The 135,504-nt window shown below is 35.8% G+C and overlaps 13 protein-coding genes across 40 annotated transcripts; 6 read left to right on the top strand and 7 right to left on the bottom strand.

Moving 5' to 3' along the window:
• Positions 1–2,217: 2,217 nt before the first annotated feature.
• On the bottom strand, positions 2,218–10,683 carry LOC113708029 (U1 snRNP-associated protein usp106-like). 4 transcript variants are annotated; one of them, XM_072066265.1, is made up of 13 exons: positions 10,376–10,683; positions 9,815–9,867; positions 9,394–9,562; positions 9,247–9,310; positions 8,151–8,230; positions 7,891–8,044; positions 7,016–7,077; positions 6,858–6,920; positions 6,037–6,095; positions 5,641–5,722; positions 3,746–3,789; positions 3,420–3,668; positions 2,218–2,490 (listed from the first exon to the last, which is right to left on the bottom strand). In XM_072066265.1, exons 1-13 carry the CDS (start codon positions 10,520–10,522, stop codon positions 2,472–2,474), a joined length of 1,245 nt encoding a protein of 414 aa, XP_071922366.1. In that variant the 5' UTR covers positions 10,523–10,683; the 3' UTR covers positions 2,218–2,471. The 4 variants fall into 4 exon arrangements, 1 of the variants encoding a protein (XP_071922366.1); XR_011821495.1 differs by lacking the exon at positions 2,218–2,490 and adding an exon at positions 5,861–5,908 and having other exon boundaries at positions 3,508–3,668; positions 10,376–10,667; XR_011821493.1 differs by lacking the exon at positions 2,218–2,490 and adding an exon at positions 5,307–5,362 and having other exon boundaries at positions 3,508–3,668; positions 10,376–10,667.
• A 1,032-nt stretch (positions 10,684–11,715) lies between these two features.
• LOC113708028 (uncharacterized) lies at positions 11,716–17,136 on the top strand. Of its 3 annotated transcripts, XM_072066266.1 has the most exons (9): positions 11,716–12,284; positions 12,671–12,733; positions 12,825–12,920; positions 13,454–13,501; positions 14,378–14,449; positions 14,759–14,817; positions 15,256–15,346; positions 15,449–15,596; positions 16,764–17,136. In XM_072066266.1, the coding sequence occupies exons 1-8, from the start codon at positions 11,940–11,942 to the stop codon at positions 15,590–15,592; spliced, it is 918 nt and encodes a 305-aa protein (XP_071922367.1). In that variant the 5' UTR covers positions 11,716–11,939; the 3' UTR covers positions 15,593–15,596; positions 16,764–17,136. The 3 variants fall into 3 exon arrangements, with proteins under 3 accessions (XP_071922367.1, XP_071922368.1, XP_071922369.1); XM_072066267.1 differs by lacking the exon at positions 16,764–17,136 and having other exon boundaries at positions 11,784–12,284; positions 15,449–15,597; XM_072066268.1 differs by lacking the exon at positions 13,454–13,501 and having other exon boundaries at positions 11,797–12,284.
• An 18,273-nt stretch (positions 17,137–35,409) lies between these two features.
• LOC113707857 (pentatricopeptide repeat-containing protein At5g40400) lies at positions 35,410–40,525 on the top strand. 6 transcript variants are annotated; one of them, XM_027230215.2, is made up of 5 exons: positions 35,412–35,587; positions 36,147–38,273; positions 38,975–39,094; positions 39,335–39,841; positions 40,045–40,525. In XM_027230215.2, the coding sequence occupies exons 2-3, from the start codon at positions 36,370–36,372 to the stop codon at positions 38,979–38,981; spliced, it is 1,911 nt and encodes a 636-aa protein (XP_027086016.1). In that variant the 5' UTR covers positions 35,412–35,587; positions 36,147–36,369; the 3' UTR covers positions 38,982–39,094; positions 39,335–39,841; positions 40,045–40,525. The 6 variants fall into 6 exon arrangements, with proteins under 6 accessions (XP_071921486.1, XP_027086016.1, XP_027086017.1 ...); XM_027230216.2 differs by lacking the exon at positions 40,045–40,525 and having other exon boundaries at positions 39,335–39,419; positions 39,512–39,988; XM_072065385.1 differs by lacking the exon at positions 40,045–40,525 and having other exon boundaries at positions 35,410–35,587; positions 36,147–38,877; positions 39,335–39,988.
• Positions 40,526–40,547: 22 nt separating this feature from the next.
• Positions 40,548–46,873, bottom strand: LOC113707858 (calreticulin-3). Its single transcript, XM_027230219.2, has 14 exons — positions 46,721–46,873; positions 46,169–46,276; positions 44,650–44,842; positions 43,726–43,984; positions 43,297–43,353; positions 43,152–43,199; positions 42,571–42,657; positions 42,429–42,486; positions 42,239–42,306; positions 41,985–42,077; positions 41,835–41,891; positions 41,655–41,747; positions 41,101–41,130; positions 40,548–40,843 (listed from the first exon to the last, which is right to left on the bottom strand). The coding sequence occupies exons 1-14, from the start codon at positions 46,842–46,844 to the stop codon at positions 40,832–40,834; spliced, it is 1,287 nt and encodes a 428-aa protein (XP_027086020.2). The 5' UTR covers positions 46,845–46,873; the 3' UTR covers positions 40,548–40,831.
• Positions 46,874–48,778: 1,905 nt separating this feature from the next.
• LOC140014811 (acyl carrier protein 2, mitochondrial-like) lies at positions 48,779–51,414 on the bottom strand. The gene is made up of 2 exons (XM_072066303.1): positions 51,054–51,414; positions 48,779–49,221 (listed from the first exon to the last, which is right to left on the bottom strand). The coding sequence occupies exons 1-2, from the start codon at positions 51,273–51,275 to the stop codon at positions 49,045–49,047; spliced, it is 399 nt and encodes a 132-aa protein (XP_071922404.1). The 5' UTR covers positions 51,276–51,414; the 3' UTR covers positions 48,779–49,044.
• A 759-nt stretch (positions 51,415–52,173) lies between these two features.
• Positions 52,174–58,976, top strand: LOC140014739 (uncharacterized). 3 transcript variants are annotated; one of them, XM_072065906.1, is made up of 12 exons: positions 52,174–52,445; positions 52,557–52,612; positions 52,755–52,788; positions 53,525–53,623; positions 53,763–53,911; positions 54,393–54,431; positions 54,567–54,659; positions 55,113–55,211; positions 57,047–57,148; positions 57,757–57,840; positions 58,022–58,087; positions 58,646–58,976. In XM_072065906.1, the coding sequence occupies exons 1-12, from the start codon at positions 52,205–52,207 to the stop codon at positions 58,727–58,729; spliced, it is 1,146 nt and encodes a 381-aa protein (XP_071922007.1). In that variant the 5' UTR covers positions 52,174–52,204; the 3' UTR covers positions 58,730–58,976. The 3 variants fall into 3 exon arrangements, with proteins under 3 accessions (XP_071922007.1, XP_071922008.1, XP_071922009.1); XM_072065907.1 differs by lacking the exon at positions 54,567–54,659; XM_072065908.1 differs by lacking the exons at positions 58,022–58,087; positions 58,646–58,976 and having other exon boundaries at positions 57,730–57,840.
• Positions 58,977–59,127: 151 nt separating this feature from the next.
• LOC140014737 (peptide chain release factor PrfB1, chloroplastic-like) lies at positions 59,128–64,441 on the bottom strand. Of its 2 annotated transcripts, XM_072065904.1 has the most exons (7): positions 64,038–64,440; positions 63,691–63,759; positions 62,549–62,769; positions 61,670–61,873; positions 60,635–60,850; positions 60,309–60,492; positions 59,128–59,813 (listed from the first exon to the last, which is right to left on the bottom strand). In XM_072065904.1, exons 1-7 carry the CDS (start codon positions 64,291–64,293, stop codon positions 59,512–59,514), a joined length of 1,452 nt encoding a protein of 483 aa, XP_071922005.1. In that variant the 5' UTR covers positions 64,294–64,440; the 3' UTR covers positions 59,128–59,511. The 2 variants fall into 2 exon arrangements, with proteins under 2 accessions (XP_071922005.1, XP_071922006.1); XM_072065905.1 differs by lacking the exon at positions 63,691–63,759 and having other exon boundaries at positions 64,038–64,441.
• Positions 64,442–65,335: 894 nt separating this feature from the next.
• LOC113708919 (TATA box-binding protein-associated factor RNA polymerase I subunit B) lies at positions 65,336–71,581 on the top strand. Of its 3 annotated transcripts, none has more exons than XR_003452532.2 (6): positions 65,336–65,651; positions 66,359–66,954; positions 67,839–68,654; positions 68,756–68,886; positions 69,576–70,885; positions 71,258–71,581. XR_003452532.2 is itself a non-coding variant. In XM_027231642.2 (5 exons), the coding sequence occupies exons 2-5, from the start codon at positions 66,399–66,401 to the stop codon at positions 70,128–70,130; spliced, it is 2,058 nt and encodes a 685-aa protein (XP_027087443.2). In that variant the 5' UTR covers positions 65,336–65,651; positions 66,359–66,398; the 3' UTR covers positions 70,131–71,036. The 3 variants fall into 3 exon arrangements, 1 of the variants encoding a protein (XP_027087443.2); XR_003452531.2 differs by having other exon boundaries at positions 71,159–71,581; XM_027231642.2 differs by lacking the exon at positions 71,258–71,581 and having other exon boundaries at positions 69,576–71,036.
• Positions 71,582–72,080: 499 nt separating this feature from the next.
• LOC140004275 (endoribonuclease Dicer homolog 2-like) lies at positions 72,081–89,363 on the bottom strand. 3 transcript variants are annotated; one of them, XM_072066258.1, is made up of 23 exons: positions 88,968–89,363; positions 88,447–88,537; positions 88,150–88,327; positions 87,840–87,953; positions 87,295–87,429; positions 86,068–86,152; positions 85,903–85,967; positions 85,580–85,720; positions 80,976–81,104; positions 80,759–80,888; positions 80,529–80,622; positions 79,558–79,753; positions 79,264–79,424; positions 78,700–78,918; positions 78,342–78,568; positions 77,918–78,189; positions 77,388–77,821; positions 77,185–77,288; positions 76,411–76,607; positions 75,190–75,399; positions 74,572–74,982; positions 73,596–73,874; positions 72,081–73,218 (listed from the first exon to the last, which is right to left on the bottom strand). In XM_072066258.1, exons 2-23 carry the CDS (start codon positions 88,518–88,520, stop codon positions 72,844–72,846), a joined length of 4,230 nt encoding a protein of 1,409 aa, XP_071922359.1. In that variant the 5' UTR covers positions 88,521–88,537; positions 88,968–89,363; the 3' UTR covers positions 72,081–72,843. The 3 variants fall into 3 exon arrangements, with proteins under 3 accessions (XP_071922359.1, XP_071922358.1, XP_071922360.1); XM_072066257.1 differs by having other exon boundaries at positions 80,529–80,628; positions 88,968–89,362; XM_072066259.1 differs by lacking the exon at positions 77,918–78,189 and having other exon boundaries at positions 77,388–77,679; positions 80,529–80,628; positions 88,968–89,361.
• Positions 89,364–91,513: 2,150 nt separating this feature from the next.
• LOC113707878 (uncharacterized) lies at positions 91,514–96,209 on the bottom strand. 4 transcript variants are annotated; one of them, XR_003452361.2, is made up of 9 exons: positions 95,853–96,206; positions 95,669–95,744; positions 94,939–94,978; positions 93,970–94,028; positions 93,861–93,898; positions 93,550–93,653; positions 93,332–93,385; positions 91,991–92,092; positions 91,514–91,887 (listed from the first exon to the last, which is right to left on the bottom strand). XR_003452361.2 is itself a non-coding variant. In XM_027230260.2 (9 exons), the coding sequence occupies exons 1-8, from the start codon at positions 96,104–96,106 to the stop codon at positions 92,046–92,048; spliced, it is 672 nt and encodes a 223-aa protein (XP_027086061.2). In that variant the 5' UTR covers positions 96,107–96,209; the 3' UTR covers positions 91,514–91,887; positions 91,999–92,045. The 4 variants fall into 4 exon arrangements, 3 of the variants coding, with proteins under 3 accessions (XP_027086061.2, XP_027086060.2, XP_027086058.2); XM_027230260.2 differs by having other exon boundaries at positions 91,999–92,092; positions 95,853–96,209; XM_027230259.2 differs by having other exon boundaries at positions 91,999–92,092; positions 93,590–93,653; positions 95,853–96,205.
• A 10,811-nt stretch (positions 96,210–107,020) lies between these two features.
• Positions 107,021–117,779, top strand: LOC140003737 (phospholipase A(1) LCAT3-like). 2 transcript variants are annotated; one of them, XM_072066058.1, is made up of 11 exons: positions 107,021–107,460; positions 107,590–107,681; positions 108,491–108,618; positions 108,799–108,934; positions 110,129–110,180; positions 110,721–110,821; positions 111,064–111,246; positions 112,687–112,844; positions 115,148–115,202; positions 115,646–115,699; positions 117,387–117,779. In XM_072066058.1, the coding sequence occupies exons 1-11, from the start codon at positions 107,241–107,243 to the stop codon at positions 117,558–117,560; spliced, it is 1,353 nt and encodes a 450-aa protein (XP_071922159.1). In that variant the 5' UTR covers positions 107,021–107,240; the 3' UTR covers positions 117,561–117,779. The 2 variants fall into 2 exon arrangements, with proteins under 2 accessions (XP_071922159.1, XP_071922160.1); XM_072066059.1 differs by lacking the exons at positions 110,129–110,180; positions 110,721–110,821 and having other exon boundaries at positions 107,065–107,460.
• Positions 117,780–127,196: 9,417 nt separating this feature from the next.
• LOC140014850 (AP2-like ethylene-responsive transcription factor BBM2) lies at positions 127,197–131,658 on the top strand. The gene is made up of 9 exons (XM_072066460.1): positions 127,197–127,650; positions 127,819–128,404; positions 128,658–128,740; positions 128,891–128,899; positions 129,070–129,158; positions 129,364–129,437; positions 129,540–129,590; positions 130,092–130,168; positions 130,403–131,658. Exons 1-9 carry the CDS (start codon positions 127,404–127,406, stop codon positions 131,272–131,274), a joined length of 2,088 nt encoding a protein of 695 aa, XP_071922561.1. The 5' UTR covers positions 127,197–127,403; the 3' UTR covers positions 131,275–131,658.
• Positions 131,659–132,681: 1,023 nt separating this feature from the next.
• On the bottom strand, positions 132,682–135,284 carry LOC140014809 (ycf20-like protein). 7 transcript variants are annotated; one of them, XM_072066302.1, is made up of 4 exons: positions 135,043–135,284; positions 134,696–134,844; positions 134,420–134,604; positions 132,682–133,301 (listed from the first exon to the last, which is right to left on the bottom strand). In XM_072066302.1, the coding sequence occupies exons 2-4, from the start codon at positions 134,699–134,701 to the stop codon at positions 132,872–132,874; spliced, it is 621 nt and encodes a 206-aa protein (XP_071922403.1). In that variant the 5' UTR covers positions 134,702–134,844; positions 135,043–135,284; the 3' UTR covers positions 132,682–132,871. The 7 variants fall into 7 exon arrangements, with proteins under 7 accessions (XP_071922403.1, XP_071922397.1, XP_071922400.1 ...); XM_072066296.1 differs by having other exon boundaries at positions 132,682–133,316; positions 134,696–134,875; positions 135,043–135,282; XM_072066299.1 differs by having other exon boundaries at positions 132,682–133,316; positions 134,420–134,617; positions 135,043–135,282.
• Positions 135,285–135,504: the final 220 nt, after the last annotated feature.

Genomic DNA, 135,504 nt, shown 5'->3' with positions numbered 1-135,504 from the left:
TCCATCCAAAGAAAAACCAAACCGGTGCAGCCGCATTTGTCTTTCGCAAAATAATGCGCGGAGGTGGACTGTTACCCAGTGACCTCAATGGTTAAACAACTTGCTTGGATTGCTATTTTTCATAGAAAAATTTCGTCATTTTCCGTGAACACATTTCCTTATTACCTTTTTTCCTCACATACATCAAATCGCTACAGTAATTTTTCCATGAAAAATGATGGAAAATGCAATCCAAACGGGACCCAAGTTTTCCGACGTCAATTGCAAAAGCTGCTAATCATATTAATGAATTTCTAGAGTCGATTTCCACCTAATTATAGGCACTTTATTATAAGCAGAATCTCTTGCAAAAACCCACATATTATTATCAGCAAAAAAAAACTTCGGACGACGGCATATGAAATCTATGAGTTCATTTCCTCGAAACGTTCTTGAGTGCCAGTCTTGCAGAGTACCTTGGTCGCTAGAGAGAGAGTTCGAGATTTTCCCTCTTGTAGTAAGCTTTGATACCAAATTGGAACAAACACCTCGCTGCTTTGATAAGGTCGGGCACAGTACAAGATATTCTTGCGTTCACATCACTGGTGGAGGACATCATTGCACTAGCCAGCTTGTTTGAATTGTGCTCCTTCTGTGTGAGAAATTCTGATAGTAAAGATTAATGTCTCAACCTATATGCAATAGGCATGTTTAGAGACGAAGAGAGAACTTTTATTAATCCTTAATAACTAGCTAATTTGGAAGGAAGGAAATGAAAAGAAAAGAAAGATTTTGGAAGGATAATAAAGTTTTTTCATTGTTTAGGAGCTAAAATATGAAAGAAAGGAAAGATTTGAAAAGATTTCATCACCCTCTACGTAAAAGAAAACTTTCCGCCCAAAATTGATCAAAAAGCGAAGGAAAATGCAAAAGTCTTATTAGCTAGTTTGGGAGATGAGATTTGAACAGAAAAGAAAGGAATAGAAGAGAAAGACTGCATCTCCCACGTTTGAGAGCTTTAAGTGGAAGGAAAGGAAAAGAAACCGACGGAATTGGAAGGAGGAAAAAGTAGCTACAGTTTAAAAAAAATTTCCGGCCCAAATCGGGCAGAAAGCAAAGGAAAGCACGGAAAGGCAGCAAAAAGTTTTTTAAATTGCCCATTCTACCCCCAAAAAGCTATTGAATGAAATATTTATTTACTTATGTATCCAAAATCACTTCTTTTCTTTCATAAACTCCCAAACAACATTAAAACCCTTTCCCTTCTTTTCTTTTCTCTCATAACTTAACATTTCTCTTCCTTTCTTTTCTATCCTCAACTCACAAACTAGCTATTAAGTAAGTTTTCAAATATAACAAAACTACTCTTAAAATCCTGGTATAAAAAATTTTAATCCCCCATGAGTTCTCCCACTAGAAAACCCTCAAAACACCTCCTTTCACTTTATAAAAAGGACACATTTGTAAAATGACTTGTTTGAATATCTTTTCTTTTTATTTGTATTCAACTTCCAAACAAAAGAAAACTAATACCTTCTTTGATTTCTTAAAACTCCCAAACAACTTAGATAAAAACTTGGGTTAAAAACAAAAAAACCTCCCGTGAAATACCTAATACACAGAAAACCCCGTAATTTCAAAACATACAAAACAACACCTTATGTTTTGAACTAAATTATAAACTAACAGAATTCGTTAAACTTAACGAAAATAACAATTTCAACTATTAAACTTACCAGATTCCACTAAGTTTACTGTTAAATTTACCAAATTCTGTTAATTTTTTTATTAAATTTACCGAATTTCGTTAAATTTAACAAATTTTGTTTAATTTACAATTTAGTTCATAACATAAATTATCATTTTGTATATTTTTAAATCATAGGAACTTTTCTGTATATTAAATATATCACAGAGAATTTTTTTATTTTTAACCCTAAAAACTTCGATCCTTTCTCATCCTTTCTCTTCTAACTTATCCTCTCTCTTCTTTTCTATTCTAAACTCCCAAACTAGCTACTGTATCGTGGTACACTTTGTATGGCTGATTGCGCAGTTGCTCAAATACTGTAAAGTCTATTTTATCTATAAAATCATCTATCATTTTCAGGAAAAAAAAAAAAGAAAAAGAATCCCCACTTCACAGAAGGGAGTTGAAAAATCAAAATCAAATCAGCATCAGTCCCACCCGATGTTTTGCCAGAGCTCGTTTCACTAACCAAAATTAACAAGTTCCCAGCAACCGAAGCACAAAACTTTTTTTACTTGCGAGGATCATGCTAGTTTAACAAATAAAATAAAACTAGTAGTATAAAGCTGACATACACAAGCGGTTGTAAACAACAGCAGGCGGGTTCCACTAGCAAATACAAAAGACCAATCTTCGACGTCCACAACTTAAAATAAACAGTAACATCTTGCGAATCCTACATCAGGTCAGCACCGACCAGACCAACAAAAAATCCAATCTATCTTTCCAAAACCATTTTCAGCTAGTAACGGTCAGAGCGCCTGACAAGAAAAAGGAAAAGATTAGCAGCATATACTTCTACCACAAGAAGTAAAAATTGAGAAAATCAACAGAAGTTCTACTAAATTCAGAACAAAATTGGAATAGACAAGCACACATATTGCTCGAGTGCACATAAGAGGCATGAGTAGATTACTGAAGCTCTTCCAACCAGACTATCCAAAACCGCGATTCAGAAATGCATCAGTAAACAAGGTACCAAGTAAATGAATTACATCTGTAGGAACATGACCACATAGCAAGAAGATGTAAATTGTGATTCTTTTGAGGCAGCAATGACAGTAATCACCCCCTTCCAATGAAAGGGAGGAGTCACAGCTGAGCAAGAATAATCAAGGTAAAAAAAAAAAAAAAAGAGGAAAATCCAATGTCTCAACAGAGAGAGAGAGAGAGAGGAGGAACATCCAATGTATTTTAATCGACATTTGTATCTGATCTAAAAGATCAAATGACATATGAATATCCCCATTTCACTTACAATAAAAAAACATAAATTTTGAGGTAACCAGTACATGGTATTAGAGCATGCAAAGACTCACATGAGAGTAGGTCGGGTTTCAGGCAGTCATTGCAACAAAATAACAATGACTTGCTACACTTTAAAATAACAATTACCAACTACATGTGGTTTCCCCATAAAGAAGATTAGTTTGATATTTCAAGAACAAGAATAAGAATATTCACGATCCATTATCCATGTTTGCTTGTACAGGTCAATCTATTAAAGCACAAAAATGTACAAATTTTTAGGAATAAAGCATATTTGAAATATAAATGACCATGGTGATACAAATCAGTTACTATGCCTCCGAAGGGAGTCCAAAAGCAATTTGATATTCAGCATGTAAATCAGATTTTTCAACTTAATATAACAGAACAACTATAAACAGAAGGTTATTAGTTAATATACCTGTGGCGATCATAGTCTCTAGAACGTTCCCTTGATCGGGATCGTGATCTGCGGCGACTCCTTGAATCATAGCTGCGAGAATGATCTCTTTCTCTATCACGCTCGCGATCATAACCACGATTACGATCATAATCTCGATCTCGGTCTCTGCTCTGTCGATCATGATCCCTCCCTCGGTCACGGCTGTCACCTTGTTCCACATCCTTACTAGGTTCCCTGTCACGATCCCGACTTCTGCGCTCTCTTGATCTGCACAAAAAACATTAAACTTCCCTCCCCAACAAAGTGGAAAGAACAAATGAGAGGAAAGAAAGTGCAAGATATACCTCCTCTCTTCTTCATGGGCTTTTCGCTTCTTGTTTCTCTCTTCCTGAGAATTCATCACCAAGTACAATTGAAACAAGTTCCAAAATTCAACTTCTCAACCAGTTCTAATATGAAGAGACATGCTTGAGACAAGAAATGAAGTATCTTAAAAAATCCCAAAACCACCACTTCCTCCCCCCCCCCCCCCCCGGGTGCCAAAAAAAAAAGGAAAAAGGTGAGGATCATCGTATGATATGGAACTGCCTCCCAATGGTACATCACCACTGATAAAATAATTTAGGTCTCAGAAGGGAACATCCTCCCCATAAACATGCCTAATGAAGAACAAATCATGTGCCCCACATAAAGCTGTGCTTGGAAGCTCTTGTTCCCCAAGAAGTGGTCCATATAATCAGGAAACTAGCTCGTGTCTTTAAATAATGGCAAAAAATGAGAAAAACAACAGTAGCAAATGAAGCTAAGACATTCCAAAAAGCATTTATGAAAGCAGGTGCACAAACCTTTATAGCTTGCTTAAAGGATCAAAGCAAAAAAAATTTCAAAATGTGTTCAGGAAGAAACTTTCACCTTTTTTTTTTTTGGGGGGGGGGGGGGAGGGGGAATTTTGCCAAATCTTTTCCTAGTATGGCCAAATTAAATCAACCAAAAGAAAATTAAATGCCAGTATCTGTGGAAGTGTCAGACCAAAGGTTAGCTATATCTCAAGTTGGTATGTATGGGAATTAAAAGAGCCGAATAACCTCCACACCATATTATTATTGTAATTTTCAGCCTATTCTCTAATGCACCTCCCATAGAGATACTAGTAAATCACATGTATCATCCAAAAGTTCATTTCAGAGCAATGTCATAAATGAGTCCAGTTTTGGACCGGAAGGATAAGACATTTCACTAATAGTAAGCATATGTCCTCAACTTCTTAATTTTTAAACAAAACAAACAAGAAAGAACAAAGATGGAGAGAATTTTTGTACTAATAATGTAGGACTAAGTGAGATTATTAACAAAGCACACTTCATTTTCATTCTTTCCTTTTCCCCTTCCTTTCAGGTAATCTCATGGGAAGTGCGAGTGCCAAACATCACAGACCATGCCTATAAAACAACTGACTGGAGAAATTTAATCGTGGAGAAAAATGCAGAACTTAACTGAAACAAGAAAACTCGTACATGGAATGCGTAAAAGATACTGCTAGTATGAATCTTTATTCATACAGAACAAATCACCATGCAAAACCTCCAATGACATGCACATGAACATTCTCTGACTTAAAAAAATTTACTTCTCAATATAACATGTACCAGAACTTTCTCCAGGTTTGGCCAAAAGTCCATCTAGGCGACGTGATACTTGGGAGATTGACAAGCGCCAATTTCAAATTGGCAATTTTTCTCTATCCATAGCAAATTAGAATAACTTATATTCAACAGACAAAACCTGTATACTTTTTTACAGGAACCCCAATCCGAAGTCACAGAGAAATAAAACTGAAGTTTTCTGAGAACAAATTGAATTGTAATATTCATTATACACTCTTTTTTCCAAGGATAGAAAACTCACAGAGGGCATATAAACTGAGAATCTCTATAGAAGTAAGTGAAACATTATAGCAGCACCTGAATCAAATATTATAATGACCAACTTAGGTATACACCAAATACAAATAATCCATAAACTGTCATCTAAAATTAAAAAATATATATATGAAATCTGTATGATTCCAATCATTCACAGCTTTAGTCAAAAAACTAAGGCCTTATAGATGCAGCGAACAAATAAACTACCGAGCTAAAATAGGCTCCAAAGACCTCCACAATAATTTTAAAGATATCCATCCATGAGACAAAAGTCAAAATTATTCAAGAAGAATTGGTTGGCCCTTTCAAAATCTCACCTGAAGCTCGGCCAACTTTTCGCGGATTTGCATATAGCCTAAGTGAAGCTTTCCTCCAAAATGATCAGCTAAACGGCGATCACTGAAAATAATCAAAAAGGAAAAGCATAACTTGGTAATTAACTCTCCATATGAGACAAACAGAACATATAGAGCTGGCCCACAATCTTCTACCTAATGATAGCATGATCAACAACCATAAAACAGAAAAATAACGCACATTCTTTAGCTGCAAAAGTATATCCTCGTAAAACTGGGCCACAAAAGCCTGCTGGTGACAAGGAGGTATAATTTCCAGGTCAAGCACTGAAGCACTACAAACTCTAAAAACTAATTTTTTCCATCCATGAAAAAGCCACGAGTTAAAAGTTTCGAAGAATTCAAGAGAAAATTCACCTGTCATAAACACTCAAAAATGCTCCACATATGTCGCAGACACGTAGCTTTTGATCAGTCTGAGGAAGAAATGAACAATTACATTAGAATAGCCAAAGATTAGCATCTAGTTTTACATTGGAGATTACCGCTAATTTATCAACCATGTCTAAAGTAGCCATTTAAAGGTCTTGAACAAAACATTGCCGGACCACAAACTAAATGTACATATCTTTCAACCAAAACATAGATTCCACAGAAAATGGGTATCAATACTTTCCAGCTTCTACCCATAAAAATATAAAAAATTCAAAAATAAAAAAAATTTACCCATACAGTAACACTCCTCTTCACCACAATGGACGACCCAATTTTTAACACTAGTTTTAGAAGTTGAGCCATTCTGTTTTAAGCTCTATTCTATTTCTCGGTACTTCAAATGTTTGACTTGTAAATGATAGGAAGATACATGATGATAGGATAGCTCCACTGCCCCATTCACCCATATCTTGTGGAAAATTGAAGGTTTTGAAATTTTTTTAATGGAAGAATAGCCAAGCGCCGGACTACCACTTTTGTATGAAGGTTGGACCTTGTCTGCAGGCATCACTATAACTCATCTGCTTCACTTCAAACCATGGACAACCTTCATATCTAAGTTCAACTTTGTTTATTTCACCAATGTGGTGGAACACTACATTTTGATCACAAATAGCTGACATTTCAATAATCCTATATAGCTTTTAATATCCCCCCCGCCCTATATACATGTAAATGGAAAAATTTTAAAAGCCAGGAAGTAAAGAAGTAAAATTTAGAAGACCATAAGAAAAGGAACTTACAATTCGCACATCAGCAGCAGTATATTTAGCAGAATCCGCAACATTTTCCTGCCGTGCTGGAAGCTGATAACAAAACACTAGTTAATCTTAATCCCATCAAAAATCTGTTTTGGCACCAAGTACAAAGAACAGAATGGATATTAATTATAAAAAAATACCTTTTTAAGTGCCTCGGCCTCTTCCAATGCTTTCTGTGCTTCATCAACCATTCCTTGTTCACCTGAAGAATGAACCAAAAATAAATGAATGTCACGAGAATCTAGTAAACTTCATGGCTAATGATCTAATGAAACTCTCACTCCCAATGTCATAAGATACTAAGAAGACTGTCATCTAAAAGTAGTTTATTGAGATTCATCATTCCAAGAGGCCGCCAATTCATCAGAAAGACAGGTATCACCATATAGCCGCCAATTCTTAGGCACTTGGATGGCTTCCTTGCTCTGTCCATTTTCCCCTCTTTTTCCCCTTGTTTTTCTTTTGCTGGATGTAATTAAGAAAGCTAACATTAACAACCTAATTCCATAAGATTACTGGTTTTCTCTTTCCTGTCCTTCAGTGCTTTAATTTTTCCTGCCTTGGAAACAAACCTTATCATAGATCCCTAAAGATTTATACTTTAAATTTAGAAAAAGAATCCTACATATTGTGTTCCCTTGAATATTAGTCTTTCCCTGTGAAGGAACCCCAAGCCATTTGTACCCACCCGACTTCAGTTGGCTTAGCAATAAAACCTTGTATTACTATCAACATAGCTTTACACCATTATTTCCTTTAAACTCATGTTTAAAACTGAATAAGCATGAACAAAGCAACAACTCATGTTAGCTCTTGAAGACTGCACAAGATTCTCAATAAGTAGACACATTAACAGAGGAAATAGAAAAGCTATAAACCCTGTCCCTTCCAGCTAGAACAATATGTCACTTAAAGTTTCAAAACTAAAAGCAGCAGAAACAGTATAGTGAACAAACAAACAATGTCCTGTGTTTATATGGGCCAAGAAATCAAAATTGTCCAGGGCAAGCTTTACCAAGATCCTCAGCTTTCTTTAGCTTCTCATTTATCATTTCCTGTATACGAGGATCAGGAGTAGCAGCAGGCAAAGGTGCCAATTGGGGAGGGTTCGTAAGAGGCTGAGGTAGCGAAGCTCGATCCTTGTTGAAAGCATCCAAAAGTAGCATCGACTGCCATTAAGAAAAGATACATATGCATGAATCTGGAAGTCAATTTAGCCCAGTGCAATAATTCCATAGTAATCAGCAACCATGGGTGCTGAAAAGCAGGCATTACCTGTTTGTCTGCTCTTTTAGTCCTGAGCTCTTCCACCACTTCAAGAGCTCTAATCTTCATATCCGTCTTGCCTTCAAGATCTATATGATTATTCAATCACAGGCAGCATTACAAATACTAACGACCTTATAAAATCATTCTCATCCTAGAAAGTCAGAGTTACTACTAAAACGGAGTCATACATTCATCTATGACTAGTGTGTGACTAGTGTTGACACACTGTACAAGAAATACATGGTGAATCCAAAGAAACCATATACACTATCAGGAATGACTTCCAACAGGCTATTAAAAAGTAGATACCTCCCACTTCTTAAGTATACTTCATCTGTAGTAGAACATATCTAAGAGATCTATGCCATGCCAGGGCATCATTATAAATGCAAAAGGAATTGTATGACACAAAGCAATTCAAGCTAAATGATACAATCTATGCACACCATGTAAATGCTTTATATTCAAGAAGTATAACCAGAAAAGAGGATTTAACCAGACACTTCCTTCAACAAGGTCTGACACAAGTCACAACAGGACTTTTTTTATATTATTGATGCAGGAATGACCATGTTAGGACCAAAAAAAAGGACTGACAAGCCTGGGATTAAATTTTGGATCAGTTTGATAACCATAACACATCATTTTAAATGTCAGAGACTGAAAATGGATAACACAAAAATGTGAAGGTCCATAAATTTCTGACTATTCATGATATATTCATCAGCTATCTTGGGCATTCCTACACCATAGGAGGTATTTTCCTACAAGAATACTCGTGATTCTAATTTCTCTTCAGGAGCTTATTTCATGCTATCTGCCAGATTTTCCTACACAAAAAGGCAAAATAGAACCAGGAAAAGAAATCCAACATTCTAACTTTTTCTGCATTAATTTAGATAAGACCTACCAACATTACTTTCAACTTACATTTAATGCATACACAAAGTCAAGATCAAATATGCTTTAGAACATTTTTGTTCAAAGAACAATGATCTTTCACTTGTTAACCATATTAAAGATGATACTGCAGAAATAGATGACATAGGTCGTAGAAGAAAGTTCAGTTCAATAGAAAAATATGAATGTGTTAGGACTTTACCATATTGATCAGCTTCTTTCAGCTTCTCCTTGATTTGTTTTGATAATTCTAGAATCTCTGGTGTCTGCCAGTCAGATTATTAGTTCAGTCACTACAAAAGACAAAAGAGAAAAACTAAAGGAGAAGAGGCAATTATATTCTGATTACCTGCGTAACTTCGGATACTGAGATGGCAATAGCAGCCTTAGCATCTTCATCATCAAGTCTTTTAAGAGCTCTAGCAATTTTCCGGTCACACTCAACAATAAGTCTATCAATGACATCCTCCAAGTCCCTATCATAGTTGTCAGTACCTTTTGCCTTCGATTCCTCATACCTAGATAGAGTTAAAGTAACACGAAGACAAATTGAAACTTTATAGTTCAATTTCAACCACATAATGTGCCAGTCATTGATGAGATGTTGTGGACAGAAGCATGCGTCGTTCCTAAGCAATAGCATTGATAATAGTTGCCCAAAATGGATTTCTTTAAGTCATAAAACCTACAAATATCTAAAACACTGAACATATCTTGGGGTCGATCAAAAACTGGACCATAACCGCATAAAGAGTAGGTAAAAAGGATACTCTTTCCTCAGCTGCAACGAATGCACCTTTGGGCATGGTCCCATATCCATTTTCTGCAACATGTGAAGTTGAGAAAATTTATTAAACCAAAAAGTACAATTAAGAACCAAAGAAAATAATTACTTCTACTACTACTACTACTACAGATACAAGCCAACTGAGTATCAAAACTAGCCAACTGAGTATGCCCCAGATCAAAACTTCTTATTTAATTCTTTAATCTGCAAACTCAACAGCTATATCAAAGAAAGGAGCTTTTTCTCCGTTTTATAACGTTTTACAGGAATCTCAGTCACATTTATACGTCTCCATTCTACCAAAAGTACCAGCAGTTGAAATAGAAATGGAAATCCCCAACTAAAACAGCCGCTAAACTTAAATTTTGCAACTCCAATTACATCTAGCCTCTCCATTCAACCAAAAGTACCAGCAGTAAAGAAAAAATGGAAATCTGCTATACTTTTCAATCTAGGGATTAATCAAAGCATACACAGACTAAATGGAGGTAGAAAGAGGGAAAAGATGAGATTTAAGAGGAAAGCAGAAGTAAAAGGTACGCACAGTGAGTTGAAAGAGCTCATGAGGGCACAGGCCAGAGAGGAAAAGACGGCAGACGTCACGGTCGTAGTACTTGCGATCCACCTCCCTGACGTCGCCGTTTCGGTTCGCTCCCATTAAGACATCGAGTTGCTTCCTTATCGCGTCCATGGCTGAACCAGAGTTGCAGAACCCTTCTCTCTCTTTATCCGAGAGGTAGGGCTTTTTTATTTCTCGTAAACGAGAGTTAGGGTTTTCGCTCGATTGGAATCGGAGCCTATAAGGATATCAAGTCCATAAACGATTAGACTGTGTAAATTGGTTTTAAATTTAGGCCTAATTGCTAATATTAGACTGTTAGCTACTGCTTAGGCACTTGTGTGAAATACATACATATATATATATATACTTTCTATTTTTTGTGAGGTAAAATCATGGTAAAACATGTGCTTGGATAAGATACTTATTATAACACTTTTTATAATAATGAATTTTATGTGAAATAAAAAAAGTATTAGATGAGAAAATAAAAACGTAATTGAAAAATATGTTTATATTAAATAATATCTGAAAAAGATTTGGTATCCAGATCTATTTTAACAAACACATGCTTAATTGGATAGGTTAGCCAAAAATTTGCTCTATTTTAAAAAATTAAAGCCATCCCCCAATGGAGACTAAAATACAAATATACATATAGAGTATTTCCTTTTCAAAAATTTTGTTTAAAAACATAGAGTAAAGATAACACAAAAAAAAAACACGCCTAAAAAAATTTTAAAATACCCAAAAACACTCATACATCAATAGTCTTTTCCCTAACAACCTCCAACCCCGTTTAGGGTATAATCGAATCGAGTCGAACTCGAGTAGTGTAATTAAAAAAACTTGGATTCGAACTTAAGTTCGAACTCTTTGAATTCTTGAAAGTCAAGTTCAAACTCGAATTCGATTTTATTTTACATTACTCGAACTTATGTTCATTAAGCCCAATCGAGCTTAATTAAGCTTAATTGAGTTTGAAAAAAATATAAATTCATATAATTTTAAACAAGAAACAAAATAGATTTTTTATCCTAAAAATATATGTGTGTGTATGTGAAGTTTGATTGAACTCGATTAAGCTCAAGAAACTTTCAACTTTCATGTATTAAGTTCGAACTCCACTTATTAAATAGTTCAAGTAGATCAAACTCGAGTTTAAACTCGATCAATACAAGTTCGAATTCAAACTTTGATTGAGCAAGCTCGCGTGTTATTAGATTAGGTTGGACTCATTTGCACTTCTAACCGTACCTTCCCCACTACCCAGCATAGTAAGAGAAAAATACTCTAACTAGGCGACCGAGAAGGAAAGTAAAAAGAAGTGGACAAAAACATCAATGAACTTTAAGCAAAGGATTCAATAGCAATTTGCCTTTACTGTTTAAAAGAAATTTTCATGTTCCGTGACTTCATTAGTTCTGGTGTTCTGATCATTAGTCTTCTGGGGTTCTAATCGTTAGTTTTTACTCCAACAGACAAATTCCGCTGCCCGACTTCTCAACTCGTAGATTCTTTCTTTCCCCATAATTTTGGGGGGGAAAAAATGAAGATCACCGCATATTCTCCTAAATCCTCCAGCTGGATTCTTCTTCTGCTGACTCTTTCTTTTCTTCTTACGTCGTCGTTTGCTTTCCAATCGGACGAGCTCCTCGTGGACGACGAAGAATTCGGTCTTGAAGGGGGCTCGGGATCCACCCCTGATGTGGGCTCCACTATTCCAGCCCGACCATCTCAGCCGGCCCGGAAAAGGTCTCCTCCGGATTTTAGTTCCGGATCCGACCTAGACTCCAAGGTCCAGTTCACTCTGGAGCACGCCTTCGGTGACTCCGATTTCTCTCCTGCCGGTACCTTCGCTGCCCGGGTAAAGAATTCGCCGCATAGCGGTCAGGTTCGTGCCCGACCCCTTAAAATTTTACTTTTTTCAGTACATACACGTGATTGTGGGCTTAGCAGCAGTACTCAATGCTTTTTCAGTCTTTGATTGCGCAGGTAGTTTACTTGTATTATTTACACGTCTAGAGTTGCTGGGGTTAAATGTTTTAAGCTTTAATGCTGACTGATTAGTGGAGTGAATTGTTGTACGTGATCAATTGGAGCTGTACCTCACTCGAACTCCTACTTAGTTGAATCAATTTTTTTGCAATTGATTAGTTACATGCTATTGCTATGCTAGGATTTTAGTATAAATGCTGACATATTTATGTATAGAACATGGATTTTGTTTAAATTATTGTAGATGGCTATGTTGAGCGTTTCTTGATATGTATGGAACAGACTCTGACAAAGCTTCGATTCTCGAGGACTGATTTTACTGCTGCAGATAAGGATAATTTCAAAGTAATTGTTTATTTTGCGTGCTTTTTTTTTGGCTCAATATCCAATTTTGAAGGATTGAATGTTATGAACTATTGATGAATATTTTTTGCAGAAACTTCTGGAAGCTGATGACTTTTATAGGATCAGAATACCATCAAATCTATTAACTCCTCCTGGCATAGATTATGTTATTTCATCTGTGAAAGCGGTAAGTTTGAATCTGCAATGTTATTGACATGCACTATACTTTGTTTGACTTGAGGACAAGTATGTCATTGAGCGTGCATGCCATGTTATGTACCATAAAGCATGAATCTTGTTTATAATTTAATGCTTGCGTGTCATGGTGTGTGCCATAAAGCATTAATCTTCTTTTCCCCAGAACTGAGAAAAGCTTTTTTTTTGCTTTAGTTTTAAAATTTAGTACCCTATACATCAGAAATTAACTTTATTTAAAGTTTGACAACGTTTTAAGTGCATATTGCATTATTTGAACTAAAACTTTTTGACTTATAGTTACTCAATGCACTTGTCACTTTGAATAGTTCCTGGTCTTGCCATTTGACTGTTTTCTTTCATCTGATATTGAAATGGTATAGGAGTTTTTTGCACTTATCATTGGTATGGTGATGCATTGGCATGATTAAAGGGGTTCTGTTTTTATTTTTCTCCCCATTCTTCTCCTTTGAGCTATGCACTGCAAAACTTTGACATGGTGCTGATGCTTTTTATGACTTCCAGAGATGTCTTCCACGTCATGGCTTGGATGAGCACATTGTCATTCACATGGTATTATTCAGTGCCAGATGTTCTATATTGCATGAACTAAATCCTTGAATATGATTTTTCTTAATCTTTTTCAGGACTTCTGCCTTTTGTGTTAAATTATTCTAAAGCATATCCTGTATAACTTTGGCTGTCTGCATGTAGCACAGCGTCATACTTTCATATCCACGTGTTCTTTGAAAGCATATCATGAGACTTCTATGAATTGGTGAATGTGTCAAATAACCACATTCCTTTATGAATTCTAGGATTGAGAAATTCTATTGGAGGATTTTGTGTTCTGTGTAGTCAATATACTTGGATGGATTCTTGTGCTTCATGAAGGTTTTGCCAGTATATTTTGAAGTTTAAAAAAAGGTGAAATAATGAATAAAATAATATTCTTCTTCTTAAAACTATTCTGTCAGTCTAATGCTGTACTTCCAGCTTTTGACTTTTTCATTGTACCTACGAATGCTGGTGCAGCTGACTGAACTTCATGCCAGTTGACATAAAACCCATGTTTGTTGTTTTATGTATCTGCTTCTACCTCAATTATAACGACTTATATGTCATGAACATAAGATCAATTTTGGTGGATTTGTATATTCTTCTAGTCGTTGTTATTTGACCTAACCATGTAATAGCCTCTACCTTGCATGTTGAGGAAGATGAAATGAGCTGAGAAAGTTCCAATGCTTTGTTGAAGTATGCTACTGGAATAAACAAAGTCTATTCCTGGACATTTGCTAATGTTTACCATGCAAGTTCTCATATATGCCTTTTCTTGTTTTATATTCAGGGTTTTAATTTTTTGCTTCTAATTTTGGACATTTTCAAATTTGACTTTCTTTTGTTGTGGCAATACATGCTTCATTATTTGCTTATATACAATTCCAGGATGGTGTCAATGTCTTGGCTGTTAACTATGGTTCTCAAGGAGCATGTCAATATCCTCGGCACTTGAAATTTGTAAGTGCATACTTAGCAATTCGTTTTTTCCTTTCTTCCCTGACCTTGTTTTAATACTTGTAGTAGCCAGAATAATCATTTAAAGTTTCCTGTATTTGATCGAAATACATCAGTCGATCTTGCTGGACACTTAATTTGGAATATTGACTGACTCGGATAATTTGAAGATTTGTAAGGGTTGCTACCTTTTCCTGTAGAAGTACTATGATTATACCATGCCTTTTAAGTTGTAGGGAACTGTTGACTGAAAAACTGCTATGGGTAGATATCATTTTATGTCTTAATATGATTTTATTGTCTCTTTTGCAGCCAAAAAGGTGGTTGTTTAACTCGCACACTGTCTTAAAGAGTGGTGAGCAGGCGCCAAGGTGATCTTCTAGTTTGTATGATTTTTGCTTTAGTTTTTCCCGTTGTTTATTAGGGTGTCTTTTGTAACCATATAGTGATTGTCATCCTTCTTGTGTTTTGCTGTGGTGCAAATAATGTAATTCATCGTTGCTAAACCAAACTTTGTTTAAGTCGAAGCACTTTCAATTTCACAAATTTACTGGACCATTTGGGGAATTCACTTGATTTAATATTGTTTATTTGTTTTATACTCATTAGGAGGAACGAATATGCTACATTTCCTTTTGATACCCTTTATTTTCCCTTGTTTACATATTCAAGTTTGTTTTTATGATTGGGATTGGTATGTAATTGACCAAATATTTGAAACAGAACTCCAGTACTTTCCCTTGTCTACATCTTCAAGTTTGTTTTTATAATTGGGATGAGTATGTAATTGACCAAAATATTTGTAACAGAACTCCAGTATTTTCTGAAGAAACTGCTGTTGGTGAGAATGGAGAAGGTGAAGGAGTAGCACCTCCAGAGAGATCATTTTGGGCTAAATATGTGAGAATCACTATAGCCATATACTTGTGGTTGTTCCTGATCTGATAATGAGATTTACTGGTGCTTCTTTTGGTGTTCATTGTTCTTCCATCTCTCTTTCAGTGGATGTACTTGCTTCCTCTGGGACTTATTGTGATGAATGCTATGACCCAAGCAATGAACATGCCTGAGGAACAACAGGGTGGTGGACAAGCTGGCTCTCAGGTGCAGCAACGTGGACAAAGTGCTGCAGTGCGAAGAAGATGAGTGGGTTAGTTCGTACGTTGTAGATCATGTTTCAACAACTATTTTTGTTCAGCCCTGATAGTTATTCCTGATCTTAGTTTTATTCGCATTTTGTAAGGTTGTCTAGAAATCTAGGTTCTCTCTCATTTTAAATGTGATTTCCATGAGGTTTTAAAATCTCATTACACTTGTAAGGTGGTTTTGACTTTTGGAATTCAATATTCGGTACTGGTGATGTTTCTCTCTTTTTTTACTTTTGCAAATAAGGCATGCATGCTTTGATGTTGGCAAGATGATGTATGAGAAGGTAGAGAATATATACAGATTTTTGGCTAATGCAATAAAAAGTTAAGACAGTGTGGTTTAGGATCGATTTTCTGAAGTTTAGCAGACCCTTTCTGCTTTTTCTTTAGAAATTAGGATTTTAGTCACAAGATTCACACAGAATGAGTAGGGCCTGAAGTTGGTTATTATTTGTCTTCTGCTTATGAATGATTTCATATATTAATGTCTGTAATGAATTTAGATGCCATCAATTCTATGTGCCATCATTTCTGTGATGTTAATTTGTTATAGTGCTAGCTTAATGTATCTGACAAGATTCTCAAATTTTGTGTTTGAAAAACTTATTCTTCTTTGGCCCTTTCATTGTTGGCTCTGTAGTTCCTAAGTTGTTGGGATTAGCCTGTCCTTGCCGCCAAAGCAACTCGCCTTGGTTCACCTGAGAAGATATTTTCATCCAATGGAAAACCTAGTGCTGTTGTTGCTCTAGTTACAGAACATCGTATGGAGGGGGTGATATGAGTTGTACCATACAGCGCTTTTATATACCGTAGGTTTTGAAGCATGGACTACAAGTAATTTGGTATAGGAGCACCTGTATTTTTGCTCTTTTGTGTTACTTGTGGTAGAATATTTCTTGTTACCTGACCCTGCTGGCACTAGATGGTCCAGTATTTGTCAAGTCGTAGTAGATCTATTCATGTGTTGTACTTTCTCTTGGAGGTGAGGTGAATGTGAACTTTTGTCGAATGTATGCAATTGATTTTACTGTTAACTGCACTATTTGTAGTTTAAAAAAATTTGTGTTAATAGAACAACAATGCATTTAGAACTAGATAATGCATCACCACAGTGTTTCTTAAGCTTGGGAAATGCATATATGTAGTTGACTGTAATTCTTGTGGTACAGGATGAAGGAAATAGGTCTGAACAGGAGTTTGCGTTGGCCAGTCATCAATATGAAAGCATTACATGCAAGGTTATTTTTGCCTGGCTGGAAATCCAGTTTGGATCTCGTCCGTCTTGTTGGAATTTTGGAAGCAAGTTCTTTTCCAGCACACTGGTTTGGACTGATGTTTTAGCTTGTGCCCGTCCCATAGTCTTTTTTGCTTTGAGGTGGCCAATACTTGATGCATCCACAATTTTTTCAAAGAAAATTTCCTGGATAGTCCCATGCTGAACATTCTTGTATGATTACTATTATTTTGGTTGTGGCCCATGTTTTGTAACTTACAAATGTGAACTTTAGTTATTTAGTTAGTATTTAAAAGTGACTTGTCAAACTCAAGTGAATTAGATGAATCATTAGAAAAGATAACCATGTCAATGATTATTTGAATGAGACAGTTGCTAGATTTTATACCACAAAAATGAGAAAATAAAATTGAGAAAGAAGGATGCTAGGGCTGGTGCCTAACAGGTTTATTTGAAACTTATTATGGCATCTCCATACTTGGAAGTCGTAAACACGGGGATTAATTGGAAAAGACAATTAAAGGGGAAGCTTCCTCAACATCATAATCATAAACATGGTTTTACTTAAATAACTACATATTTTATTCAATAATTATTTTTTTTAATTCTGTAAAAGTTGTGTTTATCGAATGGTACAAATGATTATATTATGTGGATCTGGTAAGAAACCGAGTGATTTTTCTCGAGTTTGTGCTCTAAGGGCGCTCTTGAATCAAGCTCGAGTAGTACCAAACCTTTATTGGTTATTTCATAATCATAATTAATGTATTATATAAATAATAATAAATACTCGAGTTACTCAATGAGCACTCAAGTAGCACAAAACAATGCGCGAAATTAACTTGTTTTCTTTGTTGAGTAACTTGAACTCGAGTTCAAACTTGATCAACTCGAGTTCGAGTTCCAGCCGAGTGTTTGACCGAATTACTCTTGAGCGGCTTGACTCGCCATCAAGCCTATTGTGCTCTTTTACTCTATATTTTGTTCACCATTTTTAGTACCCCTTCATAGTTGTTCACTAGTTTAAAGTCTAGTATCATTTCCGTGGTTGAGAGTATTTGTACAACTTTATTATGAAGATAAGCTCCCTATCTACTTCATCACATCCCTGCCACCAGATTGAAAAAGATTAAAGTTTGTTTGAGATTTGAGACATTTTACGAGTTTCTTGTCTTAGGTGATGCATAGGCTTGGTGCTTAATGTTTCAAATTTGGCTTGTCCTTTTCTTTGATTCGTTTTCCTGCCTTATATCAGGCGGAATTCCTTTGCCAAAAGCTGTAAAAGTTGCCATTTACAATTGCAACTGTAGCAGCAACCAAAAAAAAACTAAAGTTAAAGAAGAAGTTCATATAAATGCATTTATACACTTGATATTGACAAAAAAAAATGTTTGCTTATTAATAGCTTTGACTTAAAATTTGTATATCTCCACATAATGGGCAATATATCACCAGCACATTCAATTAGTAGAGTGATTGAATCACTTTTAAAAGTTATTTACATTTGTAGTACCATACGTTCTTCATGAATACAAGAAAAGGGTTGGAATCAATATTTGAAACTTTTACAAAGATAATCTCACATGTAAATGTGTTACAAATTTAATCCCTCCTCCCTCCCAAAAACCACCTCATTTTTAGAAGAAAATATCGAAAGAAGAAAATATAGAAATCTTATGGTAGAGTTTCACACTAAGGAATTGGGGACAACTCCTCAACTTCGTCACAAAAAGGAAATTTAAACGAAAAAAAAATCTCAATTGAATGTTTGATTGTTAATGAATTAACTTTTTATACACTGACTGACTGATATTCTTACACTCGCATATGATTTGATTTGCTTATTTTACTTACCAAAACGTTAACAAGATCATATGCATGTTGACTACGTCCATCGTTAATTTGCTAGCTTCACTTACTAAACACTAAATGGTCCTATACCATTAACAAAAATCCGTCATAAAAGGAAAACTAGTTAAATTCCTATAAATAGTTACCAATTCTGCCACACTGTCTTTATAAGATTCCCACACATGTACATCATGCCACATGCATATCAGCATATGTATTAGCTTCTTGTTAGATTCAGAAGCTGTGCAATGGCATCATCATCTTCATCGCAGAGAATAATGGAGAAGGCAGTGGAGAAGCCAGGAGCAGGTCAGAAGAACGAGCCCAAGAATTTGCATGTTGCCCAGCCGCATGAGATAATTGAGAAGCTCAAGAACACAAAGGATTCAGGTCAAAGATCTTTCCAGTGGGCCTATGATGAGAAGCAGCTGCAGCAGGTTTGGGAGTGGCAAAGCAAGATGAGTTTTCAAGAACTCTTGAGCCATGTAATTTATGGAGAAGGAGAAGAAGTTGTGTGGGATGATGATGTCTTTGGTGTGCGGCAAAACAAAGAAATTTCCCAGCCCCAGCCACAGGTCTCTGTAGAGAAATTCAAGGATAATTAGGTTAGAACTTTTGCATGGGGTTGTAAAAATTTCTGGCACGTAAATTGGGCACTTTTTTTTTTTTTTTTTTACTAATTTTCCTTTTAGCTGAATTGGGGAATGAAGTAGATGATTCCTGTATCTTTAAAAAAACAAACAAATAATTTGGCAATTTTCAATTTAGAGCATTTCGAAAGGTTTTGCTCATTAAAGAAGGGAGAAAATGGAGTTGAAAAAATGTAGGAAAGACTGTTGATAGGGGAGATTTCCATAATGGTGAAAATTTCATATAGGAGTTCTTCTATAAGCTACTATGGTAAAACTCCGCAATGACAAAATTTACCTTCTAGTTAAAGTATCTCATTGGAGAAAATTTTACCCTCTTTTTGTTCTCTTTTTTTTTTTTTAATTTTCCTTTTGAAATAGTAATCTGAACACCTTTCATTTGGCTAAATTGGGATTCAATTACGTTTGTATTTTTTATTTAGTTTGAAATGATCAGGCCTTTCATGATTTAAACCATTTTACATTGTACACTAGTCTTTGAATTTAGTGCCCTATAAGTTTTTATTAGAGAAGGGAAAAAATGTAATTGAGAAAATATGGGAAAGGTTGTTGATAGGGGAGATTACGTGAATCGTGAAGATATAGTAAAGCTTTGCTATGAACATCTGTGCATACTTCCAATTGTCACATTTGCTGATTAATTATTTCAAGTCCAAATATTATTATGAGACTTTCAATTACCACATATGCTAATTAACTCTTTAAGTCTAGATTTATTGCGAGATTTAGTCAGAATTTTAAAGGGCTACTTTCTCATGCGAGAATAACGCAGGGTTGACAAGACTGTCACCTGGCAAAATAATTTGGTTGATTAGCATTAAACGTAAACAATGCTTTGAGCATTGGTTTGTCGTCTCACTTTTAGTCTTTTAAAGCAAACAAATGCTTAATTTCTTCATGTCAAATCCCAACTCAATTAATTATTATTCACCAAATATTAATGGGAAAATCCTCATTATTCAAGAACCAAATGGCGTACAGTCTTCTTTTTTTTTTTTCCTCCCCTTGTCTAATTATGCACCAGATATTAAAGGTTCTCATGTCGGGTTTTATTTAACTGTTATCCTATTTAAAAATTAAAAGGTACTATGCCTGGAGGTACCATATTGTGAGGTAAAAATTAAGAGCACAAAAGTTTAGGCGAATAAAAGATAATAGGGATAATTTCAGAAACCTCCCCTGAGATTTTTGACAATTTTACTAAGCTCCCTTGAGTAGGGGTGTGCATCGAATTCGAAATCAGTAATTCGGAAATTTGAATTCGGAATTTTTCGAAATTTTGGTATCTGATAATTCGACCAAATTCGATTTCGAATTCGAATTCGTACCGAATTCAATTCGGAATTCGGTAAATTCCGATTTCACCGAATTCGGAAAAATTTATATATTATTATATAATATAAAATTTATAATATTATATAATATTATATTATATTATATTATATAAATTTTATATAGTATAAATTTTATATTACATGTATAAAAAATATATTTATATATTAAAAACGAATTTGAAATCGAAATCAGAATTCGAATTCCGATTTGAAAAACTCCATTACCGAATTCGAACCAAATTCTAAATATATGAATTCGGAAAACCCGAATTCGATTCCGATTTCCGATTTACCAATTTCAAAAATTCCGAATTCAATTCGAATTCGGCCGGTAAATCGGAATTTTTCGATTTTGCACACCCCTACCCTTGAGGATTGGAAAATTACACATATCTCTCTTATCATTTAAAATGACAATACTACCCTTAAATATTTTAATGAAATTCCCTTGTTTGGTATTCTTACACTTAGAATGATTTTAAAATTATATTTCATTCTTTTTCCTTCTTATTTTAATTTTTTGCCAATAAAATTATAAAATTACTACTATTATCTCTAGTTTCTATTGTAACCAAATGTCGAACTAATTTTTTTTTTATGAGTTAACTTTATACGTAATCTGATGTTTTTTGCTAATCTTTGTTTTCTAATTTTTAGTATTAAAATTAACAATAAATCAAAAAGAAATTGCCCAAAATCACTACTAAATTATGATAATCCCACTACTCAAAAAATTCATAAACTCTGAATCAATTATTTCAACATTTTATTTTCTATCTTATGAATCTAAATCCATAACAAAATACTATCAAAAGTATCCTATCATAGTGATAAAATTATTATTATAATTGTTTATCAAATAGTAGGTATGGACATGAAAAATTCGGCACTTTTTTCCTTATAATTACATTAGATAATCTTATAATTCTATAGGAAAATAAATTAAATCTCATTACACAAGGGCATTTTTGGATATTCATTTCAAAATTTGACCAAGTAAATATTATTTTAAGGTTTTGTTACTAAAACTATCAAATCAAGGGAGGTATGTGTAATTTTTCAAATTTCAGGGGAGCTTATTGGAATTGTCGGAAACCTCAGGGGAGGTTTCTGAAATTATCCCAAGATAATATATAACCAAACAAAATGGCATCAAAAGGCCAATGTAATATTAAATACCAAGATTATATACAATATTTGCAATTGTCATATGGTTAAATCTTTCGATTGAAACAGGATTAAGAGTAAAGAGGAAAAGTAATCACAATTATCAACTGTGCCAATTTTGTGTTTTTTATTTCTTTGAGGAAGTGTTTTAGTGCCTATAGTTCGTTTAATTTGTTCGCGTCAAAAACAACACCTTTTGTCTCTTCCAACAAAACCGAGCATAACAAATCTTGGTTCAATAATAGATAAAACAGCACATAATTTCAAGACTCAGAGTAGCATTTTAAGCATATAAACTCAAAACGTTTACTTTGCTATGTTTCCTTCAAAGTTTTTATAAGCTGCTTTTCTTTGCTTGTAAATGAGACATGGATGTAAATATACTTCGCTATTAGGAATCATACAAAATAAACATGAAACAAGAAAGTAGATGAAGGAAATATAGGTCATCTATGCCCACCTTTCTAATCAAATCAAAGGCTGGAAATATGTATAATTCTATACTCATTTTTTTTACATTTTATCTTCAGTTATTTTACCAAAATAGAAATACAGCTAGAGCCTGTATGATGTCTTGTTCAATATATTATTCTCACAAGATTAATTCATAATATGCATTGAGTTTTTCAATAGAACTAATTAACTTGTGATCAATTATATATGTTGTTGGAACCTTTCACTTTATCTGTCGTACCCATGTTGAATTCTTGACTTTCCACTAGAGCACCCCTAAGTCCAAGTAAAATGGATAACCAGAATTGTGCTATTTTTGAAGGATCATTTTTTGACTCTTGCATCATTTTGCTTACATTACTTGCATGATTTTAGAAGTGCAGCTTGATCTTCACACCTGACGACCTATGTGATTTCTTCAAGTGATGCTTCCTGGTTAAGAGTTGAGACCTTAGCAAGGCCTTTTCGAAGCCAATTGTTGCTGCAAATGTTTACAATCAAGATGAGTATTCAACGATTGGAACTCTTGTTGATGATAGGGAAGTTTCCTGGATTTCTAGAGGCTAGAATATTGTTGTTCAGGTACTGGATTAATATGCCAAAACAATTTCTGATTCCATCCATCGGAATTATCCCCGTTACAATATATTGCACTGCCCCCATTACAATACTCATCAATGGATTTCATTTCAATTTTCATGCTTGTTATCCAAAAACAAAAAAATTATGTTCTTAATAATTTGGATACTCGTCAACACACTTAATTTAAATTTTTTTTCCCTTTAACTTATCGCGTTAATACACACAATCATAATTAGTGTGCTTCTATATTTAAGCACTTTCCAAATTAACCACACCTTTTTTTAAAGAAAACTAACACCTAAGATCTCTCTAATAAGAGTTGCGTTGTTTGATTTGCTTCACTTAAGTCAGCAAACATTAATAATATCTGATAACATATATTAGCCAACGGAAAACTGATTAAATTCCAATATTTAGTTACCAAGTTTGCTACACAATATTTATTAGCAACCGTTACATGCATTTCCTGCATTAGCCATAAAAACACTGTCATTAGCTTTTTGATGGACTGTAATTCAGGATATGCAATGGCAACATCATCGGAAAGAACAAAGGAGAAAGCAACTGAGAAGGCAGTGGAGAAGCCAGAAGCAGCCCAGAAAAAGGAGCCCAAGAATTGGCACGTCGCCCTGCCTTATGAACTGATCGAGAAGCTGAAGGATTCCACGGATTGGGGTCAAAGGTCTTTCCAGTGGACCTTTGATGAGGAGCAGGTGCGACAGGTATGGGAGTGGCAGAGCAAGATGACCTTCGAAGAACTCTTCGGCCATGTATTTTTTGGAGATGGAGAAGAAGCTTTGCGGGATGATGATGTCTTTAGGGTGCAGCAAATCAGAGAAACCTCCCAGCCACAGCCCCAGCAGTTCCAGTCTCAGGACTCTGTAGAAAAATCAAAGGATAATTAGATTTGCAGTTAATTTTGCATGGGGTGATAAACATTTCTGGCATGTAATTGGGCAACTTTTTTTTTTTTTTTAAATTGTAATATTGTATTAGTAAATTGGGCTCCTTTTATTTAGCTGAATTGGGATTGGATTAAATATCTGTTTTTCTATTTAGTATGTAAATCACTTGCTATTTTATGATTTAAAGCATATCAACCAAGTCTTTGAATCTAGTGCCCTATGAAGGGTTTCACTAAAGAATGAAATAGAGGTGATTGGGCAAATATAGGAAAGATTTTTTAATAGGGTGGATTTCCTGAATCGTGAAGATGGACATATCCAAAAAAAGCATTGTATATGGTTTCTATGGTAAAAATTAGCAATTATAAAATCTACCTTCTAGTTAATTAATGTAAAACTAAAAAATCCGTCTATATGTTGGAATTGTAAATATTTGTCAAAACGAACTATTCCACTGTCGTTACTAACAAGTACACCTTATTATTTAGCTTTATTTAAAATTAAGTTTAGAATAAATCAACTTAGGAGAATGAACCTTAAAAAGAAAAAGAAAAGGAAAAAACTCAAGAGAATGAAAAATTAGATTGCAGATGTACTATAAACATTGACTTCTCCCATCTTTGATCTAAATTATGTAGTATCTCGTTAAAAACAAAACAAAAAAAAAATTTAACAAACTGAATTTCTTAGGTCGTTCTAATTTTGTTACGAGTAATTAAACAAACTGAATTTCTATAGCTTCTTTAATTTGCTCAAATGTCAATTTTCTTTCCAACAACACCTTGTATCTCTTTTATTCTCTCCTCCTCGTGTAAGAATAGCCGAAACAAATTTAAGGGCAAATCATATCGTCTTTGCACAAATTCATAGTTCCATAGATATGAAACAACGACTGTATAACACCTTTCACTATCCAAAGGTTGTCTACTGCCCTGCCTAACCAGCATCTTTTACATGGCAGCTGAAATGCATCGCACCAGCAATGTAGTTACAGGGTTTCTCCATTTTCCCCCCATTAACCATGAAAGAGCGTAACCTATTTCTAATGGGTTTAACAAGAAGCTGAGAGATTTCAGAGGTTCGATCGGTTCTGAAATCTTGAACTGCTAGCTAGATGATTTTTTTACTCTATCTATGTCCTAGGAAACGAGTCGAAGGTTCTGTATCTAGTGTAGCTTTTTGTACTGTAGAGCTAAGTAGCCTGCAATTTTATTCGTCTGTTCCAAAGTTTTATGAGGGCATGCATTTCAGTTTCTCAGTAAATAGCATCTGTTTTTCCTGTGATATTGATTAAAAGGAAGTGTCCATGTTGGAAATCAAAGGCGAGCAAAATCGAAAATCGGGTTACCTTACACCGAAGCTTTGGTCGCCCCAGATTTTTCGGATTCAATATTCCAGCTGAATCACATGTTTTTGGTTGGGTGTGAATCATAATGGAAATCACACTTTCCACAACCCAAATCCTAGGCTATATCTTTTAGTTCTTCTATTTTTCTAGAGGAGGAGAAAACTGGAAGAAGGACTTGAAAGCTCTCTGTTTTTCTTGCTTTTTCTTTCGATTCTTATATAGACATTTTTTTTGTCGGTCTCTGTTCCCTTTCTTTCCTTATAGAGACATTTGTCGGTCCCTATTTCTTGGTGGGGCGGTGGAAAAATCTACATTTTTACTCATTTTCCTTTCTTTTTGTTTTGTTTCTACTTTCAGGTAGAAACCGGGTTGGACAACCCATCATGGGCGTCCACCTATTTTTCCCACATTCTCTCACTCGCACATGATGGGATAGATCCACCTAAAATCTCCTCAAACTCTACTTTCAAGAACACTACAACCTTCATACAGGAAAGTGGATCGTGCGACCTATGAGCATACCTGCATTTTGGGAGCAAAAAAAAAACTATGCACCTGTTAGGGAGGACATAGCGGCTTCAACCCGAAAGAAAGTACAAGAATACATTATCTTGTTGTGCCCCAAACTCATTTCATCACACCATCATAGTATGCCCAATCTCTCAAAGCTCATACTTGATATCCATGGGCCTGTTTGGAACCTGAGTTTTTTGGGAGTTTATCTAAAACTTTACTATAGTGCACTGTAGAACTTTTTGAAAAATTTTTGTAGAAGTTTTTGTAAGGTGAAAATTTTTTTTCCTTTTCTTTTTTTTCTTTCTTTTTTTCTTTCTCTTTCTTTTTCTTTTTCTTTCTTTCCTTTTTCTTTTCTTTCCTCTCTTCTTCTTCTTCCTTCCCCCTCCCCCTTCCCCGTTACCTCTGCCTCCCACCTCCAGCACCTCCGCCAGCACCACCTCTCTTCTTTTTTTTTTTCTTTTCTCCTCTCCCCCCTCCGTCTCCCTCCCCCGCCCCGCCTCCGTCTCCCACTCCTTTCCTCGTTCCTCCCCTCTCTGCCCGCCACCCCTCTATGCCCACCATCCATTTCCTCTCTTTTTCCCCGCCACCCCCTCTGCCCCTTCCCTCTCTCCCCTGCCACCCTCTCTGCCCCTTACCCCTCCCCTGTTCCCCTTCCAGCTTCTCACCTTCTCTCTGCCCCTTTCTTTTTTTCACATTTTCTCTCTCCCTTTCCTCCCGTCTCCTTTCCTTACTCTTGTCGGCAGATGAAGCAGAGAAATGAAATTTTTTTTTTTGGCAATTTTCCTTCTCCCCCCTCCTCCCGTTTCCCCGCCACCCTCACCCTCCCCTGTACGATCTGGTCTAGCGACCAAATGGGCCAAAAGGGAAGGGGAAGGGTGATGGGGGGAGACGCAGAGAGAACAAAAAAAAGACAGAGGGGAGGATGGCAGGGAAGGAAGAGGGTGAGAGGGAAAAAGAGCAAAAAAAAAAGAAGACCGGCACCAGAAGAGGTGATCGGCGCCGAAACCGGCGGCGGAAGTGGTGGTGGGTTGGGGTGGGGGAGGAAGAAGAAGAAGAGAAGGGGAAGGGAATTTTTTTTTTGTTTTGGATATTTTAAGTGTGTAGGTAAAAAACTTTGAAAAGTTTTTTGAAATTTCTATAGCAAAAGTTGTTAAAAAACTAGTAGATAAAAAATTTGTCCAAAAACCTGGCTTCCAAATAGGCCCTATATTTCACAATGCATTCACAATTGTATTACATCTCAAATAGTAAATACAATTGGTCGACCAGTGAATACATGTGAAATGTGTGACCAAACCAGTCTTCCTATTACACATGTATTACTTGGTAAAACACAAATGGTTTTCCCAGTCATGCCCGGAAGGTTGAATCAATCATAACCATAAGAAACATGCTAGAGTAGCAAACATTTATTTATCACCTTGTAACATTGTCAAAAGTCACATAGGGCACAATTGAAGGAACTCATACAAGTGAGGAGGCAGTGATTTTCCAAATGAAAACTCACTCACTTTCCTTCTATGGTCGTCATAGCACATGTGGTATGAATCACATGTTATGGTGGATAACTCTTTATAAACAGAGCATATGTCTTTATTTTTCAAATAGACCACCATACAAATCTTGACTCAAGTGCTTTCACATAAGCGCCTAGTCCAAAATCTTTAATAGCTCATTGTTCTAAGCATTTCATTTAGATTTCGCATTCGGCTATAATCCAAGCTTACATGATCGTGGGATATCATGTCTGGTCTGCTTTATTTAGACCTCATCTTGACCTTGGTCAATGCGACATTTCTATTGTACAGTCATAAGTGACACGAAGTTGTCAACTAATCAAAAACTGTAATTTAGTCTCATCTCAGCTCGCTCTCGTAGCGTTTGAGATGGTCACTTATATGAGAAAGTCGACCAATGCTTGGAGACATATTTATTGAACTATATATCAGTGCTAACAAATGTAAATAACAAACAACATATCTATTTCATTATAGATATGAAATATTTACATTACTAATTCAAAATCATATATCTTATCATAATCTACGCAAGCCAAGAGTCTTAACATGATACAAGAAGACATCTCTAGTAATCGGTTTGGTAAGAGGATCTGCAACCATCTTATGCGTAGATATATGTTGTAAGATTATTTTCTTTTGCGCGATAATATCTCTAACAAAATGATATTTAGTGTCTATATGTTTCGTTTTACCATGATATTTGGGATCTCTAGTATAGTCAATAGTTGCTTGACTATCACAATTGATCACAACAGGCACAGAGGAATTGACGCCAATCCACAAATTTTGTAAAAACCTCTTTAGCCAAATAGCTTCTTGTACAGCTACAGCACATGCAACGAACTCAGGTTCCATGGTAGATAAGGCTATGCATGTTTATTTCTTGCTACTCCAAGATATGGTGCCATTATTTAGCAAGATTACATATCCTGACGTAGATTTTCGTTCATCTAGATCCCCACTCCAATCCGCATCAGTGTAACCTACCAAATGTAGAATACTACTTTGATAGCATAAAACATAATTGGAGGTACCTTTAAAATATCTCAATATCCTTTTTTACTGCTCGTCAATGAGCTGGTCTAGAATTTGACTAATATCGACTTGCTATTCCAACCGCATAGCAGATGTCAGGACGAGTACACATCATGGCATACATTAAACTTCCTACAGCACTCGCATATGGAACTCTTTCCATATTTTTAATTTCTTCTGGAGTTTTAGGACACATTTCTTTACTAAGGGAATTGCCTTTCATTATAGGTGTGTCGATAGGTTTGCAATTTTGCATATGAAATCGTTCGAGAATTTTCAACACATAACTCTCCTGTGAGAGAGCAAGAAATTTCTTCGAACGATCCCTAAATATTTTCACACCAAGAATATATGCTGCCTCACCCATATCTTTCATTTCAAACTGGGAAGATAACCATTCTTTAATGGCAACTACAACATTTATGTTGTTTGCAGCCAATAAAATATCATCTACATAAAGTGACAATATTGCAAAGTTATCTTCGAATTGTTTTATATAGACACAATGATCCTCTTTAATCATTGTAAATTCATAAGAAATTATGGCTCGATGAAATTTCATGTACCATTGTCTGGATGACTGTTTAAGACCATATATTGATTTAAGGAGTTTACAAACTTTGCGCTCCTGATCTTTAGTAATGAAACCTATAGGCTGTTGCATATAGATTTCTTCATCCAATTCTCCATTAAGAAAAGCAGTTTTAACATCCATTTGGTGCAACTCAAGGTTCAAATGGGCAATAATAGCTAAGATAAGACAAATTGAGGCAAACCTTACAACAGGCGAAAAAGTTTCTTCATAATCAATACCTTCTTGTTGGGTATATCCCTTAACTATCAAACGTGCCTTGAATTTATCAATGGATCCATCTGCCTTGCGTTTTATTTTGAGAACCCATTTGTTCCCAATAAACTTACACTCTAGAGGCAGATTAACTAGATCCCAAACATGATTTAATTTCATAGATTCCATTTCTTCTTCCATAACTTTCTTCCATTCTGCATTATCAATTGATGAAAGAGTTTCTTCAATAGTTCTAGATTCACTTTTATCATGTGGTGCAATCATAAAAGCTTCTCCTTCAATCTCAAAACGACGACGAGGAGTGCTCTTACGATTGCTTCTACGTAGTTGAATTTCCTGTGGAATTGATTCATTTGATGAAATGTTACTCCTACTCGGTTCAAGAGAATAAGGAATCTCCTTATGTCCCATATTAGAACTACTTGTGGTACTTTCATTATCAGGATCTTCCATTTCATATAAATCAAGATCCTTGTCAATTTCACCTCTAGTTGAAAATTCATTTTCCGAGAACTGGGCATCTCTTGATTATATTTCAGTTACACTTCCATCCACGTGTTCACCAATGAACACATATCCTTTTGAATGTTCAGAGTATCTTATAAAGATACATTTCTTGCCACTAGGACCCAATTTTCCATACATATGACTTGGATCATGAACATATGCTGCTGACCCCCAGGGTTGCAAATTGCTTAGATCAGACTTTCACTTTGTCCAAAACTCATATGAAGTAGAAGTAACTGATTTAGTTGGCACACGATTAAGTATATATGCGGCAGTCAACAAAGCATCTCCCCAATAGCAGTTTGACAAATTTGCTTGTGCCATCATCGACCTAACCATATCCAACAAAGTCCTATTCCTTCTTTCAGCAACACCATTTTGTTGCGGAGTACCAGGAATAGTTAATTGCCTATTTATTCTTTTTTCATCACATAGATCTTTAAATTGATCTGACAGATATTCACGTCCACGATCTGTTCTCAATGTTTTAATCGTTTGGTATAATTGATTCTCAACCAAATTCAAATACCGTCTGAAGCAATCTAATGCTTCTAACTTGTGGAAAATCAAATAAATATGATCAAAACGAGTAAAATCATCGATAAAAGTGATAAAATAATAGGTTCCATGCCTTACCCTCACGTTCATTGGACCATATATATCAGAATGGATCAGTTGCAGTGGAAGTTCTGCTCTAGTTTCTTTACCAAATGATTTTCTTGTTGCTTTTCCTGCTAAACAATGCACACATATTGACAAGTTTACTTTTGAGTTATCACCCAAAAGTCCGTCTTTTACTAGCCTATTCATTCTTTCTTGCCCAATATGGCCAAGTCTAGCATGCCATGTATTTGCATCAATATTATGACTACCAGAAGATGCAATCAAAGAAAAGTAATAGTCATAATTTACATTTTCTTGTACCACATCTAGCACAAGAAAGTTATCCAAAAGGTGTGGGAACCAAAATATTGAGTACCAAGACATATATTTACATCATGACCATGAAGACTCATGCAAAAACTCAAACACATAAGGACAGTAACTGAAACCAAGTTTCGCCAAATGTCTGGTACGTACAAACATAGTTTACAAGTGCCAATACCCTTAACTGCAACTCTGGCATTGTTTCCTACATATACCCATTTTGTGTTTGTTGGAATTCGGCGATACTCGACAAAAGCTCCTCTTTCTCTAGCTACATGGTCTGTGACTCCTAAATCTAGAGTCCAAAGAGGATTCGTTTCAGCAAGCATTACAGTGCTAGAAACAAAATTATAATTAAGAGGAGAATTGAGCAATACCTTTTTAGGCTCAGTGCATTCACGAGCATAGTGACCTAATTTGCCACAATTATAACAAGATTGATTGCTCTTGTCCTTTTTCTTACCACTGCGCTTACTTCTCTTGCGATTGCCAGTCTGAGTTTTCTTAAATTCTGGAACAGTCTTTTTGAACACCTTTCTTTTCTTGTTACGTTTGAAGTCACGTTTGAAGTCAGAGGGCTTACTTGTGTTTGACTCAGCAACATAAGCCTGTCCGAAAGATCTAGCTGCCTCTAGGCGCTCATCCTCTAATTCAACATGATGTCTTGTATCTTGAAATGTTTTGATGCTAATGTTGTGAGTAATGTTGACTTTCATATGCTCCCAACTCTGGGGAAGTGATCTAATGATAGCTTGCACTTGTTGCTCATTAGTCAATATATGTCCAGCAGACTTCAACTCAGTAATCATGTTTGACATTTCTCTCAGATGCTGCTTCATTGAGTGATGTTGTTTTTTCACATAAGTGTCAAACTTGATTGTCAGCTGTCTGACTTTAGTAGATGAAGTCACTCCAAACTTTGCCTTCAAAGTGGTCCACAGTTCATGAGCTGTTGGATAATTCTCATACTCAACCATCAGATCATCTTGCATACTACTCAGTAGCGTGATGCGAGCATTACTATTTTTCTTTTTCCAAGCTTGATAAGCCTCTAGATTCTTCTGATGGTGAGGAGTATCCCTATACTCTGGTTCACTCATGGTATGATGGAGAGCCTCCAAATATTCTTGCTCTTCAAGAATATACTGAACTTTTCGATGCCAAACATCGAAATTATCTCCGTTCAGTTTCTCTCTTTTGTTTAATTCAGCCACAATATTTTTTGTCGCAATAGCCATGTTCTCAATCAAGCTACACATAGACAAAAAATGCAAAAAAAAAAAAAAAAATAGCACTAAAAATATATTATTCATTTGCAGCCAATATTACTGAAATAATATTTACTAGAAGTAATTAGTACAAGATCGAAAGTCCGCATAGCGTCCAATCATCTCTTGTAAACTAAAACTTCTTTAAGTAGTATTATTCCAATATATTCATGCTAATTTTTTGGGTGAAAATTTTAACTCAACTAACCCATGCCTCACACTTGAATAAAACATAGATAGCAATAACATAAAATGCATACATCAACATACATTTAGTATGTATTAATATTCATGAAAAAAATGCTTTTTCTCAAATGATAGCATAATTCAATAATTATTCATAGACAAATTGAACTAGGTATCCCTAATTAAAACATTCCAAATAGAACGCACGCATGATTTAAATATATAAATCATACCCAAAAAAAATTAAGGACTTAAATACAAGCCTTTATTCCAATTTTTTTAATTTTATGAATCTAAAAAAATTTTTGAACTATTTTCTAATGGTAACTTATAGTTCAAATTATCATATATTCCAAGAGAGCAAAAATCAAGAAAAATTTGGCGCAAGAATCATATTTTTCTGATTCATAGATGATTTTCTGCAAATTTTCAAAGAAAATCTTTTTTTTTTAGCTAGAACAGCCCCAGCCACACAATATGGCAAGTGTTTTTACGTGCCTGTCATCTTCTTCAATAGTTCACATAAGTCAATGAAGATAGCTATAGGTTATGCGACTAGGGACTCTAGAACTCAGATTTCTCATTGTCTGAGCATCCGTTTTGCGCACATGATATAGCATTGGAAAACTCTTTCAGAGTACTACATAAATATGTAATAAAACATATTCAATTCTGCACACACAATTCACAGAAATTCTCCGAAAACAGCTCGACAACACATATGTAAACTTTAAAAAACTCAACAACAAGAGAGAATTAAACCATGAAATTTTGCAGGTATATTCTAACCCACATGAGGAACATATTCCATGAATTTCATGGCTTGAAATTATGTGTGCCAAAATCGGCCATTAAAGCTCATGCTTTAAGCTTTAACCAAAAAACCAGCGTAAAGCACTTCTCAGAGCATGGCTTAGCAAGAATTCAGCCTTAGAAGCTCTGATACCATTGTTGGAAATCAAAGACGAGCAAAATCGAAAATCGGGTTACCTTACACCAAAGCTTTGGTCGCAGCGGATTTTTCGGATTCAATATTCCAGCTGAATCACATGCTTTTGGTCGGGTGTGAATCACAACCCAAATCCTAGGCTATATCTTTTAGTTCTTCTATTTTTCTAGAGGAAGATAAAACTGAAAGAAGGACTCGAAAGCTCTCTGTTTTTCTTGCTTCTTCTTTCGATTCTTATATAGACATTTTTTTTGTCGGTCTCTGTTCCCTTTCTTTCCCATTTTTTTTGTTCCTATTTTTTTTGTCGGTCTCTATTTCTCGGTGGGGCGGTGGAAAAGGCTACCTTTTTACTCCTTTTCATTTCTTTTTGTTTTGTTTCTACTTTCAGGTAGAAACCGGGTTGGACAACCCAAAATGGGCGTCCACCTATTTTTCCCACAGTCCATGAAGGCATTTGCAGTATTCAATCGTTCAAACAAATTCACTTGACAAAGGAATGGCTACTCAAGCAACTAGTAGGAGGGCTTTAACATCTCTATATGGAAACATTCTTAACACAATTTCTTCTTCTTTTTTGTGCAGGCTTATCTTAGGGTTCTTTCAGACGCTAACTTCCTAAACCCATTTCTTGAAAATATCCACAAGGGATAATCTTCCAAGTTGGGATGTTCAAAACATATTGGTAAATGGATTCGCACATAGATAGTTATCAGATTTTGAATAGCATATAGGTCGTATAGATTTTTCAAAGTAGACCCTTTGTTAGCTTTCTGGGGATGAGCAAAGATCGTAATTAACTAAAAGTTTATCCCAATTCTTTTCATATTCAGCGTAATCTTGCACTCGTGGCTTCAATATTTAAATCTATCTCCGTTAATTTCCTCCCCCCTCTCTATCCTCTCTCTCTCTTATTGCATCTGCCGGTGGTTGGCTTAAATTAGTCTTTCCAGTTTATCTATACACATCTACTATATGAGGAAGATATACCAAGCATAATGAATGCTGGTGCAATAAAAGATAAAATAACAAGTTGTGCGAACAATTAGTGGCATTTTAAGTATGGAAGATGCTACTCTACACGACATACAACTCTAAACTATAAAAAGAAAGTGCAAGATGATTCACTTCTTTGATTGTTGGCATTTTCGCATTGTATTTATCGTTTTATGCATGTCAGCAATTTTAGTCGCTTTTTATGCATCATTTTGGATAAAAGGAAAGGGAAGAAAAGGAAAGGAGATAACTCTAGTCGAAAGGAAAAAGAATGAGATTAGAGAAAAGCAGATTTCATCAACATTGTTTCGATTAAATATGAAAGAAAAAGAAAAAATATTAAAAATATTACTTGCACCAAGAAAGGAAAGGAAAGGAAACTGGTACGTTTTAGTTATTTTTTTATCTGTTTAAAAATCTAATTTATAAATCGATAGGTTCGTTAAGACATTTTTAAATTTTCAGTTATTTTGGTTCCTTTCTGTTTTAGACCACATCTGGACGAAAGCAATATGATAAAAAATAACTAGATCTTACCCTTCATTTTCCTCCTAAAATATTGGTATAAACATAATAATACCTTGTCCCTCCATTTTCTTTCCCTCCTATTCTCTCAAAACAAACAAACAGAGCCTTAAGTATGTAGTTGTAAAGGCTTGGTTATATATATATATATATATATATATATATATATATATATATATATATATATATATATATATTAGTTACGTATTGAGGAATTATAAAAAATAAACATGAAACCAATAAGTAGATAAAGAAAATTTAGGTCATGTATGTCTACCTCTCTACTCAAATTGGAGGCTTGAGAATATACATAAATCTGCCCTCATTTTTTCAATTTTATCTTTAATTGTTTTATCAAAATAGATAGCTGCACCGCGTTGTGTTCAACAGACTAACATCTCATACGATTACTTAATGATATGCAATGAGCTTCACAATAGATGCTAATTTTCTTGATACTAACAACATTTTCATTGGTAAAGCACAAAATAAAACACAATAATAATCCAACAATAATGTACATTATCTCAATCAATTAGGTTAAAGTTTGCAAATTACGACCCAATTTTGTATTTTTTTTTTGTTGATTAAAAGATGACTCAACTATTCCGACAATTTAAGAAGAGTAAAAGCACAAGAGGATTAACTATGCTATACTTTTTTTTTTTTAATTTCAATAACTTTTTTTTGGCAAGCGTTTGCACTTATGATATCTTATTTATAATTTCTCACACCTTACCACATAATCTAGAATCTCAATACCTATTGAACTTTGACATTCCATTTCAGTCTTTTTTATTTTAATTAGATAGCCCGTTACAAAATATTTTATACTCTATTAAACACCTCGGTAACTTATGTGAAGTTATCATCATTAAATTTTCTTAGAAGAAGATATGAAAATAATGTTCAAAACTTCGGTAGATTCGGTTTATAAAGATTCAATGATCCAAATTATACCATATCACTTGGGTGAGATAGTGTGATATAATTTGAACCATTGAATTTTTGAAAATCAAGTCTACTCAAGTGTTTGAATAATACCCAGTTAACAGCAGACCGAAACGAGCAGAAAAAACGAACATCGGGTTAATACACTGATTTTCCAACTTACTGACCCGGTTCAGGACTCAGCCCACCATTTTCCCCTAAGCCTACCCGCAGCTAAACATGAGTTCCTTATAGTGCCTGGAATCATCAACTACTACACTAGTAAAGCTGCTGCTCCTAGTCGGGTAATTTTTCTATCTTTGAACATTTTAATTTTCATGGTGAAATGGGTTTTTTCTACTCTGTTTGATGTAGGAAGTCAATAATCCTGTAAGGTGTTGATTAATTCTCTGTCTATGCTGCTATAATTGAATTGCATGAGCAAAATCAGAACCTTCCTGTATTTATTCTAATGCTGATTTCATAGCTCAAAATTTCAGTTTTCCTGCAGTTTTGCAAACTGTGGGTGTCTTTCTTTTTGACGAGTGCATTTTCTGGATGTAAATCCAGGAAACTTGCTATTACTGACTTTGGACTTAAATTCTGGAACTGGGATTATTTTGGGTTGAAACTTCTCAATTGCAGACTTTATGAACTTTCATTTCTCGATTTGGCAAAATTTCTCCATTACCTGTATTTCCTTTCTCTTGGATTACTGTTTAAATAGCTTATGTTTTAATATTTACACCTCTGTTTTTCATTCATCTGTTGATTACTCGTTGCCTTCCATTTTTTTTTTTGTTGTGATTGCATTGGTCCAACATTTGTCCCCATCTGATTCATAATTTTGGGCATGATATTCAGGGTATCAAGAAGCATATAAGCGTATTTTCAGCTGAGCCATCTGTCTCAGTATTTGGCTTCACTCAGTTCTTGGACTACTAACTTAATCTTAATAGGCGCCCAAACTTCTGACCTCACTGCGATTGTCAGCTCTGACAAGTTGGAGACCTTTGAAAAATGAGCAGCTTCTATTAATGGACTTCTTCGTCTCAAGCTTGGGAAACTTGGATTCCAGTGGTCACAAATGAACCAAATTTCTAAACCGGGAAAGTCTAGATTACCCTATCCTCAAGCAATTTTTAGATTCAAACATTTTGAACCAAAATCACAAAATTATTCATCATCTCTGCAAAGGGTACCAGACATTAATAAGAACAAACCCATCTCGAACCCATTTTACAATCTTCTCCCTGAAACTCAAAATCCTAACAACATAGTCAGTCTTGTGTGCTCTACTCTGAAGCTAAAAGATGATGCTCATTTGTCCTTGTCCCTTCTCCATAAGACCATGCAAGAGCAAGGGCATTTAAGTCATCTGGGGACACAAGAAATTTCGAGGATTCTATTAAGATGTCAATCCGATTCATCAACTGCTCTGACTTTCTTCCGCTGGGTAAAATTTGATTTGGGTCTCAAGTTAAACTCTGAAAATTGTTGCATTGTAGTTCATATATTGGTATGGTCTAGAAAGTTTTCACAAGCTATGAAAATTTTATGTGAACTTGTGAAATTAGACAAGAATGTTTCAGAAAGATTGGATGTATTTAAGACTTTACTCTTGTGCACAGATGATTGTAACTGGGACCCTGTTGTGTTTGATATGCTAATTAAGGCTTATCTCAGAATGGGTATGGTCAAAGAAAGTTTTAGAGTTTTTAGGAAGATGGTTAAGCTTAATTTTGTTCTGAGTATTGTGACAATCAATTGTCTTTTGAATGGGCTTTCAAAGATGAATTATGGTGATAAATGCTGGGAAATATATGGCATGCTGGGAAGAATTGGGCTACATCCAAATACTTGTACCTTTAATATACTCATTCATGTTGTGTGTAAGGAAGGGGATGTGAATAAGGTGAATAAATTCTTGGAGAAGATGGAAGAGGAAGGATTTGATCCTGATATAGTGACTTACAATATGCTGATGGATAGCTACTCTAAGAAAGAGAGGTTGAAAGATGCGATTTACTTGTATCATATTATGTTTAGGAGAGGAGTTGTGCCTGATCTACTTACTTACACTGCACTGATAAATGGCTTCTGTAAAGGAGGTAACGTCAGTGTTGCTCATCAGCTCTTCTCAACAATGATACATAGGGGTTTAAAACCAGATCTTAGGGCCTTTAATACTCTTCTCGTTGGTTACTGCAAAGAGGGGATGATGCAAGAGGCGAGGTCCTTGTTGCATGACATGATTGGAGATGGGATTCACCCTGATGAGTTCAGTAGCAGGATGCTTGTGGAAGGTTACCACAAACAGGGTTCCTTGATTTCAGCTTTAAATTTGGTTGTGGAGCTTCAGAGATTTGGAATCTTAGTATCTCAAGATGTATATGATTACTTAGGAATTGCTTTGTGTAGGGAAAATCGACCTTTTGCTGCAAAGAGTCTTCTGGAACGAATAGCTTGTCCCAGCTATGAGCCTAATCCAGAGATCTTATGTAACTTGGTTAGTTCTTTTTGCCGATGCAACTCTTTGGAGGAGGCATTAGATTTAAAAGCTCAGATGGTATCCAAGAATATGAGGCTGGACTTAGTATCCTATAAAGCTATTATATGTTGTTTGTGTAAATTAAGTAGATGCAAGGAGGCTGAAAACTTGATTAAGGAAATGGCTGAATCTGGTGTATGGCCGGATATTGAAATTTGCAGAGCTTTGATAAAGAGATTGTGCCAAAAAAGCAATTTTAGTGAGGCAGAATATCTCCTGAGATTCTTCGCTGAGGAATTCCAGGTTTTTGACACAGGGTGTTACAATGAACTTATAAGAATTCTCTGTGAGAAAGGCGATATGGTTAAATTGATGGAGTTTCAAGATAGCATGATAAAAATGGGGTTTGTGCCAAATGGCCAAACATGCAAGTACATGATTGATGGATTGCAGAGAGTCATGGGGATGCAGAAAGGCAGTGTATCAAATGGGACTAGTTGGTGAGTTATTTAAGTTATTCTTATTTTGGTGCTTCCCTGTGTTTTCCAGAACAAATATCAGTCTTACCAAAATACTTTTCTGGATAAAATAAGTATATTTGGATTGCCTTATCCTTAGTCTTTCCCGGGTACTCTTTTTTTTTTTTCTTTTTTTAAGATTCTCTCTCTCTTCCTCTATTTATTTGAATGCCTTTTGAGTTTAAAGATGTAAAACATACATCATTCATCATTGAGAAAAATCTTTCAGTAATACACAAAGATTTCTTCTTTGCCTTATTACAGGCATTGCATGTTGATGCTTCAAAATCCAGTAGAATTTTCATGGTCCACTAATGTAAATTAACAACATTCACTTGTTTCATCCTAATTAAGGGGAGGGTATGAGTAGTATTTAAATTGGATACCCTTTTCTCTTGTTTTCTGAGACCTTATATCTCTACTGTATTTACATCTTCAACCTGGGCTTTAATAATTGAGATGAGTTTACAACTTAATCAAATCAGTTAAAGCATAATTTTAGTAATTTCTGAGAATTGCTAAAGGAATAGAGTGGATGAAGGAGTAAAGCCACCATACAGGTCCTCTCTGCACTAAACGCTTGAATGTCAGTATTACTATACATTTCATGTTGCTTGTTAATTTCTCTTGTATTTATGTTGGGACATAATTTATCTCTCTTGGGTTTTTATCATTGATGCCAGTACTTAAGCAGCAAACATGGCTGAGTAACAACAGGCCAGCTGTCAATCGGGTTCAGAGTACAGCCAACAGTGGCGTGGTTTCCATCTGTGGAAGATGCTTCAGTGGGAAGAAGATTGCTGGTCAGTATTTTGAAATCTTTGTCAGCTTTCTAATTATCGTTCCCAATCTTCTGTCCTCTTCTTGTTATTACATCTTAAAATATATAACTTGTTATTCTTTTGTATATAGTTCTAGTGTTTTTGACAATAAAATTGATTATCTACCACATTAACTTAAGGCATTTGAAATTCAATTGCTAATGTGACTAAATTAGATAAATCTTTCTAATAGTATGTTTATGCCTGATACTGGGAGTCCAGGACAGCTGATGTATCAGACCCCAGATCCCCTTCTGAATTCTTCAAGCAAGCAGTTTATGACCACGTGCAGCTTGTGCACTCCGATGTAATCATGAGGATGTTGTCTAAATTTCAGTATGACTACCTTATGTTCTGATGGATTTCCATGAAGCTAATCTTAGTACTCCTCAATTGAAGGCTTAGTTGGGAGTATCACGCTGGCACCATCCTCCAGCTGGGAGTGTGAAAAATCTTTAAATGGAGCTATTAGGACAGACGCTGTTTTGGTGGTTGGATGGTAGTCAGAGATGGTGAAGGTTGTTTTATAGCTGGTTTTGCTGAGAGGTTTGAAGGGGCACGACCAATATGCTGAAACAGTAGCTGCTAGAATGGTTATTGAGCTGGCAGCATAGCTGCAGACTCTGTGGCTTTGGTGTGGAAGGTGATGCAGTGAATACAGTTGAAGCACTCAAAAGAACTGAGGATCATTTTTCTGTTCTAGGTTCTATGGTGGCTGTATCAAGAGAGGTTGAGCTTAAAGTAGATTGCTTCAAGTCTTGTATACTATTTGGCCAGTATTAGGCATTTTTATGGTTTTCCGTCACTGACTGCTTATTGAAATGTTAACAAAATTCTTGTCATAAATAATGTAACATTCACAAAAGTTTGTTGTTCTTCTTCTGGGTTGCTATCATCAGTACTATCTCTTAACTTTGCTGATGGGTATGCAGATAAAACAACCTTAAATGGATAGGAACCTCGAGACCAGTCAGGAAGTGACTCCAGAGCAGGTATAAGAATGTAGTGACTGTTAGGAAGTAGAGGAGCAGTCTTGTCGTTGAGAAATGGATCGAAAAGGCAAAAGAGATCACCGGAAGGTTTAACATGGACAAGCCAGCCATGGGAGGAGCCAACACATTCATTCCCATGAGGAGTTGCTTTTGGGGGCTGCGCAGATGTAGTAGTATTTTCCTTGACAGCATTCTGAAAATGGGCAGACTACTTTGTGGGGAAGACAACGACTGGTTCATCGGACCGTGTTCTGGGTAGGCAAGGAAACTTTCTGGAGTTCAACATAGCCTAGCTTATGTCCAGCTTAGTATAGAAATGCAGTTTAGGTTTTCTGTTTTACGTTCTTATTTTTTATCTTTTAATGTTTTCTCCTTCAACCTTGGGGGAAAAAAATGCATTGAACCAAGATCATTTCCTCTCTCTCTGTTTGGTAGAAACGAAGTTTTCATCCGAACAAAAAGCAAATGATTCCATTCAATAAGAGCACAGAGGATAGCTAGTACTCCAGTTCTACTGCTGGAGTTTCTTTAGAAGTAAACATAAAATTGCTCAAGCTTGCCAGTTACCCTCAACTAACTTGAGCTTCATAATCTGCACATGAATAATGCCTATTGCTTGTCCAAAATCCACCTACACTAGCTGTTACAACAGGAAATCAAAATACAAGGCCAAAGTAGACGAGACAATTTGTAGTCCGCGAGAGAAGAAAAGCAAAATGTCACTTTCTCACAGTTCGTCCTGCATAGCAACATGGAGATTTGCAGTGTTAATTGTACAATCCAGAACTTGCAAACAAAACAAAAAAAATGAAAATGAAGCTGATTATGATTCAAATGTGAAGGACATAATATTTGCAAAATTTATCTTAACAAAAAGTGAAGAATAATCAGAAACAACAGTCAGACAAAAACACTCTAGTTCTGTTATTTGTCAGCAAGTTTTATCGAAATATTTACATATTTCAGCCTTAGAAAAGATGAGATATGCAAACTTACATGATAATCACCGTAGTCATGGCGATCATGCTGCAAAACAGATATACAGGAGTTATACAGATCAGATTTGACAAACAAACACAAAGAATGAACTTTTGGAAGGAACCTAATTTCCAACATGCAATAACTGGCCGATTAAACACTTTGCCAGGACTAAGCAATGTAATACACATTCTTATGTGTGTGCGTGTGTGTGTGCGCCTGCGTGCATATTTATGTTAGTTTATCTCAAGCACGTATCTTATTAGGAATCCATGTATATCATGAAGCAGTCATAGATTTCAGCTGCTGAAACTAAAGTATCAATGTGTGATTCGACTAACTAAAACAAGTTAATTAACAATGGAGTCCATAAAGAAGAAAGGTACGTAGTAACTTGAAGAAGATAAAGCAAAATCATATTTTAGTCCACCAGATGTCTGGTAGCATTATTGATAGAAAGAGTCTACCACAGATACATTCATAGAATAAATCTAAATTATAGTATTAACCAAAAAAGGTATGTCAGACATTGGTAAGTAGTTCTGAGAATATAAAAAAAAATGTTTACTAACCCTTCTATATCTGTCTCTGTATCGATCTTTCCGTCGATCGTGACCCCTTTCTTGTCTCCTCCTTTCACCTTCCTCTCTTGCTCTTTGAGCTTCCTGCATAAACAAGGTCGCAAACAATTTAGACATTGTTTTTCTTTTTTTAACTAATGAAGGAAGACCTATCAGGAGTCAGGCCTCAACCTCTTCTTCCTTCGCTTTCCTAATTTTTTCTGCTTCCTCAAAAGCCTCCTTCTCAACCTGAAATTTTAAGAAAACAAGACAGTAAAATACTAATACCTAGACACGAATGCAGCCACTGATTGGCCAATAAGTGGAGGAACAGAGTCTCACCTCCCTATTGGACAAAACTTCCTGCACAACTTCTTTGGCATATTCTGGATCATCACATATCAAAATATTGTCATAAACAGATCCAGCTTTAACCTGCAATTGATCACAAATCATAGTAAGCTTCTAAGATATCACTATCCTATATTTGTTAAAAAAATGATTGCAGTGTCCAATGTTGATGTTAAAAACCAAACATCGAATGAGAAGGAAAATGCTTGAAATATGATGCTAGAGGAACTGAACTACCATTTTACCTGCCAGACTTCAATGCCCACATATTTGATGGGCTTCAACACGTACAGGTCAGGATCATCTTCAAATTCTGTTCATAAGATGTATGTAATCAGAAGCTACAAGATACTAAAAGATTGAAGTCATATAATGCTTTTTTGTGAATCATCACAAGTGCACCCGAGAATTAGAGCAAGTCTACTCATACAGTACCTGGATTATCGATCCAAGGAATCTTCCACTTCCCTTTGTAGTTAGGATTCTTTATCTTCTGCAACATGAAAAGGCAGTCTTGCTGAGAAAATACATTGATTAATAAACTCAAACCATCTGAATGAGGTAGCTCCTGACATACCTTACGCTTCCATGGTCCCTTATATGCTGGATTAGGTATCTTCGGCGGTTTCCATATGCCATCTTCCTCTTCATCCCAATGATCAGGCTGATGAAGAGAATATTAGTTTAGAACCCGAAAATCATAATCTCTATCTCTCTCTCTCTCTCAGTCTCTGAGAAAGTATAATCTTGCCCTTATGTTGTGGTCTTTGGAAAACAGTCTCTAGTACGATTCTGTTCTTCTCTTCACACTAATCCCTCAGTATGGTCCAACATATTTCTACTCAAATTACTACTTTAATACTTAATAAATTGTTAGTACCATAACTTAGCATTTTAGCATGTGTAAAAAGGGGGCGCGGAGGTAAGGGAGGGGGGAGAGAGAGAAGGAGAGTTTAATATCTGGATATTGAGATGAAGACAATTTAATCTGCCTATTTATTTCATGAACAATTATTTTTAAGAGCCCATAACACACTTAGAGTACAAAAATCAAGAAAAATGCACGAAGCCAACTAGAACACTAAAACAACCTGGGCGACACTTCTAATGGAACACAGCATGGTTAGTTGACAAAGCAAGATAAAAAGCATAACTTACCTTTACAGCATTAGGATCAGGAATTTCTCGGGGAATTGAGTCATATCCCTGCATTGCCAAGAAAATTCAGAAGTGCTTAGCTTACACACTATATGTGCAGTACGATACATAGATAAATAAATGAATTTGTGTGGCAACATAATACCTTCGGTTTCACATCATTCGGATCTTCAATATATTCTCTATCATCCCAGTCTGCAGGCTGCAAATATAAAATTAAGTTTCCACATAAGAAAGATTACCATTTACCAGAACCTATATTCTATTTGTCACTTGCATAAGAGAGAGTACTAACAACCAGAACCCATACTGCATCTGTAACTCATATGAAAAGAGGTACCAGATACGAGAACCTCTATTTCATCTGTCCTGTGGCAGGAATGCAACCAAAAATTTTCAATTTTACTAAAAATAATAGCCAACAGAAAGTTAATAGTTCTGATGTGCATGCTTAAAAAGTGGACCCTTTTCACTTTGAAGCAATGGCATAAAGACAAAGTACAAATCTTTAAACCAAAAAGACATTGAAGTTTTGATTAATTTCAGAAGTTTTTTTTTTGGCACTGAAACGAACCTTTTTTGCGTTCACAGCCTTGATTTTCCGAGGAGGAAGGATATCCCAGTCAGTATACAAGCTCCCTGAATCTCTTTCTCTACCATCAATCAGAACGCTATATGTTGCATCAGGCCTAAGAATGAATGTATAGAAGTGGGTAAACTTGTCTGTTTCACATTGCAAGTCCTTCTTGATGGGGTAATTCTGCCCTTGATAGGAGTATATAACATGAAGTTTCTTAGTCTGTGTGCCACATAAATCTGGTCCAAACATTACACTGCAAGACAAACATTGAATTGATTTTAAAAAGCATATATGAGCATTGTCCAGACAAAAGATTAAACGAAGGACACCGAGAATAGCAGTACATGCCTTATGAGAGCAAAAGGTTCAAAAAACATCCAAAGTACATAATTGGTGATTAAGAGTATAACCAGTTAAGAAGTCTAGCAGCATACAAAAGGTAGGTAAGAAAGAAAAAAAGACCACCCTTAAACCCAATGCACAGATGAAGTAATTGTTGGACAATACATCATTCAAGCTTTCCTCACAACAAGTTAGATATGACAGATCAATCACTATAGTTAATTAGTTTACATAACATACAGAGCATCACTAAGGTATTGCTAACAGACATTTATTTCATTTTCATCCATTACAAAACCAGCATTACTTACATGTTCAAATTAAGATGCAATTGAATAATAAAGGACCACAACATACCCCTAGAATGAGCCACAATGCAAGAGTGCACAAACACATGAATAATTAAAAACTGAAGCTCGAATATGACACTTCAAGGATATGCATGTACTTTTCCTATGGGGAAAAATAAAGGATGCAACTAAAACAGGATGCCATCTAAGTGAAGATCATACTAAAGATAAAAATACAAGGAAGGCAAACTACATGTAAAAAAAAAAAGGAAAAAAAACACTCGACCTGTAAGGAGTGTCACCACCAAATTTCTTCTGATTGACAAATCCAGAAAGAAGCTTTATGTAACCTCCTCCACATTCAATATCCTGCTCAAGCCTTATAGAATATTGTAAAACCAGTGTCCTGTTTTTGTTGCTAAATTCCGGTATTTTTGCAGATATTGCAAAATGTCTAGCATCAGTAGATGTCTGGATACCTGAAAAAATTCAGAATTCTTACTATCTGAGATCAAATAACTTAGTAACACATCACTCTTAAACACATGTCAAGTACCAAACTACATTCAGATGAGAAACAAGAGAGGGAAATTCAATCTTAATAGTAAATCCATGAGAGGGTTGACTTTCATCCCAAATTTTAAAAGACTTCTTTCTTCATCCATGCATTCACTTTGGAGGAACAAGAATGAGAAAACACGGTTCACTTAACATGTCATCTAGGCAAAAGAAAACAATCCAAACCCCACTAAGTAATTTAATAACTATGACTATGAAGTAAACACACAATATAGGATGATGACACGAAGAACTTTTCCACCATAAAACAGAAGATATGATGTCAACAAAAGTATAGGCTACTTCTATTTCACCTACAAGTTTTCTATGAAGATTTGAGCCCTTTTCTATCGAACCTTTCTGTATAGTTATGTAGAAAATCTTAAAAAAGGCACTTAAACAGATAGGCATTCTTCTTCACCTAATTAAGAAAAAGATTTTAGAGAGGAAAAAAAATTGAAGGAGGTTTATGAATAAACTACAACAAGGATCTTAAGAAAGTCCAAGCCCCAAATGTTGTAAAATCTCTTTTTAAGACAAGAGTAATTTAGAACTATATTCTCTTTTGAGTTAGTTTTTCACATTTTTCTGATTGTTTCTTGCTAAAGAAGGAACTTAGCCACAACCTCCTGGTAAGACCATTTGACAGAAACAGCAAGGCCAGCTCTACAATTGAACCAAGTATTCTCCTATCTCTGACGGATTGGAAGAATATCTGAGAGCAATGCTTGAGCAAAATGACAACCCACATTCACAAGGGAGGACTAAAAACAAAAACATGAAGCCCTCTTGTTTAACATAAATGGATCTTTCTATGGAACGAGATGAGATAAAAAAGATATGCAGCAAATGTACATTGTATGAATTGAACTTTTGCAAGCTGTGCTGTGAATATAAGCTGCATTTGCCACATATATGACACAATTATACGGAAATATATCTAACAAGATAAGCACTACCGTACAACTTCAGCTGTGCTTAGTTAAAAATATATGCCATTTTTGCAGATTAGACCTTCAGCTTAATGATCTATTTGAAGGAAGACGAGACAACTTTCCAGCAGTGCGCTATTACTTCCCGAGGAGACAACAATCAGAGTAAGAGTACGGAAGAAACAGGCAAAATATTTCAGCTCTACAAGTTGAAAACTCTCTACTAAGGTAAAGAAGAAGAATGTCCAAGCGCAGATATATTTCTGAAGAAGAATCTAACTAAGGTAAAGAATACAAATAGTGACAGATATAAACCTTTATCATCAGGATCACCAGGCCACTTTCCAGCAGTGTGCTTAAAAGAACCTGCTTTCCCTTCACTCTTTTTCCAATCCGACTTGACCCACCTGCTCTGCCACCCATCTTTCACAGACCAAAAGAAGCACATGAATCAACCAGTCCAAGCACATAAAAGATGCAACTTTATGAACAAAACCATAATCTCAAATTCAGCAAACAAAATCCACTTCAAAAACTTCAAAACACAAAATTTCAAGAAGTACAGTAAAAAAGAAAATGAAAAACTTTGTCCTATAACGACAACGACAGCAACAACCAAACAAAGGGTTTGCTTGGTATTCCCTACTAGCATTAAAGAGCATATCGCCACCCCATCAGGCCATTTTGCTGGATTCAAAACAGTTCAGCCCTTTTTCTAGTTTTGAGTTCAAGAAACTGAGCTGCCAGCAGACACAGCTCCAGGGAAAATCAACCCTTCTTTCCATACTTTCCTGCCACTTGGTACTTGTACACATGAAAACTAGAGAAGGGTACAAGAAAATGGAAGTAGAAATTAAAAAATCATACCCTCAAATCTCTCCTCGAAAATGATTTCAGCAAGTGAAGAGCTGAAAAATGAGCTACATAGGAGCAGCAGAAACGTTAACAGCAGTAGTAGTAGACGGCTGTTGCCGTGACTTGATCCAGCCATGTTTCTCGGATCGTTGGAATGTAGAATTGGAGCGTTGGGTCTAATTATAGAAAAATGGGTGGAAACTTTGCCTGAGATTTTGGAGTTAATTGCAACATTAGCCTCGTGGAATCGGACTTTTTGAATGAATTGACCCGTCCTCCAATGAGAATTCACTTGCACGTTGCTGCATCCAATTGCAGCTCTTCTAGTACATTCTCATTAGGCCTTTTATTTTTCCACCTTAGGCTTAGGCTTGTGGTTTTGTGCCTTGGTGCTTAAATTGCACTAAAATTGTTGCTAATTGGATGATTTGGTTTGTTTGGATAGTGTTTATTTGCATGATTTTTATTTATTTGTATCATCGACACATTTTTTAAATTATTTTTTTTTATTTTATATACACAACATCAAAAAAATTGTTACAGTATACAAATATATAGATTAGCAGAGAAATTTGAATATACTTTATTTATATGAAATTATAATTGTATAGCTTAAAAACTACACACAATTCACTCTCTAGATCCATTTTACCTCACACTCGTGCTTATGGAAGCTTAATATGTTTTGTATTGTACAATGATGCAATTCTTCGTTTTATTTTGTATCCACTTACATTCACTAGTTCTTATATCATACCATATAATTGCAATAGTGATACCTTGTTAAAGAAAGTAGTGCTTTTTTCTTTTCCCACGTTTGAGCACAAACTTAGCAGTGTCCCTAAGTAAAATTTTTTAAAAATTATATAACTTTTAGAAATAATACTTAATATTTAGGTAAATGTAAAAATGACTCCTCTTTTTTTTTTTCTTCAAAATGAAAATGAAAATGACTTGACTAGTTTAAAGGACAGTGCAAAAGTAAAATTTTAGAGTTGAGTAGACCCGGCCATTTGCCTACAAGCCTGCGCTAGAAAGTATTCTTGTAATACTGACCAATATTGGGGGTTTATTCTAAGCAGGACGGTCTTTGTAGAAATATAGCAGTCAGCAACGGGGTCGTTTTCAGATTTCTCAGTCAAAGTCTTCGCCCCTGAACACACGAAAAACTCTTTGGAAGACCGGTTGACTTCATTTGTTTCTACACTTTTTTTTTTTTTTTTTTACAGTTTTACGTTAAAAGTAATTTTGTGGGGTAATAAATTTGTAATTAATTAATACAAGTCTTACCATATAAAGCATACCGTTTAACTAGAATAATTTCCAATTTTTATCCAAATTAGAATTGGTGTTTTCTTAAATTTGTTGATCCGCATTACTGTTTTATTTTCCTTTCTGCCCAATAGATGCGTTTTCAACCTATATTGTCCTATGCGACCGTATGAAAAATCTAAAATTCATTTTTTTTGGATAATTTTTTTTATGTATATATTAACAGATTTAGATGCATATCACAAATATAAAATTTAATATTTAAATTTAAATTGAAATAATATAACGTATATCTAGACTTGTGAATGTATACACTGACACGAAGAGAGATTAATTTATTTTCTTAACACAAATCCTTTTGAAAAAAAAAAAAAAGAGGTTTCTTATCACAAATCCTTTTTTAAAAAAAAAAAAAAAGAGAGAAAGAGGAGAACAATCCAAGTCAAGACGCAAACGGGCCAATCCAAATCATACCACGTAGGGGCTTTTTGTTTTACATTTAGATTTTTGTCCAAAATGGAAGTGGGCCAATTTCCCCAATGTTCAACAAAACCTGATTAGCCCAAGGTCCTTGCTTTTTAATGCAGTTGAAGCTCTAAACAGTTAACATTTATCTACCCTGCTAAATGTTCTGCTATTTCAACCGACCTTAAAAGAGCTAAAGACTCGAGTACTTCAGGGTTGTCAAGGAAATGATAGCAAGATACTGGCCATAAATGCAACGCATTCAGCAAAATATTAATTGAACAGAAAACAATTAGGCGGTAGCATGGGTAAGAAAACAATTAGTCGGTAGCATGGGTGGAACATGAACAATTGAATTACAAAGATCACAAGTTTTAGTAGGAATGCAAATTATTAACTGTATTTGCAGCTTTGATAACCTAGCTTGAAGCCAAAAAAACTGAAGTATCTCAGCAGAGAACAATTCCCAACCAGAATGCAGATTATGGAATAGAAATCTAGCAAAATGGATGGTACAAAAAGTTGTAGGCGTTGGAACACTATCCCCTCATGGTGCAAGTTCTCAAGGCAAAATCATAATTGAAGTGATTGATGTTCCCCTATTTTGCTTGAGGATGAGATGCAATGAAGTCCACAGCGAGATTTATGGAGCTTATCTTGTCAGCTTCATTGTCTGGAATCTCAAATCCAAACTCTTCTTCAAGAGCCATAACAATCTCCACAGTATCAAGACTATCTAAACCAAGATCATTATGAAAATGAGCACTTGGGGTAACCTGAAACAGATCCAAAAATGAGGAAAAAATTGGAAGAATCAGCGTAGCGAGGGACAAACTATTTCATGATTTTACTAGCATACCTTCGAGCATAAATGCTAAGACATATAAATGGAAAAGGCCAGAAAATGCATGACTTTCGTACCCCTCTCTCTCTCTCTCTCTCACACACACACACACACACCCCAAAAAAAAAGGGGAGAAGAAAAAACTTTAGCACGCACAGTAACGCATGCTTATTCAAGTCAGTGTGTAACAGGCTGGTGACATGCACCTGCAAAGAGGCAGGGAGAGGGAACCTGTGACAGTGAGGTTAAAACAGTCGTCAACCAAGCCATTGCATGTACCAAATCATCTTCTTTTTGATTAAAAAACAAGCTTTGTGAGAGAAACAACTCCATATGTAGCTAAAAATCACCCAAAAACTAAATCCAAATGGATGGAACTCAATAACAGCCAAGTCATTTATGCCTTGTGTATGATTTTCTCAAACATTAAGGTAAGCAATGATTACAAACATATATTCATTCCTTAAGTTATATGTATGCTTTGCCAGGAACAAATATTAGCGACATCTGCAAGCAAAGTAGTTAAAGAAATCGCCAACAAGGTGGCCTAGCAGACAAAAGGCAGATGCAGACTCAAAGAATAGTATAGATGGCCTTGCATACAAAAAGCAGAAGCCAATGTTATTGTTACTCCTGACATCACTTGCACAGACTCTACACTATCAAAGGCCAAAAGGATTACACAGAACTCTGAGACACTGTTCAATAACCTGCAGTAAAAGATGCCCTTCATTTTATAAATAACCTGCAATGGTATTAACAGGCCCAAGTCCATTTGAATATGAAACTAGAATATACCCCTTCCAAGCCCATCCCTCAGATTTATAAGCACATTGATATGAAAAAATAGCCACATAAAAAATTGATATGAAAAACATTGATATGAAAAAATAGCCACAAAGTTTGTAATTTGTTCTTATTTCTGGGGGAAAAGAAAGGGAACTCAAAAAGCAAAAGGATAGAATAACCATATCTGTAACTAAAAAGGATCTATTCACATACTAGTTTGATGTGTTCTCTTGTTTTATTAAAACCTCTATCGGATAGTATCTAGTAACCCTTACTTAAATGGGCTGGAATTGTCAATGGTTAGAATCTCGGCTACATTGTCTAATGCTCAATGGCTACTGACACGTTTTAAACATCGAATAATATACAAAAATGGCTCCTTAACCAAGATCGCCAAGAAAGTCCAATTGCTTTCGCCTTTCTTAAGCCCCATGTAATTGCTTAATACCACAGACACCACCAAAGAAACAGTTAAGTATCAATAAGCTGACTCCAACTGACTGCCAATCAACACGGCTATTATTACCAAAAAAAAAATATTTGACTACTAATCATACAAGGCTATTGCAAATCGACGAGCATGAATGGTAAATTATTTTCCGCGTCAACAAAAAATTAACACTGAAGCGCCTAAAAATCTAAACTGAAACAGCCGAAATCTTTTACAACTGGTACCCGATAATCATTTACTAAATATGTTCACCCCTCTCCACGAATGAACAATTATTATCAAAAATCAGATTTTCCCTGATGAAATGCAAGTCCTGTAATCATGATTAAGCACCAGAAAAAGTAGTGCCTCAACAATGAAATTACCACACTAATCCCCTTCCGTCTACAGCATTTACATATCAAGACAGCAATTTCATACCAAACCAAACATTTTTCAGCATATTCAAACACCATATTACCAAAAACCCCAATAAAATCCTAATTTCCATACCGACTAATATTCCAAAAAAAAAAGGGAAATACCTTGGAAGGATCAACTTTCTGGAAGTTCTTGACGACGGTGACGACGCGATCGGTGACCTCGGACTTGTCAAGGAAGGAGCCCCTAACTTCCTCCGAGAAGCAACGGTGCCTTAGGAAATTAGAAATTGAGCCACCAATGACCGTTCTAGGGTTTTGGAGAAATGGTTGTACTGGATGAACATTCACCCTCAGGTACTTTAGCAGTGCGTTCCTCGCCGCCATTGATCGAAGTCGAAGAAGAAGAAGAGGAAGACGGCTTGGGGTTTCCGGAAGCCTGTATTGTAGTCTGGCTTCTTCTCTTGTGCTGAAATGTGGGAGAGAGCTGCTTCACGGCCAAGTATGCGCCCGGGGGTTTTGGTTGGGTTTGTTGGGATTGATGTACAACTTCAACAGCATGAAGTACTAGTCCCTTGCGTCAGTGTATGAAAAGCAAAATTACAGATTTGGTTCCTAAAGTTTTACTAATGTGGCATTTCAGGTCCCAATGTTTCAAAATTAATTCAATAAAACCCTCAATTTGTTACCATCTCAATGATATTCTGGAAGTTCAAAAAACATATCTAATTCTTCAAAATGAATTTAATTATATCATACGATAGCAATTCTACTCCATATTTATCTATTTTTTTCCTCTACTCACACTATTTACAAATCCCATACCAATTGGTATAAAACGAAAAATTGTTATAATTTTTATTGATATTATTGTTTAGCAAAATGATAATTCTTTAATTCAAAAGAAATGTGCACGAAAGGAGAATGATCCGAACAAAGATTGAGTAAGTCAATTATGAAAATTACTGATATAAAAACTATCAAGAAATCATCAGGATTTCTCGTATCAAATTAATTATAACCCATTTTATATGTGTGTTATTTATAGAAAAAATTCATGAATAACTATCATTACAGTTTTCAAACACTCTTATTTTTTTTATTGGTTAGAAGTGAATTGGCTTTATCTATATCTATAATTACATTACATTTACATGTCATTGTCGATGAAAAAAATTATTATTTTTCTACCACATTTCATAACCGAATTATACAATTCATGTATTATAATTGTTTTACTTCCTTTTAGTGGCACCACTATAGTATTTTATTTAAAAGAGGTAAGTTTAATAAATAGAATAAATTTGAGGATTGGAATGGTAAAAGTAGTGCAACTGTCAAGAACTGACGGAAGTCTCGAAGAACACAAAATAATCCAGCTCCAAAATCCTGTCTTCAGCTTCTCAACTCTCCAAATATCTCACCATTACAAAAGGCAGTCGGAATTCGAGTGTGAGTTGATAAAGAATACTAGGAATAATATGCTGATTCTTAGCATAGCCTTGCTGCTAATTGCTGCATTCATCGGAGTGTTCTACAAATTCTTGACAGCTGATGGTACTAGTCTCACAAATACCCGCTAATTCATTCTGGAATTTGTAATATTGCGGTGCATTTATTTGCGATTGACCTTTTGGTTGATGGGTTCTTGTTTTATTCTTTAATCAGGGGATTTCACGTTATTGTCTAAAGGGCACGTAAAGCGTGAAGAAATCGAAGACAAGGTATGTTGAAATTTTCCTTTACTTTATCTCAATATATATTAGATTTGTTGATTATGCTTGTAGAAACTGATTTTTATAATAACAAAAAGTACTCTTTTTTTGGTTGTTTTCTCGTGTCAATTTACTTTCTTGGCATAAATAGGTCATTTGGATTACTGGAGCCAGCCGTGGAATTGGTATGTTCTGTTAGTTTAGTTGCATTTACTTTTCCTAGATAACTTATTTTCGTTTTATGTCGTGAAGATTAATATTTGATTAGAATCATGCATCCCACTTCGTTGAAAATGGTATTTTGCTGAAAAACATGTTTTATATTTGTTGCTAAATGCAATGTTTTTAATGGCATTGAGATCTCGACTGTAGATAAATTATTATAGCCTCTGATATAGCTTTATTTGATGAAAGCAAGTATACTTTCGTAAGGACGAATCCTACGTATTTTTTGTTAGGAATAATGCTTTTTACATATGATTTGGCAATTGCATGGACATATCCTAGTTTGGAGTACTCAAACTTTGGCCATTCCCACTATAACGGTTGCACAATATGCTTGCAGGCACTATAGTCTTCCAACCACCAAATAAACTATTGGTTTTTTGAATATTTCTGGCTAAATAATGGTGTCATTGAAATTAAGTGTTTCAATTGTAACCAACGCATTACTCTAGGAAAGGACTTGTCTCTTTAAACTTGATTATGGTAAGCATGTATTCAGATGTCCAAAATTAAACCTGTTCATTGTGGGCTTTTTGTGCTGTTTGAAATTTTGGAATTCAGGAATATTTTATTACTGTCATACAAGAAATGAACTACAGATTTCACATGATTCATGGTTTACTTTTTATTCCTACACCCAGCTTATGTATCTATTTGTCTGGTATATGTCATTCCTTGGTTCTTTTGAAACTGTAGGAGAAATCCTTGCTAAACAACTTGCAAGTTTGGGGGCAAAACTTATTATTTCAGCCCGGAATGAGGCTGAATTGGAGTGTGTCAAGAAACAATTGGCTGGTATGTGGTTATATTGCGAGTTGTGTTAAACCTGCTTCATGCTTACTTGTCAATTTGTTGCTTCATTTACATCTTTTAATTTCTTTTTTTTTTTTTGTCAAACATACATCTTTTAATTTCTTGGTGGCTGTAAAACCAGGAAAACATGCACCAGATGAAGTGATGATATTACCTTTGGATTTGACTTCTGGGGAAGACAAGCTTAGAGAGGCTGTACAGCAAGCTGAGTCTCTTTTCAGTGGTGCCGGTGTGGACTATTTGATCCACAATGCAGCATTTGAACGCCCAGTGAGTCCCTTTGTTTTTGAATTTATCTTTTTATGGTGTCATTTTCACAATGAGAAATATATTTAGTGTTGGTTTTGTTCTATTTACAGATTTTACATGCATAAGCAGGTTGCTCATGTTGAGATTAGTTCAAGATTTTATAGCAGAGTGGTGTAGTGCTAGGCTGCAACTTGGAAGAATACTAAGCAAGAGTTTCACTTAAGCAAAATAGGATCATATTCAATTCGTACCTGATATTCTTTGCCTGTAGTGTCTGACAACAAGCAGAAAGTAATAACCATCGACATTTCATAATTTGCTGATATATAATATTTATGCATCTCTCAATCGATTTTTGTTTAATGTGGATCTCCTACTTCTGGAAAGGGTTATCTCTTTGAAGCTTTTATTTGCAAATAGATAAGAACTTGCATCCGGTTTGAGGTTTCCATTGGTGTTGCTGGGCTGTTCCTTAACCCCTGTAATATTCTTCTTTGTGCAGAAAACAACAGCATTAGATGTAACGGAGCAAAGTCTCAAGGTATCATATTTACCTACAAGTGCAGCAACGAACCTTTAATAACTAAAATCTTCACTCATACTTCTTCTGAAGTACTGGTGTTGGTTTTTTGACTTTGGAAGAAAGCATTCATTTAACAATGTTCTTCCTTAGTAGGCTACATTTGATGTAAATGTCTTGGGACCAATATCTCTTACTCGGTTGCTGGCACCTTACATGCTGAAGCGTGGGAGGGGACACTTTGTTGTGGTATGAATTATTGAATGTTATGTATGTATTCATGTGGATAAGAAATTAAATTCCTTTTACACATTGCAGAGTACAAGAGATAATTAAGTATATTGAGAGGTGTATACACAGATACAAAACAGATATGTAGACACACAAAATGTAGCACATATTTGTGTATAAATAATTGTATATATGAATGTATTGCTGTATGTATATATGCATGTATATGTACATAAATACACATATATATGGCCATATATACATAAGCATATATGATAATCTGTGAACAGACATAACTTGATCATATACATACATGTTACTACACCTATAGAGATAAGACTTATCTATGCAAAATACTGCCGTACATGTTCCTATGCTGTATATAAAGGCAGGCAAGATTATCAAAAGTTCTGGATTACCTGTATCTTTTGATTATTTTTGATGTATATTTCAACTTCTTCTTGTATGCAGATGAGCAGTGCTGCAGGAAAGACTCCTGCACCCGGACAGGCTGTATATTCTGCTTCCAAATTTGCTGTAAATGGGTATTTTCACTCCTTGAGATCTGAGGTATGCCTACCAGTTATCCACATAAAAAAGCATTAACAGCTTTGTATACTCCTCATGTAGCCTTGCAGTATGTTTTTGCTAGTTTCAGCTGTTTCCGTCTGCATGTGTAGTTATAGGGAATGTAAGAAAAACAGGGCGTACCTCTTTGCAGTTGCTGTCTGTTAGTTTGCTGCACTGTAGGAGCATATAAATGTTCTTTAGCAGAACTAAATGTGTATACAGATTTCACTGCCTGTTTTGCATTATTAAGGTAACTGAAAAATCCGAATCAATGCACTGTTTAGAAGTCAAACCAAATCTTACATCTTGGAACACACTTCTTCAATTATGTTGTGATTATCTCCAGTCTTTCTAGAGATGTGCAGTTTTGATTACATTATTATCTTGTCGGATCATTGGTTTTGTGTATTTTATGGTTGGATTACCATACTTTTTCTTATGTACTGCATTTGTGGGGGCTAATAACATGCACAATGAAATCTTTACTTCCTCTTTGTTTGAAGGGTGATTTTTTCTTATTTTTCTTCTCCAGCTTGTTCTGCAAATCTTTTCATTCACATTGAAATTGATGGAGTAGGTTAATAGCTGCATCATGTTTTATTTTCATTTCAAGAAGCAGAATCATATGAGCAACTTAATGTTTTCCTGAAAAATTTGCAATCTACATATCTCTTAAAATCAAACATTTGAATGGTTGAGATTTTGAAAGTTTATTAATGATACAATCTGTTTAATCTGATTATAAATGGTATAGCATCTGAAAGTAACAGAACCAACAACAGCTTACTATTAAATTTTCTGTATGTTATCTCAAAAGAGTTAGTGAAGGTCAATGGACACAAGTCTATATCACGTATTAATCCACATACAGATGAGTCTATTCTCAAGCAATATTGACTTGTAATTATGTCTTTGTAGTATAATTGGTATTCTTGTGATTTTAGTTTCTTCCATTGATTACACACAAATAATGTTTCAGTTTTTTTGGATTTTTTTAATCATTTATTTCAACTAGAAATTTGAGTGAGGAGCTCACATTTAAAAGATATTCCATATGACAAATTCGTTTGGTAGGACTTGAAAGTTGATATTCTATATTTTTTTAAAGATTAAGACATGCTTCACTTGAAATTAGATTCTTTCTATGCCACTGCACTGACTAAAAAATGTTGATTAGTAGAAATGGTCATATTTCTTCCAAAACAGAGAATCCATGTTGAGTTCTATTATTTCAAATACCCAGTGCTCTTTGCAATTGAGGTTAAGTCTGACTTTCTGCTTCTGAGATACTGGGTTTTGTCGTATATTGCTTGGTCATTGTTGAGGGATTCTATAAGGTTTAACTTGTGATTGTTTTTCAGACTGATTACAATCACCAGAGAAACTTCATCCTTAGATTCTTACTAATACAATGGAAGGCTAAAATGACTAAGGACATCCAAAGGAATTTTGGGAAGAAGTAAATGACTAAACTACAGAGAAAATTTAGTATCTCAAGTTTATAAATGTCATTAGACAGTATTTATGTGTTGATTTACTTGGACAGCTTGCTATTTAAGATGTCTGTGGGAATGCATCTTTAGCATATTTCATAGCATTTCCAATTTATAAATGAGTTGTATCAATAGTGTGAGAAGTCTATTGGGAATCTATGGTAATTACCATTTCCATCTTATCTTACTGGAATCATCAGCACCATCTTCTCCATCATCTGCATCTTCATGGTCTTTCTCGTGTTTTATTCTTTTTCTTCTTGTACTTTGTGTTGCTCTTCAGTTTTTATGTTGTCATTCAGCATCTTTGTTTGTATTCATATTATTCTTCTCTTTTTTCAGCTTTATCGAAAAGGAATCAAGGTCACTGTTGTTTGTCCAGGGCCCATAAAAACATCAAGTACTCCAGAGGCAAGCACCTCATCAACAAAGTTGCCTGCTGAGGTGAGTATCTCCGTTCCAGGACAGACAGATATTTATCCGGCACTCTTTATTTGTTGTTGTTGTTGCTGCTGTTATATAACTGAAATGTCTCTTATTTCAAGCCCAATGCACCTGCCTTCTATCTCTAGAATCACTGTGATGCCTTTTTTGGTTAAAAACCAGAGGAGCTATTGATCATTCTATGATTTTATTGGTAGAGTTGAATACAAGTGTTCAGGCGCATGCAAATTTCTTTCCTTTTTGACCTGTAACCTTGATAGAGCAATGTCTAAACTATCTGTCATACTTCTCATGCCTCAGTTACAGACCATCCAACAGACTCTAGTTGCCAGTCACATTGAAAGTTTGTGTGGAGTTGAAGCATTGCAATGTTGGATGTACTTATAGTTTCATCATGAGCTGCATGAATCTGTGTGCATTTATTTCCAAGTTTTCCAATAACTGATAAAATATTTTTTCATTTTACCTTTAGTAAGTTATTGGTTGCTGTGCACTGTGAATGTGTTTGTAGCCAATTGGTTTGGTGGTCTATAGATATTTAGAAGTAAGAGATTACCATTTTATCCTTTTATGCTGTTCAGTTTTAATGTTCACTTCATCTCCATCAGCGACGTGTGTCATCAGAGAGGTGTGCTGAGCTGACTACTATTGCTGCAAGCCATGGTTTAAAGGAAGCTTGGATATCATATCAGGTAATCCTGTAAATCAATTTGCATTGCTTATGCAGTAATACTATTAGTTTGGTTCTGTGGTGAAACATTGTTAAGCCGGAGTTTTCTTCATTTTGTTTAGGTTTGTTGTCATTTACCATCTCTAGCAATCTTGTTATACAAAAAGTAGGAATTGCATTCTAATTCTAAGTTGCTTTTGCAGCCTGTGCTTGCTGTTATGTATTTGGTGCAGTATGTGCCCACTATTGGATTTTGGCTTATGGATAAGGTATCTTCTACTCTTGATTGCAGAATATTTGCATATTTGAGGTCCGAATTGCAGTAGACTGGTTTTTCAGTTTAAAAATTGCCAAAGCACAAAGTGTTGATGATGAATTTCACAAGTAATACAGACATCTGATCCTTCGTTAAACACACAATTATGTACTGATCTTAGGGTAGTAAGAGTGACTAATCTTTTGAGGTTTCAAGATATGATGTTGCCACATAGTTGCCCAGAAAATCTTTTAGAGTTACGTTGTTGTCCATGGAAAGCATTATGAAAAGCTTTGTGGTCTAATTTATCTTGACTGACCATTGCCAGAACATTGGTTTTTCATGCTATCTTGCATTGTGTACAATTAAACATTCTAGGATCATATATTGCATTAAATTTTTCTCTAGAATAAGGTGATGAAAGTTCCAACATTAATTGTTATTGGATTTTAGACTTGTAGCATGGTATATGGTTGTCCTTTTAATTTGAGGTTTTAGACTTGCATATCGATTTTTCACTGGCACTTTTGTCCTATCTCAAATTTGCTTTTTATGGTGTGAATGGCACTAGGTTGGTGCAAGACGGGTAGAAGCTGCAGCAAAGCAGGGTGATACATACTCTTTGGCTTTGCTTTTTGGTAAAAAGAAGGAATAATCAAATGAAGGCTTAGACTGACGAATCAAAGAAACAAGTCTTCCCCACCATGGATCGCCTGGTTGCATCTGCAGCACCAGAAGCCATGCGCTCTGTTTTTTGAAACTTCCATATTGTCCACATGATGAACCCACATTGTTCTCTCTCTCTCTCTCTCTCTCTCTCAAAGTTAAAGCCTTATTGTACAATGGTTTAGAATCATTAATATACTTTGTAGTGGAGAAATGTAACAGGAAATTTTGCCAAATTCCATCTTTCAGTCTCTGAGCTTGTTTATCTTCTTTTATCACCTATAAAGTAAGCTCTTTCAAGTGTTGAAAATGGTATTGAAGTAAGCTGATTGAAGGGAATAACAATAGAAGTACTCAAATCTGGATGTAATGCCGTCTCTGCCGAAATGAAAAGTGTAACTGCAACTCTACACTTATTCTATTGATGAAAGGATGAAGTACAGGACTCAGTGATGACAAAGGAGATTCATGCTTTGTTGCATGATGCCTCGTTGTTTTGCACATTAACCACCTAGGAGTTCCTGGCCAGCTAAATTAATCCTGTAGATTTCCCTTTTTGGATCCAAAAATATAAGCAAGAAGTTGTTTAATGGAACTAGTCAGGCAGCTGATCTAAGGATAGGCTAGGGAGCATAACGCTGTACCACAATAATATTTTCACTAGCTACAAAATAGTAATTGCAAGTTTTTCTAGCCAACTAAGTACCCTTAAGTTTCCTTTACCTTAAAAGACAACATATACAACTATCGAATTGATCATGCATTCAAGAATTACTCTTGATTATTCGAGACCGATGTGCTGTACTTGTACTTGAGGTAAGATTTGATGAAGAGATCCAATTCCCCATCCATAACAGAAGTAATGTCAGAGGTTTCATATCCTGTACGCACATCTTTTACCAATTTGTATGGATGGAATACGTAGTTCCGTATTTGTTGACCCCATTCAGCCTTCACTGCATCCCCCCTAATTTGCTTGATCTCAGATGCCCTTTGTTCCTCAGCTATCACCAACAGTTTAGCTTTCAGCCGGCCTAGAGCCTTGATCTTGTTTGCAAGCTGGGTTCTCTCTTCTGTAATGTGAGAACATGTACAGTCCGTGAGAAAAATTGCAATGCAACTAGTCAAAAAGGGATAAATAACAAAAAGATGCAAATAATCAAGAAATAAACTACATCAAGCTTCGAGAATCTTGTAAAGCTTAGCAATATAGCTCAAGAACAAGTTTAGGTGGGTTGTCCGGCCAACTTAATTTGGAACATGAAATACTAATAGCAGTTACAATCTAGTAATTACTAGCACTGGCATATTCTACGAACTCAAAAACGGTCTGCACTCATCTAGGAGACCTATTCTGCGACTCTGCCTTAGCTGATGCTTGAGCTAAGACCTATGTTGGAGCTGAGATCATGTGACTAATTATAATGTCAACACAAGAGTCCCTACTTGATATAAACAGAAAGATCGAAGTCAATGAAACAAAAAGGGGAGTTCAAATCAACCTCTGTGCTCAGGCATGTTTAAGATACACTTCAAAACTTGAAGGGAAAACAGCTGGTGAGACAAACCTGTGCAACGAACAGTTACACCAGTGGGGATATGAGTAATGCGAACTGCAGTTTCGACCTTGTTAACATTCTGGCCTCCTTTCCCACCAGCCCTGGAGAAAGTGATTTCCAAGTCTTCTTCTGGTATTTCAACATCCATTGACTCAGGTATAAGAGGCATGACTTCAATACCTGAGAAGCTTGTCTACAAGAAATTTAGAGTTTAATGTATCTATTCATCTTTGTTTTTGTATTTAAAATACTGGAAACCGTGTGCGAGTCTGTGGGGTGTATGTGTGTGTGAGACAGATTAAGGAGATAAAACAGGGAAAAAATTATAAGGTTACCTGCCGAAGGCCTTTGGCATTAAAAGGTGACTGTCTCACAATGCGATGGGTGCCTTTTTCCCCAGACAAGTACCCGTAGGCATATCGGCCTTCAACTTCAATTGTAGCCGATTTAATTCCAGCTTCATCTCCAAGTGATTTCTCAACCACTTTTGTTTTGTACTTTTGCTTCTCAGCCCATCTTACATACATCCTAAGAAGCATGTCAGCCCAATCCTGCACTGGAGTTTATCAAAAGAATTTTACATGAAACAGGAAAATCAGACAGAGATTATACCAACTCTACAATAGTACATAGTTGACCATCAAAAATATACCCATATTAGCCTATATTGTGCATGAGGGTGTCTTGGAAAGGTGATGGTCAATATCATATGCATGGAAAGTATCGTGTACAGAAAATGCAACCAGTAGGAAGATAACAGAAAAGAAGAGTTCTTGCAATGTGGTTGTTGGTGCTAGATATCTTCATCTCTCCAACATTTGCAGTTTAAGCGTGAAGAAAAAGATGGATAATCTTAACGTTAGTGCTTGTGGGAAACTATCAACATTTTGTAGTTAATTCGAATCCTTTGAATCAGGATGTGGCCAAAGATACTGATTCCCGATGCATGATTTGAAATTTGAGAATATGTGAATTACACACCAATAGTGCATATTGCTGGAAAATCACTAGCAGGGAAATTTAAATAGATTTTGTGTCAAGCCACTCAATTTGCTGTATATGTATTTCTAACTTCTGATCAAATATACTTGCCTCAAATTTATAAGCTAATTAATCATAAATAAGTTTCAGGGACAAAGATATACAAACATGCTTTGAATTTTGATTAACTTTAGCAATGGCTTCAAATAAGTTAAGTCAACAGTCCACTTGACCAGATGCATATCCTATTGTCTTTATTCGGTATAACTGCTTGCAGAAAACAATTTTTGAAAACTGTTTTCCCAAATAGAAGCAAATGAGCCTTGGCAGAAGATAAAAGGAAACTATGCTGAAAATCAGCTCCGGAAAGTATTTAGAACTAAAATTACCTGTGCATCAGTACCCCCTGCACCGGCTGTAATATTAATAACAGCACCTTCTTTGTCGTATGGGCCAGATAGAAGTTGTGTAAACTCAAAATGGTCCAATGCCTTGTTCAAGTCCTTAATAATACTAACAGCCTCCTCCAGAAGGCCTGTATCAATGGAGTCCATCTCCTCAGTAAGCTTTACTATTGTTTCTGCATCTTCAATCTGCATTCAGCCTATAACACATGAGTACTTTGTAATTTCTGAAACTAGCCCACATTCATTCACCCAAATTCAGAGTAACAGATGTTTAGAGCAAACCAATTAAATATTCAGCAACAAAACAATATCATGGAAAATGTAGACATGAAGCACATCTAAAGGAACAATCAATGAACTCATGGTTTATGAACAATGAAATTACAATGTCCTGAATTCTCCTAAGCTTTCCAGAGTTGTTATTTCTCAATGATCAACACGCATCAATTAGAGTCACCAAGTAATTTTGAAAGAATAAAGTCAGAAATACTAATGAAACTTGTAAAGAAACTAGATTTAGGGCATTCAACCTTCTCTCCTAAAATTTACCACTTTTGCTAGAAAGAAAAAGAAAGATGTTATACTGCCTCAAAGTGTACATTCTGCAAAAATTGATCTTCTATCATCATTCTTTTCTTTTCTTTTGTGTCTTTAATCCCAGAGAACCTCTCTTTGTCAGATCTCTTTGAACTTACTGCCTGAAAAAATATTATCTAGTATATCTTTAGGAAATTCTGCAAGCAGCTGATCAGTATATGGGCTGTTATTCGTTGATCTTGTGTCCGATTAGAAAAAAAGGGCATAATTGAAGCAAATTATGGAACAAAATAGTTCCACAGTTATAATAGACACAAGCCTCACCCGTGCTTTAAAGTCATTGAGAAGCTTCATTCTGTCTCTGACATCTGTCAGATCCTGAAGTATTTCCTGAGCTTTAGCACGATCATCCCAAAGAGAGCTATCTACGGCAGCATCCTCCAATTTTGCAAGATCTTCCTCTAGTTGCTTAAGACCAGCAGCAGCCCTAATTTCTTCTACACGCTCTGATGTAACCTCTACATTCCTCCTCAGAGTATAGAAATCTGTTTTAAGAGTACCAGAGCTATTAAAACAGAGTAAGCACTAGACATGTACACTATGTATTCTCTTCATTATATACTTCAATATGAGATCATGAGCACACGATGAGGAGAAAGTGGTAGAACACCCCATAACATCTTGTTGGCATGAAAAATACCATTCTTATGGTTAGGGTCCTGGGAATGCAAAGCATTCTTATAGCATCCATAAGTTGGTTAAAGTCCGATATACTCTCACAGAAACTAGCTACAGGATTATCGCAGGTCTTAGCAATTTCTTCTCCTTATTATGTTCAAATAAGCTCCAAGAGATTCATCAGCTGTTCCGTCTGAGAATCAAGCTCTCAGTTATAACTCATGAATTCACTTCCACTGAGCATTAACTCAATGGCACAAATATGCCCTATATAATACCTATCCTCTGATATAACCAAGTATGTCAATTCACAGTTTTTTAAGTGCTACAGTTACCTTAGCATTAGTAACTGCTCAATCACAGTAACATGGTTAGCTTGAATTATTTTTCTTGAATCTAATGAAAATTTAGAATTCTTTCATGCCAAATGTTGACATACAAGATAACTATTCTCATAACCTTCACACGCATTGCCAAATTAGGCCATTGCACAATGACTGCAAACTTCATAGAAGACCAGGAAAAAAGATTTTTAAAAGACATTACATGATTGCAACCTCAATTCGATTGTTACTAAGAGACACTAACCAGACAACCTATAGAAATGTTCAGAATTCAGTTAGATGCCAACCACCGAAATCTTAAAAACATGAAAGAATGATTTTTGTATTCATCAAATGTTCACAAAATAATTATTATCTAAATTGCTATCAATAGTTCTGAGAAAAAAATTGTTATCAATAGGCATTATCAGGGAAATATATGGTGCCAAGTTGAAAAAAGCCTACCTGGCATTGCCCATTCACTTGTTTCAGTACTAACTCCCACCTCAGGTGCGGCAAGCAAGACTTTACTGCCTTCATTTGAACACACAAACCACCACCAAAAAGCAAGCAAAATATTATTCAAAAATCACAGCAATCAAATTAGCAAGGAAGCAAAATTTGAACATCAATGAACAAAACAGAGCTACCATCAAATTAAATACCAAAACAGAAGAAACCCAACAAACAAGAAAACATGAGTTAATCGCAGGAACAGAAAAAACCCGACAATAAATACGCAAAAAGCTACAAAAAAGTTTGCAACTTTATACTCTAACAACAAGAAAAAAAGTTACTACTTCACTACTTACCAGAAAGAAAAGCAGGAGAGTGAGTGGCAGAGGAACCAATGGATAATAGACAATAAGTAGAAGTAGTATAAGAAGGAGGGGATAGAAAAGGGGTATAACGATGGTGATGCAAGGAGAAAATGGGGCTTTCTTGGTTAAAAGTGAGAGATATTGATGGTAATCTTCTTGGTGATAGAAGTAGCTTAGTGGGCTTGAATGACGTAACTGACAGTGTTGTTGGATGAATTATGAAGCTCTGCAGCATTACTCCCTCCATTTACGCTCACAAGGAGGAGTGGGAGAAGTGACAGCAAATTCCCAAAAGCAACAGCCCCAGCAAATTGCTTTCCAAGCTACAGGGGAAGCGTTTATCCTTCTTGATGAACAGGAGCAAACGTTATCTAAGAAAATAATAAGAAAAAAATATGAAGAAAAGAAAATAGAAATAAGATTAAGAATGAGGCAAGAAAATGAATATCGTAATGCTAAAAGGAAGGGGAAAATATAATTTACCCCAAATTGAAAAATTCCCATGTTGCCTCTCCATCATTTGGAATATGAGATTATTTGATAAATTACAATAGTATTTTTTGAACAGAAGAATTATAATATTTTTTGTGATGTAATGTATACGAAGTAAAAAAGTTGTTGGAAAGATAAAAGTTAATTAAAAATTATAATTATGATATAAGCAAAATAGTATTGAAAAAAATTGCTCTTCAAACACACTAATTTTGTGCATTATTCGTCAATTATTAAAAAAATTTAATTACATCTGCCTCGTTTACGGTTATAAGACAATGGATAATCAAAGTTAAATCAATTGTATACAAATATTTTCGAGAATGTGCTCATATTAAGCCGCAATCAACACTTGTTCATGAAAAATATGGAGATCTATTCATTTTGAGTCTCTCCCTCTCTCTCTCTCTCACACACACACATATGTTGAACTTATTTTTACTTCATCACAATTTTCATAAAAAGTATTATAAATTAAAATAATTGTGGCTAATGTATAAGGATGGTATCTATGCTTCATTTCTTTATAATACAATAAACATGATAGCCTTCTATAAACATTAAACAAACTCTTTAAATTGATGAATGCCTCTTGCAAGAATAAATAAGAATATTGAAAGAACTTCACATAGATATAAAGAATGAAATAACCACCTAGCCAAAGAAAAACACAAAAAGATAGGGGGAGCTAATCAAGGCAACTGATAGTTGAAGTCCTGAAGATAGCAATCTGAGAGAAGATTAGATTGGGGGGGCAATATGTAATTTTGTTAGAATAAGAGAGAAAAATGAAAATGGAGGGTAAAGGGCAAAGGGGGCAACAACAAAACAGGAAACCGGCAGTTGACTAAAACCCAGAAAGCTGTAAAACCTCTAAGAATTCGAAAACCAGCCTTCCACCTTGAATCGCCATTACTGCTGCTTTTTTTTTTTTGCCCAAATTATTTTCAACGCCCCTCGCCTCCGAAAACCCAGGAAAGAAATCCCACCAAAACATAAGTTCTTAAGTTTATGGTCGCCTAAAAGATAAGAATGTTGGGGAGCTGTTGGCGTTTAGGGGATTGCAGTGGACGTTCTTGTTGCTACAAAATTACAACTTGACTAATTTTCAAGGTAAGAAGATGCTAAAAAAAGGAGAAATGGGAAGAGAATAAATAGGCAATCTTGAAACATTCAGGCTGTTTACTGTTGCTTATGCCTTAGATGCCTAAATCTGCTGTAATGCCGGGATAATTGCTTTTCTTCAAGTTCTGTGATTTTTTTCTTCCCGCTTTTTTTATTTCTTTCTTTTTTTTGGGTTAGTGAGAGGCTGCTTTTCTTGCAGTTATTCGTGTATAATCGATGTCTTGTTAATACTGCCTTTGTGTATATATTGAAGTTATATAGTCTTTGATTTGTACTTTTTTTGGTTTTTGGTTGATTCCGTAGGTGAGATAAGTAGTAGCTAAATCATTTACACAATTAACTGAATGAATTTGAGTGTTCCTCTTTGATAACGTGTTTACTAACTTATTAGACTTATCCATGTTCTATTTTACGGATATGTACTTTCAATATTTTCTTTTTGTTTAGGGAAGAAGATAACTCAGAAGACAATAACAGAAATCCTAAAGCTCAAAAAAAATAAAAGTACAAGCTTTTTGAAAAGAAAAAGAAAATAGGAGAGAATTAAAAGAGAAAATGAGAGAAAACTGTACTTGTAATAGCATTGTAGTGGTCTAGACGGAAACCTAGCAGTATCATTAAGTTGCCATAATTTTTCGTCTTCCCCTTGCATTCATTTCTTTCAACATGGGTTCTAACGTCTTGCTGTTTCACAGAGGTTAAGTTATCTTACCATTGGCTGCATGCATCTGTAAAATGACAACGAGAATGGAGTGCCACGTATGTGGTAATTTTAGCTTCAAGGATGGTGGCGATGGCTTCTATTATTGCAGCGTCTGCAGCTCACAAGCTGATGATATTGTTGACACTGGTGTTGATGACGAGGACCTCTTTGGCAACAAAATCTACAGTCAGACTGCCCATCGTTCCCAGCCCACAACTGCTGCTGCAGCCGAGGACATTTCTCAATTTAAACAAACACAATCCCAGCAAAATTTGCTTCAAGACTTGGTGGTGGATGCCGATACTGATGCAGGAGATGGAGTTGGGCCTACTGGGCCTAGTGATTTTGGGTCATATCCCGAGAATTTAAGCTATGATGACTATTATTCAGAGATAAGGTCAAGGTATTTGATGGGGTATCAGATATTGATCCAGTTGCAGTGTAAGGCTTTGGTTGAGAAGTTCAAAGTCAGCCCATTGATCATTGGTCTGGTGGGACCAATATGGTTAAGATATTTAGCTTTCACAAGGATAATGGCTGATGACTGGGCAGATCAGGTTATTCATGAATCAGAGTCTCAAAAACAAGGTATCCTTCACTTTTAGTTCTTTAGCAATGGAAAACTCAATTATAATGTAACTTCTTGGTTTTATTGTTGTTACTGTTATAGTTTCTATGGTTTCATGAAAGTAATGGCTCCGTTTATTTCATTTGGCTAGTTTAATATATTCATGCTTAGGACACACACTATGAGTTTTGGGAGTGTAGTTGTTGATTTTGGAGTGAGAGAATACTTAGTTTAGTAAGGGCTTTTTTCTTGTGGGCAAATAAGAAAATGACATTACATCAAATCCACCTTTATGCTTAAATATATAGTCAAAATTAGTAGCTTGTATTGCTATAATTATGTGTGTGTTTAGTGAAGTATAATTATTGTAAATTGCAATGTAGTGCAGACAACTGAGTTGCCTAAGGTGGCAAAACTCATGATCCATCCTTCCATTTTTTTTCTAATACCCCTTCACTTTTCATGGATTTGCACTAGTAACAACTTTTTGAAGATAGTTGTCTAATAGCAGTTCTAATGATTGTAAGTAGCATATTCAGCAGGTTGTAGGTATAAAGTGAGTACAGATCCAAAAACTTGTAACCAGTTTTGCTATTCATTGTCTTTATTGCTCTGGAAACATTCCTACTCTCCTATTTCACATAAATTACCGTAATCATTTTGACACATTGCTTGTAGAAGACTCTTTTGCATATGGTTTTTGTCATTTTTTGTCTGTTCGAACTTCTTCCATGAATGGGTGGGCATTTTTATGACATTTATTAGTCACTGTCCCAGTAGCATTAAATATAGTGGAGAATCACTGATGAAGAAGATGATAAGGGGGAGAGTTTGGGTGTTGGGGGAGTTTCACGAGAGTAAATTTCTGATATCTGTTTTTTGGGTCGAATGAATTTGAGTGCAGGGGATGCTGCTGATTTTCATCCTCCCGCTAAACAAAGTAAAGAGCCACACAATATATTTGGACAGAGGGCTGTTACATTATGGCATATATCCCTCCGCAGAACAATCCCATTATCTCATTCTTTGGCTATAAATTTTCTTGTTTGTCTTCTGGCAAGAGAGGCAATCTTGCCAACAGATATACTAAAATGGATTCTTGAAGGAAAACTTCCATATTTTGCCGCTTTTGTTGAAATTGAGAAACAACTTGGACCTCCTCCTAGTGCCTGTCCTATCAGTTCTAGTCATATGTTTAGACCTAAAACAACTATGTCAGCTCAGAAGTTGGAGGCACTGGCAGGGTCTATTGCTCAAAAAATAAATCTAGAATTGCCTCCAGTGAATTTCTATGGTATAGCTTCCCGCTTTGTTGGGCAGTTATCTATTCCTGTCAAAAGCATTCTCCAACAGGCATTTCGAATATATGAGTGGTCTATGCCTCCTGAGTTGTATATATCAGCAAACATTTTAAGGCTACCTACACGCATATGGGTGATGTCTATACTGATAGTGGCAATAAGAATTCTCTATAATTTAAATGGTTCTGGAAAGTGGGAAAAGAGTTTGTCTAGTTCCAGGAGCTCATCATCATTGGCTGGTAAGGATGGAAAACAACCTACACATGCCACTAATATGACTGATGATGCTGAGAAGGACTTGTCATCACATGATTTGTGCCTTCGTGACAATGCATCAGATGATGAGGAATTTGAATTGGATGCTGTAGACCTTCTAAAGATTCTTGAAACTAAGTATGACAATCTCAGAGATACATATGGTAAAAATTTTGAGTGTCCTATTCTAAAGGCAATTGTTTTCGTGCTGCTACTGATTAGTTGATTTTTAGCTTAAAGAATTCTCACTTTCTTGGTTTGACAGATTATTCAAAAGGTTTGACATCATATCTGCAACACTGTAAGGATGTGGTGTTTGCTGGTTCAGGACAATCCTTTGAGGATTATGAAGAAGAAAAGATAATAGAGGATTTATGGGAGTTTTATCAGAATAAGGTATTTTTCACCAGATATCTATCCACTCCAGAATAGCAAATGTAACCTAAAACATAGTGGTCAGTGAAAAAAAAAAAATGCACAGTGTTTATGCATTTGATTGATGCTGTGGGGTGATATTTTATATGTGAATTGTGCCTGGTGTGAATTAAAAATGTGGACTTGTTTAAACTTGCATGTAAATATTGTTCCTGAAGTATCTAAAAATGTCCTCTTCTTCCTTCAATTCACATTTTCAACATTAACTTCCGGCTAATCTTCTGTCCATGCCCACATGATACTCAGTCCTTTAGCTTTGCTTGACATTTCCCTAGCATCCTTTGTCTTCCAAAAGACAATGTTGTCCTTTTGCTTTTGTACTTGCTTCAAGCTTCATCCTCTTTTTCGGTAATATTGGATAGCTTTGAGTTTAAAATAACCTAGTGAACTTTAAAAATTTTTGTTTCATCAGCCATTTTAGCACATGTTAACACCTTAAAGACATTTGCTTTTTTAATCTTTGGCACCATTTCATGTCAAGATGATCATGGAAAATTATTCAATATAAAATTGCCTTATTTGGTGGAAGGGGGTAAAAAAGAACAGGAGCTAAAAGCTAATATTAAAACTGAGTCACTAACAAGTTTCCTCCAGTTAAGTGAAAATTAATGCTCATATGGAGCTAATTATTTCTTTCTTGTTGATTTCAGGGTGTTGAATGTCTGGAAGATCAAGAAATGAACTCATTTCAAGATAGTGGTTTGCACCAAAAGAGATCCATGGACGACATGAGAAACATACAAATAAAAAACAAAGAGTGTCGATACTGCAAGAACAACCTATCAGAAGATGGCTCACAATATAGTATGGATGAGAAGAACTATTCTTCCAGGTTTGAAGATTCATCCCATGAAGGTCGATCTTCAATGGAGTCCCGCAAGGTTAAAGCAATAAGAGAACTGAAATTAGATATGGAAACGAACAGATTTGCCTATATTCCTCCTAGGCAAGTAATTATGAGTCAAAGATACATCAGTTATAATAGGAGAAGAATAGAAGGTGCTTTTGTTTATGCTGCCCATGCAGACTATTATATCTTACTTCGTGCCTGTGCAAGGGTAGCCCAAGTTGATGTTAGAAGCCTGCACATAGGTGTATTGGAGTTTGAAAAGAGATTGAAGCAACTGGAAGAGAAAATGGGCAAATGCTTGCATCTGAAAATACCCAGCGGCAGTTCTGGTTTCTGTGCTAATGAAGATGATTAAAGTCCTACGAATGACTGAACTATTTTTGAAGTAACAGGATGTCCGTTGGTGTTCTCTCATCACCTTTCCCCAAGAAATTGAACTACTGGAAACTCATCCTTTGTATGGGAAGCCCAAAAAGTATGTCTTTGCTTGTGGAAACATTGACTAGCACCTGAATATGTAAATAGACCGGTGAACTACTGCAATTTTGCTAGCTACATAACCCAGACTGATTCTCAAGTATGGCATGCTGCTATGTGATACAAGTTTTAATAGCTATGAGCATTCAGGGTGATATCAGCTTTACTGTGAATAGTAAAGGAGAAAGGTCAATAGTCTAACAGGAGAAACTGAAATGCGCTGCTTTTTTGTCACTTATGGGTGGAAAAGACCCAAGTCTTTGCAGGCCTGTGTACTTACCTACCCTCGAAGTTGCAAGTACAGAGCTCTTGGCAGGTCTCATTTGGAACTTGCCATCACAATGCACCAATCGAAAGCATCCTTGAAGTATGCAGGTTCTTCAGAGAAGCTCTGCTTGGTCACAATGTGTGCATGTATCTCGAAAACATGTTGTGGAGAAATTTTTGGACAGGGGTTTGGAGGCAAAACTGTGGAAACCACATTTAGCATATGTCTAGTTTGAGAAGAAACATCTTTAAAATAGGACGTTACTGACGTTTGATTAATGAACTTACCTCTATATGGCATATACTGCATAGAGTAAGGAATGCCGGACCTCAGACAGTAATGAGCTACCTACATGCTAAATACCAGTAAGTTTCTTAACTTTCAGGAGTAGGTCAATAGAACAAAGAGTCCTCTTTAATTGTGCATACCATTGTGTACTATCTCTAGCAGTCTTTTCGCACTTCTGGATTATGGTAGAATTCTACCACTGATGACAAGATTAAGTTGTTCGTCCAATTATCTAAATTGCCAATTTCTACTTCTTTTTACTATGTTATTATTGTCTTTGATTACTTGAAAGTTGTATTGCTGTTCAATTTGAATCGCAACTGCCCTCTTTTTCTTATGATGGTCTTGAGGTAATGGTTCTGGATTATGCAGTGGTTTGAGAACTAGTGATTTTTACACAACATGCCATAACCATTTCTATAAATTCACATGCTGAACGGTTTTGCTAGAAACGGTTGGTGCATAAAACATACCGGTTGAAACCCTGTGCATTGTAGAGATGAAGGATTAAAAAAACCGAGACATTGAAGTTCAACCATGTTGCTAATAGTTCTTTGTGTTATCAAGAGCAGTCTTGAAGCCTTGTGCATTTTAGAGATGAGGATTGCAAAACGGGATATTTGTTTCCTATTTCGTATTGTACTTCATGTCAAATTTTCATTTACGCTTTGATGGTTTGTAAGGTTGAGCACTTTATTAGTTAACATATTTAAGGTCACAAAACATATTTTTACTTTGGATATGTATATATATATTCGTGACATTACATGGCAGTTATGGGGAAAGGGGAATAGGTTCAAGTGGATCATGGGATCCAACGAGGATTGAACTACTATCGGATCAATAGCATCCGTTAGATTTAGAAACAGCCACATATACACTTTTGATGGCGAGCAAGGTTGAACGTTCTCTATTAGTTAACAATTTAAGGTTAGAAAACCTATTTTTACTTTGGATGGTCCCTTTTTTTTTTTCTTTTTTGACATTACATGGCAGCTATGCAGGAAGGGAAGAGGTCCAAATGGACCACAGGATTGATCTTTAATATATACCATACCTCAACATATAAGCATTAACCGTTTTTCACAAACAGTAGACGTAGCTACCATTTTCACAGTTGCCAATACCTTATCTAATCGACTCATGTTGTCATTTGTACACCAAGCAACCATTATTGCGATCCTTTTTGTTGTCCTTGAGTACTATCATACCACTGATATTAATGTAAACTTTTTTTTTTCTAAAACCGCTGTACAATGCATTTCAATAATCTGTAAAGATTAAAAACTGGGATTTGATTTTGATTCAAGAAATAGAACTTTGATAATCCATGGAGCAATATCATGATAAACAACATAATAACCTATAACCAAGTTAACACCTGAGGAAATTTTTCTGAGTTGCTGGCTTGGATGAGGAACCTGCCCGCCCAATATCAGAGTCTAATTTGCTTTTGTAGCATCACGGGGAAGAGGTTCTTCCACCGAATTCATGACAAAAGTTGCAACGCAAATTTTTCCAAACAATGACCAACTTTATCACCCTTCCTTTCTGGAACTCTTTACAAAACATGGAACTCTTTACACTGATATCCTCCAGTACTGTTGCTGGATAACATCAAAGTCTATCCAAAAGCTGCTTTCTCGATCTTTGAATCACGAACTGCCTACGTTGTAAAATCTGTCCCTGCCAATCCTTGCAACAATGCCAATTCCTGTACTGCTCTTCCCTTTCTTTCAGTGCTGTATCAATATCTGTTTTAATAAACACCGAATCTTGGGATTCTACGCCTTTATTTTATTGTTTTTTTTTTTGGGGAACCCATACAAGGGGGAAGGGGAATGGGGAAGGTTTTGAAAGTCGAATCAGCAGGCTAATGTCCCTGCTAGCTGAGCTGAGCTCGGCCTCTGGGACGGGTTTTGCACTTCTGCTGTTTTTGATGTTTGACTTGTTTGATCAGTGCTCTGCTCCTCTTCCTTTAGAATGGTACCTTTCCATCATTGATTACTAGAATGTTTACTAAGACTATATGCAACTACATCAACCTCGAGCTCCTCCCCTGAATATTAGACGAGCACTCCTTCAGTACTTTCAACAGAGCTTTGCAGGCTAATTTTTTTGCTGTATTCTTGTCTGCCGCAGAGTATGAGTAGTTGTGAGTGATACCATTTGCTTCAACCTCTAACGTGATCGTTGCCTTCCCATTCTCGTAATTCCAATCTGGCTTGTTCCTGATGTAACCTTCCTTCTGGCATAATTCATGGAACTCCCTAACCGGATGGAGCTTTAACTTGTCAGGTGTAATCATAGGCTCAAGAAGCGGCCTTATGCTTTGGAACACAACGTCCTTGTTGTATCCTGAATCGATCAGTATCGCCCCAGCAAGAGATTCAATAATATCGCCTAGCACCTATAAAATATCAGAAACATGAAAGTTGAATTTTATAAGAAAAATAGAAAATTAGCAAATGCAATCTTTTACTCAAAAGCACACTGCAGTCTAGAACATATGTGCCCGCTCAATAACAATTAACCTACATTACTGATCAAATTACCAGAGAATATCAATGAAAAAAAAGGGCGCGATTGGTAAGCGGAATTATTTCAATAGCCTATTAAGGAATATTGTTGTTGTCAAAATGGGTACAGTTATCACTCCCATCAGAACGTACTAACTATTACGAGGCTCACCTTTATGGAATGCTTTAAAGTCAAAATCATGATCTATTCTTTCAATATAATAAAAGAATCTTTTCTCAAAACAAGGCATGAGACAGGCAACATTACCTTAGGGATTTTTGTCTCCGATTCCCATCCAAAAGTTGAGTCCATTGATAATTGTTCAAAGTTTTGAACAGCACTCACGATGTGCCTTTGAAGCTCTTGTGAAGCATATAGAATGTGCTTATACAGTCCAGCCTTGACTGCAGATTGTGCATAGCAGTCGTTGCTCACTGATGCTGACCTTAAATCAGTTAATAGTCCAGGAGACAGCTCTGGATATTTAGCGTACAGATGCATGGTGATGAGATAATCCAACACAGCATCCCCAAGAAATTCTAGACGCTGATGAGAGAGGGGGGGGGGATTGGGGAAGGAGGGGAAATCAAGATGAGAACCCACAGAATATATCAACAAAGACGAAATAATAAGTCATGCTATCTTCAAAAAAATAGAAACCATCAACCATATGCAAATTACATTCTGATATAGTTTCAGTAGATGATTTCATTTGAAGGAACAATGTTTCACATATCTCCATAGTAATCTTCACCAAAAACAGATTTTATATTAGGGTAAATTACATATAACCTACCTGTGGTATTTCAGATTGCCACACGACGCCCTTAAGATTTCAAAAAGGCCACACCACTACCCTGTTGTTTTATCTAAAGTGCAAAATGCACGAAAGGAACTGTAGAGAACTTTGGCTAAAAATTGAAGAACATAATATTTGGAAGCACATCAAATTGGCATACATCAAAAAGCTGCTCTAATAGTGCAATATGTCTTGAACCACAAAGTTATACTATAAATGACAACCAAAAAAGACAGAGGACAAACCAACAAGTCATTTTTAACAGATGATTTAAATATCTTTACACTCAATTCAAGCAAATTAAACCTTGAATACAGAATCTTCAGCCAATTAAGTTGAGGCAATAGAAAAATAGATAAACAAAAAAAATTCTGAAAAAATCATAAATAGTAGGAAAATAAAATCGTATAGGTTTAACAGTAAAATAGTACATTCTTATATCACCTGATAACATCTTGGAATCTCAGGTAGCATGTAAGAACCATGAGTAAGTGCTTCAACAAGGAGAGAAGCATCACGGAATGAGTAGTTCAATAGAGACTCCAAGAATTTGACATTAACTAGCTGCTCTGGATTCACTTGCAGGGGCATCGTATATGGAACATCGACAAAATCAACCTTAATACCAAGCCATTCCAAAAATAACAAGGCTGCTATCTCACCTACTGTGCTAAGAAATGCACCAATGAGGGCCTCAACAACATCAGCCACCCTCTTACTTTTAATCTTTCTTTTCTCCCTTGCATAAACAACTCTTTTGGGTGGAAGCAGCTTTTTCTCCAGCCTGTACACTCCAGACTTATCACCAGGTATGATCCATGTTTTAGGATCAAACGGTTCATTGCGTACAAAGCCCTGTGATTTGCAAGAAATATGAGAAAAAACCAATCTACAGTGCAAAGGGTTGTCTGGATTACTAGCCAGCTATATATAATTCAAAATTTAGTCAACCTTGATGAGATGCAAAACATTTGTTAAAGCTACGTAGATGAAATTATTATGATGTGATAAGGATGCTCTGATGAGTTAAACTCTAATACAAGGTTAGCTAGGAAGAGTTACCGGGATATTATGATCACATCCTAGCTTGCATAATGAAGCATTGGAGATAATTTTATCTTTCTTGACACTAAGAATACCCTCGTGGTGATTTTGAAACGTTTTGAACAGTTGTTGACTTGCAGCGTACTTCAAAAAAGAGTCGCCAAGTGTCTCCAATGACTCCAAATGAAATTTTTCTTGACATTTTTTAGTTGTAATTGCCTCCAACACCTAGGATAGAAAGAATCATTTGCACAAAGACAATTAGGTAGTGAGATCCTCTTGAGAGATGAGAATTGATTTACATATCATGCCTCAAGGATATTTGACATAAAAAGCTACAGCTGCACAGATACAAATCAGTTACATGATTAACATAAACAAATTTATTGAAACATATATCCAACTTAAACCATTTATCAGGCTCAATTAGTTTGGCAGCTTCAACTACCCAAACTATTATATGGACACAAAATCCAAAGAGTGTACAAACGCTAAATTGTTCAAAGATCACAATTTCCAAAATGTAATTGTTGGCTTTCGACTCTTTACTAATTTACTTAAGCTTATGATGATAGTAGTACAAAGAAAATATCAGGCTGGTGTGATTAGCAAAGTTGTCTGGCCTTTTTGTTTTATTTAAAAAGCAAGTTGTCTCTGCATAGTTAAACTCAATTTCTGAAAACTTCGGTTTTTATCGGGCCAACTGGTATCTCAAGTCAGCAGCCTCACAGGCCACAGCATTTCCACTGGAAAGTTATACAGTCATCCTTTTAATTACTTCTGCCTCATTTAACCAAGCATAGGTGGAAGGGAAACCTAGAAGCGGAAGTGAAAGAAAGTTTTCCATCAATTTGGCTGGAGTAACTAGTAAAAAGAATGAAAAGAGGATTAAGGGCCCCAACAAAAATCAATTTGTTTTGAAACAGATAGATGCAAAAGTAATGATGGGCGTAACTTATAATTATTTATAACTCAAAAGAGACCACCTATTTCTATTTTACTGCTATTTCATTTCTTGGATGTGGTAAGGGTGGCTCTTACAAATTCACCAAGCCCCTTGCCTCACTAACACCCTTTGTTTGTCCAAGCATGGATTGCTCCTATTCTTGGATTTACCTCTCTTCCCAGTTGGCATACATAAACGGTATAGAACCTAAAATTGATAATATAACTCACTGGATACACTAATAGCTACACATCCATAAACTCATGTCCGCAAAAAATAACCAGATAACAAACCTTCATGGTTGGAATTGCATCATTTTGCATGCAGTGGTCCACGTGCATTCTTTTCAAATTGCCAGCTATTAAGAAAGACTCTATCCGATGCATGATGGATGGAGCAAATGAGAAGGAATAAAACGAAGCTATCGAGATGGGAGACATAATAACTGAACAGAGTTCTGGAGGTAACTCAACAGATGCTTTACTGGGTTCTACAAGAGGAGAAAAAGAGGAGGACCAGTCAACACACAGAGAACCATAGAAAATTAACATTACGTGTCATTTAATATTTCAGAAACATTACGGCAACAGAAAAATACATAACATGAATCCTAACCCAAATCCCACAAATGATATTTAACAGAATGCAATCTGCACTCTTTGCAATGGATTGTAATCCTAAAACTTTATCTTTATTTGTGATAATTTTCCATCATGTTCAGGAAAATATGTCAAGTAGTATATCTCATATGATGCCCCTGTAATGAACTATGATTCCTCCAATCAGTTAAAACTAGTGATCACGAGCAAGCCAACTATCAACACCATAATAGAGACATAACAGGAAAGCAGAAAAAATTAAGAGCAGAAAGTAAAATCTAATATAATACATCTAGTTGCTAAGAAATCTAAAGCTTTTGAGTGAAAATCTAGATCGAAGTAAAACCAAAATTCAAAGGGAAGGTTTTAGACACAAGAATTTGATGACCCTTTTCTGCTGACTCATACTGTGCTGAGGTAAAGTTTTAGACACAAGCATTAAAGTTGGAATGCAACTGATCAACCAACCTTTAGCTTTCTGATTTCTACATCTATGAAGGTAATTTCGCACTGTAAATAAAGGATTTCCTCTGAGTAATGATTCTCTCTCAAACTGCAATTTGATGCCATACCTGTAATGAATAGTGTTAGATTCTCAATTAAACCACCACAGAGAGGTGGAATGGTGGGACTCCCAAAAAAATAAGCATATAAAAAGTGAGTTCACAAACCGATTTCGATAATAAGCTTTGTAAGTAATAGATTCTCCATTTGTCAGCTCTAGCAGGGAGTTACTGTCCAAATCATGCAAAATGCCAGTAATGCAATACAAGTGACCATTGTGAGGAGTGAGAACTAAAGAATTCCCCAACATACAGCAGCAAACCAAAGCATCCTTCGTCCAGAAATATTGACGGTGACTTCTGGTACAACAAGCAGCCATATGCTTATTTGGAATATCTTCTTGTGGAAATAGCACCGAACTAACATACTTCCAATCAATTAATGCATTTCCACGTGAGCCTGTAGATGGAAGCAGAAGATAATCAAAGAGAGGGCATTCACTGTTCAGATGTAATCCACCCAATGCTTCATGTAGCTTATTCAGGTTGTGATCAAGAAGAGCCCTAAAAATTGTAACTTGAAATTTCCGACAAAGAAGAACCTGCACCAAATTTTCAATTACAAATGACAGGAGTCACTCCACTGCCACTGTTAAATGTGACAAAACATGACCATTTTGGCAATGTTACTGATTTACCTCTTCAGAAGCAAGAGTTATAGATCCAGCATAACTGATTTCTATTTTTAAGCTGCCCCTGTCAGCATCTAAATCAAAATTTAAAGTCTCCCCATGACATTCAAGGGTTTTCCTCACAGCAAGTACAATATCATGAGGCAGGACGTCATAATTAAACTCTGGCTGTAGCTTAATTAAATAGCAATAATATGACGTTTCAGAGTCATTCCCCGGGCAATCAACCAATTCTGGTGGGACATACTGTACTTGCTCTTCAACATATGGCTGACGACCTGTTGAGAGGTAAGTATAGTCCAAAAGAGATTGTATACATCTCAGCAAGCATCAATAGATAATGTATAAGAAAAAGACTGTCAATGGTTCTTTGATATCACAATTAAGAAAATTTCCAAAATAAAGTAAGAAAGAAAGATGCCAAACATACACAATTCTTGAGCCTGTGCTTCTTCCTCAACAATATCTGGCACAAGATAATCTGTCAAGGCTCCAATCTTGTGAAGCTGCTTGCATGCTTCTAGGCATGCCAATTGTTTCAATGTTTGGGTGTTGCCCTGAACACTGATAGTTTGTATTGGACTGCTCCTAGGAAGATGAAGAGTGCAAGTTCCTGACTGCTTGTCTACAACAACCCTTGGATAGGATTTAAAGTACCTAAAATGGAATAACAAGTGTATATAACAGTTATAATCATGTCCATATCAGGATATTCTGGCAAGTTGATGATCTAAGAAGCCAAAAATTAGAATTTGTCCCATATAGAGTAAAAGAGATCTAAAACAAACCCATCACAGGGAAGCCTTGAGCAGTAGAAGTAAAGCACTTGCACACTGGAACTAAGGTTTACAAACGCTCCTGTTGTTTGAACTTTATAACAAGCCTCCTTATGCACTTCTCCATTAAGCGGTGCACAGGGAACAAAGGCATGGCGCAGTGACTCCTGCCTCATTGTGTCCCCACTAGCCAGATAGTTTTGTACTCGAGAAAGAGTAGATTTATCCCCACTATAAGTTTAGATGATAAAATACAAAAATTAGGAGAGACACGAAATGGGGAAAGTATGTAAAACAATGTCATCAGTTCCCAAGTTTGTTCGTAAAAAATGAAACAATGAATGTTAATGCATAGCCCACGTTAAGCAACATTATTATGTCCTTTGCAACTAACCATCTATCTTGAAACTGCCACCATAGGCCAAAACCATTGGATGACAAAGAAAGCCACAAGATGCACTAAAGGAGAATGCATTTATGTCTTTTAATTGTGAGAGGATAGGCAGAGGGAAAATAAACACCTAAATATGCATTTCATTTTTGGTGAAGCAATTCAAAAAGGGATGATGAATCAACCTTTTAACCATTATTAAGAAGTCTGAATTTTGCATGCGAGCACGGCCACGGGACTGAATAAAGCTACACACAGTTGCTGACGGATCAAATCTAATTACAAGGTTGCAACTTTGAACATCCAAGCCTTCTTCTAAAATTGAGGTTGCAACAATGATGTTTAACTGCAAATACATGATTTATCCAAAGAAAAAACCATATATTTATCATGCTCATAGACAAGTTATTGAATTGTCCAGTAAATCAGTAAATTTATAACCAGGAAAAGATGTGTTAAAGAAACATATACAAACCCACCAAGCCCTTCCGAAATTCTTCAACAATTCGATGTTGTTTATTCCTACTCTGCGACTGCAGATTGGAACTAAGCCCCACCATATACGCTGTCCTCCATCCACTTTTGCTTGGGAGTAACTCATTAAGAAGAGCTTGAAGAACGATGGCAGTGATAATCCTTTCAGCAAAAATTATACATCTCAAATCCTTCTGGTCCCTGTAGAGATACATACATGACAAGCCTCATCAAAATGAACCTTGAAGCAAACTTCTAAGGTTTCTGACCAACATTTTAGTTCTTGGACATTCAGAAAAAGGGTAAAGCACATATTAGATTGAGCATAATTTTGACAAACATGTTTTAGATTGAAAATAAGGCAGAAAAATTAGTAATTTCAGACATATAACAAACACCAAAGGGAACTGAGCATTAGATATCTAGGCTCCAGAATTCCAACTTCAACAGCAGAAATACATAAAAATTCCAATTTCCATCAAACTAAATGTGACAGCCATTTGGAGCAAACATCAGACTGGTTAACATACTAGTCTAAGAATGAGGAATGAGCCAATCCATGCCTAGTTGCAGCATCCTAGACAAATGGCACAAATGTCAAAGTTATTGTTCTCAACCATTAATGTTTGGAAAACCGTGTTCCACAAGAACTTGGATCATTTGCTTCTTATGAAAAATGGATGAATTTCAAATGACAATTCTTGCTTGACATCCCAAGTCTACGAAGAATAGCATTTAGAATCCAAGCAATGATAAAGTTTCACCAAACAACCCCAAAATGTATAATTTATGAACACCTCCGCTTATAACTGAGCTAATGCAGGCTATATCTTAATATGATTATATGTTGCTAAGCACATTATACTGTTCATACCGACATTCAATATTTCCTCTCTTTTCAATAAATTCCAGAAGAAAACTAGAGAAATTGAAAAAGGGAGTCTAATACCCTTTAGGCTTATGTATGTTAGGCTACCTGTACTCAAGAAGGGAGTCAACGAGACATTTAACCTTTGAAGTTAGATACCCAGCACTGATGGCAGCTTTGGTATCAGAACTAATGCACCACTCTGGACCTAAGTTAACAGTGACAAACCAAACACTTCAGCAAGCAGATCTTAGGACACCAAAAAAACAGCACAAAATACAAGTAGAAGCAAAAAGTTAAAAAAAAAAAAAAAGAGAGAGAGAGAGAGAGAGGAGGACCAGATGGTATCCACTCAGAGAATATTGTAACAGCATCCGAACAGAAATTATTGATAATTGTTTCACCGCGATCATCCAATCTCCCCCATAGACAGACCTCAGTTTTAACACAAGCAAAGGACTCTGCAGCCTGATCAAAACAAGATTCAATAATCTAATGCAACCCGTTGAGAGATGCTCAGAATTATGCATCTAAATATTAGAAAGAAAGAAATACCTTCAGAGCCAACCAAACACCTAGTTCACTCAAACAAAACAACAAAGTTGAGAACAACTTGTCTAATTTTTTTCTCGTAGATTCAGCAATGGATTCTGGGAGACTTGATGCGTCAATAGAGTGCTCATACTGATAGGGAGTATATGAAAACTGTCAGAAACTCAATTAATTCCAAAAAGAGGAAAAATGGAAAAGGCTTCTAGTTCATAAAATTGACAAGAACTACTTTCACCTTCCAAAAAATAAAACAACCATATAATGAAAGACACAATGAATAGCCAGCTGTAGGAAATAATTTTCATCGTAAAAAAGTAAAGTAAATTCTTTAGATCAAGCTACATGTTTGTATTGACAACGATATATCTCCAAAGCATCAATAGAGTACTCAACCAAGGTTTCGAGTACATTCTATGCTAAAGGCGGTCAAATAAACTGTTAACTGGTATTTTGGGAGGAAAACATCTAGTCACCGTATTATGACTGACCAATTAGTATTTATAGGAGTACAAACCTAATAAACTATTTACAAGAATACCCTTACTAATTTATTATCTACAAGAATACTTATATTCTCTTAACACTCCCCCTCAAGTTGGAGCATATATATCATAAGCACCCAACTTGTTACAAATGTATTTCACCCTAGAACCCCATAAACTCTTGGTAAACACATCAGCCAATTGATCTACAGACGGTACATTAGATGTCTTGATGACCCCGTCAAGCAATTTCTCTCGAATGAAATGACAATCAACTTCAATATGTTTTGTCCTTTCATGGAATACTGGATTAGACGCAATATGAACAGCCGCCTGATTATCACACACTAAATTCATAGGCTGTTTATGCTCAAACCCAAGTTCCAGTAACATGCTCTTCAACCAAACCAACTCACACACAGTGTGAGCCATAGCGCGGTATTCAGATTCTGCACTTGATCTGGATACAACTGTTTGCTTCTTACTCTTCCACGACACTAAATTACCACCAACAAACACACAATATCCTGTAGTCGATCTTCGATCTGAGGCAGAACCAGCCCAATCTGCATCACTATATCCTTCAATATCAGTGTGTCCATGATTTTGATACAGCAACCCTTTTCCAGGAGCACTCTTAAGATACCTGAGAATCCGTATAACAGCATCTCAATGACTAGTACGAGGGGTATCAAGAAATTGACTCACAACACTCACTGCAAACGAAATGTCAGGTCTCGTTACAGTGAGATAATTTAATTTACCCACAAGTCTTCGATATTGCTTAGGATCATCAAGTAATGCACCTTGATCTCTTGCTAATTTCACATTGGGATCCATAGGGGTATCTACAGGTCGGCAACCTAACATCCCAACTTCACTCAACATATCGAGTACATATTTTCTTTGACATAAATAAATCCCATATTTAGACCGAGCTACCTCAATACCCAGAAAATACTGTAGATGACCTAAATCCTTTGTCTGAAAGTTTGCCTGCAAATTGGATTTAAGTTTCTGGATCCCCACAACATCATCACCTGTAATCACAATGTCATCAACATAAACAACTAATAAAATTTTACCAGCATTAGAATGCCGATAAAATACAGAGTGATCTACTCCACATCTTGTCAGACCGAACTCCATGACAACACTACTAAACCGGCCAAACCAAGCCCTCGGAGACTGTTTCAATCCATATAAGGATTTTTTCAAACGACAAACCAACCGCGGATTCTCCCCCTGAACAACAAATCCAGGAGGTTGTTCCATATATACCTCTTCTTCCAAATCTCCATGCAGAAATGCATTTTTCACATCCAACTGATGCAATGACCAATTATAAGTTGCTGCCAAAGAGATAAGAAGACGAACAGAGGTAATCTTTGCAACAGGAGAAAATGTTTCTAAGTAATCTACTCCATACACCTGAGTAAATCCTCTAGCTACCAGCCGAGCCTTCAATCGATCAATAGAACCATTAGGTTGCACTTTTATAGTGTACACCCATTTACAACCAACAACAGGCTTACCTGAAGGACGAGGAACAAGATCCCAAGTACCATTTTGTTCCAAAGCAGACATCTCTTCTTGCATAGCTAATCTCCAACCAGGATGATTAAGAGCATAGGTAATAGACTTAGGAATGGAGATAGAATCAAGGGAAGCAACAAAAGAAGAATATGACATAGAGAGACGAGAATAAGAAACAAAATTAGAAATAGGATGAGAAGTACAATGTCTCTTACCTTTGCGTAAAGCAATAGGAAGATCTAACTCACAGGAGGGCGTCATACCTGAATTTGAAGATTGAGAGTTAATTGGTGAAGTGCGTGGCATATCAGGAACTTTCTCAACTATGGAACGACGAGAGTAAACTTGAAGATGAGGACGAGATAATCGAGCTATGGAATCTGGTGGACTAGATGACTCAGGTAATAAAGGGGAAGGGACTGGTAAAACAGGAGAGGAAAAAGAGGGACACTGGTCTAACTCACAAGGCATACTTTGTTTGATAAAATATGGAGTGGATTCAAAGAAAGTAACATCAGCACAAGTAAAAAATCGATTTAAAACTGGACTGTAACATCTATACCCTTTTTGCGCTCTTGCGTATCCTAAGAAAATACACTTAATGGCACGAGAATCCAATTTATCCACCCCGGGAGTAAGCTGATGAACAAAGCACACACATCCAAAAATACGAGGAGGTAATTTAAACACAGGTTCATGAGGAAAAAGAATGGAGTGAGGTAATTGACCTCCAAGAATATTAGATGGCATGCGATTAATTAAATAACATGCAGTTAGAACTGCATCACTCCAAAATTGTTTGGGCACATTCATGTGCAACAATACTGTTCGAGCAATTTCGATTAAATGTCCAATTTTTCTTTCAGCAACTCCATTCTGTTGTGGAGTGTGAGGACAAGAGGACTGATGAATAATACCAGACTTACTCATAAAGGTATTAAAAGGAGTGGAAAAATATTCTTTCGCATTATCACTGCGAAGTATACGTACCGGCACACCAAATTGATTCTTTATTTCTGCAACAAATGCACAAAAAATGGAATATAGTTCTGAACGATCTTTCATTAAATAAAACCATGTAACTCTTGAAAAATCATCAACAAAGATTACAAAATATTTAAAACCTAACTTTGAAGTGACTCGACTAGGACCCCAAACATCAGAATGAACTAACAAAAATGGTTCAGAAACCCGTTTATTGACTCTAGGAGCAAAAGAAACACGATGATGCTTTCCTAACTGACAAGACTCACATTCTAACGAAGATAATTGACTTAAAGTAGGAACCAACTTTTTCAAATTTTGTAAAGACGGATGACCTAAACGACAGTGAATTTCAAGAGGAGAAACAGTAGCAGGACATGCTATCGGACCATTGAAGTTGAGAAAGTAAAGACCATTATGCTCATACCCTCCACCAATCGTCCTCTTTGTCTTCAAATCCTGAATGACAACAGAATCAGGAGAAAAAGTAACTGTACACTGTAGAAATTTAGTGAGCTTACTAACAGACATTAGATTAAAGGGCAAATTGGGTACGTAAAGAACAGAAGACAGCGGAAGTGATGGATTAATTTCTACAGTGCCTAGTCCTTTAACTTTAGTGGTAGATCCATCAGCTAAAGTAACATGAGGATATGGAGTAGACTCTTGAAAATTAGAAAAAATTTTAGAGGTACCTGACATATGATCAGTAGCCCCGGAGTCAATAATCCATGAGTCATTACCTTTTTGTGCTAAAGAAGCAGAGGGAAGAGATGCGTGATTTGTAGTTTGGTACTGTAGGAATTTAACATAATCCTCCTCAGATATAGTAACAGTCTTCTGGGACCCATGTGCTGAAAAACTCGATTCAATGTGGTCATTAGTAACCGCATTAACAAACCTTTCAACCATGGCGAATGGCACATCAAACCAAAGAAAAGGTCAAAACTCGAGATGACAGTGACGTGTGAACAGTATGCCGTGAACAGTGCGGCGCGTGAACAGTACGGCGTGAACAGTGCCGCGATGAACAGTGCGGCTGAACAGTACTTTTGACTAAATGTTTAACCCTAACCCTAGGACTTTTGCTCTGATACCATGTTAACTGGTATTTTGGGAGGAAAACATCTAGTCACCGTATTATGAGTGACCAATTAGTATTTATAGGAGTACAAACCTAATAAACTATTTACAAGAATACCCTTACTAATTTATTATCTACAAGAATACTTATATTCTCTTAACATAAACATTTTGGACTTCAATTGTCAGCTGATACTTTAGTCGTGTGTTCATGGATTCATTATCATTGGTTAGTTATGGCAATGTTTAAATGCTCACTCATATTAGCAACATTTGGCATCAAGATATCTTCAGCCCCTATTTTGCTTACAAATCACTTCATATATCCAAGTCATTTTTCACTAAATGGCATGTTTGTAGCTATATTTGCTTGTAAATCCATATAGAACATCTCGTGGGGCTGCATTGCTAAACTTTTGCTGGTGAATCTTGAAAATCCCACCACCAAGCATTCTACCAGAAGCATAAAAGAACATGTGACCTAATAAGCATGAAACTTAAGTATGCAAAACTGGAACAAACCTTCTCTCTCAAAATCTTCAGTCCATTGGCCACACGTTCAAAGACAATATAGGGAATATCCATGTGTTTGTAAAACTTTAGTTTTGGAGTTGAGAAAGGGATATACTCCGCCAAAACAGATTCGCTGATGCATGTATAGACCTTCATCCACAAGAAAAAGTGGTAAACATCATAAATTTCATGATGCAACTATACTTCACAAAAACTATAGAGCATAAGCTGCTAGATCTTCCAATTTGTTCTCGTGCTACCATGTATAATAGACAGGAATCATTTCCTTGAAATATATGCAGGAAGAAAGGACATGTATGTAAAGAAGTAACCTTTGAATTCATAAGGTTCTCAAGTTCATGAATATGTTGCCAGCATAGTGAAGATGAGCTAGAACCTGCATCAAACAGGACCACAAACAAATAACTCAGCTACAACCACTTGCCATTTTTCAATAACCAGAAAAATCCAATAGTATATGAAACGATATAACAAACCTTTCGCTTTGATAGGAGATGCAGTCATCCCAAATATTCTAGGAAGGTCTGAAAAGTTTGAGTTCATGTAAAGATGGTAGAATTCCTGTCAAAAGATTAAAATTCTCATGATTCATGTCTTCAAAGTACAAACATTTCAATCAAGATATCCACTTTTAAGAACATATATCAACAGTTACATCATTAGTTTTAAGCAATGAACCAACATTTCAATCAATGACAGTATTATACAGTTTAGGTCAAGCTTATGCATTTTTAATTAAATAACAATGAGCTGCCAAAACTGCAATGCAAGACCAGATCAAATTCATTTTTCCTTAAAAATAAATGGTCACCACTGAAAAGTTCAATAACCTCAAAGTACAACCTCTAATTACAAGGATCTTGGTCATGTATTAGCCTGAAACCTCTTTGGAACAGAACTGAGTGGTCACAGGTAAGATTTAAAAGTCAATGACAAAATACTTTAGTGAGAAACTAATACCAGAAAGCTTGCATATAACTTGCGCATTCTTCTAGTCATTTAAATGCATAAGAAAACACCATTTGCATGGTCCAAGGAGTAAGTTAAAGGGATAAAAATAAAGAGACATAATAGAGCGAAACAAGATAATCTATCTTTGCTGCTTTCATAAGATGTAATTCATGTATAACATTCGGAGTAATTGATTGTCTGCTTAAATTTTCTCTCTAATGAGAAAGGAAGATCGGACAACATAGCTGGAAATGAAGATCTAAGCAGCAGAGCAAATAAGCTTTTGCATTCACATCGGCTTGAGTAAATGTCCCAAAAATTATTGATAGCTCAACAAAATGAGTTGAGCTAACTTCAAGCCAAAGAGGTGTTAGATTAAGACATCTAGCATTGGTTACAGAAAGACCTAGATTGAACACTGATGATAAATTATCTTGGTAACCAAAGAGAGGTAGAAGGAGTAGATGTTGGAGAGTGGTCTGCTAGCACATGGCTTCTACCTCAGGGAAGAAATGTTAGTGTTATGCTAATTTAGAAGATAAAGAAAGGCAAGTCTTGTATGCAGTCGATAAAAGAAGCAGGTATATGCAGCTTGCGATATATAACCCCTTATGGCATTTTGCATTCTACAAAAACTCTTGAAGGTGTAAACTATGATCAATTTCAATCACGTTCCAGTATTTACCTAATGAAAATATTACTTAAAAAGCACGTCATGTCATGCTGAGAATATCATAAATAAGTTTATTTACCGTCATAATGCAAGCATATGGGTGTTTGCCCCTTGCATTGTGGCATTCATCAAAAATGAGAACCTTAATCAAGTCGAGTTTCAGAAAACCATGCCTCAAAGCAGAAAGTAAAATTGCTGGAGTCATCACAAGCACCTGAAACAAGTAGACCAACTGGTTAGGCGTGTTGAGGATTGACATGCGAATACAAACCGTGCAAGTTAACTAACTGACTCTAAAATTTTATCCTTATCACAACCGTAAGCCTTAAGTTTATCATAGTAGACTTCAATGACATTTAACCACATTAGGTTTCCTCCTTTGCACATACATCTAGATGTTCATCAAATAATTACAATCATTCGCTCTTCGATGCACTTCTCAAAACATTTTGGATATAGCCCAATGGAAGCATCAAAGACAGAATTAATACCGGAATAAGCAGTTCAAAAAGGTCAACAATAAATATAAGATTTATCATTTTGAGATTTCAAGTTTTGAATATCAGCAGTTGTTCAGCACCATTTGAAAACCGTTACAATGACACAAAGAAAAATTGAGCACACCTCAAACTCGTCAACCTGCTGCTTCCATGTAGCAGCATCCCAGTAATCAACGCCCATATCTCCCCAGTACTTGCCAACTTTCAAGTCAGTGTGCATCATGACAGCTTTACTTTGCTAATGACAAAAGTTATTAACAACAATCAGATAAATATAACAGAGTTCAAGGATTGTGTTGATAGCATGTCGACTAACTACAAAATTTGCATGAGTTAGTGCACAAAATATTCAACAAGAAAAGAGAGAAAATAAAGAAGACTCAAACTTGGAGGGAACAATACAATAAGCATGAAATGGTCATTGTAGATTTAACCTGCTCCACCAATACAACAGTTGGGACCAAGAAAACAGCAAAGAAAGGTTTAGGCTTTCGTATAAGGTAGGCATAGCTACGCAGAAGCATGATTGCAATAAGCGTCTTTCCAGAGCCAGTCTCTAAAAACACAATGGTATTCTGCTTGATTGCTTTCTCCAATGCTTCCAGTTGATAGCTGTCCAGAACAAACAAAAGAAGATTGAAAAAGATTGTATCTTTTTTTATCATTTTAAGAAAACAGAACATAGCAGAGTAAGAATACATGTAATTTCTGGAATTGATGAGGAAGCCTACCTTCTAGCAAAAGGGAGAGGATCAGCACCACAATGTTGATTTCTTCCATCAATTTCCATATCAATCGGCTCCATAGGCTTCCTTTCCCTTTCTATTTCAAGAAATCAAGAACACAGTTTAATCTCAAACCCCGTAAAAATGAAGTAAAAAGAAATCAACCGCAGCAACAGAGACATAAAGTAAGCATTTTCACGAACAACAAGGGACCATTACCAAACCTTGATTCACTTTTTGCATGTAAGCATTCATATTTGAACAGTACAAAATAAAACAAACGCTCTGAGGCCTTAAAGAGTGAAATGCAGACAAACTTACTAGAATAGAGCTAAGGTTGAATCACCCCAATAAAAAAAATAAAAATAAAAATCAAGATGCCACTGTTGACACTTGGTCGTCTGCAATTTCTGAAGTCTAATAGTACAACCGATGATCACTTCTTGAAACCAAGAAAAAGAAAGATGCTATCTTTAAACTAGTACAAGAACAACAGAAGCATCAGCCGCTCAAAAGGGACTACTTACATTTGATAGGAGAACCGAAAAGACACAATAATGTAGACTGATCTTAGGAGGATAGAGGCAGGGAATGGGAGTCAGGATGTGGAGAAATGCGGGGCAAAATGATCGCAAATAAATGCTACCCTTTAGCTTTCCGAGCAAGGAAGCAACAGTGAAGTGATGCTGTACTAGTAAGAAACAAAAAGTGACGGTGGTGTAGTGCAGTGTTGGACTGTAGTCAGCGTAGTGGAGTAAATGAAAGTGATTGATCAGGAAAGTGGAATCCCACTTCACATATTCACGTATTCACGTAGCATAGCAGCAGGAGCGCGCTCCCCAACTTTCTTTTGCTTCGGTCTTAAGCGAGACAAAGGGAAATTTGAAGGACACTTGGCGGAATTTTGAAGGACAATTGCTGTTTCCGAGCTGCTGCTGCTGCAGTCAATACAAACAAACAAACGAGCACTAAGTAGGAATGGCAACGCTTGGGGCTGGTGACGCTTGGGGCGAGCCGCTCCCAGCCCGCAGTAGGGATTAGTTGGGCCGTACGGTATTACCAGTCCATGGGCCCAGATACCCTACTGCGCAAAAAAAAAAAAAAAAAAAAAAAAAAAAAAAAAAAACTAAGTAGGAATGGCAACACCACTGGCCATTTGGTCCCGTGGTCATCACCATTAAAGGTGATGCTGGAGGTCAGGGGTTCAATCCCTGCCTCCCACAAATTTGCCACAATTTGTGGCGGTCTTAATTGACCTTCATCGATGGAGTCTGTACTCACATCGAACCCCTTCCCCTTAGACTAGGCTAGATTAGGTTATAGGACATCTATCGTTGCGAAAAAAAAAAAAAAAAAGTAGGAATGGCAACAGTCCCCCGCCCCACTTCTCACGGGGTAATTAGTAATTTAGTATAAATATATTAATATAACTAATCATAATTTTTATTAATATAAATATATAATTATTAATATAACTAATAATATTAATTATATTACATAGGCATAATTTGATATTTATAACTAATACTATTAAATATGTTTTGTATATAATTCATATATATATGTATATATTATTATTATTTTATTTAAGCGGGGGACGAGAGTATAGTCCCCGGTCCCCTGCCCCATTTTTCAACGAGGAAAGCATTTTATCCCGCGCACAAGTGGGGGAATGGGGTGGGTGTCCGCAAGTATCTGCCCTAATTGTCATCCCCTATAAGTGAGGTGATATTTACTAAAATAACCAACTAGCTACCAAAAGTTTGGCTTTATTTAGGTGTAGGTCAAGGAATCAAAATTTTTAACCTGCATTTTTTAAAAATTCAAGTTGCCAGCTGATGCATATGTGTCCGTCTGAGCCAAAGGGATTCAATCCTCTCCCGATTTTCCTTGGACCTCTTTAGGTCTCCCCAATAGATTCAATCAGAAAAAAAAAAATTTCTACTGAAACAAACAAACAACAATAACATGGAAAAAAAAAAAAGGGAAAAACAGGTGCTGCTGGCTGCTGCACGAGGGTGCTCGGAGTTCTGTTGGTGTTTGCCCACGAGGGGCTCCTGCAGTCTCTGAAAATCTCAACCATGTCCCCCTTTCGGGCTGTATGGTGCACCAACGGAGTTGCACCGGTACTAATTTTTGAATTAGGAATTATCAGATTAGAAATCCCCTTGAGTAAATTGTGGGATAATCAAAATTCACAAATACTATCGAATTTCCTCTATCAGGACTAGTTAAGATTTGAAAATCCCCTTGGATAAATTGTGGGATAATCAAAATTCACATGTACTATTGAATTTCCTTTGCCAGGACTAGTTAAGATTTGGGCTTGCCAAAAGAGTTGATTTAGTTGGTAAAAATTGATCATTTTTTTTTATAAAAGATCACGTGTTCGAATCTCGCTATTATATAAGGGTTGTATTGATAGAAGATTTTGTCAAAACTGATGTAAACGACCCGACCCGTGGTAGTGATTAAAATCAAACCCATCTAAACATTTCAATGCCTGAAAAAAAAAAAAAAAAAAAGATTTGGGCTTTGTGTTGAAAACACACATCCTGCCAATTAGAGCTTTTTTGATAGGAGATTTATAAGACATAAGTAATAATATAAGGTAAATCTCTTCTCCTCCTTGACCTTTTTCTTATCAAAAAAAAAAATAATTGTTCTTTTTTTTTTTTTTTTTACATAAGACTGTTTTCATTGTAACACATTAGCATATTAGCTAATATAAGCAGTGCATGATCACAATTGCAACGTGACAAAATCATTTTTCTATTTTTTAAAAATTCCTATGCCCCTATGAATGCCTTTCTGGAGCTGGACATTTATGTTGCTGCTCCCTCCTTCAAATCAAAATATAGCATGTGAAACATAATCACTAAATTTTATACCACATAATCCAAGATTTAGAGGGCTTATCTTCAAATTCCTTATCTCGTTCCATTTCTTAAATCTCACTTCTCTCCTGCTAGAAATTTTTTAAAAAAAAAAAGTAAGGAATTTCTCTCCCTCGCTCCTGACTATAGTCCCTATTTTAGCTAATTGTGTTTTTGCTCCCTTTTTCTTGTCAAAATGAAGGAGGAAGACAACCAAGTCTGCTTTTCAATTACAAGGAATAATCATCTTCAAACACGTACAACATCAATACTATGAATCAGATACAAAACAGACATCTTTTCGTCCAGTTATATGATTCATACATCCATGGACCAGGTCTCTTGGCTCCCGGAATACAAGTCTGACCAATTCCTTTCTCCTCATTTGGGTAATCACCTTGTAATGCGAAAATAACTTGGCTCTTGAACTGCAAATGCAAAAGGGAGCATTGATACGCATTGGTTAGTTGACAGGTACTAATATACCCTGTGACATAAACCCTCGGCACATCCCCTATAGCTCCTGAAATTTGATCAAAATCTGATTCATCTGAGGTTGATGTCTTCTAATCTGAAATTAACACAAGAAAATGCACGAGGAATCCAATTAGTCTAGGCACTCAGTTTTGTATAAAGGGAGAATACAAAATGGCAAACCAAAATTAAAGGCTCACTTTCACACCAGCCATGGATAGAAGTTTTTGTGATGCAACGTAGGTAGTTTGAGAGTTATCCAACCTCTTCTCCACAAAGTATATCACTTCTGACACACCTGACTGCAATTTTAAGAAAGAATTAACATATCAAAAACGCAAAGATATTATCTTGCATGGCCGCAAAGCATATAGTTCTGCAGGGTAACACGGGATCAAGATCTAAACATCACCAGAATACACATTAATTTCATTGTTAATCCATCTCTTACATGTCCAATCCTTTGAAGACTTCCCCTCAATCATCTTTGAATCACATTCAACATGGATATGGTATGGCATGCTTAAAAATTACACAGATTTGCACTCGCTATTTTTTCTTGTTTGCTTTCTTTTTTTCTTTCTTTCTTTGGTTGGTTGGGATCATTTTCTATTTCAAACTGCTTTTAACTGGTTCCTAGAAAACTTAAGCATCCAAATCTATGCTACAGGAATACAAAACTTGTGGTTCAGCAATAAAGATGGAATGAAGAACTAAACAGCACTTGGATACACATAGTATCACTGTTCATGACAAGAGCCATGTTTTGAAAGAGTTATTAACAGTTTTATGTGGCATGATATTCCTTGAGAACATCTACAATCCAGAAATGCAAATTTCAGATGTCATAATGCACGGAAAAACAGGAGTTTCAAGGGAAAGATGAACACCATTTTTGTTTGTGAAAGTTTATATGAGAACTTGAGATTCAAGTCAGCATGGTAACTTTGCCTTTATATCTTGTCGACCTTGGAGCTATTTGGTAATTCACATACTTGTACAATTTGCTACAGGAGTACCATCACAGAAATTAGTTGCCAGTCGTGACTGTGTTCAGATGGGCCAATATGGAAATTTCATCCATTATAAAGATAAAGAGGCCACTGCAGGTGAGCACTGGACTTAATTTCTTCTTTTTCCTTCAAGCATTTTACTGCATTCACAGCATTTTTAGTTCCCAAAGCTAGCAACGCAACCAACACATGCATAAGCATACAGATCAGCATGCATCACTTTCTGCAACTTGAGGGACTAAGCTCGAATACAGGAATATGCTTAAGGAAAAAACTATGGCTTTATTATGTAGTTCCTTGTCAAATAAAACTGTCATAGTGTCCCTTCAATGTGATCAAATATGTTTCTTTTTCTTCTATTTTGACCTCAGCATTACTTAGCTGATATTTTGTTCTTATGCAGTTTCTGAATGTGTAAAAGGTAAATTCAGAGTAAAGTTTATAAAATAATATTAATTGCTAAAGAAAAATAAAAACTCTTTACTCCTAGAGTTCAAAAAAGTGCAAGAAATGATCAGCCTTCTTTACCTGGATAATAATCTTTGCACATTCGTTGCATGGAAACATAGTAACATAGAGTTTCTGCAATGACAGAAAAATCACAGGCTTAGTCAAAGAGTTACTCCATGACCAGATTTAACATGAATATTACAAAAAGATCACTTTCTTGTATGTATTTTTTCATCTCTTGGATTTCCATTTTGTGTTGGATGAGGGAGGGGGAGGACAGGTGGGAAGAAAGGTACCTAAGAACTGAAGAAGAGAGAATTCAAAGTTGGAGCTAACCTGTCCTGCAGCAGATGCATGATTTGTATTAAGAATTGCATTGACTTCAGCATGACAAACATAACTGCAAAGAGACAATCAAATGGAGAAGATGCACCAGGTTATCAAAACCCTGTGAGGTAGAGATGAAGGAGAGGTGGCTGACTGACTATGATCATCAACCAAGAACAGTTTATTGTTGCAGACCAATATGAATGGCAAAGAATGCTTTACATCATTGATCACAGGATTGCATAAAGACAAATTTTACTTGTTAGATTTTATAACTTACGGGTACTTTGTCTCCAGTGGATTTCCGTTCTTGGATTTCTGCAATGTGAAAGATGGGCTCAATATCACAGAAATTATTCTACCAATTTCCTAATCTAGAAACCACCTACCTTTGACCATGGAAGCATATCGTCCGAACACCCACGTGGGAATCCATTATAGCCAATGCCTGGGAGGAAAAGATAATTTTAAAAAATCCTGTAACCAGCCAGATAGCGAGCTAATTGCCAATCTTTTTTGTTTCTGGAATGAGGTGATAAAAAATTTGTACACAACAAAACAACCAATTGATGTATTCCAAATGCATGTGTGCTAGTTCACTTTTGTGTGTGTGAATGAGTGTGTGTGTGTGAGAGAGAGAGAGAGACCATCCCTTAAAGGGGAAGGCCCTAGTTTACTTCATTAAATCCTTTTTGTCCTTTAAAGCACAAGACCATAATTTACTTCATTGCAACGGTTTCACTTGACTATCAGACTTAAGAGGAGTCCAGGCCTTCAGGTATGACACAACCAGCAAATTTTATTTCACTGGGAGAAAAACCACCTAATAGGTACTCGTCAGCAAAACCCTTTAACAATTGAAACATGAAATATGTATAACATAGACCTATCACACTGAAGTCCATTACATTGCAGTGCTTTTGCTTAACAAAGAGTCAAAGACACCTCCTCTTCCCCCCCCCCCCCACCCCCAGGTCCAAAGAGAGAGATTCTATACAGAGTAGCAATTTTTTTTCCTGTGTAGTCAGGTTTCCATGATATAAAAATTAGGGTCATAGGCCCTTGATTAACCTGTCATTCAATGGAATGCTCAACTTCCCAAACATGAATTCCCAAATTACCATATCCTTTAGCAATAATATATTCTACACAGAGGCCAGAGATGGACCTTTCAAACAGAGGCCTTTAATTTTTCAAAATCTGATGTACACATGTACGTTGATATACCTGCAAATTAGATGTATATGTATCTAGTGCTTTGACCTTACCACAAAAAGAATTTACATGTATGTGGTTTGTGGGAGAAGCAGGAAAAAGGAATTGCTCTACAAAGAAATGGGTGCCTCTAGCATCCTTACCTAATATGATGCCATTTTGACTGACCAAACATGCACCAACCTGCAACGTCAGCAGAAACATGTGGCTACTTTCAATATCCAAAGTGCAAAATACAACAAAAGCATGTAACCAAAACCTGCCCAACAAAAAACATTTATAGAGAAATGTTCATTATCCTGCTATTCACAGATGCCCATCCCCTGGCACCTCCCAAAGAAGAAAACAAAATTCAAACTTACGAAGGGGAGATGCCACTTTTATATGGCCCTTCATATTGCAATGTAGCAATCTGTCCTAATAAATTTTGCAACGTAAAACGCCCAAGCTTTAATTTTTCATCGTCAAAAAATCAATCAGATATATCGTCCCAACTTTTCTTCATCAACTAGGTCGAACAACAATAAATGGATTAATTTATGAAACCTCTCCAAGTTCACTTCTTTTTTACTCCAGAAACTTAGAAGAAATAGAAAGCACATAGACTCGTAGTATAACAACAATTGCTTACTAAAAAATGTGTCTAAAAGTAATGTAAAACCCACGAAATCTTCCTTCCTTCTTTTATCCTCCTGAACTAAACCCAAAAGGGGCGATAAAAAATAAATTAAAATGAAAAAAAAAGATACACAAATTCTTTTCTCTTACTTTCTCTTGCTATGTTGCTCTAAGTTCCTTTTTTAAACTCCTCATCAAGGGAAAAAATGAACTTTCATTTTTTTCTCAGCAAAAGAAAATTTAAAAGATAAATACCTGCCTATTGGGATCTTTAGACCTCTCAGCTGATAGAAATGCTATTGCCATAAAGTAGTCATCCCATGACAAATATCTGTTAAAATCAGCAATCAAGATTAAATTACCATTACAACTCAATACCAAACCACAAATTAGTAGGATAGTTACAACAAGAATCAAAATTAAGCTGAAATTAACTGACCCTTTTCGTTTGGAGGGATCAAAAGGGTTCAAGGGTTGAGCTTTAATCTCCCGACTCTCATCAGAGCCGTTAGACGACGAATTGAAGACGACGACGTTGCTGCTGCTCCGGCGGCCGTTGGAGGTGGCGGAGGAAAAGGGGAAGCGCTTTCTTTTGCCGTTGAAGAAAAAGTAGAAAGATATAACCGAAGTTGAGGCTAAAGCACCCAAAACCGCCGCAGTTGATAACACCACCCAATCTCTCGAGGAATTCATAGCCTCGATCTGAAACACACATAACACACTGAGTGTGTTTGGATTGAAAAGTTTTGAAATAAAATAATTTGTTTGTAAATTTCAATCATTTTTTATATTTTTAATCACATTTTTATCATATATATATATATATATATATATATATATATATATATATATATATATATATATATATATATATATATATATATATATATATCACATCATAAAAATAACAACAGTAATTATTTTAAATAAATCGTCCAAACAAACTCGGTTTTGCACACTGAGAAATGTTGGAATTTTGAGGGGGAGAGAGATAAATTTTGCCGCCAAAAAAATAGAAAAGAAAAATCAAATTTGAGTAACCCGACCAACGGGACGTTAGAAATGACGTTAAACCGTCGGTAGTTTTGACGAAATCTTTTGCCATTTCAAAATCTGCCAAGGACTCGGTCTCCCGCTCAATTGTGGTGTAGTTCTCTTCTCTACTTCTGCTGATGTAAGCAAAGGCACCGTTTGGATTTTAATTTTTGGAAGAGAATTTGGGAATGAAAATTAATTTCCTACACTAACGTATGCAGTGGCATAATAAGATGAAAAGACGGTTAAGAACATATTAAAAGAATGAATTTGACAGCACAATTTTAAAAAAGCAATGGCATTCTAGTAGTATAATTGTTTAAAATATTTTGGTGCTTTGGTCTCAGTCCTTAAAAAGTTAAAATTAAGAATGATTAATGTTAAGAGGACACCTAATGTGCGTGCAATTAGAAAATAATTAAAATGAATCAATTTTATATAGATTTTATTTGTTACATTAAAAAAAATTACATAAAATTTTCATGAAAGAACTTTGTTTTTATATAATTATAGTAATTTTGTAGTTACAATTCTTGGAATGGTTATGAGTAGTTATATTGGCAAAACATGGGCCCCGTTTGGAAACTGGTTTTTTTGAAGTTTGTCTAAAACTTTACTGTAGATCACTGTAGAAGTTGTAGAAAAAATTTTGTAAGATGAAAAACTTTTTTGCCTTTTCATTTTCTTTCTCTCATTTTCTTTTTTCTTTTTTCTTTTTTATTTTTTATTTTTTCTTGCTTTTCTTTCCTCCCTTCCCGCTTCTTCCCCTTTCCCTTCCCCCTTCCCTCCCCTGTTCCTCTCTCGAAACTGCATCAAGCAGTCTGCAGCAGAATTTTTTTTTTTTATTTTTTTTTTTTGCATTTTCTCTCCCCCATCTCCTACCTGCCACCCCTCTCCTCCCTTCTACCCTTCCCCCTCCCTCTTCCCTCGCCCGGCAGTCAATGGTCAGCAGAAATTTATTTATTTTTTTTGCATTTAATCTCCCCATCTCCTACCTGTCACCCCTCTCCTCCCCTCTGCCCTTCCCCTTCCCTCTTCCCTCGCCCGGCAGTCAAGGCGTAGTCAATGCCCAGCAGAAACTTTTTTTTTTGCAATTTTCAGCCTTTCCCTCTCCTCCCCTCCCCCGCCACCCTCCATTTCCCCGCAATCTGGTGCAAAGAAATGACCCCGGTGCGATCTAATCTCGCTACCAGATCAGCTAGAGAAGAAGGAGAAGGGTGGTGGAGGAGGAGTGAGGGAAAGGGAGAGGGAGGAAAAACAATGGGTCATACAAACTGGGTAAATGGGAGGATGGCGGGTGAGGATGAGGGGGAGAGGGAGAAAGGCAAAAAACAAAAAAGACCCCGACGTCGGAGGTGGTGGCCGGCGACGAAGGTGGTGGTGGGTTGGGATGAGAGAGGAAGAAGAAGAAAAAGGGGAGGGAATTTGTGAGGACATGTAAAATCCCTCATTTTTTTTTTCTTAAAATTCCCTTTTATTTGGAATTTATTCCTTTATAATAGCCTTACTACTCATTCACTCTCTCAATAATTGCAATCAAACATAGAATCAAGGGTTTTTCCTTTCGTTTTCTTGTTATCGTAAATTAGGGTTTTGCTTCTTTTGGTAGAGTGAATAATCGGTGTGGAGTGTGTACTCAATTTGGTGATTAAGAGTGAGTTTTAGATAAGAAAAAGTATATGTTTAGAAGTAATAATCATAAGTGAGTGAATCATAAGTTAAAACCCTAGTACACGCGATTTAAGAAAAATCGATTTGAACCGACGTGTACCGTTCACTACCGATTGAATACACCACTTGAGCACCACTTTATTACTTTGATATCCTTGTTATTATTTCATAAATATCAGCCCTTAATCAGCCTTGAGAGGGCCAAAATTGTTGACTAAAAATAAAGGAAAAAGAAGAAAACTTGAAGACTTAATCTTGGAGTGACAAGTGGCAACCATCCAAGGGTTGTTTGACCAACCAATTTCCTTCATGTTTATCACCAAATTCACTTCATTTCCTCTTCATTTCTGCATATTTTGGCAGAGCTTGAGGAGAGAATAAACAAAGTGAGAAAACTCCAACTTCCACCTTGAATCATCTTAGTTTGAGAGAAATCACCCAATCCAAACCGATTAAACTTTCATTTTAGTACTTAGGAAGCTTTGTGTGGTAAAAGTTGTGGAAGAAAGGGGTGTGGTTCTCACTTACAAGCACTTTTTGGAAGATATCTTGGCTGCCTTTCCTTTTTCTCTTCTTAATCTTGCTAAAGTTTGGATACAAACTCTTAATCTTAGTTTATGACGGTTAATTATTGAGTTTTGCATGATATGGTGGAATGTTTAGCTAGGATTTGATATTTTCAGTTGTGATTATTGTTTTTATCTAGTATATGATGTTGATGAGCTTGGATAGGGACTTGGGGTAGTGATTCAAGACATAAATATGATTTTCAAGCATTGAATCATCAAATTTCAGAAATTGTAGGCCAATCTGTCCAGTTTCTGACCTGTATATTCGAGTATGATAGAGGCTGAATCAGGTCTAGATCAAAATATAAAAATTGTAGGGAATTGAGTTATATAGATTCCTGTAAAATTTTAGCTCAATCGGAGCATTGTAACATGTGAAATGATAGAAATACTCCTGACTGCTAAATGCCCTTTTTGAGCGGGCAGTGTTCCGTTTTCTCTGAAATTGCACATTTTAACCTTGAAAATGAATGAATTGGTTGTCGATGTCTTCATAAGACTTGTAGGTCTATGTCTTAGATTCGAAACAACATAAAGTGTACCCCAATCTGATAAACGTAGTTTCAGTTGTGACCAAAATACTATAAGACGTCAAATATGTTGTTTAACTATTTGCCTTTAAAATTAGTTTTCGGTCGCATTGCTAGACTTGTCTTGTAATTGTATGACATTGAGTCTATTTGAAGTGCTATTGTGTTAAAATTATTTATGTGTGAAGTTGGGGTTGAATTGAGGAAAATAATGAAGCAATAAATGACTGAAAAATAACTAAATACAAATGGCGTGCCGCCCAAATTTTCACTCGAGAGTTAGGCGTGTGTACCCGCAACTTGGGCGAAAATTTGAGGACGACTTGAATTTGATTTGTTTAGGGTATTCGACTCTACTTTCGTAGAGATATATAAGTTGGAATTTGACCGAAACTCGTACCCTTGGGAAAAATGAAAGTAACGACCAATAAAAATACGTTATTCTCGTCTTTTCGACTCAAATGGGAATTTCAACGTTTTACTCACTTTATTACCAAAACTAAAAGAACGACCATGAGTTTTCTAGGACATGAAACCAAATGAGTTTCAATTACTTGTTTTTCGTTAAACGAAACGCTTAAGTTTCGAACCTTAGTTGATTTCAAAACTCTTAAACGATGTGTTATCACAAATTTGGACTCCAAACCAAGAGTAATACCTGAACGTAATCCGAAGAAGCACTAAATCTTTGGTGAGTGCTTCCAAATACCTGATTGAATTTAATACTTGTTTTTAATACTTGACCAATGTGATCGAATGATATGTGATTGGTTTGATCGGATAAGGGTGTATTTTATCGCACTTTGCCTAATGTCCTATATTCTTGTTCATTGATTGAAAGTAACTTGATGTATATGCATATGATTCGTATCTTGTCTGGAATTTCAGAAATCCTGTGGCTAGTTAATCGAGTCGAGCCGACCTGGGTTTGGTCGATTCGATATTGAACCCTGGGTCTTGAGTTTTGTCGAGTGGAGTGTTATCTCATCGACTAATCGGTATACTCGAGTATTATCACCAGTGTTTATCTTGGAGTTCGGGTCCGGTAAGAGGTTTGGTTGGTGGACGGAGATTGGAGTTAAGTGGTGTACTACTGGACTAGTTACCTTACTTGAAAGTTGACGGAGTGTCAACTACTATATGATCAAGTTATGGTGGAGCTAGTTTACAAGAGCAACTATATCCTTTTACATGAAATACTGAATATTTAATGTTTGGTCATCCGAAATGTTATTGCTCATTTTCTTGATTTGTTAATGCTCGTTACTTTACTATTATGCTATTGTCACTTGTACTTATTGGTCAACTTGCCATTTGGGATCTCACTAAATTTTAGGTCACTCTATTAGTTTTGTTTTTCTTAGAGGGGGTACGAGCGAAGCGTGAGACTTGTACAGGCTAGCGTAGTATAGTTTTTTGAAATTTTGTAATTGTACTCACACTAGTCATTCGATTAGGGTTGAATGTATTTGGAACTTCAATCTTTCGATGTATTTGGGATTATATGGAAGTTTGAGACAGAAATGAATGTATTTGTATATTTTAAATTTGACAACTGTTGATTTATTTACATTAAGAAGTTGTGAATTATATTATCCGAAATAGTGAGTGAGTCCTGGCAAGAGTTGGGCATGCGGTCCGCTAAACCCTGGGATACACCCTAGGGGAAAGTGGGGTCGTCACATAATTTATTTATTTTTTTGTAAGTTTTGGGTATTTTAAAGTGTGTAGGTTAAAAATTTTGATAAGTTTTTTGACTTCATGTAGCAAAAGTTGTTAAAAAACTAGTAGCATACAAACTTGTGAAAAAACTGAGCTTCCAAACAGGCCCATGATTGGGTGATTAGACTAAAAATTAATTTTTTTAAAGATAAAATTGAAAGTTCAAAAGATGACAAAAATGTTTACACCAACTACTATTATCTAAAAATTATATATTGTATAGATATTAATTCATTTGAAAGCAATTATTTGCAATTCAAACGTTTTTACGCAAAAAAAAAAAACTTCCAATAACTTTTGACAATTCAAAAAACTATCCATTTTGGATTAAATATTTTTTGGGATCTTTTTTGAAATATTTTACTATAGTAGTGTATATGAAAAATTTTTACTATAGATGTTTTTGTGGTGTTTAGGAAGGAGTTTCTGAAATATATTTTGAGATATTTTTAAAAATTAAAATTTTTTTAGAATAATTTTTAAAAATTAATATTACCATTCACCACTATCACCACCCATTCCCTCTTCCTCCTCCTCCCTCCCTCTCTTTCCTTCTTCCTCCTCTCTCTTTTCCCATCCCGCTTCCTCCTCCATTCGCTTCCTTGCAACCCCTACCCCTTCCCTCTCTCTCCCAGGTCTCGACCAGATCGTGGTCGAAACCAGATCTTAGGGGAAGGGAAAGGGTGAGTGGTGGCGGAAAAGGGGAGGGAAGGATAGGAGGAGAGAAGGAAGAAGAAAGATGAGAAAGAGGAATGAGGAAGGGAGGGGATTGTGGCAGTGATGGGTAGGGGGGAGATGTGGGTGGTGGTGATAATATGTAGAAGATATTGTAAAATTCATTTTTTTTTATATTTGTGAGTTATTTTTGATATATTGTTTGGATGAAATATTTTCAAACTTATTTTTGTAAATATTTTTAAAGTTATTTTTATTTATGTATTACTATAATATTATATTTAAAAAATTAGTTTTTTAAAAATAGGTCAAGCAAACGGAGATAATCGATGTGTTATGACAAAGTACAATATAGGTAAAGATATATGACAAATTCGAAGCTTAAGGGAGAGGCAATGGCAATGTGAGTTAATACATCAATGGAAGGAAGGCAACGTGAGTGCGGATTGGCTAGCTAAGAGTGGATTGAATCTGGAGGAGAGGATCCAAGAGTTGGCATCTCCACCAGAGGAGGTGAGGAAATGGTTGGCATATGATGTAATAGGCGTTACAACGCCTAGGTTAGTTGCCATGTAATGGGTCTAAAGCCCTCCTACCAAACCAAAAAAAAGATATATGACAAAGTACAATATCTAAGGAAGGAATGAGAGGATCCGAATCTAATACAAAACTCCTACCTGGTTCAAAGATGTAGGTGAATAGCGAGTATTAGATGCTAAGGCCCATAAAAGAATATGAAAGGCACATCTTAGAGGCCCCATTCTTTGACAAGGGCATATGGTTCATCTTCCCATCAAAGTAATCGATCACTCAAAGATCCTTCTTGCCTCCACCCATGCCCTTTATCTTATAACATTCCCAAGAGTCTTGCATGTATTCACTCAGATCACAAATAAGGTCCAGACTTTAGTGCAAAATGTAGTGGTGGTTATGCGATAAGTTTGTATTATTATTTTTAAGTAATGATTTTATGGTTATTACCAAGGTTTGTAATTGTACTTGTTACTTTCCATGTATCATGTGTGTATGTGTGTGCGTTTTTTTTAATCTTGAAGAACTCCTTTACCAAATTTGAGATAGTATTGTACCTTATCTAGAGAAAAAATATATCATAATGTATAAAAGCAAAAATGAGTTCAATAAATAACCAAGTGTTATACTCAATAAATTTCCCAAATGTTGAGGTCTGAACAATTTGCACCTAAAATTTTTGGTGTGACATTTCCTCTTCTTTTACCAAATCTACTCAACTGATAGGTGAACGCTAGCTCTTAAAAGTAAAACTCGTAAACATGATTAGCATATTAGTCATAAAGAATGAAAGTACCCCCGACTTTATACGGTAATAGATTCGTCAAGTTTCAATAATTGATGTTTAATCGTGAAATTTTATTCTTTAATAATGAATAATTAATCGCTAATTTAAGCCAAAAACATATAAACGTTTATTAGGTACTCAATCATCACACGTACAAAATTATAGCTAGTTTGGAAGATTGGATTTGATAAGAAAAGAAAGGAAATGAGAACAAAAACGTTCTTTCTGCCGTTTGGGAATTTTTGAGAGATAGAAAAGAAAGGAAACCAAAGGATTTGGACGGATGGTATGTTGATGCTATGGTTGTTATACTTTTCCGTCCAAACGTGGCCGAAAAGCAAAAGAAAGTTGAGAAAGCCTAACAAAATTTTTTTAAAATGTTCATTGTGTATTGAACAAATTTTTATTGACATATATATCACGAATCATTCCATTTCTTACCTAAACTTTCAAACAATATTAAAATATTTTTCCTTCTTTTCTCTTCCTTTCTTTTCTTTCATAACTTAACATTTCTCTTCTTTTCCTTCCTATTCTAAACTCCCAAACTAGTTATAGGGACAAAATGTCAACACTTTGAAGGGAAAAGTGAAATTGATTTTGAATTATCCTATTCAGGGAAGGATAAAATCTAGGCCGCATTGTGGCATTGGCCACTAATTCACTCGAATTTTTTTTTTTTTTGAGTGAAAAGATTTGAATTCAACATTTTTTAACTACAACTCTTCATATCTTATCATTCAACCTAATCCTCCCTCCCATTCACTCAGCTTCCAAGAACATCAAACATATCAGAGAAAAGGAAATTAAACTTTTCATAATAAAATGACAAGTGAGAAATACGCGTATTTATTTATCTCAACATATTCTGCACATTTTATGCCAAAACAATACAGTAGTGTTCCTATTTATTGTCTCTCAAGTCCAAATCACAAATTAATTTTTCTTTAATTCATTTTCGGGCTCCAACTAGAACACAGAAAGAGAACATCGAGGATGAAGTCCTCGACAATTTGAGACCACAGAATCAATAATTGATATTGAGCAGTGATTAATTCAGCTCTAGAAAATCTACGAGCGATGGTACCAATTGTCATTGTGGCCGATCTAGCTTGCAACGAATGTCAAAGAAGGTTGAGACCATTCATAACAACATTGTCAGAATGGACGCCAAGCATTCAATGCCACATAATTAAAGCCATGCAAGAAAGTCCATGGCTGGAACTGGATGTCAAGATTCAAGCAACCTTGTTTGAATTGCATTTTTCTAGATATTTTTAGAAAAAAAATTACTGTAGTAATTTGATATATGTGAGATAAAAAGATGATTGGAAAATATGTTCATGAAAACGTAACAATTTTTCTTTGAAAAATTGCTGTCCAAACAAGGCCACTTTACATAATCAACTCAGATAAAAGCCATGCAAGAAAATCCATGGCTGGAAGTTAAAGATTCAACTCAGAAAGTAGCCTGCAAGCACATGGACCTTGACTGGCTCCATGGCAACAGAAATTTGGTTGGTGGAAACCTTTCGTGTGGTTGGCGGATCATTGCACGGACGAAATTTATTCAGTGCACACTCTCGGGTACCAATTGCGAGCTCCTTGTCAACAAAAAAATTAGGTTGGTGGAAAACTTGGTTGCCACATTTCAGTTCTGCCAAAAGTTTCTGGTGGAACGTGAAACATGTTGATAAAGAATTTATGTGAAATAGCACATATTATCTTTGAATGCAAAAAAGCTACCAAAAACTCGGTTGAGGACTTTTGAGCTTGGTTGCCTCTAGCCCTCTACCCATCTGTAAAACTCTGCTTAGCTCAGAAGGTAAAATATATATTCACACAATTGAACATATTTTTTTAAAAAAATCACTTAACAAAAAAAAAGGAAAAAAAAATACAAACAAAGACAGACACACACACACAAAACAAGACTTAGAAGGTTTAACCAGTCGTACACAAAAAAAAAAAATCTTTTTGCTCAATATCATTAAGGTATAACAAGCAATAACCAAATGCAACTCACAGAGGAGTGGAATGGAATGAATTGTACTGTTACTTGCATGGCTGCATTTGTCGCATGTAGTAAGGTACCAAATATCCTTTTTTTTGGTTTGGAAAATGGTAATTGTTTTTTTTTTATAATAACACTCGCACTATTATTTTTATCATATGATTTTCATTTATTAGATTATATGATAAGACAAATAGTAACAGTACCATTATAAAAAAAAGTAGAGGACAACTAATATTTTCCTTTTCATCATTTTAGTAAATAGTTAGTTCTTAACCCGTTACTTAAACGAGACTACAGATAATTTGTTGAAAGATTTTAGATAAGAAAGACTATAAGTTTGATTGATAAAATTAAATTTAATAAGTCATAATTGATACAAATATATACATATAAAGTTAAAATTAATAAATTGATTGAAAGTTACTATAAATAAAGAATTGAAAAAGGAAGGGAATTAGTAATTGTTATGAAACATATTAAAGAATCAAAAAAATACAAATATTGAAGAGGTCCACATGATGAAAGATATACAGTTTATTTGGAAGAACGTGGACATGTCTAGCTCGACAAACTATCGTATAAGAATTGAATTCATTTTGCAAATATGTTTTCGAGTGGATGGGATCACCAATATTCTTGATCTTTCTTTAGTTGACGTCCTTTTCTGATTGAAAAGTGCAAACACGAAAGGGCGAAAAAGGATCCCAAAGGATATCCCCACCCTGATGCTTTCCCAGTTTCCATTCGATTAACACATCTTTGTCCTTCAATCAGTATCTACCAAAATGATACTTAAGACCAGGTGGACCTATACAGCGTGCCCATTTGATTGAAGGAATTGAGAAGAAGGTGGTAGAAATTCCTTGCACGAAAATGTAACTACCCACCGACCGCCACCACCCTAAAATCAGCCTAATCCTGATTCTTGAGCTTGCTAAAGTTCACGTTTTCCAAGAAAAAGAACAATGACCACAACGGCCAAGACTTCTTGTATGTTCAACCACCATACCTGCTACTAATGTCTTGCAACATTAAATGTCCCATCCCTTCATTAGCACTACCAAAAAAAAAAAAAAAGAGTGGCATAATATACTAAACAAAGAACCAATTGGTCACCACTATAGCCTTTTAAGGTTTGGACGTTTGGTGGGGTGGGAGGTTAATGATTCAAATCTTGTCTTTCATCAATTGTCATTATATATGACTTGTCACTTTAAATGGTTTAAATCTATACGGGTATATCCGTTTGGTCCGATGGTGATTCAGCTTCCGTCGGTTTTCCAATAGACCAAGTCGGGCCCTTTTCTTACAATAAGTTAGAATAGAAGTAGGAGTAGATGTAAGGTAGACAAGTGCCAATTAATCAAAAAAAAAAAAAAAAAAAACTAAACAAAGAGTAGGCATGTTTGTCCATATACCAAAAAAAAAGGAATGCAGAAAAATGGCCAAAAGAAAAACACATCCAACAATTTGTAGTGGCTCATCACCATCACAAGAGTACCAATTACAAATGTTGTTATGTGTTTTCTGTCATTAGTGCAGCTTTCTTTGTCAAGTAAATCCTGACGAACGATTCAAAACTAGTTTATTATTCCAATAATATTGGTTTTTGTTTATTAAAAATGCTATAGCTGAGTTAAACAATTCACATGTAGTCAAACTTGAACCCACAGTCTAAGCTGATTACTGAGTCCAAGAAATTAATTAATTATTTATGTCCTAAAAGCTATATATATATCTGTGACATATTTTATGTATTTTTCAGCTACTAGTGTAGCTTTTTTTTTTTTGGTTAAGCAAATTATACTGAACCATTTTCAATTATTTTATCAATAATATTGGCTTCTGTTTATTAAAAAAAAAATATATATACACTATAGCTAAGTTAAACTTGAACCCACAATCTACTTGATAAATAGTCCAAGAAATTAATTAACTATTTATATCCTGCAAGCCGAAAATTGGATTTGACTTGCTACTAACCATGCAATGAAAAGGAAAGGATCCGTCAAGATCAACAGTGGATAAGGTGACTGAAGAAATCATCACAAAAATTTGGACAGATAAGCAGCAAAATCAAATTTCTCTTCCAAAAAGTCCACCCTGCCCATGCTCTTAGGCACCCATTTTTCAAACTTCCATGATAATACACACTGATCACAGTTCATAACCACATTGCCTACCCTTCCCATTCTTCTTTTAACAACTCCCTCCAAAAATTTCCAGGACCAAACCAGACCCGCCCGAAACATCATCCGCCCGGCTTTCCAACGGCACCGGTCACTGAAACATGCTCGACAGCCCCTTTTGCTGCTGCTTCAATGGCCAGAGATCTGACGACGAGCCTGCCGACCGTGATCCCGTCCTTCTGGTGTCCGGCATTGCTGGCTCCATTCTTCACTCTAAGAAGAAGAACTTCTTCGGGTTCGAGAGCCGTGTCTGGGTCCGTTTACTTCTAGCTGATTTTGAGTTCAGGAAGGAGATTTGGTCCCTTTACAATCCTGAAACCGGTAATAATTCTTTCATTTTTTTAAAATTTTTGGTGGGATTTCATATTCAATGAACATGGCTTTTGTTCTTAAAGTTCTGATTCTGAAACTTTTGCCTCTGTTTTCTTACTCGGGATGATGTTTTTACAGGCTATGTAGAATCTTTGGATGATAGTATTGAAATAGTCGTGCCGGAAGATGATTATGGGCTGTATGCTATTGATATTTTGGACCCTGCACTGGTAAGATTTTGCAAGTTATGGTCGCCTAAGTTGCTTGATTTGAAGGTATTCGTTGCTTGTTTTCAGAACTAAGATTCAGCTATGCTTTATTAACCTGCCTAAAATTGGATATAGCACAATGGCTAAGGTTCATTTAATGCTAACTGAGTTGGTATGCTCAAGTAAGTTACTTGACTCCGGAATCGAATATAACCAACGGTTAAGAACCTTTTTACTGGCTTGGGAACGAGGGTTTAATTCTCGCTGTCTCTGTTCCTTTTTCAGCTCCCTTTCCAAAATATTTTAAAAGGAAAATTTGATCAATTTAGTAATGTTTGTATGTCTTAACAATATTCATATAGTGCTCACTTTGCTTGAAGACTTTTATATTTGTGAGAAAAGAAAAAAAAAAGAAGAAGAAAGATGCTTAAGTGTATTAGTAAAGGAGCTTTTTGGTAGTGCATATGCCTACCTAGAATGCCAGAAAATCAGTATTGGGTCTGATTTCTTTAACCTGGATCATCGAATAGGAAAAAAAGTTTAAAAATTAGTTCTCTTATAGTAAAGTTCCTCTGGATATATAAGAGGACAAAGTGTGGTTTTGCAAAATTATGTGCAAGTTCATTAGGTTAAAACTTATAGTAGTTGTTACCACATTTTAATCATCCTTCCCCAAAATTATTATGAGTAAATGGTAATGAGCTATTGAACTTGGGTAATTCTCGCTGTCACTGTTCCTTTTCATTCATGATTGATTGCCTTTACTGAGTAGTCCAATATAATATGTTACTTGTGTATGTAACTCATATGCAGTTGCTTTACTGTTGCAGTGGGTGAAGATTCTACATTTGACTGAGGTATACCATTTTCATGATATGATTGATATGCTTGTTGAATGTGGGTATAAGAAGGGAACTACATTGTTTGGCCATGGATTCGACTTCCGACAAAGCAATAGGTATCTTTTGTCAGCAAGTGGAAGTTTCAGTTGTCATAAAACTAAGATTGTAAAAGTGTTTTTCAGTTATCTGAGTACTGTAATCAGCCAATTCCAAGATCTTCTGTTTTCAGTTTTCAATTTGTTCTTTTAAAGCTATGTGAATTCTTGCTAAATGCTTCCTTATGTTGTATATTGCAGAATTGACAAGGCAATGGATGGCCTCAAAGCTAAGCTAGAAACTGCTTATGAAGCTTCAGGAGGAAGAAAAGTCAATTTAATTTCACACTCAATGGGTGGATTGCTTGTGACATGTTTCATGTATCTTCATAATGATGTATGTAAAGCTTCCTGGTGTGCTTATTAGCGTAGAGGTTCATTATTTACCTGTCGAATCATAACTTGCATGGAGCGCATGAAAAGATAGCTATCTGTCTAATCCTACACATTAGACAAGAAAAAACTTATATTTCTTCATATGCATTTTTTGCAGCTACAAGAGTGAAAGGGCGTGGAGATATGAATGTTTTATTTCCGTTTTGGTCCACTTTCTTGGATTTCCCCCTTGAACATCATTGTTTTCACATAAAAACCTCGCAATGAAAGGTTGTGGAGATATGAATGTTGTCAACGATCTCTTTTTGTAATCTTTCCTCGAATAAAAAATATAATGGTGCATGCAGTTCGAGTTATCTTAATGTTTACCTGTTCTTCTTTTAACCACTTATGAACCCTTTACTAGGTCTGGATGTTAAATAGTATATCCCATTGTTGTGAATTTTCAAAGTATAGCTAGAAAATCAATAAATAATATATAGAATATTGGTGCTAGTCGTACTGGATAACCATGGGGAGTCTTAGCATCATTAGTACCAAATCTGATGTTGGAGCTTTCAAGCTGACATAATAATGCTGACAGGATTGCAAATTTTGAGATTGGGACAGACCAAGCACTCTCAGAAAGAGGTCTATATGACCAAATGATAACTTTAATCAATTTTCAGCGGTTATCAAAGTATGCATGTATAAAACATGTAAATCTTGTAGTTAGAATGTAAAATATGGTTGGCCAGATTAGGAAGACAAAAATGTTAACTGCATACTTCTTGAAAGTTTGGACTTTCTTCAATATTGTTTTAGTTTCGATACCCTTGAACTTTCTTTTGTTGCATTACTTTGGCTATCATTTTTGGGAAATATGGCTGTCATACATCTAGGGGGAAGGTTTGTGCCAACTTTCAAGAAAAAAGGATAAAGCTGGTTAAAATCCCTGCGGTGAGACCAGGTTAATTTATCATCTGTAAGGACATGCAATAGATTTTGTTTGAAGGAAAAAATGAAATGGCCTTTAATGCCAGAACCCTTGAAAATCTCCTAAATGAGATGTTATAGAAACTTGTGGATCATGAATATTCAGTACAAAATTTAATTTCCTGTAATAAATCAATTATATCAGTTTTTTGGCCTATTAGTGATAAATCTGCATTCATATCCTGTCTGCTTATGGAATCTGCTCATATGTATCATGTAGGTGTTTACCAAGTATGTTAATAAGTGGATTACCATTGCAACCCCTTTTCAAGGTGATTTTTTTTACTCTGCTTTTAGGCTTGCTAACTTGCCATATTGCAATTATTTGTCCCTTTCCGATGCTTGTCCTACATTTCTTATGACTGGATTTCAGAGCAATGCCTAGTAAAACCAAACACATCTAGGAATTCAGGTTAAGAAATGGATTAATTGTTTGCTACTTTTTCTGGTTTCTTTGAGTTCTGCCCTTGATCTTCATTTATTATCAGCTTACTCCAAATTGTAAGATTGAAGCTCAAGAGGATAATTGCTTTGTTTTCTTGATGTTCAGAATTTGGATTCCACGGTATATACTTGCAACTACAAGGTCTCTGAAATATTTGGAATTTGTGTATCTAGGATAATCAATTCACATTTCTTCGCTCTAATTGTCACTGATATTAGAGATGGATCTGAACATTTACTCCATAACCCGGAAATATGTAGATCAACTTAACATGTTCTATGGTCTGAATACTATTCAATTTAACTATCTTTTTTTTTTTGGGGCTCTCAAGTCTGCTTGAATACTTACTCTAAAACATGATAAATAGGTGCACCTGGCTGCGTCAATGATTCTCTGTTAACTGGATTGCAGTTTGTTGATGGTTTTAAAAGCTTCTTTTTTGTATCGAGATGGTCGATGCATCAATTGGTAATCTACCTTCCTGGTTTCAAGTCTTCTCCATTAGCACAAGATTTTTAACAACCTCTAAATATTAATAGCTAGACCGGCTAATTTTGCAATTACATCTTTGCCGAAATGTTTTACATTAAACCAATAAATTTGCTGTAAATAAACATCTCCTGATTGAGTTGACATTTCCTGATAATGTTTGGCTACAAGTGTCTGGTTCCCATTAAGATGTAAATTAGAAAAGTTTCTGTCATATATAGGTAGTGGAGTGCCCTTCAATCTATGAGATGTTACCAAACCCATGGTTCAAGTGGAAAAAGCAACCTGAAATTCTGGTTTGGCGATCAAAATCAGAAGAAGGTGGGGAAACTTCAGTAGTTCTGGAATCCTATGGTCCAACTGACAGTATGACTCTTTTTGAGGAAGCATTGAAGCATAATGAGGTAGTTTCATTTGACTTCATTTACCTGCAACAAATTAAATTCTCCTAGATTTAATTTTTTCCCCTTTTTTCCTTAAGTTTCTCGTTTATGTTATTTAGCTTGGAGTTAATTGAAGCTGGAGTCAGAAATAAATAATATAATCTATGTACTGACTAAAAATGTTTTCCAGATCAAAATTGATTGATCTGATGATGAAGAAGAGTCACATTTCAAGCTAATTTAGCGTAAAATACTCTGCACAACAAGATTCATGTCATCAGGACGTTCATCAAACTTTCTTGACTCTAGATGTGACAGACTAGGAATAAAATCTTTAAAGAAAGAAAAAACTGTTTTATTTATAAATGCAACATGTATTAACAAAACCTGATAAGACGTGGTAAGACTTAAAAATGGCATGGCATTATAAGACAATTTCATTAGTCTATGTCATTCAGATATAACATATAACCACTTAATAGTGTCATTTTTTTTTACCAGCTTTTGGCAAGTAAGCATATTGAGATGGTGCGTCGGTTTAAAGTTAAACACACATGCGACAACATTAAATTTACCAAGATTTTGATCTTGTTGATATTTGCAATTGGTAATTTACTTAACTAGTCTTTCATTTTGCCCAACTTCAAAGACTTTTTCATACTACTCGATATCATTTACAACTTGAATTAAGGACTAAGGCTTGTGCTTTGACTCTCTTAAGAGAAATTCTGAGAGTTGGACAATCTGTTGAGGGATCAGGAAACTTGATTGTTTCTTCTCAACCTCTTTTCTGCTTTATTGTCTCCCTTCTTCTCTTATACTCGATCCTTACTAATGCTGCACCAAATTAGTCCTGAAAGCCCATTCTGTATATGCAATTCCTTCCATGATCTTCTACTTGAGATTATTTACCAACTTTATCTCCTAAACAATAATGTCTTTAATCTGTTATATGATTTCTCATATAGGATGTTGTTGTAGGATTGTTTGATATACCAATAGATTGTGTTAAAACTCTTTGCTTTTGCCCTAATTTATGTCAATAAAGTAGATTTGTTAGTTCAAAACTAGTAGGTCCAACATCATTCAAAGACACGCAATCATACTCGTGCCTCTTAGCTGGTTATCTTTCTGAGGCAAAATTTTGGTTTTATAACTGGCGCCTTGATATTGTATGCTAGATTTTACTATTCTATGGAAGTATTCTCTTCTGGAATTGCAAATGATGTTCCATTTCCTAAGTGCTGTTGATGTAGTGATCTGCCAGCCTGGTTGTCATTTTCCTGGCGGTTGTAGTGCCCACTAGTAGAAAGAAACTTTTTTTTTCCCAGTATAATAATTGAACTATACTTATCCTCGAATGGTTTGTGACCTTTGGCACTTGCACTTAGAGCTCATCTATGTGTTTGCTGGCTTGGCAACCTATGAATCATTTACAGAATTCTGTGTTTGACATTGCAGCTTGATTATGAAGGCAAGAAATTTGCTCTACCTTTCAACTTTTCCATTCTTAAATGGGCTAATGGTACTCGCCAAATTCTCAATAGTGCTCAACTTCCAAAAGGCATTGCTTTCTACAACATCTATGGGATATCTAATGACACGCCTCTTGATGTTTGGTATGTGATTCATAGCATCTTCTTTTCCAGTATGAGTGAGATTTTAAAAGATGGAAACTGTTATTTTTTCTTCTTGCTGATATTTAATGTCAGACTTTTATGATTTGCAATGCTGACACCAATAAAGATAAATCTATGGGGTTTGGCTTAGGGCGATTTTCATTTTTTTTTTGAGGGAGACGGGGAAGGATTGCGTTCAATATTGCATTCAGGGAAAGAAGAGCGCTGTGAATTGAGCCCATGATGATGAGTTTTATGGATGGTGCCTTTACTGAGGCTACAGTTTACTCTCTACTCCAACCTACTTCATCATGTTTATATTTCTACCAGCAGATTACTTCTTTACGTGCTAGAGTAAATATAGACTGGATAGATTCGTAATATTTTGATGGTGATATTTCCCACAAATATCTGTTCCATTAGCAGAAATTCTGTTTAAAGCTATTAGCTAGATTGTGTCTGTTCCTTGCAATTTGGTATATGCATTCTGCTTCTCTTTTAATGCTACATATCCAAATTACACCTTACTTAGATAGTCATTTATCTGGGAAGAATGAATTTCCAGGTCATCCAAGTAGTTGTAGAATATGCAGAAGTACGAGTGAGTTCTATGGATTTAGATATTCTTTCAAAAAAATAGCTTGTATTGAACTTATCTTCTGCTGGGCCAATCAAAGAGTAAATGCATCTTTTTCCTAAGATTTCTACATTCTATCAAACTATTGGGATCTCATTAGATTAGTAATTTTGTATCAATGTAATCACTAATATCCACCAGACTAACTTTTAATGCTATTACTAGGACTTGTCTTTGTAAATCCACATTTCTTTACCTATTTACTTGTAACAATAGCAACATGAATTAAATGTAATGGATTTTGTTTATTCATTAATTCAAAAACCGCGAAGAGTAAATAGAAAAGTTAGTTGCACTAATAGAATAGCACACTTTCTGATCCATGATGTTAGATTGTAGGTGTTTGCGCAGACAGTGCACTGCTTCTGGTAGTTACCAGCATTTTTTAATGTGCTCCTATCCTTACTGTATCTAAAGGATTTCCTAGAATGAAGAAAATCAAAACTTCAACGTTGTTATGCAATTAAGAAAACTTTGAAAATTGACATGAAATTCATATTCTCTGACAGCTATTTTATCAACTCTCTCTTGAGAATTTTCAATTTCCAAAATTAAATTCTCAATGGTGTTGTGCACTACAAAAATTTGAAAATAAGTTGAAATTTTATATGAGAAAGTTTGTGTATTAATATGTCACCTAAGCCCAATAAGCTTGTATTAGCTTCCGTAAAATTCTTTAGCATACCAGATAGCAGTATTAAGATAATTCCTCATGCCACATGCTTGATTAGTCTGAAATTCTAAATGAGATTACTTTTAATCAACCTTAGTTGTTCCAATAGGAGAACATCTCTAGCTCAGAATTTTGCTGTTGTCCATCCTCCTCACCAAAAATTAGTATCACTCTTTCTGAGAAAACAGGTTTTATAGGATTGCACTATTAGATTTTGCCCGATATTCTTTTCCAGTTGTTGCATGCATCTCACAGCAAGATCAGCTTGAGAAATGGAAAATTCTCTGCAATAAGTATGTTGCCTAGAACACTCCAAAGTGAAAAATGAAATTCAACTTTTAGCTAGAGAAACTAAAAGCAATGGGGATGCAAATTTGTGACATCCAAGCCTCCCTCAGATACTGATCTCCTCCCAACTAATCCGATGCTTACGGGAATCTTCAGATACACTTCAAAAGACATTGCAAAAATTTGCCCTAAATTGAAAGAAGTGGCGGTGCGTGCAAAGGTATGGGTTGCAAATATGTTTGAATAACATTAAACGACCCCAGGGAAAAACTTATGTTCCAAACTCGGATCTTGCCAAAACCATAATATTAGGAAGCTGAACCAAACAAAAACAAATCTGCATTTCTAAGGAAGCAGCGGAAAGTTGAAAGAAATTTTCTTCGAATTGGTGCTATATCATTATGCTAATATATCATTCATCTGAAGTTTCTCAAGTTAGATGTGAGATCTGTCTGCAAAAGATACCAGCATGTTTTAGAATCCCATCCTCTGTGCTTAAGTAGAATTCCATGCTAGGCTTTTAACTCTTACGTTGTAAAATGCAAACTTCATTTGGTACACCAGAATAAATATTTTCATTATTTTTTGGTTAAAATTAGATAATCTTCATGATGATGAATCATGGCAAAAAGTTCATGGAATTCCATATTTCTGAGACTTATATTGATGAATTTCTTGTGCACATTTGTTTGCATCCTATTGCAGCTATGGTACACAAGATTCTCCAATTGAGGAAATGTCTGAGATATGCCACACATCAGTAAGTGCATCAACAATTTGCTGTGCTGTCTCTTGATAGTCTTTTTTTTTTTGAGGGAAATGTCTCTTGATAGTCTGATGCTCAGATTTTGTACCGTTTCTGCACCTTTCTCCAAATCTTAATATAATTGTCGCATAGGTTTATAAAACCTGTAATTTTACTATGATTTAAAGTATAAGAAAGATAAGAAGAGGGGGAAAAAAAAAGAAAACTTGTATCTTAGATCCTTGAAATTCAGGTTTAGCCTTTGTGGTTAACTGGTTTCTTTAATTTATTTTCACTGCGAAAGAGTACCTTTGACCTCCTACCGCGTGGGTTCATCATCACCATAGGCTTAACTTTCATTTTTGGGCCATTAAGTTCATGAAATATGACTTATTTTCTTTCTGCTTCATACTGTTTCTTTATGAATATGTATTTACTTATTTTATATGCCTGTTCAGCCTCAGTACTCGTATGTGGATGGCGATGGAACTGTCCCAGCGGAATCAGCGAAGGTGCAAATTTTTAACTCTTCTATTGATACTTTAAGATCCTGAATTGGACACGGAGATATCCAAGAATCCATGTATCTGTGCATGCGTTCCTCATTGTAGTTTAATCAGTTATTAAACCTCGGAAGGCTTAATTTAACCTAGGTGGGATATGCTGACCTATAGACATAAAGCACATGGAGCTTGAATGTCAAAAACTAATTATGATCCACCTTTAAAGGAAACTGCAGTTTATACGAGTAATCTTCTGAATATTAACCATGGGTAGGGTCAGTAAAACTTAATTTAAGTAAAGATGTGGAAATAATTCTGGCTAACTTAGTTAAGTATGCACAGATCATCCAAATGCAGTATAGGAGGAACTGAAAGAAAGGAACACCTAGAAAACTTGAAGCTAGTGAACAGTCCTCCATCATCATTATGATTGGAAAAGTAATTTATGAATTCTGGTATGAGAAAACTAGTCTATCCTTCATAAACTTAAACTGGACACGCACTTGATTCATCACTGTTCATATGACCACTGCCAATTGTCAAACATGTTTCCAAAAATGAGCATAAATACAAAGCTAAACACATTCCTGCTGCCCCTTTCTTGTCTGACAGAGATAAGCCCTTAATAATTGAATCATAGTCAAGTAAAGATTTCCAATTAGAGAACTTTGGCAGTTCAAAGATTTGTTTCCTTGGCCAGGGGAAGAAGTAGGTGAGACTAAAGAAGAATTATAAAAAACAGAAGTCAAAATGTTTAGGTAACAGAAGCCAAAATGTTAATCTCAAACTGAAACTGAAGATCTTGATGATAAGGTAATTAATCGGTTTTTCCTGAATTACCAACATAAACACTAACAATTATAAGAAAATGAATGTAAATAACTGGATAGGAGAAAGAGAACAATGCAATCTATTGGTTAGTAGTTACACCAGAGGTACCTCTAACAAACAGTCCTGAAATTTTGGCATTTTACCTTACCTCTCCCCATATAACTGCTCCATATTAGAAGATCACAGATGCTGAAATTTCTGCTAATCCTTGACACAACACAGAGATGATAACTGTCAATAATGATTTGGGCTTTTTTTTTGGTGGGGGGGGATGGGGGGGTGGGGCGGGGAAGGGGAAGGGTGGAGGAGGTGAATTTTGAGCTAATCTCCACGTTTTACAATTCTGCAAATGACAACGCATAGGAAGGTCCTGAGTTAAGAAGAAGAGTATTACAGGGACCAAATTCCACATCTCATCCTGTGGATTTATTTTCCTTATATCAGAGGCAATATAAAGCGATGGCTAAATTGCAGAACAACATTCTAGCCAGTATTTACGCCTGAGGGATATTATATGCATGACTAAATTACCAACATGATCAAGCAATATATACTTCCATGCTACAGTCAAAGAAGGCTTTGTTAGGTTAGTAAACTTAGCTCTTGTTTTTGTAATACTTAGTGGTAGTCACGATGATTTGTGTCTCTGAATATGTCCTAGGTTTAGTGGAATTGACCCTTTTGGTTGATAATTAATCAGAAGCAGCTGGCTCACCCAAGTATATTGTGCGTCTAGTGAGACAGCATACAAGCATTTCTTGATTTCTCTATAAAATATAATTCCTTTAATTTCTGCAGCTCATTACTTTTGTGTGTTGGGCACTCTTATCTGCTTCTCTAAACACAAACTTTGTACATCCTGCAGGCAGACAATTTTGAAGCAGTGGAAAGAGTAGGAGTAGCTTCAAGTCACCGGGCATTATTAAGAGATGAAAAGGTATTCGAACTTGTCAAAAAATGGTTAGGAGTAACAGAACAGGTCAAATCACATCCTAAGAAGACATCTAAAGTGATGGATGTTTATCAAAGTGAATGTTAGTATAAAGATCTATTTGTTCCACAATAAAGTGCGACTATCTTGTATGTAGATTACTGTTTCATTTCCTCGTACATCGGATAGCATAGTCTGGAATTCAACTGGGTTTTACAAGTTGAATGCATATGAACTAGAATTTAGAGTACAGAATAGGTGGTGCTTTGGATGAATGTACATGGACGAGTTGTATCCTGCAAATAAATCTAAGAAAGTTTCAAGTAATACTTTTGCCAAAAAGTAACTCGTGTTATTTTCCATCTGTCTTGTAATGTTCCATTCCTCCCATGCCCCAAAAGAGAAAAATAGAAAAAAAGAACAACAAAACAGAAAAAAACGAAAGAAAAACAAATAAAAATGTCCAGGTTGCAATTCAAAAAAGTTTGAAAAGAATGCAGATGGCTAATAAATCTGCCTTAGCTAGCATCTTATGGATGTTCTTTTCAAGAAACGAAACAGTAAGAATTTCCCACAAATTAATAAATTTTTGTGCTTTTTATAAACACATTTTTCAATCATTTTTTTTATTATACATACGTTAAATCATTACACTACACATTTTTTTACGAAAACTCCTAAAAATTGCAATTCAAACAAGTTCTTACATTGCATTGGTTAGTGACCAATACAGTGTAAAGTACATGAGCTTAATTACAGTCTCAACCATTCTCAACTCTAAATGATATTGCTGACGCCCAATCCCATTTTGGCCCCAAAAACCCCAGAATAACTAAGACCAGTCTAGCCTAAAAGCATTAGAGGCCATTGGTGTGCAAAACTGACTTGTGCTCATGGCAACCTCTAAGGAAGGACCTTTGAGTCCAAGTAAGTTAGAGCTCAATAAACAAAAGTAAGAAAGGCATGAAACTCACTCACAAAGTTAAGAAAATACAACTTTTCCATTTTTTTTGGTTGTTTAATTTGTCTCTACATCTCTCTCACTTCTTCATTTATTCCCCCACCCCCCCCCCCCCCCCATCTCCAAAGCAAAAAACAAAATGGGATTGGGAGGTCTGAAAGTCCAAGTCAAAGGGTTTGAATCCCAAGTTAGCATAGTATCCACTCAACCCTCTAGGGTTGGATTATTACAACACAAACCAAGAGAGAGAGAGAGAGAGAGAGAGAGAGAGAGAGAGAGAGAGAGAGAGAGAGAGAATGAGCATTCCAAGGCCTTTGTTAGCTTATGAGATGATTCGATATTGTGAGAGAATACATTTTGATCACAGATACGCATGCATGGGGCTATGCTCCTTTTTATTTCTTTTGCATTTCTCCTTTATAGTTAAAAAAATATCGAATGAGCTCAAATCCCACTCTCTGCTAGCTAAGCTCGGGGCTGGTTTTTCATTCATCTCATGCAAACCCTAGTTTTTTGCTCATGACGACCACCATTCTCTCTGACATTTTATTAGACTCTCAGAGCTGAGATATGCAATCACACCTATATTCCCACACACCCATTTGTTTGTAGAATACTAGCTATATATGTACAGCTTCAAGTATACTACTAGCTACTTGTGATATTGCTTGATGCATGTAATTTCTCTTCCATGTATACATGATTTAACCAATCATTAATGTTTCTCATGAGTCATGAGTAGCTTTCCTCATTATTATTATTATTATTTTGGTACGTCTTAAACTCGGAATCCCAATTTAGATATGAATTTTTTAAGAATAACATTTTATTTTGTAGAAGTTTTATTATTGTTTCTAAACAACATCAATACCATAAAGTTTAGATGAATAGAGATATGCGAACAATGTTAATCGCATTCCAGTCATTGTTATTCACACTCCTCTTCAACATTTTTTTTTCGCTTATTAAACGACAGATATTGAAGAGGAAAAAAAAAGGGTAGTGAGAGGAGTGTAAAATAATTTTTGAATTGCTATTAACATTTCTTTTTGTATATATGATGATGAGTTACCACACTCTCATTGAATATGTGCCTATCCCTACTTTCCCCCCACCCCACCAAAAAAAAAAAAACTTAAAATTGGTACCTCTATACTTTAACATCATGAAATTCAATAGGACTAGCCGGTGCAAGAAACTCATACGCATTACAACATTTTTTTCCACATGAGATATACAACTAGTAGATGGCATGCGTAACCCCTTCACTTTTGTTTTTGACCTCTCAGCTCTCTCTTTGATTAATAAAGTTGATGGTACCTCTATACTTTAACAATCTTTTCTTCTTGGAATTCCCTTTGCTATGGCAATTTTTGCATGTAAGACCGTGCAAAAGGGAATTGGCAAGAAAACCAAAAAAAAAAATGATAATAGTTATACAAGTTAATTAAATACTAGTAGTAGTAGTTAAAGGGTAGTACTAATACTAATATTTATATTTTCACTTACAAAAGGTATTTTTTCTCCAAGAAGGCACGGGTGCTCCGCCGATTTCTCCAAAGCAATCCCAGTTCCCACCATTGTTGCCTTCCTCTTCCTCTCTGTCTCTTTCCTTTTGAATTCCGTGTGTCTGTGTCTGTAAATAATTATTGTCAAAGTACATATTCTGGTCTTACTACCAGAGATCAGTCTCCCCACATCGCTTCCCGTGCGACACATGACCTTAAGTGATGGTCCTTGTACTCTTATGAATATAGTAATTGCTAGTAACTATGAACGTGAAATCACAAACAACATGTACGTATAAGGGTTCAATTATAATACTAGTAATGTGATCAAGTTATTTATTTGTTCCCATGCACAATTAATTGTGTGAGTTGATCAAGGCCCGGTTTGATAATTCAACTCAATGCCGAAAATTAAAAGACATTTTTTTTTTAAAAAAATGAAAGCATAATATTTGTATGATATTTCAGATCAGTGATATAATTCAATTAGTTATCAAATACATATAATACCAATTCATCAACTTAATACTTTCAGCACTTAGTTTTTGGACTTCAAATTTCAAATTTGTCGAACAGGGCAGCCCAAGTCATCATGGATATAAGTGATTGAGAAATTTAATTGTTATGGAATGAGGTAGAATCACGCCTCACATAATTTTTTTCTATATATGTGTGTATATACATACATGATACTAAGTGCCTACATTCATCTATTTTATTGAAAAATGTTTTTGCTATACCTCCGAAATCCTCAACAAAGTTTTCCACATATTTGGGGAAGTTTACTTGCAAACAATTTTTTCCCTGAAACATTCAGCTTAATCAATATGAGTTTCAATCTTTTTTTAATGTCGGATCATGAATAGAGTATGTTTTTGACTACTTTGATTTTCTGAGAAAATGAATATCATTTCCGCTTTTAATTAATTGTTGTATTAATTTACTGTAAAAGTTTATGCTAACCCTGCGTGTGGCACAATTTGTTGAAGTTCCATGCAAGAACTTAGCAAAGGATCGATGCCCTTCGACTTAATTCCTCCAAAAGTTAACGGGTCCATCACATTAAATTATGCTTGCCTGTGTTTATAATTGTTCTTAGCTTTGCCCTCTTCATTAGTTTAAGTACTGAGTAGTACAGAGGAGATATCCCTTCGCAACATATCTAGTCGTTGGAAGAATGCCCGTTGCTGTGATACTTTTCAAGAATAATTAATAATATCAAGCTCAAGATTTGGCAAAATAATGAACTAATTAAGGGCTTTAATCTTAATCATCCCAGGTATTCAATCTTTTATAAACCAAGTACTGAAAATCTGAAACTGTTTTTCTGTCAAATTTTGTTCTCTGAGTTCGTTATAAATAAAGTTTGCTACTCCATAATTGTTCTTCTTTAAACTGGTTTAATTTTTTGTTAAAGCTAATGCAACTGTGGTTCATAACTCCACCTCGAAGGAATTCTGATCTTCCTAGTCTTCGGGGTTGGCCACTATCGTTTTCATTATCAACTTCAAGCTTTAGCAAATGTTTTGCAAGAAAGAAGGAATTTGATCTTTGATAAATTCGCTGCACTAACCCCACCAAGTTAAGTGTCTTCATAGTTCCAGAGGTCGAACAAGCCTCTCTAATGCATGAACCTACCTAGGATTATTCCGTCATTTGCTCCTGCTTGTTACCCGGACCATTGTCTTTCTAAATTTTTTTTTTTTACCATAACGAAATCACTTCTTTGTATCCCCCCTCCCTCCATTTTAACTACAAGAAAAAAAAAGGGTTTTTATGCAGTGGATCAGTACATGTATAGGCTTTTAGTTTCCTGCTTGTCTTCTAACCTTTCAGTTTCACACGCCCATTCAAGCTTATCCCGAGCCTCAATTTTAACTACATTCCTCATTTTTGTTAGGGTTAATCTTGTATATGCTAACCGTATATATATTATTTTACTTCGTTTCAACTTGAATTTCGATTTTTACGCATATAATATATTATCATTGTATATAAGATCAGTTCCTCAGATACTTCATTCATTTCTTGATAATGCTTATCCAGCTGGATTTCAGATTCACAGGAATATGCAAATAGGAACAAATTACATCCTGCAAATTAAAGGCAGCGTGATGAGTGAATCGGTGAGGGATTAATGCAATCACCAAATTAGAGTTACATGTGTTAATAAAATGTAAATTTGTACTCAAATTATACCATCTTCTACTAAAAGTTATAAAAATTACACCAATCGATTTGAATTCGACAGATTTCAACTCATGGAACGACCTTGATCCAAGCGGTGAGGACTTGACTAGCTGTCCAGCCTGCATGACATTGAGTGGCCTTTTGCTAGTGGTAATTGGTACGGTTCTCCATGATCTTTGGTGCATGGAATCTGTACATATTTGCATTAATCAACACTTTCTGGGCAATAAATAAAGGACCATGCATGCATGATCAATGATAATATGTTATGCCCCAATTAATATTCCTCATTCAACTAATAAAATTCATAACATGATTCACATCATTAATAAATCCATATCCACAAAATTAACACACTTAAAAAGAATATTAAACTGAGCCCTATACTATACATCTGAGTTCATGATAGAAAGCATCCATAACTTGTCTTATCTACCACTCCAAGTCAAGACATGCACCACAATTAGCCTTAGAAAATGCAATACAATACAATACAATACAATACATCAAAGCTAGCTAAGTGAAGTGGGGTAAAAGAAAATTGGGAGCACACAATATAACAAAGTTATTTAATTGTAAAAACAAAAAAAAATAGTTAACAAATTAATGTGTTCTGGCATTTTTCTGGTTGGAGCTATTGCTCCTGGAAACCCATTTTTCTAAGTTTCTCTTTACTTGTGTTGGTGGCATATGGAACCCCATCTCTGTACAACACTTTCTTCCTTCTGGGCTACTCATATATATATATATATAATTTGTAGCAGCAGCTTCTTTCTCCAAATACACAGCACAAGTGGCTGCTTCATTCATTCATACTTTATCACTTATGGTCCTCCTGATCACTTTATCATACCAAATGCACATGCCAGAAGAGAAGGAAGAGGAGAGGGGGGGGGGGGGGGGTTAAGCAACATTATTCAAGGGTTGTGGAAAGAATTCTTGCAAAACACGTGGCGTTTTTGGCGAAATATTTTTATGGGTACAAATCCTAAACTGGTTTGTAGCAATCTACACGTGGCATTGGTCAATATTAGAAAACCTAGATACTTGTTCAATTATGGACTATGTGAACTGTGTGAAGATCCAACTCAGCTGATATATATATATATATCTGTGGCAGGGTAGGTGAATCATTAGGGTCATTTGTGTGTGTATGTATCTCCCAATACTAATCAATTTATATAAAGACAAATCAGAACTAATATTATTGAATATAATCAAAGGTGAGGAATGAACCATATAATATAATCAATCTTCCTTTTGATTTGATTTCCAATAGTACGTAGTAGTATATCTCTTGAAGAATAGATCCAAACCAAAAGGGTATGATGCTAGAGCTAGCAATATTAAGGATTTCATACGTACACTAAATTAGAAATATGATTAAGTACATTGTAATCTTACTTTTAGTACTATTTGTCATTGGTTTTACCTAGCAAGACTTGTAAGGTTATAAAACTAACGCTATACAGATTAAATAAAAAAAAAAATAGTAAGCTACGAACAGGGTCTAGGAGAAATTTCTTTTTTGATATTTGGATGAATTATTAACAAACAAAGGTAGGATCTATATATATATATGATTAATCTTCTAATACATTGACAGTGTATACACTTTCACCATGAGATGCATGACACATAATTCGAATTTAGATGTGAAACTCAATTTTTGTATATGTATCGTAAATCTAATCGTGATAGTGTATGCATCGTCAGTATGTATAAAATTTACTCATATATATATATATATATATAATTGTGGTAATAGGGTCAAAAGTCAAGAATTCTCTCCTCCTCTTTCTCACTCAATGACAAACAAAAAACAAGAAAAGAGGAGAGGGCAAATGTTGGGTTGGGGCATGCATGATTATGCTGAGATTACCGAGAGCATTTATTTTCACAGCGGGGAGGCAGGCAGGCAGGCTGGCTTTTAATAATAAATAATAATAATATATGAAGAAAAACCTAATAGGGTTGGCCATGTGTACGTTTTACCGTCTTTTGATTCCCTTCTTGACGGTCAAACTTTCCAGTGAGTTTTTGCACCCTTCAAGATACATTCAGCATATACAAATATATACACAATACACAGATGCCTCTCTCTCTCTCTCTCTCTCCTCCTTTCTGCAACATTACTCCGTAAACTATTCACACTTGCCACCATATCCGTCTTTGCTTCCCTGCATTTGCAATCTTGAACACCATTACCATGTAATGTGTGCATTATTTATTTCTTTTTCTTGATATATATGGATGCTCGGTGATTTACCAACAAGTCCTAATTTTGGTTTTCAAAATTTGGAAAGACTTTTGTAATTTAACCTCACAGGCTAGAATAGTTGTCATGTGGTATAACTATTCATTTATTTATCTAGAATAAAAAGACCACAAGTATTACTTAGTACTCCCATAAAGAGTGTAAACATGATTTCACTCGTGGTCATCAGTCAAATCTCAAGCATGGTTTTTAGTTCCAGTTAGAGCTTTTGATGGCAAAAAAACAGGTGAATTCACTGACAAAACTTTTGATTACTTTTGACTTTGAAAATTTGCTGTAACCCTTCATGCATTAATTAATTAAGTTCCCATAGGCAACGACATTAAGATTTAAGGACGGAGATAAAATCAAACATGAATAGATCCTTTGCTAATTCATAGTAGTAGTTAGGGCATGATCATCGTATAATAATCAACCATGTTTGGAGCACTTGATCATTCTCCAAAATTGGTTGTACTATTTATATTTTCAACTCATTATTTGTCATGGCCTAATTCTTTTTTATACATTTGACTTCGATACTTGAATTTAAGACCTTACAATCTTAGAAACGACTTTATTTATTATCGCTAAACTTTAGTTTATTGGTCGCCATAAACTAGTCAGGGACTTGACTAGTTTTCACAAATATATATATATTTTTGTAGAGAAAAAAAATATGGAGATGGATGGGAGAGTGGACATTGGTGTTATAAAAGAGTTTTTGGCTATAACAAATAAAGATTAAAAAAAAAGGAGAAAAGCTTTTGCATAGTGAATATATAGTAGCTTGGATATAAAGATTTTCATCCAATCTGTCCCAAAATCTTGAGAATGAAATAAACCCCCCCTAAGACCCGGAAGACAAGGGTTAGTGTCCTCGTACAGGGGCACAAACAGCAAACCTATCTCTCCATTAAACACATAATTAATTTCTTGTCTTTTCAATTAAGCTCATGACATACATAAAGTCATATACTCTCCTGTATATGAAGCTAGGAGGATCCTCCCTCTCAATCAACTTTGCCTACAGTGAAAAGCAAGTGTCAGTCATGCATGGACGAATTATTGTTGTTGCGTTACATACAGATCGTACAGTAGACAATGAGAGCTCTAGCTCTTTTGGACGCACACGCACGGGGAGAGAGAAACAATACTTAATCAAATCACCATCCAAATATTCATTAGTATTATTCACTAACATGAAGCAAGGCAAAAGCCAAGTAAAAAGAACAAGAAAGGAAAAGAAAGGGAGTACTGGTACTAGTTGCAGTACAGGTAGTCCCCCGTTTGTAGCGGGGGAGCAGTTTGATGATTAGGATTGTAAGATAATAGTAGAATATAAGAGAATGGATGGATGGAATGTGAAGAAGTTATGGGTTCTTGAAGGCCGCCTGAGCCTGAGGGGTCTGTGGGGGGTAGCGAAATCTAAGCAGGAGAGACTAGTAAAGGAGTGTGAGATGAGCAGGAGGGATGATAATGAATGGAAGGGGGGAAAGAGGGGGTTGGGGTTGGTTAAGGGTTGTGGCAGAGGAGAGCAGATATCTGACACTGATATGACTTATTTCCAACTGGGCATATGATCAATTATGAATGGAAAAAAATTATGAATGGAATAAATTCCAGCCCATGAATAAATGGGTGTGGACTGTTGGGGGGGTTTTTACTGAATTAAGAGCTTTTCTTCACACTTTTTGTCAGACTCATCAGATTTTATATCTTCCTTTTCTCAGGTGTCTTTATCTACAATGTCTATACATCAAGATTGAGACTCTTTCTTTCACGTATCATGAATGTTTGGAGAACTTCAAGAAAGGAGAGAATGTTGTTGGTAAATTTATAGGAGCAACTATTACCTCATCATCAAACGAGCAAATAACTGTGGAGTAATATTTTTTCTCCTAGCAAACAGACTTAATTGACTTATCACGACTCATATACTTCTCTAAACTGTGTAATATATCTCTTTAAAAAGTTGGTTCGAAATACTGTGTAATCTATTTCCTTAACAAAAAAGATGATAAATTACGTTAAAATGGTGTTAAAAGGTCTAGTACCTAAATATGCAATGTAAGAAATACTACTACTTTAAGCAACGGTACAATAAGTAGGATTTGTAATTATTTTAGTGTCAAATATCTTTGGCAGTTCAAACTTGAAAGGAGAATTCAGCTTGTTTTAAGGTTAAGGAACCGCATGCTGCTAGGGTTATGACCATGTCTTAGGGCCAATAACCTACCATTTCTACAGTAAGTAGTAATAGTAATATACTAGCACAAACTGTCCAGGGCATGAAGATAAGTTCAACTTTGAAATTGCTAGCTGCCTATTCTTGGATAGAAACGAAGAACTTTTATTACTATTGCTCCACAATCATACAGCAGGCCACAGCGCACGGTTTTTATATTCGCTCCCCGTGTACTTTTTGTTCTTTTTTAGTAACTGTGTGGTCTGGACTTTAGTTAGCTCTAAGCTAGAGTTTCCAAAGCAAAAGATACTAATAGAATACTGGAAAAAATCGGTGCTCTGGGCAGGAGAAATGATATTCGTCTACTTAGACGGGAAGGAAGAATATACTCAAAATCCAAGTACACTACTTCTACTAGTACATAGTACTATACTATTTTCCAACTCTACAACCTATTTTTTGGGCACACGATGAAGTTACAAAACCGCCCCGCATCAACCCTCAATTTGCTCCTCGTTGAAATCATATATTTTTTTGGGATTAGAGTCGTGACTGCCCTTTGGAGTAGAGGGCACCCCATTTATGACCAAAGAGATGGAGAGAGGTTTCATATAAATCTTGATTTTGCCTTGAAAGAACTGATTTCTCTTCCTCTTTTCCAGAGTTAGACCTTTCCTATTCTGCTTCTTCTTCTTCTTCTTCTCCATCAAAGTACTTGTTTGGGTTTTTTCACTTCACAGTCCCTCCTCATGCATGCACTTCTTTTTACTAGTTCTGTTTAACTTCTCTATCAAACCAGCAGAGTGAAGTTAAAATATTGTAATCTCTACATACAATTTAACTTCTTATGGCTTCCATGAACAACTGGCTTGGCTTCTCTTTATCACCTCAAGAAATCCCTTCACAACCTCATCAAGATCACTCCCAAAACACTGTCCCTCGTCTTGATACTTTTAGCTCAGAAGAACTCTCGGGTACAGATGTCTCGGGAGATTGCTTTGATCTTAGTTCTCATGCCTCAACCATCCCTTCTCTTAATCTCCCTGCCCCTTTTGGCATATTAGAAGCTTTCAACCGAAATAACCAATCACAAGGTACGCATCCTAAACTGGTTTTAACTTAGTTTTGGTTAAGTTCTTGAATTTCCTTGTATAGAACAAAAACTTGTTTGAGGAAGAAAAAAAATTCATTCACCTTCATGCAATTCAAAAATACTCATTTTTATTTTCTTTTGGGGGTGTCCCTTTTCACTCTTTTTGCAGATTGGAGTTTCAAGGAACTGAACATGAACTCTAACACAAGCTACAAAACCGCCGGTTCGGAGATGTCTATGTTGATGGGAAGGGCTTGCAACAACAACAATCACAACCTTGAAAACCAAGAACCAAAACTAGAAAACTTCCTAGGAGTTGGTGGACAAAACTCCTTGCACCTTCCTTCACAAACTGTTGAGGCTTCTTCTTCCAATGGTAATGGTACCATAGGTCTCTCAATGATCAAGAACTGGTTGAGGAATAATCCCAGTACATCCCAGCCTGAGAACAAGATCATCAATGGAAATGATGGGGTTGTGGTGTGCTCTAATAATGCTCAAAACTTGTCACTTTCTATGAGTATGGGGTCACAATCAACATCTGCTTTGCCCCTCTTGACTGCAGCAAGTTGCTCAGATGGTGAAGGAGGTGGTGGGGAGAGTTCCACTTCTGATAATACCAATACTAATAAGCAGCAAAACGGTGGGATTGGGATAACTAGTCTTGATAGCCAAAGCGGTGCAATTGAAGCGGTGCCTCGAAAGTCTATCGATACTTTTGGCCAAAGGACTTCTATCTACCGTGGTGTAACAAGGTATTTATAGTATATCTCTAACAAGTTACACAAAAGTATTCTTTACATTTTTTCCCTTTGAAATTCTTAATGATAAATTCTTAACGTTCGTGCTATATGAAAGAATAGCTTGCCTTCTTTTTCTCATTCATTCATTCTTTCTTTCTTTCTTTTCTTTCCTTTTCTTTATTTTTATGGACACAAATTTTTTTTTCCATATTTATTCTACAATGGCGGATGAGATTTAATGCTTTAGGGGTTTTTGTCAGTGCAGGCATAGATGGACTGGAAGATACGAGGCACATCTTTGGGATAATAGTTGTAGAAGAGAGGGACAAACTCGGAAGGGAAGGCAAGGTATGGTGATATATTGTCTGCCATTATTAGTTACTATTTCATTGCTTTTCATCTTTTTGTTAAACTTGAGTCTCTTAGTTCTAACTATTTTTTTCCTTGTCTCCCATTTTGCATATGTTTTGATGGGTGGCGGATACAATTGTTTTGCAGTTTATTTGGGTGAGTGGAAAGTGTCTTTTTCCATGGCTTTTCGTCTATTGCATGTTGCCTTTCCCATTTTAATTTAAGTGCCTAAAGGGCAATTTTGTGCATGCGATTAAAGCTATTGTTTCTTATGTTTGTTTCATTGTGGGCACTCTTGATTTTTATTGTTGGGGAAAAAAAATCAGGGGGTTATGACAAGGAAGAAAAGGCAGCTCGAGCTTATGATTTAGCAGCATTGAAGTATTGGGGTACTACTACCACTACAAATTTTCCAGTGAGTGTCTTGCACCATTTTGACTTTGTTTTTTGAATATTCTAAAGTGGTACAAAATTACTTGACGACTAAATAATTTTAGAGATCGATCTCAAAGAGTGATAACTACTAAAAAAAATTAATAATATATAAGTATTCCTTCACTCCAGAAATTGAAGCATAAATAGCTCGAATAACTAATAATGTATCTTTTCAAACTTCTTAGATTAGCAACTACGAAAAAGAAATAGAAGAAATGAAACACATGACGAGGCAGGAATATGTTGCATCTTTACGAAGGTACTCTCCTGCAAATCTGCAATAGAATGAGTTATTCGTTGAGACAAAAATGATTATTAATACATGCGAATGCTGATGGCCTGGATTCTTTACTGAACTCAGGAAGAGTAGTGGGTTTTCCCGTGGTGCATCCATCTATCGAGGAGTGACAAGGTAATTCTTTTTCTTCTGTCTTTTGCTTTGATGGGGGTACTTCGGAATGTCGGCGGAAGGAAAGTGTAGGCATGAACCAGTTTATTTTATGCCTTATCATGAGGCAATTATTTCATTTCATTATTAGGGGGTTTGAAACTTTTCAGTGGAGTATTTGATGTCTTTTATATGTTCAACAAATTCTTGGGTACTACCAAGGTTCAATTGTCACGCTTAGTTAGACTTATCAATAAGATAATGGCATATGGTGTTACTGTTTGACATGCTTGATTGATTATTGTCTTGAACTACCATCGTAACCAACAAGCACATCACCAGTGAGGAACTAATGCCATTGTTTACTTACTATAAGATTGGAAAATATGTCGTTTCATAGGATCATGTTTATGTTGATCAAAATAGCAATTGAATCTAGGCTTCTTCTGCGTTAGTAAATGCTGATCAATGACTCCGTTTCTTGCCACTCTTCTTAAATTATATGGTTGCTGTCTTTGCTAACAGACACCATCAGCATGGAAGATGGCAAGCAAGAATTGGAAGAGTTGCTGGAAACAAGGATCTCTACTTGGGAACTTTCAGTAAGTCATCAATTTCAACTTTTTGTTCTCTGCGATACCGCGACATTAGGCTAGAGATCAAATTACTCATGTCATGTACCTTGAATGAATGCACATAAAATTTTTTTACTTGGTTTAATTTTCAGTGGCTGTTCCACTAACCGTTCCAATGAAACTATGTTGTTGGCATATCTTTAGTGATTGTGACTCTTTTATTCCTCTATTCTCAATTCTGTGGCTTAATAAATTCTTTAGGCACACAAGAGGAAGCAGCAGAAGCCTACGACATTGCAGCAATTAAATTTCGTGGACTGAATGCAGTTACTAATTTTGAGATTAGTCGATATGATGTCAAGAGCATACTTGAGAGCAGCACTTTACCAATAGGTGGAGCTGCTAAGCGTTTGAAGGATGCTGAACAAGCTGAAATGGCTTTGGATGCTCATAGAACAAATAATGATAACTTAAGTTCACATTTAACAGATGGAATGAGTAGCTATGGAGCTCAGCATGCCTGGCCTACAATTGCATTCCAGCAAGCCCAGCCATTAACCATGCATTACCCTTATGGTCAACAGCAAAGGTTATGGTGCAAGCAAGAAAATGATTCGGATGTCAGCCACAGCTTTCATGATTTGCATCAACTTCAATTGGGGAACACACACAATTTCCTTCAACCTTCTGTACTTCACAACCTCATGAGCTTGGATTCTTCATCCATGGAACACAGTTCTAGCTGTAACTCTGTCATCTACAGCAATGGCTCGAATGACAATGCTGCCTATCAAGGCGTTGGATATGGAAGCAGTAGTAGCTATCTGCTGCCAATGAGTACTACAGTTATTGCTGAAGAAGGTAGTCAGAATCAGGGAAATGGCTTTGGAGAGAATGGGGTAAAAGCAATTGGCTATGAAAACATGTTTGGCTCAAGTGATCCCTACCAAACAAGGAACTTCTATTATCATCCCCTACCATCATCAAATGGGACATTGAGGGCTGGTCTTTATGATCAGGGCTCATCTTGTAACACTTGGGTGCCCACTGGAGTTCCAACTCTAGTAGCAAGGACTAACAATATGGCTGTTTGTCATGGATCTTCTACTTTTACAGTGGGGAATGACACATAGAATTTGTCCTGAATCAGAAGATGGGGGGCATAAAAGATGGTGTGGCTCAGGGAAAAAGTATGGATGTATACATAACATTACTGATTTTTTTTTCTCCTTTTTCTTTTCCTTATCTTTCAGTTTTCCTGATCAACCATATTGACTGAAATTCAAGATAGGTGGTCTTAAACTAGCTTTTTTCTTTTCCCTTTGATTTGCTTGCTTGATGCATGCATGCAAATTTATTAGGATATGGCTAAAGTTCGTCAATAGCATGTGAATTCTCAGCGTTTGTCACCTGCTATGAATTTTGGAACTTTGGTCTAATGCATCCTCGCGGAAAGTAGCATACCAGGCTTTGTAGTTTTTGAATAACATTAATACAAAGAATGGGAGTATTCTCTATTTCTCTTGTTTTATAACCCAAAAATGCCAGTGTTCGGTGTAATATTTGGTGGCTGCACATCCGAAACATCAGGCTTCTCCTCTTATGTTCTCAAGTAAAAGCAACCTCAAGACTCCATTTGAGGATAGTTTCCAGGAGATTGCCTCCAGTTTGGTTTTTCTGATGTAATATGCCTCCAGGACATGGTAGACTGTTGGAGGAGGATTCTTGTGGACTTTGTACTCCACGGCTTATAACTGACTGATTATCAATTTATGCTACTACTTTTCTTGAAAAGCCCAGGCCAGGAACTTGTAATACCATCTTCACCAAAATGCGCAAAACATAACAAGCCTCCATCACCCCCTAAAGTGAATTAAACAATAGATTACTATTCCCAAATTCTTCCAACTTCTTGTTCCCTTCACACCTTGCATATTCCTCCATGTCATTCGCACAAACTTCATCCACACCTCCGGTTACTACTATAAAACTTTTCTACCAGGAAAAATTTTCTCCAAGGACATACTACTGCTACTACTACCACTACCACTAGTCTCCACCGTCTCCTTCCTCATCCCATCCACCTTAATATAGCTATGCACATCCTTCATCTTTTCCTCTAGCATTCTACTATTAATCATCGCCAAGCTATTAACCTTCCCCACCACCACCACCACCGCATCTTCTGTACCACTTTATTACCATCCATAAACAGTCCATGACCACCATCACCAATTCCCATCTCAGTCAACCACCTTCAACAGCTCCACCTTTTTTAACGTACAAATCTCCAATATGGAGATTGGTATCATTTCCACCATATATTTTTGAAATACATTCATCTATAATCATCTAAACAGACTCCATGACTCTAAAATGTACAACCCTGTTGACCATCTGCCGAGAATGAATGAGCATTTACAAATATTATAATTGAAGGTTTGCAATTGCTTCATGTTTTAAACCGGTCGGGTGTAGGCATAGGCAAGAAAGTTTGTTAGGGTTATAACGCCATTTATGACACAAAAGGATCAGTTGACTTGATAAATCTAGATTATTTCATAATAACCAATAAAAGAATATACTTCACTAAGTTTTATCGCTTACATATTCGCCTCTCAAAAGGAAGCACCAGAATTGAAGTACGACAGGCCAAGGGGACCAGCAAAGAAAAGCTCAATGGACACTATAAATCATTGGGTTTAAGAAATTATGTGCAGGTTCAAGAAGTCAACTACCTAGTTTGAAAGCATCCACAAAGAGGCCCAAGCAAATACCTGCTTTCCAATAGTTTATCATCACCACAAGAGACTGCAGCCTTCCCCTGGACATAGAGGAAGGCTTTCTATACATTAGCATACCTATACCCTCTATTGCAGCAACAACCACCCCAGCCACCAGTACATCCCAGTCACCAGTTTGCCCAAGAATTGTAGCCAAGGCATTAGCTGTGTAGAATCCCAGGAGGAGGAGAAATATCTTCATCGGGAAATTCTTCCTAGCTGAATTAAGCTTCCCCAAAAGCTGCCTACCTGCTGCACTTACTATGCGGCCCAAACGAGTTCCACCAAGGCCAGCGCCAAAATTGTTAAAGCTGTCTTGGTCATCGTTATCTGGAAGTCCACCTGTGTCTAAAGCAAATGCCGTTCTCCAACCACGTCTAATTGGTTGAGGACTATTTCAAACAAGACCATAAAAAATTCACATCTCAAATAGCATTAATACGCATTTGGAGGCATTTAGATAGAGATAAACAGAAGAACAAAATACAATTACATCTTTATTAGACTACCAAAGCTAAGAAAACTGATCAATTGCTGTCATCTTTTCATCTCACAGTCAACAACATTGTAAAGCAAATTCCAACTGCAATAGCTCCTTTACTGGTTATATTGCAGATTTTCTCTAGACTTACATACGACTTGCCTTTTTGAGAATAGTCAAGTTATTTCTGTCGGTTTAAGAGACACTTAATCTCTTTTTCAATAAAAATATAACTGATAAGTAATCAGATTGCCCTACCAACAGCTTTGCCACATTAATGCATTATCCAATTTTGAAGCTAAATCATCACAAATGTGTCATTTGAATGTCTTGAACAAGTTTTCCAGCACAAATTTGTTGTATATGATAGCTAAACTAGTAACATATACAATTTTCTATGGCTTCTGTCATCAGGATACTATTAGGTAAAAGTGTGTCAATTCCACATCAAAGCACAAAAGACTACTCTACATGTTCATTTTTACAACATGTAGCCCAAAAAAAAAAAAAATCTGGATAGAATTCAGCAACTGAAGTAACATTAAAACAAAATATTGAGAAGTACAGCTTTAAATTGTATCCTAACTCCAGAATATATTGGATAAGGTTAATATCACAGGGTACATGGCAGGTCATAGAAAAAACTATGAAAATTCCAAAATAAATATTGCATTTGGTATCAATGATTCAGATTCAACAAAAAACCTAAGGTCAAAAGCTTATATAAGATTATGTTGTAGGATATACAATTTGTACAAACTGGATTCAAGTGCTTACCAGAGGTTCACGTGGACCACAAAGGGAATTTTACTTATGAGTATACATGTACATCTCCATCCCTCAAGTTTAGTCTATCTTACACGTTTTTCCATCAAGTTTTTCCTTAGACAAACAGATCCCTTAACAAATACTGCCACCAACCACATAGATCCTAACAAAATTTTACATCTACAAGTTCCATAAATTTTCAGGAAGAGTGGTTATAACTAAAACACAAGCAAGCTGAAATCCTACCTCTTTATTTGAGAACTTGCATACTTTGTAGCAACCACTGCAATATGCACAACTAAATTCTGTTTGTCATTCCACTCCGAGAGAGCATTACAATTCCTAAAATCTGTAGATGATCTTTCAAAACATGCATTTTCAATCACGGACAAACTTCGTGGTATGATGATGTCCATTCTAGCAGCCATAAACTGCGGAACACATCTAAAAAGACCAAGTGAATTCTATAATACTTCCCCAAAAAAAAAAAATAATAATAAGGAGAGAGGAGAGGAACTTTGCCTTCATTTAAGTGGTTTCACATATGAAAAGCTAACCACCCATTGCACCAGAAAAGCATCTGATTAGGGAAATTTCAACAATAAGCCAAGAACTCCATTTGCCTTCTTCGAAAACTGAAGTTTTGACTACTGCCTCTATCAAACAGCCCACTACAAATATTACAACAGATTCAGTCTTGAACTGAATCTAAAAAACTTTTTAATTGCCAAAAAACGAAAAGGGTTCGCTGGAAAAATGCATATCAACACACCCATTTAGCAGTTTAATTGTATAGATAACTGTATTGGTAAAACAGAACAAAAATGTATTCAATTAATTTTACCTCATAAAGATGACATTTTTATTACCTTAGCCTGTTGGTGGTGGAGAGCTGAAAGCAGCAAGCTGAGAATGGTGGCTGAGGAGGCCGAGAGAGGCGGTTTATGAGGTGGGTTTCCCGGTTTTGTTGGATGAGTGTCCGAGTAAAGGATGGCGGGTGATGGAGGTTGCTGCTCAGGGGCTGGACTCTGGAGGAACATAGGAGAAATAGGTGGCACCCAATGGAGGTGGGAAAGTTGCTGTACTAATCCTGTAGTTTTTGAAAGATCTTGCCGTAGTTTCTTAGATTTAAACTTTATTCAAATTGCTCTTTGACATTTTAAGAATCTTCCAGTTAAGTCCTAAGTTCGGTACTTTCAAGACTTCAACCACCATGTCATAAAAAATTGGATTAAATGTTCTTTTTATTTTTTGGTAGGAACATTGGATATCTGTACTTGTTAGTTGTTACTATCATTTGTAAATACTTTAGTTGTTGAATATTCAATCAA

The sequence above is a fragment of the Coffea arabica genome, chromosome 9e (genome assembly GCF_036785885.1).
Source record: "Coffea arabica cultivar ET-39 chromosome 9e, Coffea Arabica ET-39 HiFi, whole genome shotgun sequence".
Taxonomy (NCBI): domain Eukaryota; kingdom Viridiplantae; phylum Streptophyta; class Magnoliopsida; order Gentianales; family Rubiaceae; genus Coffea; species Coffea arabica.
Note: the sequence above shows the minus strand (reverse complement) of the source record. Positions and strands in the feature narration are given on the sequence as shown.

Coding starts and splice junctions, on each gene's coding strand:
- LOC140003737 (XM_072066058.1), top strand. CDS start 107,241: ATGCTCGACAGCCCCTTTTGCTGCTGCTTCAATGGCCAGAGATCTGAC. Junction 115,203..115,645: donor CTGAGATATGCCACACATCA/GTAAGTGCATCA, acceptor ATGCCTGTTCAG/CCTCAGTACTCGTATGTGGA. Junction 115,700..117,386: donor TCCCAGCGGAATCAGCGAAG/GTGCAAATTTTT, acceptor TACATCCTGCAG/GCAGACAATTTTGAAGCAGT.
- LOC113707878 (XM_027230257.2), bottom strand. CDS start 96,106: ATGAATTCCTCGAGAGATTGGGTGGTGTTATCAACTGCGGCGGTTTTG. Junction 93,654..93,860: donor CCACTGGAGACAAAGTACCC/GTAAGTTATAAA, acceptor GTCTCTTTGCAG/TTATGTTTGTCATGCTGAAG. Junction 92,093..93,331: donor GTGCAAAGATTATTATCCAG/GTAAAGAAGGCT, acceptor TTAAAATTGCAG/TCAGGTGTGTCAGAAGTGAT.
- LOC113707857 (XM_027230218.2), top strand. CDS start 36,370: ATGAACCAAATTTCTAAACCGGGAAAGTCTAGATTACCCTATCCTCAA.
- LOC113708029 (XM_072066265.1), bottom strand. CDS start 10,522: ATGGACGCGATAAGGAAGCAACTCGATGTCTTAATGGGAGCGAACCGA. Junction 9,868..10,375: donor ATGAGCTCTTTCAACTCACT/GTGCGTACCTTT, acceptor CACATGTTGCAG/AAAATGGATATGGGACCATG. Junction 8,045..8,150: donor CTAAAAGAGCAGACAAACAG/GTAATGCCTGCT, acceptor TCTTAATGGCAG/TCGATGCTACTTTTGGATGC.
- LOC140004275 (XM_072066257.1), bottom strand. CDS start 88,520: ATGGAGCCGATTGATATGGAAATTGATGGAAGAAATCAACATTGTGGT. Junction 80,629..80,758: donor CTCTGAGTGGATACCATCTG/GTCCTCCTCTCT, acceptor CTGTTAACTTAG/GTCCAGAGTGGTGCATTAGT. Junction 73,875..74,571: donor AGATTCCAAGATGTTATCAG/GTGATATAAGAA, acceptor CTCTCTCATCAG/CGTCTAGAATTTCTTGGGGA.
- LOC140014739 (XM_072065906.1), top strand. CDS start 52,205: ATGGTAAAAGTAGTGCAACTGTCAAGAACTGACGGAAGTCTCGAAGAA. Junction 52,613..52,754: donor GTGAAGAAATCGAAGACAAG/GTATGTTGAAAT, acceptor TGGCATAAATAG/GTCATTTGGATTACTGGAGC. Junction 53,912..54,392: donor ATGCAGCATTTGAACGCCCA/GTGAGTCCCTTT, acceptor TTCTTTGTGCAG/AAAACAACAGCATTAGATGT.
- LOC140014850 (XM_072066460.1), top strand. CDS start 127,404: ATGGCTTCCATGAACAACTGGCTTGGCTTCTCTTTATCACCTCAAGAA. Junction 127,651..127,818: donor CCGAAATAACCAATCACAAG/GTACGCATCCTA, acceptor CTCTTTTTGCAG/ATTGGAGTTTCAAGGAACTG. Junction 129,159..129,363: donor CTACCACTACAAATTTTCCA/GTGAGTGTCTTG, acceptor CAAACTTCTTAG/ATTAGCAACTACGAAAAAGA.
- LOC113708919 (XM_027231642.2), top strand. CDS start 66,399: ATGACAACGAGAATGGAGTGCCACGTATGTGGTAATTTTAGCTTCAAG. Junction 66,955..67,838: donor ATCAGAGTCTCAAAAACAAG/GTATCCTTCACT, acceptor ATTTGAGTGCAG/GGGATGCTGCTGATTTTCAT. Junction 68,655..68,755: donor CAATCTCAGAGATACATATG/GTAAAAATTTTG, acceptor TTGGTTTGACAG/ATTATTCAAAAGGTTTGACA.
- LOC140014737 (XM_072065904.1), bottom strand. CDS start 64,293: ATGGAGGGAGTAATGCTGCAGAGCTTCATAATTCATCCAACAACACTG. Junction 63,760..64,037: donor CTCTCCTGCTTTTCTTTCTG/GTAAGTAGTGAA, acceptor GTTCAAATGAAG/GCAGTAAAGTCTTGCTTGCC. Junction 59,814..60,308: donor TGTAACTGTTCGTTGCACAG/GTTTGTCTCACC, acceptor CTCACATTACAG/AAGAGAGAACCCAGCTTGCA.
- LOC140014809 (XM_072066296.1), bottom strand. Junction 133,317..134,419: donor GCAAGTTCTCAAATAAAGAG/GTAGGATTTCAG, acceptor TGTTTGAAATAG/TCCTCAACCAATTAGACGTG.
- LOC113708028 (XM_072066266.1), top strand. CDS start 11,940: ATGAAGATCACCGCATATTCTCCTAAATCCTCCAGCTGGATTCTTCTT. Junction 12,921..13,453: donor TTATTTCATCTGTGAAAGCG/GTAAGTTTGAAT, acceptor TATGACTTCCAG/AGATGTCTTCCACGTCATGG. Junction 14,450..14,758: donor ATCCTCGGCACTTGAAATTT/GTAAGTGCATAC, acceptor TCTCTTTTGCAG/CCAAAAAGGTGGTTGTTTAA.
- LOC113707858 (XM_027230219.2), bottom strand. CDS start 46,844: ATGGCTGGATCAAGTCACGGCAACAGCCGTCTACTACTACTGCTGTTA. Junction 44,843..46,168: donor TGGTGATCCTGATGATAAAG/GTTTATATCTGT, acceptor GAATTTTTTCAG/GTATCCAGACATCTACTGAT. Junction 42,487..42,570: donor AGGGACCATGGAAGCGTAAG/GTATGTCAGGAG, acceptor TTCATGTTGCAG/AAGATAAAGAATCCTAACTA.
- LOC140014811 (XM_072066303.1), bottom strand. CDS start 51,275: ATGGCGGCGAGGAACGCACTGCTAAAGTACCTGAGGGTGAATGTTCAT. Junction 49,222..51,053: donor AGAAAGTTGATCCTTCCAAG/GTATTTCCCTTT, acceptor GATCTGTTTCAG/GTTACCCCAAGTGCTCATTT.